Source organism: Accipiter gentilis, chromosome Z (genome assembly GCF_929443795.1).
Source record: "Accipiter gentilis chromosome Z, bAccGen1.1, whole genome shotgun sequence".
NCBI lineage: Eukaryota > Metazoa > Chordata > Aves > Accipitriformes > Accipitridae > Astur > Astur gentilis.
Window position 1 is genome coordinate 18317101 of NC_064919.1, and position 144179 is coordinate 18461279.

Below are 144179 nucleotides of genomic sequence, written 5' to 3' on the forward strand. Positions count from 1 at the left end.
CATGGATTCTCTAGCTTTTAATAAGCTGAAAAAGCCTCTAATTCTCCTTCAGTCCCTCTTTTTCTGCTGTACCAACCCCCCTTATTATCAGTTCTTGTAATTTTAAGCATTTATTTTTCAGAATTCCCACTAATCTGCATTTCAGGTTTAACTCTCTTGATTTTATGTTCTATTGTCCTAAGTTGCATTAAATTTTCTTTTCTGGAAGACAATTCTTTAGGCTCTAGGGATATCTGAGAAGCTATTTCAACCCAAGCTGCCCCACGCTGAGCCTCATGCTGTTGTTATCCCTCCTATAGAGCAACAGTGTCTTCTTGTTGTCAAATATCTCGTTGTTTCAGGTTACAAATCATAACCACAGCTCTAAGCACGTAAAGATCCTTAAAACATGTTAAAAATGCTACATTTTCTTCACAGATCAGAGACAGAGTTAGAGGTGAAAAAGCTTGAGACATTTCAATCTCTCCCACTGAAGCTGCTCCACTTTGGGAAGACAGGGCAGGAACCTAAGCCCTGCCTCCTTTCCTGATGGTACCTTTCCTTTCAGTACCAGAGGTGTTGGCTCTACTGTCATCGAACCTAGAGCAACTGGAGAGTATGCCCTTGCCCAGTGGTCAGAGTACTGGTTTGGAAAATGAGAGCTGTGGTCAAACTCCCTGAAGAAAGGAGGGAGGGATTCAAGTTCAGGTTAATGAACAGAAGGTCTCCAACTCCATCACATCATACAGTTGTTTTTCTGTGAAATTCCTACTTTACTAATAATGCTGTGATAATTCCTACTGCATTCAAGTAGCACAGAAATGCCTAGCTTATTCCAGCACCGATCAGGCATGGCTGACACATCTGGCTCTCCACTGTGTTTTAAGATACAGATTGTTCTGGTAAAGTACCTAAAGAGCTTCAGAAATGCAAATTTGTGCATCAAGGTCCTCAGATATCTCTAATGCAAAACAATAACTGAGCAAGGATCTCCAGAACATAAATTTGGCAGTTAAATAACCATGCCATCTTACTGTGATCATTTCCAAATGACACTCAGCTGGTGGGAAACACAGAAACAGGAACACAGTGGGCTGTGTCAAGATGACCTACATCTCCCTCCAGCATGTGTGTTATTGCTTAAGGAAGTCTGATAGCATTCCCAAATTCACAGAACTGCAGTTTTCACCAGGTTGCAGAAGACTAATGACTAGCCTGCAAGAGTTGGACTTCAACCAGCAACTGGTGGACTTTGTTTCATTATCTAATTGCTATCTCCTTTTATGGTAAAATCAAGCAGAATGACCCACAAATAATAATGACCTAAGCCCCTGTGCTCTATTTGTATTTGAAAATTTCTTCTTGTTATATTCAAGCTGCCTTTTCAGACATGTAGAAATGTGCCACTGGCACTTTAAAAATAAATGAAATAAACACAAAAATGGAAATGTAGGCTCTGTAACATCCTGAACTTTATGCATTAGCAGGTGACTGATAAAATCTTTAGGTGGGAAACTGTAGACTGCATCTATAGCTAGTGCCCGTTAGCTTAGGTCTGTATTAATCTCCACCACAGTTTACCGCAACTGGGGGTCTGTGCAGTGTTCTGCAGGACACAGCCACTTCTACTTTGTCCACAAGCACATCCTTGGCACATTTTACTCACCACTGTGCGTAATTTTTCTTGGCATATAGATGCACCAAAAGTTATCATTCAGAACAAAATTGTCACAGTATTTACTCAGCTGTGATTGCAAGCCCAGCTGCCAACAGAGACAAGAAGAGGTACTAATTCCTGTCACTCTGATATGGGTACAGGAGCCAGTAAGGGAGACAAAGATGAAAAAAAAAAAAAGTAGCACTTGTCTCTCCAGAGCAACCCAAACGGAGAAGAAGGTGTTTCTGGCCCAAGTCATGTTGTCATCTGCCCACTGAGTGATGAAGATTCTAATGAGCCTGAATGCCCTATTGGTATGTCTAAAATGGGTGGAAAAACATGGGGTTTATGTTGGACTGAAAGACTTTCACAGCAGCTAGTAAAGTTGTTCCTCTGGAGAGAAGAGCCAAAACTTGTTATTCCAGCCCACTTTTCTAGGCTAATTTGATCTATAACCTGGTTTTTTAAGTTCCTCTCCTTCCGGCTGTGCCACCAAATGTCCCACAAAATGAAACAGTAATAGCAAAAGGAAGAAGGATAAGAAGTTATAAGAGAGAGAGAGAAACACACAGTTTCAGAAAAAGACTGTGTGAGAAGAAAGTGTTAAAAAAGGAAAAAGGCTTTAATACATTATTCAGAAACATGTATTTTCTCTTAAGTGAACAGATCACCTTCAAAGCAAGCATACAAAAAGCATCTTCTTTCTTGTTTGCCACTCATTTTGATAAATTTTACAGTTCTTTGTTTTGGGGTGTTTTACAGAGCATGTACGAGCAAAAGTGAGAGAGACTTTCATGCTGGGGAATCAGGAGCAAAATTTGTACAAGCAAGTTTCCAAGAGCAGCCAGTGAATTTGGGCGCTCTTCTGAGTACTCACAATGCCTGGTTTTGCAGGAGCCCTGAGCGTGTGCAAGTCAGCAAAGAATGAGGAAACACAGTAGGATATAACCATTGATAGAAAGAGAGAAGACAACACCCCATGCTGTGCAATCACTTGACAAAAAGGGAGCTCTCGAATCTAGAGGTGGAACCTGCCATGCAGTTTTGTGGTGTACAGTATCTGACCTCAACATCTTGCACACTAAAGACACTTTTTATGAGAATATCAGCACATGTGGTGGTAGCTCCAGGCACTCAGAAGAAAATAATCAAATTCAGCTCTCCCATACCAAATCACATCACTGTTATTGCCCTAAATTAAAAAGGTGTTTGTTACGGATTCCAGCTCCCCTGCTGTCAAATCCTTTGCTCCTCCTGCATCTGAACCCCACCAAGAGCTAAATCCAAGAATGACTGCTGAATAAAGCCATTTTGCACACACAATGAGCATTTTGTTCAAGCCATTTAAGACATATTTTACAATAAATCTTTTCATTATCAGAGGCATTTTAAAAATGTTTCACCTTTAGTCACAGTTTACAGATTCACTGTGTACAGTATTAAGTTCGGTATTTGATGCACAACATATTCCTTTTTTTTTTTTAAATGTTTAATTATTTTTAAACCACCCCGTGTTGCTAGAGAGGGCCAACCAGGGGTAAGTAAACATTTTTGTCCATAGCATATGTTTTCAGTATGCAATAGGTTCTTTCTCAGAATAGAAAGTCAGGTGACAGTATCTATATGGATACAACTGCTTTATAGCATTGGTTTCTTTATGGTGTTTCCCTGTGAGTTTTTTTTAAAAGATCATTCATTGTGTATTCTAAAGGGTAGCTGTGACATGCCCTTGGAAACATTTTTCTTTAGCACATATTCAACTAAAAAAAGAATCTACTTTTGAGATGGGCACAGACCTATAGCTGATTATGGCACTGATCTCACAAAAAATGTTTCCTGTACGGTGTTTTATGTTTTACAGTCATACAGTGTCCCACTCACCTTGCTTGTAGGAGCAAGACTGGCTTGCTGGAACCAACCGTGGTACAAATAGAAACCATTTCTTCTTCAAAGTGAATGTGACATCATCTCACCTCTCTGCTGAGCTTTGTCTCTCGTTGCTGCAAATCACAATAAAGACAAACTCCAAACTCAGCTCCTAGTGAGCACCTCCTGTAGGCTGCAAAATTCCATGACACACACCCCCAGGACTCTGCTTGGAACTAACGAAATGAACTGACTAGTATGAAATCTGTCCGCTCTTCAGGAAGATTTGGCATCAAAGTGACTCAGTTGAAACTCTGCCTGCTGATGCAAGACCTATGATGGGTTAGTAGAAGAACCACATTTCACTGTGTGGGAAGTCTTCTGTATGTTAAAAAGAGAAAGGGACTCCCCCTGACATCTCATTTTTCATATTAAATCTGACCCAGTGATGACTTCCTCAACAAAGAGATCTGACCCAAAGGTGCTGGGAAGGAATACAAGGTTACAGCCACATCTTCATCTGCTTATGACTCCTTTACTCACCCTGACTTCACCCCTTATCCTCTAAGAAGTGAATTTATGCTCCACTCACTTCTAAATGAATCTATCACTTTGTCATACTGGGGAGGCTGTATTTTTCTTCTTCCCTGCAGTGAAAAGCTGGACATTACTTCTCTGCTAGACACAAGAGACTAATGAGTTTCTTCACACCAGAAAAAAAAGCAGACTATGCTGCATACAGGGAGGCAACAGGGAGGCACCACTGCAGTGTACACATGCTCTCAGACTTGCTTTAGATGATTTTTAGCTAATGTGGGTACAGTAAATAAGGAATTTGCAGCAGCAGCTGAGTACTTAGCAATTGAAAGCACTTTCACTCTGACTTCAATAACCAGGCCTGGTAGCTCAAAGGTAGTGTGAGTATGTCTGCGTATGTCCCCTGATGCTGTTTAGAGATGTCCTGAAATGCCTGGTGCTGCCATGAGGTACGGGCTGTTGCAAACACAACTGCCCAGCATTCCTCCTTGCTGCTGTGCAATGTCCCAGATACAGATCCTTTTACTGCTGCCCAGTGTGGTACTGATCAGCCACAGATCTGGCCAACTTAATGGACAGCAACCTCAATAAATAGTGCAGAGTAAATGAGTGGGTGAGGCTGCCTGTTCCTCTTCCACAGACAGGGAAGCTTCATCACATTTGCACCAGTTAGATGGCATCATGGAGTAGGAGACAAGCCACAAGTTACCACCCCAGCTTGCCCCGCTGTGTTTGTACCTCCCTCAGCTTCTGCCAGTGAGCAAGTGCCTACAGGGCAAAATACTTCACATTCATTGCTGTTCATTGGTTTGTCATTTGCAGTAAATGTGTGAAGTTCTCTTGGTGTCAGTTAATAGATCTTACAGAGTCTCCTCGTGAGTGAGGCCCTTATGTGCGAGGCTGATGTCATCAAATGAAGATATAGAAAAAAGCCAGGTCAGATATACTCTGGCCCTGGTTAGTCATCCTCTAATATTAGCCACTTATCAGAGATGTCATGAAAGGTTTCAAAATGTGGACAGAGTGTACTGTTTATTAACTGTTATTCCAAATTATTTTGTAAGCAGCGTGACAATGAGTTTTGGGGAAAATTTTCAGTTCTTTAAAGCCACTGAGTCACTATAGCTTCTATTTAGAAATCTTCAAATGAGTAAAAAAACCCCATCTTTTAGTACAACAAAATCAGGGGAAAGTTAGCGAACGTGACATGTTGGCCTTACGTTGCTGTCTGTACGTTTTGCAGCAGCAACCACAGGGTATTTTCCTGTGCTTCTGCTAGTACATGTCTCCAAGGAGCAAGTGCTTAGTAGAGCTTTAATTAACAAGACCTAACTTCCCCTTTGCTACTTCAGCTTGAGCCTATGGCCTAGGGATGGGACTGTTTCCTTTAACTAGGTCAGTTCACTAAAACAGATCTGAAACCAGGGAGCTGACCTTGTCAAGAAATGACTGCTGCACTGAAACCCTGCTTTGCGGTTCCAGCAGTGCTTGAAGATTCATGCCTGCAAACAGCTGAGGGTGTTCTACCCACAAGAAACTTTGTGCACATGACTCCATGCAGAATCATCTCCTTGCCGGAGTAGGCCCTACTTGAACAAGTATTTATGGCATGGGTTGTTCAGCCACACTTGAGGCTCTGTATTTATACAAAATAGAGTTTAGACATTCCCCAAAATCTCAATACTGGAACTACAGTGAATGGAAAGGAAAGGATCCTAATCTGTGACACAGATATTCTGCTACATTGCAAGATCTGGGGAACAGGGAATGAAGTTATGAGGCTCTGCCTCTTGCTCCCAAGCTGCTAACACTCTCACAAACAACCTTTACTTTGAATTAGACAGCTTCAGCAGGTGCCCCTGCATTCCCAACTTCACAAACAGACAGGCATGGTAGAAATGAGGACTGCAAACAGAAATTTGAGAAAACAAGTTAAATATGCTCACTGAAATCAGTCCTGTTTAGAGGTCAGTTCTTTGTGAGCAAGGTCCTATTATGCAAACCAGGATTTATCTAAGAGGAGAACATCTGGATGCCTGTGACCCTGGTCCAGGAGTTGTTTTGTCTCTTAATAAAAAAAAGATATACTACAACATCCATCACAGCTGCCTTCTCTTGGGGAAGCTGTTCTGCAAAGGACCGATAATGCTGCAGGAATAAAACGCAACTACATTTTCCCTGTGAATTTCTTTGCTTTCACTGCCCTTTTTCTAGTATTTGCTGTTTTGTATTTGTAATTCCCATTTTTCTGTTTTTGTTCTATTTTTTCCTCTCTTCCACTCCTATCTTACATTTCCCATTCCTCACAGCAACTACTCTTATTTCCATCTGCTCCTCCCTGTGTGGGCTCATCCTGAATGGGAGATCTTCTGAACTTTCTGCCAGTTGATCTAAAGCTGATACATGCCAGAAGCATCGGATCATGCAAGGTTCAGAAAACAAGGAGACACAAATTAAAAACGAAGGCTCTAGCAAGAGGGAAGGATGAATCCTGTTTTTGCCAGATCAGAGCTGTTTCTTTCTGCATCTTAGGAACTAGACAGCATTAACAAATGTCAGGAGTACTAAAATATGCAAACAAAGGCATTATCTCTTTTACTGGAATAGAAAAGAGGAGAGCGTTTTTAGCCTCTTTTCCAGGGATACGCAAAAGCTTTGCAAACACAGAGGCACAGCACGCCATTTACAGAGTTTTCCTAAGGGAATTCAATCCTCGCTGGGTGTTGGGGTTTTTTTGCAGATCCCCTAGGCATCAAACTTCGAGCCGACATTTCATGTCGCTCCGTACCCGACGGCGGCGGGCGGTGGCAGCGCGCCGGGCAGCGCAGCTTGGCTCCGCGTCCCCCTCGACCCATCCCCCTTCGGTGTGTCCCCCCGCCCAAACTGCTGCGCTTCCTCTAGGTGGCACACGTACCCCTCCTAAAACTCACACTGAGGCGGGCACCCGCCTCCGACATTGCGTTTGGCAGTTTTTCTACGGGTTGTTGCAATTAAAAAAAAAAAAAAAAAAAAAAAAGAATAAATAAATAAAAGGCAAGTCTGCTCCCAGGGCAGGGAGCGGGGCTGTGGGCGAGGCAGGGGCGAGGCAGGGCTGTAGGTGGGAGATGGGGCATCGTGTTTGCCATCCCCCATAAAGGCCACGAATGCAAAGAGTAAAGGTCGTCATCAAGCAGAATGCTCTTGAAAAAAATGCTGTTGGCTTTGAAAACTGTGGCTGGAGTGTGCCGAACACCTTTGTATGTGCTGCCCCTGCCTGGTCTGTTTTTGCAGCCTGCACGGTCAGGGGTTACATCTGTCACAGGTATGACCTCCACCCATCTGCTACTCATATTCATAGTGGTACCTCATTGCTTGCAGGCGTTACCCACAGATGAATGGCACGTTTACCACACATCCCATTTCTCCACTACTGTGACCTGCTGTCTTGCAGTAGTCTTGTTAACCACTTCCTCGCTGTAGTCTTAACTCTGTGTTTGGAAGTCCTGGTTCTTACTCCTGACACTTAAAAACAAGCTGTTAAAAATGTTGGGGGAGGGGGAACAAATAAGCAAAGAGCCATGTTATATTTACTGTTAAAGGCCTTATTCATACAGCTCTCACAGTAGTGGTGCTCTGCTTTGCCGTCATCTTGAAGCAACACCACAGATTTAATTAATAGCATATAAACCTAGAATGGCCACAGATCATGACCCAACATGTGCCATATAGATATGCATACAACCAGAAAACGCAAAAGGATGAAGTTAGGATGATAAGGAGCAATACTCCAAGTCTTCCAAGATTCTCCAGTTTCTAAGTGCTGATCATTAGCAACCATTTTTTGATTTTTTAAAATTTGCTTTCAAAAACCACATAAAACTTTGCTCATCACAAGCCCTCCCCATTCAACTGAAGAGATGGAGAAGCTACATCCAGCACACATGGAGGAAATCACATGGCTGGTATGCACTGTAGACACCTACAAATGCCACCAACCAACACTAACCTGCTCTTGGGAGGCCAGCACTCCACCAGCTGCAGCAGTTGGCAAACCCCTGTACCCAGGGTTTTCTGCCTTTCTCTTTGGTACAGTCACTGCTTTGGAGTCCAGCCAGGACTGCTGCAAATCTGATGAAAGAAAACATGACAAGCAGGCTTAGGCTGTGGTATTAATGGTCTGCCTCTGCAAAGGAGCTGCACTGCCAGCTGCAGAAACCCTGCCACTCCCCAGTGAGGAGTCAGGCAGCAATCTGCACTTCCCACAACAAAATTTTGCTGTGGGAGTAACAGAAGAAGGGCTCCTGGGCTATAAAATGTTAAGACTTTAAAGGGGGCAGCCAGTGTGGTGTATGATCAAGCAGATGTGCTGCATTAGTACATTAAGGATCATTGCAAGATTACACATATTCTGGAAGATGTATTGAACACAGCAGCAGTCAGTAACTGAAAGGAAAAGAAAAGGAAAAAAAGGAGAGAAAAAAAAAAAGGCAACTCAGCTTTCCCTTATTGTAAATAAAGACTTTTTTTTTTTTTTTTTTTTTTTTTTTTCAGTAGAAGCAAGTGTTTCCTATCACATTCCACACCTGAATAAAACCTGGAGGTAAATACGTGTAGCAGAGGACTGCACAGTGGTTAGAGGTATCTGAGACTATAGGAATGATAACTAATGTGTATGTGTGCTGTGACAGATGGGCACAGTGCCATTCCATAGGCAACAGAAAGCGAAACACCTGTGTTTCCTAGGCAAACGCTTCTCATGAGTATCTAACTTGAAAACAAACACATGCCCAAATGTGCTTGATAGCAGCTATCCTGGGCTGTCCCCCCCAAAAAAACCCAGAACTGCGTGTGATAACTCATTGTAGCACACATGGCAGCTTGCACTGCAGCATCAGCAGGCGCAGCAAAAACAGTGGATTAGCTGTATCCTTCCTCCATGCACAGCAGCTGCTTCTGCTGACTACTCAGCCTCTGCAGGAAAGCAATGAGGGAATCAGAAGCTATCCGTTTCCCTGAAACAGGATGCCACTAACAGGTTGTTCAGCATCACAAATTGTCTGGAGCTGCTTTTGTTCACAAAAAAAATATGCATACCCATGCAGAGTGCCAAACCTATAGTCTTTTCCCCACTTTGAGCACCCTCTGTGGCTTGCAGCCAGGAAAAACAGCTTTAGCAGGATTAATTTTAAAAAAGACAGTGGCGCTATAGAGTAATGGCTGTATCTAACCAAGCTAAATGGAAATATGAAGAGGCATATTGTAATATAGCAGCATGAGAAACAAGGCTGGTCAGGTTAACTCTATTTTTAAGAGAGTATCTCAGGGTTGCAATTAGTGAGGAGTCTGCTATCACTCCGCAGATAGGATCTCCAGTGTCTCTTCCACCTTGAGAAGACTATACTTGTTGATAAAGAAGGATGACTCAACCCACATTTCTAAACAGGATTGTTCTTTAATAAGTAGTTTATCAAAGTTTTGTAGGAAACACTGCATACATAAGTTTAAAATGCAATGTGATACAAGTTTAACATGTTTTACCACTAAAATAAAAGAAAAATTAAAAAAAAAAAAATCTGCCAAGGTGAAGTTTTAATGACAGAAACATTAACAGCTTATCTGGTCTAACAAGAAAAGGACAAATCACAGATAGAAGAGATCTCCTCAGGTAGAAACAGCTTCATTCTAAACCATACCATAACATGCTCCCTTTATTGCTTAAAACTACCTAAGCTATACATGTATTATAAAATATCCCGTTCTGTTTGATGAGATCATATATGTATTATTTAAATCACAAGAATGCCAGCATTGCCAAATTATAAATTCAAAGTTATTTTAAAACATTTTGTGTCAAGACACTCTGATTTTGCTGAGCTTGTCCTAAAATATTTGATATTAAAACACACTTACTCTTCCATCTACTCACAATTCACTGACCCTTTGATAAATTACAAGGCAAATCTCTTTCATTATTCTATTTACAGAAAGCATCTGTGTTCTCACATTAAAAATAAACCCACTATATCTTAAGCCCAAGCTCATAGGCTTTTAGAAACCAAGAGTATCAAGGTAGGCCTTTCCTGACCATATGGCGTCTCCTGGCTTATCCATAATTACAAGCTAAGAACAATAAAAGTCTTTTTATAACTGAATTTTGGATTCTTGTATAGAAAACTTTGTCACTGAGGATTAAAATACTTCTAGACATGTGTGGTGTGTTGACCCTGGCTGAATGCCAGGTACCCACCAAAGCCGTTCTATCACTCCCCCTCCTGAACTGGAGAGGGGAGAGAAAATATAATGAAAGGCTCGTGAGTCAAGATAAGCACAGTTTTCCACTCCTCCAGATGTTCACAAACAGGCTATGACTTGGGCCCCATCTGTCAGGACAGGACAGTACAGAACAGGAGAAGCAGTATGTTTGGTTGTTGAGCATCAACACCAGCTTGGTGTGGGTCATCATTAAACTCGTCTGTTTCCTGGCAAAAATCACTCTTCATCAGTTCAGGTCATTCCTGCTACATTACTTCCTACAACATACCACTCCCATCACAGATTATTTTTCCCCCAAGGTTAAATCTCCATGAGGAATACACTGGTTCTCCCCATCCTTCCACATTGCCCGCCAAGTACACCCAGGTCCTTGAGCAAAGACAATCCCATGAACGGGTTTGCCTTTTCCCATGGGAAAAGCAATCCACAGTGCCTTCCCCACCCACTTCCCTATGTGCGCTACAGTGACCTTATCTCCTCCCACAGTATGTAGGAGTTTTGTTTCAGCAGGACTAGGACGGTTAGCAGATCCTCTGGTGTTAACCAGCCAAGTGGCTTCTGCTAAATTTGTATCCCAGTGCTTCCATGCCCCATTGCCCAACACTCTCAACATAGTTTTTAACAGTCTGTTACATTGCTCAGTCTTTCCAGGGGCTCATGGGTGATAGGGCATGTGACACACCCACTGAATGCCGTGTTTCTTTGCTCAGGAGCTTATGAGGTTACTTCAGAAATGAGTCCTATTGTCTGATTCAATTCTTTCTGGGGTACCACGTTGCCACAAAATTTGCCTTTCAAGGCCTAAGATGGGCAGTGGCATGGTTTACAGGGTATGTTTCTAGCCAATGAGTACTTTCTTCCACCATGGTGAGTATGTAGCGCTTGCCTTGGCGTGTTCATGGCAGTGGTTCAATATAGTCAATTTGCCAGGCCTTGCCATAGTGAAAACCCAGCCACTGCCCTCTATTCCAGGGAGATTTTAGTCATGTGGCTTGCTTGATTGCAGCACATGTTTCACATTCATGAGTGACCCATGTGATGGCCTCCATGGTCAGGTCTACCCCTCCACCACGAGTCCTATGTTGCATCTCTCCCTAGATGTCCCGAAGTTCTGTGGGTCCAGGTTGACCTGGCCTACTTCAATTTTCGCAACCTTGACTACCTGCTCATTGTTTTGATGTTTGTCAGTAGCATGGCTTTTGGGCATGTGAGCATCTACAGGACGTACCTTTAGAGCCATGTTTTCTACCCAGGCAGCAATGTCCTCCCACAATGCAGCAGCCCAGATGGGTTTACCCGTTTGCTGCCAGTTGGACTTCTTCCACTGGTGTAGCTGCCCCCATAGGGCATTAGCCACCATCCAGGAGTCAGTATAGAGATAGAGCACTGGCCACTTTCCTCGTTCAACAATCTCTAGGGTGAGTTGGATGGCTTTCACTTCTGCAGACTGACTTGACTCACCTTCTCCTTCAGTGGCCTCAACGACTTGTTGTGTTGGACTCCACACAGCAGCTCTCCACTTCCAATGGTTTCCTGCCACATGACAGGATCCACAAGTAAACAAAGCATAACGCCTTTCATCTTCTGATAACTCATTATATGGTGGTGCCTCTTGGGCACGAGCCACCTCCTCAGGTGATGCTCCAAAACCTCTGCCTTCTGGCCAGTCCATGATCTCTTCCAGGATTCCTGGGAGGTTGGGTTTCCCCAGTCGAGCTTGTTGCATGATCAATGCTACCCACTTACTCCATGTAATGCTGGTTGCATGATGTGTAGAGGGGAGGTTTCCTCCGAATATCCAGTGTAGCACAGGCAATCATGGTGCCAACAGGAGATATGCTTCTGTACCAAGAACTTCTGAAGTAGCTCAAAGTCCCTCATATGCTGCCAGTATCTCTTTTTCAGTCAGGGTGTAGAGGGCTTCTGATCCTCAATACCCCTGGCTCCAAAACCCTAATGGTTGACCTTGGGTTTCTCCTGGTGTTTTCTGCCAGAGGCTGTAGGACCATGCTCCCCAGCTACAGTGTAGAGTACATTTTGCACACCTGGTCCTGTCCAGACTGGACAAAGCGCTACTGCACAAGCTATTTCCTGTTTGATATCCTCAAAGGCTTGTTGTTGCTCAAGGCCCCACTCAAAATAGTTCTTCTTCTGGGTTGCTAGATAAAGTGGGCTCACAAACTTACTATAACCTGGAATATGCATTCTCCAGAACCCCACAAGGCTGAGGAAAGCCTGTGTTTCCTTCTTGTTAGCTGGTGGAGACATAGTTGCTACCTTGCTGATCACATCCATGGGCATATGATGGCATCCACTCTGCCATTTTATTCCCAAGAACTGAATCTTCTATGCAGGTCCCTTGACCTTGCTTGTCTTTATCGTGAAACCAGCTTTCAGATGAATCTGAATTACCTTTTTCCCTTATCTAACACTTCTTTTGCCTTGTTGCCCACACAATGATGTCATCAATGTATTGTAGATGTTCAGGGGCATCATGCTGTTCCAGTGCAGTCTGGATTAGTCCATGACAAATGGCAGGGTTGTGCTTTCACCCCTGAGGCAGTCGATTCCACGTGCATTGGACACATCTCCATGTGCAAGCAAATTGTGGCCTGCACTCTGCTGCCAAAGGAATTGAGAAAAATGCATTGGCAATCTCATTTGTAGCATACCACTTGGCTGCCTTCAACACAAGTTCATATTGGAGCTCTAACGTGCCTGATACAGCAGCACTCAGTGGTGGCATCACTCCCTTAAGGCCATAATAGTCTACTATTAACCTCCACACTCCATCAGACTTTCGCCATATGGGCCTATTAAAAGGTGACTGAGTCTTGCTGATGACTCCTTGACTCTCCAGCTGATGAATCAGCTCATGGATGGGAGCCAGCGAGTCTCAGTTTTTGAGATACTGCTGCCGGTGCACCATCCTGGTATCAGCAGGCACCTGCTGTTCAACTCACAGCAATCCCACAATGAAGGGATCTGCCAAGAGGCCAGGCAGGGTAGATAGCTGTTTGACCTTCTTTGTGTTCACCGTGGCTACACCAATAGCCCATTGGTACCCCTTTGGGTCTTTGAAGTACCCTCTCCTAAGGAAGTCTATGCCAAGGATGAAAGGGCCCTCTGGTCCAGGCACAATGGGGTGCTTTTCCCACTTTTCCCCTGTTAAGCTCACCTCAGCTTCCAATACAGATAATTCTTGGCATCCCCCCATCACTCCAGAGATCCAGATGGGTTCTGTGCCCCTATACCCTGTTGGCACCAGTGTCTACCAAAACCTTATACTTCTGTGGGTCTGATGTGCTAGGCCACTGAACCCACACAGAGCAGTATACCCAGCCATCCCTTTCCTCCTCCTGGTCAAAGACAGGAACCCTCTAACCCTGTTCCTCATCAGAGTATTCACTGTCTGACCCTTTCAGTGACAGACCAGAAGTCCCCTCACCAGGATCAATAGAGTAGTTATCTCAGCTATTCTATGTCTGGAAGATCACTGATTGCCGCTTTATGTCTCTACAGCAACTACACTGACAGCCTTCTTGAGGGACCCCTTCTTAACAGCTGTCTTCCCTCTCAGTTCACGTACAAGGGCTTCCAGCTTAAAGGCGAGTTCACCATCCCACTTCTTCATGTCCTCCCCTTGGTCACACGGGAAGAACCAAAGTCCACCACGTGGCATACACCTGGGCTCCTTTTCCCTCTGACCAAGGCAGGAGAGGACTGATTTCTGGGGGTGCCCCTAACAGCCAAGGGATGATGAGATACAGAGATTTTCCTCGAAGTTTTGGAGCCAAGACAACACTCTCTCCACAGTTGGTGCATCCATATCTGGGCAATACATCACTGCCAAGCTGTTAGAATATTACACTGGGGTCCTTCGAATCACCTTCCTCCACATGGCCCATGTGCACAGGACATCCTCTGGATCTTTGGAGACCTCATCATTGTCTAGGACACTGTAGATGTCTTCCAGCACTGCTAACTCTCTCAGGTACTGGATGCCTTCATCTGCAGTAGTCCACTTCCCTGAGGAGTTCACAAGATCTTTCTTGAATGGATATCTTGCCCTCACACTTGAGAGGAGCCATCTTCAGAGACTGCAAATTGCTGCCTTTTTTTCTAATTCTTCTCTCAATCCCAGTTTCTAGCAAGAGATCCCAGCTTTTGGGCTTCCTTACCTTTCAATTACTGACTGTCAGTCCCATTATCCCAGCATCGGAGCAGCTAGGCAGCAATCCGCTCACCTGGCTGACAGTTGTAATCTCTCCGCATGTCTTGAATTTCTGAGGATGTCAGGGATTAGGTAGTTCCCACTTTCTGTCTAAGTTGTTTCACTCCTTCCTCCAATTCTCTGTCAAAAGACTGGCTTTTTGATCAAACCTTTCCTCTTCTTCCTCCTACCTCATTAATGGATGATATTGACCCGTTCTCCTTGTTCACTCTCTTTTTCACTGCTGCGGCAATTACTGTAGTTGTTGTTATTTGGGTCCCTATCTCAACTATGGTGTCTTCAGATGCATTTTGGGTGCCTGCCTCAACCACAGTCCTCTGAGAGTGCTGAACGGTGGCTTAATAGGCACAGGCCAGGCCCCAGTACAGTGTGAGAAGCTGTTGGTTTTCACTGGGGTAGGCAAGGCACCCTTCTATCAGGTGGTGTGTCAGTTTACCAGGGTTGCTTGCCTGTTCAGGTGTAAAGTCCCAGGTTATGGGAGGTGATAACCATCCTAGGAATCTGCCCAAATCCTTCCATACCCCCTGCCACCCAGGGACCAGCCACTTGAGGGCACATTTCCATATGGCCTTGCCCAAAAGTTGTCTTCTCTTACACCAGGACAAGACCAGATTCCACAAAACTCATAATATGCCAACAGTATTAATAGTAGTATTAAACAGCTCACATAAGGGTGAACAAGGACCTTGGGACCCTGCATAATAAAACCATCCACATCAGTCCCAGGTAGGGAGAAGGAGATGTATTCCCTCATCTTCTCCACACAATAGCTCCCCCAACACAGCAAGGCTGCCAATACCAGCTCAAAGAACATAGCTGTTATTTGTATTAACACATTCCCAATCTCAGCAAAATGAAGAGATAAGCAGGGTAACCTGCAAAGTCTGTGACCTGCACAGGAGCTTGCCACTTAATAACTATTGTAGCTATAGCAAGCTTAATACAAAACTGCTGTTGTCGTGCCCCACGTTGGGCACCAAAGAAGGACTCTGTTTGGTTGACCCTGGCTGGATGCCAGGTGCCCACCAAAGCCGCTCTATCACTCCCCCTCCTCAGCTGGACAGGGCAGAGAAAATAGAACAAAAGGCTCGTGGGTCTAGATAAGGACAATTTAATAAAGAAAAAGCGAAGGTTGCACAAGGAAGCAAAGGAAAATAAATTATGTTCTTTTCAAATTTCCATCAGCAGGCAATGTCTGGCCACTTGCCAAGAAGCAGGGCTTTAGTACAGGTAGGCGTTGCCTGGAAGACAAATGTAAATAACATATGTCCCCTCTTCCTCCTCCTTTCTTTTACCTGTTATTGCTGAGAAGACATCACATGGCATGGAATACCCCTTTGGTCAGTTTTGTCAGCTATCTTGGCTGTGTTCCCTCCCAAGACCTTGCCCATCCCCAGCCTGCCAATGAGGGGCAGAGGAATGTTGGAGAGACGCAGGAGCACTGCTCAGCAGTAGCCAAAACGCTGGTGTGTTCTCAACACCTTTCTAGCTACCAATACAGAGCACAGCACTATGAGGGCTGAAACAAGGAAAATTTAACTCCCTCTCAGCCGGACTCAATACAACATGTAACACCAGATTTGATTGCCTGATTAGTCTTCTCTTACTGTGGGAGATATCAACTTTCACTATCAATCAGCTGCATCTGCAGACCTAATCATAAGACAAGAATCCCCTGAAATTATTTAAACAGGAAGGAGTCTTACTAATAAAACAGGGTATTTAATTGTGTCCAAAACTGTAGAAAGGATATAATTCAGGTCACAAGGCATGAGCCAGAAACACAAGTAAACCCAAACTGGAGCATAGAGTGAGGCTAAATCATGTGTTAGTATAAAGTAAGGAAGACTTAACAGCACCTGATTCACCCAGCATAAATATATCGGCAGTAAGTATGAACTCTACAAAGCACATATTGCATGGACAGCTACTGCATACATAATATGCACTCAACATTTTACTGAAGCTTATTTTACTCACATAAACACTTTGCAAACAAGTTAACTGGATAATGGGTCTTTCACGGTAGGTTACCATATATAAGATCTGCAGGATAGTTAAGAAATCCAAATGCCAAACACCATCCCATCATCAGTCATACAGAAATACTGAATGCTTTCAATCAGATCTACTACGTTCCCCCTCTCCCATGGTTTTGGCCTTGATTCAGGCTCAGACTCAAAATTCATCCCTCAGCCCTTCACTCTGCCTTTAGAGCTGCCTACAGTTAGTTTTGGCAGCATACCCTGCAGCTATAATACACACTTTTTAACAAATTTCTTAAGAAAGAAAGAGAAAAATAGTCCATATTTGAAACTGGAATTCAAACTAGACAGAAACTAAAACTTCACCCTATTTTTTTTCTCTCCTGTACTGGTCCTTCTGCAGCACAGAAACCCATGCTTCTGCCTGCCTAACAGTGGGGTTTGACCAAAGCCTCAGACGTCAGCTGTGTCTCCATGTTTCCACATTCTAGCCACTGCAAAAAGGCTTTGAATGACAAATAGCAAAAGACAAAGCCAGTGGGCAGACTTATTTTTGATGTTTAATTGACATCAAGTGAAGTTGGAAAGCAAGTTACTTTTCAATGACTTTGCAGAGTGCACATCTCCTTTATTTTGGAAGCCTGTATGAAGCCTGAAGAAGTGGGGGAATTATGACACGCCAAGAGGCAAGGAACTGAAAGTTCAACTTTTGGAAAGAAACTGCATGAGGAATTGAAAATATTATTCTAGTTTTCAGCTAAACACTTACTCTAGCATTTAATGAATGCTCTGGAGAAAGAATGCCATGGTTAGAGTCAAACCATTGCATCACCTTTGTGATGAATTTTTTAAGTACTTTGGTGTAGCCATCTGGGGAATGACATTACCCTGTTTCCTGCTTTTTTTGATAGTCCCAGTTTCCAGGCTTATGTGATTAGGTAAAAGAAAGACCTTAGCTTTTTGCAACACATTTGAAAATATGACCCCAGGAACCGATATCATTAATAGACAACCTAAATACCACCAAAGTGTTACAGTTTTATAAGGTGATAATTTAAAGCGTGTTATATGGTGACTCATGGCTTGGCCTTTACAATAGCTGGACTAACAGTATACAGGCACCTCATTGAGCTGGGTTTGGCTGGGATAGGGTTAATTTTCACAAGAAGCTGGGAGAGGGCACAGGCAGGACAGCTGACCCAAACTAGACAAAGGGATATTCCATACCATAGAACATCATGCTCAGTATATAAACTGGGGGGAGTTGGCCTGGCAGGGAGGGATCGCAGCTTGAGAACAGGCTGAACATTGGGTTCCAGCTGGTGAGCAACTGCATTGTGCATCACTCACTTTATATATTCTTTTGTTAGTATTAGTGTTATTATTACTTATTGTCTCCTTGTGTCATCCTATTAAACTGTCCTTATCTCAACCCATGAGGTTTTATTTTTTTCTTCTCATTCTCCTCCCCATCCCACCAGGGCGAGGGCAGGGAGGGATGAGCAAGTGGCAGCCTGGTGCTTAGTTGCCAGCTGGGCTTAAACCATGACAGTCCTTTTTGGTGCCCAACATGGGGCACAAAGGGTTGAAATAATGACAGAGCTGATCAGAGTGGGTTAAAACAAATTTGTTACATACATTTCTTATATGAGTTAAACAGTCACAGGTCACAATGATGGTTTATTTGTTCAGATGGTGGTGTTATGTAAATTCTTATATGCACTATGCATTCCCTGCGGTGATGTTTACCACCTCTGGGAGAGGGATCAGGACTATTGTTTTGCCATACTGGGTAATGTTGACTTATAATACTATCACATCACTGGTCATGAGCTTAAGCTGGTACTTGCATGCAACACTGTTGTCATGCCTGTACCTTGGGCACCTTCTCTCAGAATTTATTCATAATCACAGCCAATCTATGGGGAAGACAGGGAGGGATAATTTCTCCCACTCTTCCACCTCCCCATTCTCCTTCAGGCTACTTACAACAGCTTTTGAGAATTTTAAATATCCCTGGGATGTTCAAGCCAGCATGCTCTTATTGCTCTATCTCCTGAATGTGTCTCAGGTCTTGAAGGGCCACAAAAAAATTTTTTAAGAATGCCACCCAGAGATCTGCCCCAAGGTGGAATAGTCACAGGTAGCATGGCATGTGGGAGAATATGGGCAGTTATCTAGAGAACTTCTCACCTCCAATGGTTTGGAACTTCACTCCCGAACAACTATAGGACCCTGATGAAATGATAAAATATTTGAAAGGAGAATGCTGTAGGTATGTCAAAGAGGCACAACTTACTGCACTGTGCTGGGCCCTGGCCAGTATCTACCAAACACTGCTCAATATTATGCAGCACACTCAGGGGAAGGGAGGGAAAACAGACTGACAGGCACTGCAGCTATTCCAACCCTCATGACAACCATAGCAGCTACCCCAACCCCAGCGACAGGCACTGCAGCTGAACCAGAGAATCAGCCTGTACCAGTATCAGTCACCCCCATACAGAAGAAAAAACACACCAAAAAAAAATCCGTTTTCTTAGTGAGGGATGAAGGTGAACCAGGGTCATCACGAGAACAGGAGGAAGAGGCAGAACCAGAGATAATCACCTTATCCCTATCCCTGAGTGAGCTGCAGAATATGCAAAAGGATTTTGGCTGCCATCCACGTGAGCACATTGTTACCTGGCTGTTCTGATGCTGGGATAATAGGGCCAGTAGCTTGGAATTAGAGGGTAGAGAAGCCAAGTAGCTGGGATCCCTGTCTAGGGAAGGGGGCATCGACAAGGCAATTGGAAAAAAGACACAAGCCCTCAGCCTCTGGAGGTGACTTCTGTCAGCTGTGAAGGAAAGGTATCCCTTCAAGGATGATGTTACATGTGTACCCAGGCAAGTGGACCACTATGGAGAGAGGTATCCAGTACCTGAGGGAATTAGCCATGCTGGAGATGAATCCATATGGGGTGACACAGCAGAAAAAGGTTTTGAGAAAGGGAAGAAAACAATCCAAATCCTTCTGAAAGCCGGTTTACCACAAAAGAAGGTGAGGTCAAGGGACTTGCACAGGAGATCCAGTTTTTAGGAATAAAATGGCTAGGTGGATGTTGTCAGATCCCAGTGGACATGATTGGCAAAATAGCAGCTATGTCTTCATCAACTAATAAAAAGGAAGCACAGGCCTTCTTAGGTGTTGTGGGTTTTTGGAGGATGCGTATTCCAAACTACAATCTGATTGTAAGCCCTCTCTACCAAGTCAGCTGGAAGAAGAATGATTTTAAATGGGGCCCTGAGCAACAACAAGCCTTTGAACAAATTAAACAGGAGATTGTTCACACAGTAGATCTTGGGCCAGTCCAGACAGGACAAGATATTAAAAATGTGCTCTACACTGCAGCCGGGGAGAATGGCCCTACCTGGAGCCTTTGGCAGAAAGCACCTGGGGAGACCCGAGGTCGACCCCTGGGGTTCTGGAGTCGAGGATATTGAGGATCCGAGGCTCGCTATACTCCAACTGAAAAAGAGATCTTGGCAGCATATGAAGGAGTTCAAGCTGCCTCAGAAGTGGTTGGTACTGAAACACAGCTCCTCTTAGCACCCTGACTGCCGGTGCTGGATGTTCAAAGGGAGGGTCTCCTCTACATATCATGCAACTGACGCCACGTGGAGCAAGTGGGTTGCACTGATCGCACAATGCGCTCAAATAGGAAACCCCAGTTCCCCAGGAATTTTGGAAATGATCATGGACTGGACAGAAGGCAAAGATTTTAGAATATCACCAGAGGAGGAGGTGATGCATGCTGAAGAGTCCCCACTGTATAATAAACTGCCAGAAAATGAGAATCAATATGCCCTGTTCACTGATGGATGCTGTCGCATTGTGGGAAAACATCGGAGGTGGAAGGCTGCTGTATGGAGTCCTACATGACAAGATGCAGAAACTGCTGAAGGAGAAGGTGAATTGAGTCAGTTTGCAGAGGCGAAGGCCATCCAGCTAGCTTTAGACATTGCTGAATGAGAAAAGTGGCCAGTGCTCTATCTCTGTACTGACTCATGGATGGTGGCAAATGCCCTGTGAGGATGGTTACAGCAATGGAAGCTGTAACCCATCTGCGCTGCCCCATTGTGGCAAGATATTGCTGTCCAGCTAGAGAATCTGGCTGTAAAAGTACAGCTGTTAGATGCTCACATACCCAAGAGCCAGGCCACTGAAGAACATCAAAACAACCAGCATGTGGATCAGACTGCCAAGATTGAAGTGGATCAGGTGGATCTTGACTGGCAACCTAAGAGTTAATTATTTATGGCTTGGTGGGCCCACGACATCAGGGAAGAGATGCCACATGTAGATGGGCTCGTGATCAAGGGGTGGACTTGACCATGGACACTATCACACAAGTTATCCATGAACATGAAACATGCTGCAATCAAGCAAGCCAAGTGGTTAAAGCCTCTGTAATATGGAGGGCAATGGCCTGGCAGATTGACTATATCACACCACCCACCAAAGCAAGTCCCATGTGCTTACAAGAGTGGAAGCAACCACTAGATGGCTGGCAACATATCCCATCCCCCATGCCACTGCCTGGAACACTATCCTGGCCCTTGAAAACCAAGTCTTATGGCGACACGGCACCCCAGAAAGAATTGAGTCAGACAACAGGACTCATTTCCAAAACAACCTCATAGGAACCTGGGCCAAAGAGCATGGCATTGAGTGGGTATATCACATCCCCTATCATGCACCAGCATCCAGGAAAATTGAATGATACAATGGACTGTTAAAGACTACACTGAGAGCAATGGGACACACATTTAGCAAAGGCCACCTGGTTAGTTAAAACCAGGGGATCTGCCAATGGAGCTGGCCCTGCTTCGTGCAACTAAGTACCACACAGCCACTCACTCACTTCCCCCCCACCCAGTGGGATGGGGGGAGAGAATGGGGAGGAAAAAGGTAAAACTCGTGGGTTGTGATAAGAATAGTTTAATAGAACAGAAAGGAAGAAACTAGTAATGATAATAATAACAATAATAAAATTACAATACTAATAAAAAGGGTTGGAATATACAAAATAAGTGATGCACAATGCAATTGCTCACCACTTACCAACCAATGCCCTGTTAGTTCCCAAGTAGCAATCCCCCCAGGCCAATTCCCCCACAGTTTATATACTGGCCATGACATCACATGGAATAAAATATTCCTTTGGCCAGTTTGGGTCAGTGATCCTGGCTGTGTCCCCTCCCAACTTCTTGTGCCCCTCCAGCCTTCTTGCTGGCTGGGCATGAGAAGCTGAAAAATCCTTGACTTAGTCTAAACACTACTGAGCAACAACTGAAAACATCAGTGTTATCAACATTCTTCGCATACTGAACTCAAAACACAGCACTGTACCAGCTACTAGGAAGACAATTAACTCTATCCCAGCTGAAACCAGGACACCCTGCCCAATCAAAACTTCCACATACTGTAGAAGGGGATGAAGTGCCCATAGTGCACATGAAAAATATGTTAGGGAAGACACTCTGGATTACTCCTACCTTGGGCAAAGGCAAACCCATCCGGAGGATTGCTTTTGCTCAAGGAGCTGGGTGCACTTGGTGGGTGATGCAGAAGGATGAGGAATTTCACTGTGTACCTCAGGGGGATTTGATTTTGGGAGAGAATAGCCAGTGAATTAAACTGTATGATGTTAATTGCTAAATAACCTGCCACTGTATGTCATCACTACTACAGTTGCTATATGACAAATCAATAGTATTACAGTAAGAATCACCCAAATCACTGAAGGATGGGCTTTGATGAAACCGAGCAAAGTGCCACAGTGATGGAACTTGAACTGGCTTCAGCAACTGGCACCCAGCAACTTCCTCAAGATCGACACCTTCAACCCACAGACTGTGGGCATGGGCCACACCAAATACACCAGCCGCAAGCTCCAGATGCAGCATGGAAGGATCCAACACCACATAGCATCTCTCTTGCCCTGGAAGACTGTTACGATAGATGGAGTCCCAAAGTCATGGATTAAACGAACTCAACAGACATGTTAGAGGCATGGCCCATAGACTAAGGCAATGATATCTCTGTGTATATCTATCTATCTATCTGTCTGTCTTGAAGAGGGGAAAAGTAGTGGTAAATAATTCAGAAGTGTAGGATCTGGGCATGATATAGGTGGTGTAGAATAAGGGGTGGATAATGTCCTGGGTTTGGCTGGGATAGGGTTAGTTTTCACAAGAAGCTGGGAGGGGGCAGAGCCAGGACAGCCAACCCAAACTAGCCAAGGAGATATTCCATACCATAGAACGTCATGGTCAGTATATAAACTGGGAGAGCTGACTGGAGGTTGAGGGGAGGAATCACGGCTAAGGAACAAGCTGAGCATTGGTTTCCGGCTGGTGAGCAATTGCATTATGCATCACTCGCTTTATAGTCTTTTATTATTATTGTTACTATTACTTCTTCTCTCCTTGTGTCATCCTATTAAACTGTCCTTATCTGAACCTATGAGGTTTTACCTTTTTCTTCTGATTCTTCTCCCCATCCCACCATGAGGGGTGGGGAGGGGTGAGTGAGCAGCAACGTGGTGCTTAGTTGCCGGCTGGGCTTAAACCACAACACTTGTATTCTCAGTAGTCTGCCAGCCAGGTTGGGAAGATCCAGTTTGGTATTCCTAACAACTAATTTTCAAGATGAGCTACAAAGGAGAGTGGGCTGGAGAGAAAGAAAACTCCTAAAGTTTTTCTTTTTCTGAAAACTTTGTGGGCTTTACAAAAGCAAAACAAAACTAATTTAATACAAATTCTTTGCAGGTCAGCTTTTAAAAAATGTCTTCACCTCTTCTCTGTGTTCCTTACTTAAAGGCAGGACAGGAACAGCTGCCAGGTGAAAAATTCAGAAATGTTCACTAAACTCTTAGCTGGAAAAGCTCACTTTGCAATCAGCTGACAAGAAGTCTGAATGAAAATTGAAAAAAAAAAGTAATTAGCCCTTGATGTCCATGGACTCAGATAAATCAAAATTTCATATTCCAAGATTTCCGTGTGCTGGAATAATGTGCTAAAGTGCACTGCCTCCAAGCCCCCAACCCCGTTCGGAATAATTCACATCCTTGAGAATATGAGTTGCCTGTAACCAGGAAATCTTTCTCCTTTCTTCCCTGCAGAGACTTTAAATACATAACTATAGAGATACAGCAATCAATAAGGATAATTTACTACAAGATTAAATTAAACCTGAAGATTCCCGGCATGTCTTTATATGCACCTGAACTCTACTGAGAATGTCAGTAGCTTTTAACAGCTAAATTTCACCACCACAGTCTTGATCAAAATAGGAAAAATCTAGCACAATGTGACTGATTCTCCAATTCAATCTGATAGATGCATTACATTTTAAGCAGAAGAGTTGTCATTAACAATATAAATCTATGTACATACACTTGAGGACTGGATTAAATGTTTAATTGAAAATCTACTCATTGTGAATTTTATGTAATTCAGTAACATAATCATTGATTGTGGAAGATGTCAGACACCTACCTGACACGTTAAGCACCGCTTAGCTCTCAGACAGCACGTTACCTGACCCACCCCCTTCTTCAGACACTTGGAAGATGACAGTTCCTGGCAACTGCAGCATCACAAAGCCCATGAACAGGGTGCACAGTAGCTTTTATCGCTTGACTTCGTATTTTGAAAACATGTCTCAAATACACTAGCCTTTCTTCTGCTGTCCTACAGGCATATGAGCACAATCCTTACATGTGTAAGGGAGCCAGAGTGATCTGCTCAGCACTGTACAGTTAGGTGATGGGGACATGAGAATTATTACTTAGATTCCAAGTTGTTTTGCTACATAGATGCCACAAAAGCAAGATGGGGCTGTGCTAGACTTTGTGAACTGGAGAATGTGTCCTAGATTCTGTATTCGTATCTTTGTAGCTACACCTTTGGACATAAGGACATCTAAAATGAAAAAAAAAAAAAAAAACAAAAAAAAAACCAAACAAAAAAAAAAACCAAAAAAAAAAAAAAAAAAAAAAAAAAACAAACCTGGGTCTAGACAGCACATTTTCTGATCCTGTAGTTTATCAGCATTTCCATAGTACAAACCATAGGACCAAACCATTGGGCCATCTATGGACCGGGAAACTCCTTCTGGTGGAACAAAACTAAATCCCAAATAACAAGATCAGGAATAGCTTACAGACAAGATAGTCCACTAGCATCTGCTTGTGTTTTGGTAGCTTACAGCTCTCTGACATAAGTCATTGATTTATTTTCTAGTTTGAGTGCTTCCTCTACCACTGATTCAGCTATTCTGGGAGAATATTTTGTTGAAGAGACCCAAGGAAGCAAATGGCATATCCAACATGGTAACCAAACATGGAAGCAAGTTTCAAGGTCTCTCTCACTGAATCTGTAATGCTTACACCTTTAATAAGAAAAACTATGCACACAGAATGCTCATTGCAAGCACAGCTAGGTAAATAGCCATAAAATTGCCAGAAGTGTGTCTATGCAGAGTTTTGTAGTGCTCATGGTCACATTCTTTGAAAGAGTACATAAAGAACTGGGTAAAAAAGAGAAAATCCACTTCCAAAATAGTGTCAATACTATTAAAAAGAGATACAACTAAATTTGAATTAGCACTTAAACTTCCACTTGAAAGAAATCCAAAATCTGTTCTGATTTATTTGCATATTTATTTTTATGCCAACAAGGAATGTTAGGTCACCAGTGCTGTCTATCTTCCTCCTTCCCAAAGAAAGAGACCCAGCTGAAGGAAGAACAGAACCTTCTACTCCAAACCTGGAAGAAAATGTATCTCTTACAAACCTGCCAATAACTTTTTTCCTGCCCAGTGATAACTTGCCTAACTTCTTGCCAGACCAAGCAGAAGAAATCAAGGAAGAAACAGACTTTTTCACAAAGCCAGATTCTCAGATTCTCCCCTACTAAGGTTAAGTCTCCCTGATATAGGCAATTAGGATTTGAGGGGAGCACTGAACGGTCACCTTTCACTTACAGGTAAGCAGAACGCCAGAGCTGGCACATCACTACTGTGAGGTGCAGCTGGTCAGAGAATTGGCCTGTGAACAGCTGATGGTTTTGGAGATTGGAAGCCCACTGCTCTTGCTGTCATGTTATCACCCAGCTTGAGGATTTTTAAAACTTTCTGCCTGGTTTGGGGTTTTTTTGTATGTTTTTGTTTGTTTTCAAATCCTTATCACTGTATCTCCAAACATCCCTGTTATCCTACGATACTCCATTCTTCTTGGCAGACATCCCTGCTGATTTTCTATAGGAGTCAATGATGTCTATTCTCCCCAGCAAAAGCAGTAACATAACTGACGATGGGGATTTTTACCAACATCTGCACCTACTTTATCAGAACATGATACATTAAGATTACTCTGCAGAAAAAATCTATTGACAAGTTTTTCAAAATCCAAAGCTCTTTAACCTGTACTAAATTACATTTCATTGTGGCACTGAGTTGTTTGCTCTAATTGTAAAACAATGTTTTGGAAGAACTTCAATTTCTGTGCAGTCAAATCAGTGAAAACTGAGAAAATCTGCTGTGAGTAAGATTTTCCTTTGTGGTAAGCTGCTTTTGAGTAATATAGAGCTGATTACACAGTACACATACTAACAACTATCTTCCTGAATCTCTTGACATTTCTCTTTTTTCCTTTTGACTGTAGAAATCAGTATCACTGCAGTTCTTGCAAGGTCTGCCTGCTTACCAGGCAACTTGTATTCATTTGGCATTTTGTCAATGTCTATATGCGTATTTAATATGCCTGCAGCACACATTTGTAATACAGTTATGAAAGGTGTAATGCCTCCCCAACTGATTGTTTTAAGGTCATGATTACACAGCTTATCCTTGCACAATTAACTTTGAAACAGGAAAAAGTCACTTCCAACTGTGTAACAGCTTCTTTAAGGCTACCTTCAGCTGGACAGTGAAAGTCTCCTTCAGCCAGCAACCGCATATTCAGAGCAAAAGGGAAACACCGGCTGAGACTCCTGCTCCAAAGCAAGCAGTTTTCAACTGGAGTATCTTATTTTCTCTCATGAGTGGGGTTTCATTTCTTGCTCAGGAGAACAAGCACTTATGAATTTGCAAAGGGAGCCTTTTTGAGGGCAGCCTTCTTTTCCCTAATGGCACAGCATGTTTTTTTCTGAACTGCAGGAAAAGTCAGGAAGAACTCCTTATTTTGTCACTCATGTATGTCTGACTGTTACTTCCTGAGGTTTCTAAGAAATGCCAGCCTCTTCTGGCACGGAGGGGCAGCTGGGAAAGCAGCATGAAGGAACATTTTGGGGTTTGATTATCTTATTTACCACATAGCCTTGGAGTAACAAGCGAGTTAAATGAGTAGAAAGCCTATCTTTCTTTAGACATGCTTTTTTGTTGTTGTTGTTGTTAAAGGAACAGGCCCTGCTTAAAACTTCCACACAATTCCAGTAGATGTGGACTCGTTCTGTTTACCCTACGGATGTATCATTGGCACCGAAGCCCTGTCAGAACTGTTTTTTTATCACTAGTGTATGGCTGTCCTGTACCTGAGAATCAGGTTCAGTGTATTATCTCTACTGAACTGATTCTGCAATATTGCTATTTACTCCAGCTGTTGTCAAAATCAACTTGCAGTCTCTTTAAGGCTGAAGTATAGCTTTCACTATTTGGGTGTTTCCACTGTACAGTGGTCTATATACCAGGGCATATAGATTTAACTCTTCCTCTTGTTTCCTCTTTTTTTTTTTTTTTTTTTTTTTTTTTTTTTTTTGCTGTAGAGGTCTGAAGCATCTTTATTTTCTCATTTTTATGGCACACAGTGCTTGAATAGCAAATTCATTAATAAAGAAATAGGAAAGAAAAAAATGAAGGAAAAAAAAAGAAAACCAGAACGCTAGGAAATCACCAGATTGTGTATAAATGCTCAATTATTTAACCAGAAGCAATTATTTATATCAAGAACCTCTTTATCATGAGTGGATCTCCACTCATTTCTACATATCTGAGCATAGAAATAGTAGCCAGTGCGAGTGAAGAAGCAGAAGTTGGCAATAGGTTGATTTGATTATAGGAACAGGCCAAGCATTGTAAATACAACCACAAACTTAACCTTTATATAGACAGTCTTCACTGGCCACGCCAGCTGGCATTCTTTTGTTTGCTGCTGGTGGAAATCACCTGCACCATTTGGTACTGAAAACAGAGAGCTTTCTTGTACTAGGCCAAGAAAATAATTTCATTGTTTTGACATTTGACATCGTTTTAGATAAAGATGCAGGCAACCACGTGGGCAGCATGACTGGCAACGGCCTAAAAAGAAGGGAACAGCAACACTGGGTAGAAGTGGGATTGCAGATTTCCCAAGAGAATGAGCTTAGAGGTCCCATGCATCTGGCAAAGGTCGCGTCCGTGCGGTAAGGTGAGGAAATAGGTCACTTTCGTGACACGTTACGGTGAAGGAAGCGAGGGCAGTTACAAGCCTCAAGAAGCAGCACCGTGAAACGTGCCTGAACGAAGAAGTGAGGAGCTCTCCCTTCCCCTCAGTCTCCGGCAGGTTTTTCCCCCGGGAGCAGCGGGTGACAAGAGGCGCCGGTCAACGCGCCCGCGGCGGAGGGTGACCCGGCCCGGCGGGCGGGGCGGGGCCGGGCGGGGCGGGGCGGCGCGGCGGCCGGGGGGGGGGGGGGAGCTGTCCGTGGTGCTGCCACCGCCCCACGCCCCCCGCGCCCCGCCCCGCCCAGCCCCGCCCCGCCCCGCCCCGCGGCATCCCGCCCTCACCCGCCGCTCACCCCGCGGCTGTCTCCCCGCCGGGCAGCGTGCGCGAAGCCGCGCAAACACCTTGCCGTGCCGAAGGAGCGCTTGCCCGTCCTCCGGGGCCTTTGTTTGGAGGAAGGGTTCAATGTCTCAACCCGATGCATTTCTTTTAAGTAAAAAAAAAAAAAAAAAAAAAAAAAAAAAGGAAAGAAAAAAAAAGAAAAACCAGCCCGTTCAGGTGGAGGGTGGAGGCGTCGCAGCCGCGGCTCGTACCTCCGCTCAGGCTTTCCGCGCCGCTGCGCCCACTGTCTGCTACTAAGTGGCCGTGCCGACTCAAAAAGCTGGGCAGAGCTGCCGGGTCACCCTAGGAGAAGGGGGAAGAAGGGCGACCACCGCCGCGTTCTGCGGCTCGGGTACCTGTGGGTGTCCGGAGAGTTCGGAGAGACAGTGCCAGGGCGAGCATGCCCGCCGGGACGGTGGCGGAGCCCCGTTGACACCCGGCCCGCGGTCCCCGGCCTGCTCTCGTCCTTAAAGCCCGCTCTCGTTAAACTAAAGCCTTTTGCTCCCTTTCCTCCTGCTCTTCCCGCGGGGCCCTTCTCTCGGCGGCGGGTGGGGGGGGGGGAAGCGGAGGAGAGACCGCCTCGCCGCCAGACGCCCTCCCGGGAGGCCGGCCAGGCGCCCTCTCGGGAGGCCGGCCCCCCCGGCCCCCCCGGCCCTCAGAGTGCAGCGCAAGGCGCCCCGCCCCGTCGGAGCAAGGACGGGGGCCGGCCGCGGCCGCTGTGCTCCACCGCGGTGACGGTGACACGGGCGCAGGGGCGAGGCGGGGCCCGCGGGACCGGGCCGGGGCGGGCCGGGGCGGAGCGGAGCGGTGAAGAGGGGAGCGGCGGCAGCTGTGCGGCGAAACACAGCGGCGGGAAGCTCCGTCGCGTCCTTGCAGGTGGAAGCGGTCTCCGCGACGGCACCGAACAGGAAATCCCGGGCCGAGGCCGAGGCCAGGGCCGGGGCCAGAGCCAGGGCTAGGGCTAGGGCTAGGGCTAGGGCTAGGGCCAGGGCCGAGCCGAGCCGCGCTGCGCTGCGCTGCCTTGCGTGCCCAGAGCGGCCGGCGACGCGGAGCGGCGGGGCCGAGCACTCCCATGGGCAGGGCGCCCCTCGCGGGCCGTCGTCGTCGCCGCCAGCCCCGGGCAGCTTGGGGAGACCAAGGAGAGGCTTCAGTTCTCTGCGACCCCCGCGTGAGACCGAGGCGAGGCCGGAGCATGGCTCGGCGGACGAGCAGCACGGTCGCGGACGAGCTGGCCAACGCCGCCGCCCGCGGCGACCTGCAGCGCCTGAAGGAGCTGCTGGACGGCGCGGCGGACCCCAACGGCGTCAATTCCTACGGCCGGACCCCCATCCAGGTAGGGAGGCCCGGGGAGGGGGCTGAGGGTGAGGGTGATGGGGGTGATGCGGGTGGTGGGGGTGCGGGCGGCGGGGCGGGGGCTGCGGTCCCTCCGTGGCCGAGGAGCGGCAGCGGCGGCGGCATCCCCAGAGCATCCTCCGGGCGCCGGCCGCCCCCCGACGGCCGCTCTCGGCTGCCGCGGAAGCGGCAGTTCCTCTCGCCTTTCTGGAAAGGCGAAAGTCTGTGACGGCCGCAAGAGAGAGGTTTTAGTCTTAGCAACTTTAACCAACTGAGATAGGGTGACTCAAAACCGAGAGCTTTAATGCTCATCTCGCAATAAACGTGCAATAAAAAGTAACGAGTCACCTTTTCAGAAAGAATTACCCTTTCATCATACCTCGTCTTCCTCTTTATACGCCTATTAGTATTTTTCCTCACCTCTCCCGTGGAAAAAAAAAAGTTTATTCACTGACTCTCACGATATATTCACTTGCCCTTAGGAACAGAAACATCTGGGTGCGATAGCCTTGCCCAGCAGACCCTGCAGGTAGACGGCGAGCAGTCCCTGGGGGGGGGGGGGGTGTCAGTCTGCCTACATTTTACAGTCGCGTGAACGTGTACATAGATGTAATGCCCGGAGGAGTAGTAGGTACTAGATTTATAAAGCCGTGTTGATTTCCGAGGTAGTTCTAGCCAGCTTCCTCTTAAATTTTCAAAATAAAACGAAACGGGAATAATCTGAGAAGCTATATTTAAGTTTTACGTCCAGTGCTTGCGAAACCCTATCCTACAAAATGTCGGTGCAGCATTACTCTCGAAACAACGTATCCGATGCCGTTCTCCGGCGTGGTTTTTTTCTGCACCTTTGCGCAGCAGGGACTTAGCCCGTGCGCTGAACGCCCCGCAGGGTGCGCGGAGGGGGAAAGGCAGCTTAGGAAACAGCGAGCCCGAGCTGGGGGGGGCTCCCGGGCGTTTTGATGCTGCACTGGGCGGGCGGGGGGGGGCAGGTTAAAGGTGCGGTTTGAGTCTCTCCTGAGGGTTCGAGGGAAGCGCGGGATCCGCGCTGCAGGGAGGGCGGCTTCCCTGCACACGCGTGTCCCCTTGCCAAGGACCTCCTGGAAAAGCTTCCCCGGTGAGAGCGGGACGGCGGCAGCCCCCGGAGCGGCTCCACCGGCACGGTTCCGCCGTGGCCGTTGCAAAGCGGCTCGGGACTAGCCCTCGGTTGCCGCAGGGGTGCGCCGGGAGAAGGGCGAGCCCCTTCCCCCGGTCCCTCCACCTCGCCGGTCCCTCCGCCCCGACAGCCCCCCCCCCCCCCCGCGCCCGTCGCCGGCTCCTTTCGCGGAACAGCCCCGGTGGGGGCCTCTGCGCCCCGGCCCCGACGGGTCTTCCGGCGCCGCTCCGCCTCACCTGGAGGGTTTCCCCCGGCCGCCCAACGATCCCGCCGGGTCCGTGCATCCCGCCGTCCGCAGCGACTCCGGAGCCGATCTCTAGGCCTCACCCGCGGATTCTCCGCGCCTTTCCGCGGGAGATCCCCGCTCCTGCGGGCCTGAACGAGGGTGCCTGTGCGGGGCGGGCGCCGCCGCCGCCGCCGCCGCTGACGCTGACGCTGTCTCTCTCCGCAGGTGATGATGCTGGGCAGCCCGCGGGTGGCCGAGCTGCTGCTGCAGCGCGGAGCCGACCCCAACCGCCCCGACCCGCGCACCGGATCCCTCCCGGCCCACGACGCGGCCCGCGCTGGCTTCCTGGAGACGCTGGCGGCGCTGCACCGCGCCGGGGCGCGCCTCGACCTGCCCGACGGCCGCGGCCGCCTCCCCCTCGACGTGGCGGCGGGGGGGCCGCACGGACCGGTGGGCCGCTACCTGCGCCACCCGCCGCCCCGCACCTAACCGCCCGCGTCCTGCGCGACATCATCCTCTAATTTATTGCCCGCGCCCGCCTCGGGAGACGCGAAGTCGAGCAGCCCTCACATACCGTCAATACCACCACCGCCACCGCCACCCCCCCGAGTCGCGTTTCCCCTCTCGGATGCTCGAAGGGCCCGCGGGATATGTATCGTTTCTGGTCTACACTTTGCACGCGCCTGCATGCTACCCTGCACTCGAACCCCCACGCCCCTGCATGCTGTCCCCTTTTCACGCAAGAGCACAAAAGCTGTGAAGTGAAATATATATGAAGGACACCCCCCTCACAGAGATGGCACAATAAATCCCTCGTATTTTGACAGGACGGTGTCTGGGCTTTCTGTTCACCCTCCTCCCCGGCGGTCCCCACCCGCACTTCCCGGCCCTCCGTCCGAAGGGAGCGGGAAAGGCTCCAGGCTCTCCCAGGCCCGAGCCGACTGCCCCCCGTTTGATTTCAGACTCCGATTAAGTGGGACTCAGGGGGCGCCGAAGCCAGTCTCTGCCTCTCCCTGGCAAAACCGGCCGGGACAGCGGGGAACTGAGGCTTCCTGGTGCGATTGCGGCTTTGGCAAATGCCTTCTTACAACCACGTAAGATGCTGTGCAAGTCTGTGCATGGGCCCGTGGCACATCCGTGGCTCTTCTCATGACGGTTGTAAACATGGGACCTGGAGGGAGCAGATAAAGAGCGATTTGTGTCTCTGCAAGCCCGATACCGCCCTCGCTCGAAGTAATAGATGTTTTACCAACTTGCAGGTGACCTTCCCTGAGTTACTGTACGTTTAACAGTATTTTGAAGACATCATGACGACGGTTGCAAATCGAAGGCGGCGTGGAACTAAAAACCAAAAATCGTGCGTCCGAGCTTGGCCCCAGGGCTTCCCAAGCTGCTCGAAGGTGGCACGTTTGGTAAAGAAACAAACGAGCCGTTGCAACAACAAGCGGTTGTAGCGGCTGTGCTGCCGGGGGACCAGCCGGGGCGAGGGGCAGGCTCACGATCGGAGAGCTGCTCCGCGTTCCCTGACCGCCCCGGCGCGGGTAAGCAAGCCGGCCGTGAGCATCCCCCGGGAAAGCCACGGGCGGCAGCCCGGCCTTCGCCGCGGGGAAGCGGACGGCCGGGGAAACCCGCTCCCCGCCGCCGCCGGTCCCTGACCCCCGAGCCCCGAGCCCCGACCCCCGACCCGCGGGGCTGGGCAGCGGGAAGAAGGGGTCGGGCAGCGGCGGGCAGGGCGGTGCGGCAGGCGGCGGGGACGGGGCTGCCGCCGCACGAGTGGGAGAACCTGCCTCCCTCCCCGGGCCCCACGCGGGGCCGTGCTCGGACGGAGAAGGAGAAGCGAGACGGGGCAGCGGGAGAGCTCCGGTCCCGTTCCCCCGCGCAAACCCTGGGCGCTTGGCAGAGCCGCCTGCGGAAAATTAAAGGGGAAGAAGATTTCTCTTCATTCTGCGCCCCTACAGAGTGTCCAACCCCCAGGTATTTCACACATACGCATTAAAAAAATACTATATAAGTACTTCTATATAAGGTATTAGAACATTTATTACAACATAATTTCATACGATGCGTGCTTTATAATTACTTCGTATCGGCTGGCACGCTACAAATACGTAGTTATGCCATTTATGTACGTCATACATCGAGGTAATACCTAGATACATAACATGCACATATATATAAACAACATTATATTGTGTGTCAAGCCTATGTATTTGCTTATCAATTATTGGTATAAGTAATCCTCTTGTGTTTAATTATATTACATGCAAATAAATATGTACAAAAAATTCGCATTATATTTAGTCTACATTCATGCTGGGTTATTGTAAGGGTGCCTAGAATATGTATTTTATACATATCTTTAAATAAAAAGATATAAAATTACAATGTGTGATGATACCACCTTATGAAATTGCACTGTGTTCTCTCTTAGTACATGCCATAGCCATAAGCGAACCAAGGGTGACACTGGGGATGCAGCAGTCAAGCACCTGCATCCCGTGCCTGAGGGAACTGGGATGGAGCTGGGACCAGACATGGAGACAGGTCAAGTCTAGAGCCTGACCACCCTCTTTACAGAAAAGTAAGGGTCTAATAAACTGCACTTCCAATCTCAGTTAGACCACTATTCCTATTTTAAATGGTCGTCTTCTCTAAGAAGCAGAATTAAATTTTAAAATTTTGAGTATTTCCATTACAGCTTATGAAACAACAACAACAATAAAAATAAAACATAATAATAAAATAAAATAATAATAATAAAATAAAAATAAAAATAAAAATAAAAATAATAAAAATAAAAATAATAAAAATAATAAAAATAAAAATAAAAATAAAAATAAAAAAATAAAAATATAAAAATAAAAATAACGTGGCTGGGAAATGACAGACTTTCCTAGGCTGACCACACCAAACAAGCAGAATATGCCCTCAAAACCCAGCAAGGCTAAATGCCTAATTGCTATAAATCTGCCTCACACCATAGGTCTGGAGCCCCTGCCCGGGTTAGGCCCACGATGGGGGCTACTCACCCCGTCGGAGGATTGGGGTCCCCAACACAATCCCACTCAGCTGCGGGAGCTTCCACAGGCACCTTTTCTTCTGGCAGCAGCATCAGCCCCAGGGCTTGGAGTCCTCCCTGAAAAGAAGACTAGTAATGGTTAACAACAGACAGCAGCAGCAACATATATTTCGAGATAGCCCTAAAATAATTACGTTTAACATCTCAGACACCTCGCACTTTTTATTTTTAATAAAGCAGCTGTAAGTAAGTACATGTGCACAAACACCACACACACATACACATGCACACACAACCCTCTGGTGGCATGATTTGCGCCCTGTGCACGACGAGATGCTCCTCCGGCCCGGCTCGGCCATGCATTCAGCGTTGGTGGGTATTTGGTTTCTATTGCCAAAACTGTCGGTTCATCCTCCCAGCGCTGCTCCAGCACCTGCATCATGCAGCCAGGCAGGCATTCATTTCTCTCAGTTTTGCCTTGCCTGTCGGGGAGGAGTCATCACGGGAGGGAAGGGAAGAGAAGGGAAGGAAAAAAAAAAAAAAAAAAAAAAGGGGGTGGGGGGAAGGAAAAAAAAAAGGAAAACAAAAGGGGGGGGGGGGGGGGGGGGGAAAAAAAAAAAGGCAGCATCTCTCCGAGGGCTGCTTTCATTTCGAAATGGCTGTTTTCACTCACCCATTTCCCAGGCTTGAAATCGGACTCGGTCCAGGAGAAACCATTACAGGCTCTTCTTTATTAGCATTGTTGTGAGGGTTACTCCATGCCCGGGCCGAAGAAGGAAACTTCTGTTGACATCGGTGTTATTACTGTTTGTCCAGCCGAGAGAAGGAGGTGTTTGTTATTGGGGGGTGGGTGGGGGGGTGTTGCATACGCTTATATCCACCAGCCCTCCCAGGGGCTGCCGCGATGCCTCCCCACTCCGGAGCCTTCCCCGCCGGCTCCCTGCAGTCCCTGCACCCCCAGCTCCGCGTCCAGCCGCGCCGTGCCGAGCAGGGCCCCGCCGCAGCCGGGGAAGGCGAAGATGCGCCTGCAGGACCGACACCCTCCCGGCTCATCACCCTTCCCCGCGCTTCGCACCGAGGTACCCCGCACCCTGGGAGGGGGGATGCGCAGGCAGAGGGGGTCCCGGGGACGGGGGGCAGGACGGCGAGGGGGGGAGCGGGACACCCCTACCACCACCACCACCACCAGCAACAGGCCCCCCCCGCCCCCGCCCAGAGGTCCTCTGCCGGACGGCAGGCCCAGCTCAGCACCGGCTGTCGGGGGGCTCAGCACCCCTCCGGCGGTCCGCGCGGCAGCGCCTGGAGCCGGCTCGGGGGGCGAGCGCCGGCAGGTTGCTCGGGGCTTTTGAGCGCTCCTCCGCTAGTCCCCCCGCACCCCGCTCCCGGCCCCAAAATCTCGCCCTTCAAACCGAAAACAAAACGGTCCGGCACCGCGGTGCACGACCGGGAAGAAAGTCGGGGTAGAGGAAACAGTTAATTACCCGTTTCGGTTACCGGCTGGAGGAGACGAGATCCGCTTTTTTTTTTTTTTTCCTTTTTTTTTTTTTTTTTTTTTTTTTTTTTTTTTTTTTTCGCTCCGCTACGCAACGGCCCCGCGTCGCGTTCAAATGACCATGTGACAAGGAAATAGCTGCTCGCCCGGGCCAATACTGGGGGACCAACGCGGGCCCCGGGGGAACGGGCTGGAGTGGCGGTGCGCCAAGCCGCCGCAGCCCCCGCCTCGCCAAGGGGCTCCCGAAGGGAGCGAGTTCTAAAGCCGACCGAACGAGAAAAAAACAGAACCACCACCAGCACCACCAGCACCACCACCCCCCCGCACCAGCGGAGCGGGAGGCGGCGTGTTTGGAGGGGACGGACGGACGGGGGGCGGGGGGGCGGGGGGGGGGGGGCAAGGACATGTCGTCAAGGCTTTATTTGAAAGCGGGGGAGCGCCCTGCGATTGGCCGGCCTCCACGCGCGTTCGGTGGTGATGCTCCTCGGGGTGAGCCGGTGGGAGGGAAGAGGAGCCGGCGGCCTCCCCCGTCCCCATCCCCCGCCGCCGGTCCTCCTTCGCCCGCTTTCGAGGCGGGAGCCATCATCGTGGGAGGCGTTTAAGGGCGGGGGGGGGGGGGGGCGGGGAGGGAGGGAGGTAAGGCGAAATGGGGAGTCGAAATTAGTCAAACGGAAAATAAAAAAAAAAAAAAAAAAAAAAGAAAAGAAAAAGAAGGGGAGAGGAAAAAAAAAAAAGAAACACCCCACGCCAGAAAGTCCTCTCCAATGAATGGAGGGTGAGAGGGCCGATTCACCGGTGGGGCCCCGCCGGAGAGGTATTTCTAGCGCGGCACGCCAGGGGCTCCGCCGCACCCATGACCCCCCGGATAAGGTGCACCGTCCGCTTTCGGCGCGCCCGCAGCCAGCGCCGGGCCCGGGCGCTGGCCTGGCGCATCCTCCGCGGTGTCGTCTGGGCGCTGGGGCGGTGCCGGCCGCCGCGGCTCGCCCTGCTGCTGGTCCTGCGGAGGCGGCGCCGCGGGAGCCCCCGGCCCAGGTAGGGCCCCCGGGGAGCGGGGCTGCTGGGGCTGGGGGGGGGGGGGGGGGGAGGATGGGGGGGGCGGTTCTGGGAAGGCCGGCCCCGGTGGGGGCGGACGGCCCGACGGGGCGGCGGGAGCGGGAGGCGCTGGCCCTCCTCCCGGGGGGCAGCGGGGTGCCCGCTCGCCGCGGCTGCCCGGTCGCGCAGCGCCCGCGGAGCCCTCTCCGCGCCATATGCTCAGATTGCACCGGGAACACGTGAGGTTTGTACAGACGTGCGGGTTGTTTGGTTTGGTTTTTTTTTTTTGTGGTTTTTGTTTTTTGTTTTTTTGTTTTTGTTTTTTTTTTTTAACGCAGTAGGAAGCAACAGGTCCTTGAAAAGTTACTGTACCTTGCTCCTGCCTTTTTTCCCCCCCTTGAGAAGTTTTTCTTTTCGTTTTCTCTATGGCTGATGTAAGAAAACCAATCCCACCACCCCTTACCAACATTTGCAGAACAAGGAACATAACTATTGCTCTGAAGAGAGAAAATGGCCACTGTTTTCCGAGCGTCTGTTACTTTGCACTGTTGTAAATGACAGTGAAATACAGTGGCCTACTTTGCCTTCCCTTGCTGTTATATAAATATGCGCAATAAGGGTCAGAGCGGCTGAGCAGCGTCAGAAAGAGTAATTAAAACACAGACGTGTAAAGGACCTTAAGAGACACCCGAGGTGCAAGCGTTTTTACAGACTTTCTCCTGACGGCAGAATGCAAAATCGGATTGCTGCGGATCTGCACGGCGCAGCTTAGGCCTCGATCATTACACATAATTGGGCACATAATGAAAAATAAAGCGAATATTAATTTTGAGGGGTATTTGAGGATTGTTCTGCAAAATCCTCGTAGGGGTCATTAGAGGAGTCCACAACCTCCTCTAATCCAGAGCACAGACTGGAGAAGGACAGAGGTGGAAGAGAAGGAAAGTGGAAATATGTGACTGAAATGATCTACAAAAATAGAGATTTTAGATATTAAAATTATATATAAATTAATTAAATATATAAATTAAACCCTTCATAGGACTTGAGGTGTGGAGATAAATCAGTTCACAGTTTGCCTGCTCCAGGCTCTGGTTATATCACTTTCAGCACTTTATTGAACATCAAGTGTGGGGAGATACACACACACACACACACACACACACACACACACACACAAACCAGAAACAACATCCAGTTTTCCTTATTACCTTCAGATCCCTCGTTTCTTGAATTAGTAGTAGGCCTAATTTCTTCATCTTATACTAAATGGGGGAAAAAGAAACTATAAACCCTGGCTGACCTGAATCTCGAATATAAAACATAAATAGGAAGGTGCTGATTATCTCGAAGTAGATTCGCTGTAGCAAGGACAAAACCCTCTTATCGATCAGGCAGTGTGGCAATTTTTTTCTCTCTATTTTCACATTTGCTGTAAATACTGCTGCTCGCACCCCCACCCCCCCCACCCCCCCCCCGGCCCCAAGCTTTTCATGGGAGAGATCATGTTCTTCTCAAATGCCAGTTAGGTCTAAAATAGTCACTGAAATGTGCTGAAAATCTGATTCTGAAGGGGCTGGGGAGGGGTAAAACGAGGGGGTGTGTTTAATCTAAAAAAAAGATGAGATTTTCCCTTTTGTCTAACCGTACTCCTTCCATAATAGGATGTAACAACATTACAGTCACAAAAGTGATGCATAAATATTTTGGCAGCTCGGAGGCAGCGAACCCCAAACCCACAGTATTTTGGGCCGCAGTCTGCAGGTATAGGGTGGTTTCATATTTGGATTAGATGGGAATCTATTCCAGGAAGGGAAATAAGTTTAGAAATAAAGAGAAAGGAGCTCCTTTTGTCCTTACTGCCTATTTAGAGAGACTGGTCCTATTCTCAAGCTTTGTTCAAAATTAAATTGCTTAATTAAATAGATGGAACAGAGAAAATTTTAGCACTCCTCGAGCAGGGTTAGAGACACTCTTTTGCTGAAACAGCTTCCACGAAGCTGTTTCTGAACTCGGAGTGGGTCTGAGACGAGGACTGACACTCAAAAACTGCCTGATAGGGGCAATCCTACAGCTGCCCACCCGGGCAGGGCATTGGCCACACCATGATATATTTTTCTTGCAGCATCTAAATATACTTATTTCTTAGGACGGTGGAAGAGATTTTATCTGTTTTGCCTTTTGTGTGCATGTATGTTTATTTGTGATGTGTGCATGTATGTTTATTTGTGATTTGTCTTTGGTGGTGGTGGGGGGGGTTTGTTTGTTTGTGGTGTTTTTTTTTTTAAGGAAGGGAATATTTTGCCTGATGAATGCTTAGTTACTTTTTGTAAACTGTTAGGTGATTATCCAGAGCCATTAGGTCGTTTTACTTGCCGATGACTCCATAGCCCAAAATGACATAGCAGAAGAATACACATCTGAAATTTTATGGAGGGTTTCTAACAAAAATGTAAAAATATCTAGGGATATTTTCATAGCTACTTAGGGCAGCATATTACATTCACAGATGTGCTCTGCACAGGCTTATATCACACGACTCAGAAAACAGGAGCCGTAGTATTTATTATTGAAGGTTGTTGGTAGGGGTTTGGGCTTCGGGGGGGGGGGGGGGGGGGAGCATTTTTGTGTTCAAAAGACACCTCTGTGGCACAACTGCTGAAGGTCTAAAATTAAGGTGCTAGAATTTTCTGTTCTTACCCAATATGTGTAATGAGGATAATTATCTTTGCAAATATAGTGACATTTTAAGCTGAAGAGTAGAATGATAATGTTCAGCTATTTCCTTTCATCATTTTTGCTTAATTTTTAGCATAACTCCAAAGACCTGTTTTTTCCACCCCCCCTTAATTGTAAATCAGGTTACTTCCATGCAACTTCTCTATTGTACCCCCCACATCTCCCCTTGTGTACTTTTTTTGCCTATTTACAGGCGAGGAGATCCCAGTATTATGTTCTTTATAGTGTGTCTCTTTGTAGTATTTAATTAACCCCTAAACTTATTACCGAGGTACTCGTTAGAGGATAAAATAACTCACGTAAATGTTTTGAAATACTTTTTTTTTTTTTTTTTTAATTATCTTTTTCGTTAAAAGGGTAGTACTTGCTAAGCCTGAAACAGGGCATAAGATGGCTGCTTTTGGTAACTGAAAATTACCTTTTCCGTCCTGTATGCTATTATCAAAACGTCTGAGAACAATTTGGAGGATTGCCGTATTGTAGTATTAAAATGGATCTGTTTCCCGTGTCAAAGACAGTTCTATATTGTTAAACAGCGACTTCAGAAAAAAATAAGAGGAGAAATGTAAGATAGGGAAACTGCTTAACGCGGATCGATTTTTTTTGTTTTTGTTTTTCCTTCAGGGAAATACCTTTGCAGTAAGTTTTGTTGGGGAGAGAAGGTGGTTCCTTCTCCCTCCCTCCAAGATACAAGTGTAACACAAGGGTCGCTTTCAAAACACATTAGCGTGGGCTCGGCTGTTATTTCCCTAACTTCAGCTATGACCGTGTGTTGTTATGTTTCGATTAATTTGAGGTCGTTTGTTGGTACGAGAATTGTGCAAAATAGGATTTGCATTTGTGGAGGAAAAAAATCGTATGACTTCAATACTGTAACTTAAAATTGTGGCGTTTTAATGGTCCAGTAGCTTTGATAAGTGATTTGGAGGTTCAGTAGTTGTTAGCACAGGACCATATTTGTTGTTTCATGCCATTGTGCTATTTCGTAGCTTTGAACAGATTTTAGCATTGATGGAGATGCAGACAGGCCCTCCGACTCATCTAATAACGTCTTCACTTACAAATATGTTGACGTGTGAGTGTATACATTTTTTTATGCTTATATATTCACAAAAAGACACGTATGCATATATTTACACACACAAGGGAGAGATGCATAAAATGCACTATCAATGCTATTTCACAGAAAGCAAGATTAGCCAGTGATAATACGCAACCCTGCCGCACCTCAATATTGATTTGGAATTTTAAGACACCTGACACACATAACCAAGGAGGTTTTCTCCTTGGATTTACCTCTACACGGCTATCATTAATGGCAGAGAGTGCATGAAGGACTGGAGGGTGCTGTGCCTGTTGGATGGAGGATCCTTTCCTTTTAATTTCTCAGACGTTACGGATTTTTTAAAAATCCACTTTTAAACTTTATTTGATTATTTTTAAAATTTCTTACTTTTAATTTAATTTAATTTAATTTAATTTAATTTTATCACCTGCCAGCCCTGGGGTCCGCCCTGCACCATGCGCTGCAGCGAAACCACAGTGCATGGGAGCTCACCGCAGGTCCTTGCCGAGCGGGCATCTCACCCTACCCAAGCCCCCTTCAAATGTTGTACCCTGCTCTTGCAACGCCACTTTCCCCAGAAACTTGGCAAGGAAGGCTCAGAAAGCCCCCAAATGAGGAAATTTCAGTGAACCCCCAACTTGTCTGCGCAGGAAAAAAGTTGTGTTTATTCCTCCTCATCCAAGGATGCCTCTGCCTTTCAGCCGTCGGTACATGTAGACATAAAATCGCCGATTTTCCCCTTTCGCCACACAGGGCTGTTCATGTGCCCGAGCGGCGGGGGGAGGTTAACTCCGAAGGGAACAAAGGCGCATCTGCACGGCAGGTACTCCTTCTGTGGCAATCGCACCGGCTTTCTGCAATTAAAAAGAGGACATTAGGAAACTGGCATTGGGGGAGGGGGGAGGGGGAGGAGAAAAAAAAAAAAGAAAAGAAAAGAAAAAAGGAAATAGCCCCTAAAAAAACTCCTTAGCCTGTTTTCTGTATTTGCTGACTTCACTGTCCGACCCCCGGACAGCGATGCCCCGCTCCCCGCATTGCCTCAACCCCCCTCCTCCGCCTTGTCTCTTTCTTACCCAGGTCTGCCCTTAGCTCCGAGGTGGCAGAACAAAACCTTCGAGCCCCGGGTCGTGGGCGCTGCGCGGCCCCCCGTGGGGCCGACCGCCCCGCTCCCCTCGGTGGGGGGGGTCGCTTGGGGGGGTGAGGGGGGTGGGGGGCTGTCACGGACCTCCCCGGGCCCCTCAGCGGGGAGCGGCTTGGTCCAGGAGGGGTGAGTGGAAGGGCGGAAAGCAAGGGGAGGAGTCAGGTGCTTTTTTGGAGTGGGGGGGGGGGGGGGGACACCTTCACAGCTGCAAGGCGAGGCCCTGCCCGGCCTGCGGCTGCCGGACTGGAGCCGCACCTTACCCCGGCTGGGTCTCGCCGCGGCTTTCCTGCCGGCGAGAGGCTCCCGCGGGGCCGGGTGAAGCGTTCCTCTTCTGCCGGGTGCCATTAGGTGGATCGCAGACTTCCTGCGGGCACGTCTCTCTTCCTCATCCGGGCCGCCCGCTCCCGGCCAGCGGCGGGACGGAGGGACGGACCCCAGACCCACCGCTCGCAGGGGCTCGGGGCAGGGCAGGGCCCCGCTCCGGGGGCTGAAGCCAAATCCGTCCCTCGCACAAGACTCCCTCTCTGCCTCTCAGGGAATGCTCTGGCCCCGTGTCCCCCACCCCGGGCCCGTCCCACGCAAGGCAGCCGCGGGGCGCGTCCCACCTGCCCGGGCCGGGGCGTCTGTCCCGGCCCGGCCAGCCCGCAGAAGCCGTTTGCCGGTGGGGCTGAGCCCCCCTCCCCTGCCGTCACCCACCCCCACCCACCCCAGTATAGGGAGGGGGGGCGCGCAGGGCCGCAGCCCCCATCCCCGTCCTTCTCTCGCACCGACGGCGGCCCCGGAGGAAGGCAGCCCCCGCGGGAGCCGCCCCGCGCCCTCGGGGGGTGGGAAACCGCGCTGCCCCGCGGGGCTGCCGAGCTGCCCCCAGCTCTCAGCTTGGGGAGCAGGTTGCCGGTACCCCGCCGTCCTCCGCCGCACCCCCCCCCCCCAACGCCCCCCGCGCCCTCCCGGTTTGGGTGCGCGGATTTTAACCGCAGCCGCCAGGACCGCGCTCCCCTCCCCGCTTGGAGCCGGGGGCGGGGGTCACAGAGGCTGCAGCGGCCCTGCCCCGCTCGGGGCGGTGCGGGGTGGGGGGTGGGGGGGTTAAGCAGGACCGTGCCCGTGGCCCGGGGGCCCCCTTCCCCGGATGGGGGGGCCGGGGGGCGGCCGCTGCCCTCGGGGAGGAGGAGCTGTGGAGGGGGAGGTTCTCTGGGGAGACTGAAAGCCAGGAGCGGCCCTGCGGTCCGGGCCGGCGGGGGCGATGCAGGGGTCCCCCCGGAGCGAGGGTTCCGGCGACCGTCTGTGCAGCGCCGCCGCCCGCGGGGACCACGAGGAGGTGCGGAAGCTCCTGGAGGCGGGCGCGGATCCCAACGGGACCAACTCCTTTGGGAGGACCCCGCTCCAGGTACGGAGCACCGGCGGGTGGGGGTGAGGGGTGGGGGGGAGTTGTCCTCTGCCACGCTGGCAGGGGCGGGGGACACGACGGAATTTCGGGTTTTGAGTGAATATTTACTGTTGTTATCAGAGCCGGACTGCAGCCGCAGCTGCCCGAATACAAGCGGGCGCTTTTCTGAACCCTCGCCCTCCTGCGAATGCTAGAAGGAGTTTAGAGGGGCACGGCTGGCAGCAAACGAATTTTGCTAGAGGGTACTCAGAAGGAGAAGCGGGACTGCAAAATCCGCTTCCAGATGGGTTCAGGGAGTTGCCTGCGCTTCGATCAGATTTTCTTGTTTGGGTTTTTTTTTTGTTTGTTTTAAATATAGCCTTAATGGGTCTTTCTCCCCAAGGAAGTCGAAGTGGGGTCCCTTACTAGTATATTCATGTGAAAGAACAGCACAGAAGGCGGCGTAGGAATTGTCACTGAGTAGAAACTGTAACTCGAAATTAGGTATATATTAGCAGTCGCCACTATTATTAGTAGTAGTATTTTGATATTCACTATTCATCAATAGTGGTAGTATTAATTGATGGCTCTTATAAGTACCAGTGTGTAGTGGAGTTGCTTTCCAGGCGTTTTGAGAGCTAGAAGTGTGTTATATTAATCGACGTGCTTAAGCTGGAAGTTTTTAAATGCTCATCGAACGATTAAGGTACTGTGATTTAAACTGGAGCTGTGTATTTGATGAAAAGGTTTTCTCGAGTTGTCGTTTGAAGCATATATTTAATGATTCACCAGCTAACTGAACAGCCATTTTGGTCCCTGCACTTCATATAGATAAGGAAATATTTTCCTAAAGTAAGCTGCTGAGAAAGGCACTGAGAAAGTTATTCGTTTTGTTTCTGTTGTAGGTTCAAACTCCAGATGAAAAGGGTCTCCAAATTGTTGTAAATTTTCTCTTTCCTCCCCCCCTATGTCAGAGTGAGACTAAGTTCTGTTTCCCTGATCAACACTTTGCAAAATGGCTGCCACTCTCACATGTGGACTTTCTTTATCTTCCTGAAAAATTTAACCTCTGCAGGAATTTAGAAATTATGAAATTTATAAGCATTTTTGCACTTCTATGATAAATAAACCCAAATATTTGTAGTCCATAACCAAATTCTCTCGAGAAAGAAAATAATGAGAAAACCTATTGTCCCAAGGTATTTTCTACAGTTTAAGACTTGATTTATGGATGTTAAAATTCCATTGAAAACGACCAGGACAATGCGCGAAGCAAAACCCCAAGTGTCACATTCTTTTGTTTGTTTGCTTGTTGGTTTTGTTTGTTTCTTTTTTTGGTTTGCTTTTGTTAAATCGTGCATGATCAGACCTTGCCAGAAGTTTCTGCTTTTGGTTCAGCTGGAGAGTGGCATTAGGGCTTCAGAAGGAAAGTTTTGTGCATTACCTGTGGATGCTCAGCAGCTTCCCTTGCTCCTGTGAGAGGCAGCACAGGTTTAGCCAGAGCTGAGAAAGAGAGAGAGAAAAAGGGCTCGATCCAGGACTCAGGCGGGGGGGAAATCCACACCGGGCACTGAAAAGAGCCAAACCACTGCCAGGGCCGTTACATCCAACTAACTGCCTTGTCCGGCTGCGCTTGCTGTGCTGCGGTCCCCACTCTGCAGGGGTATATCAGTAACGCACCCTGAGGGGCAGGAGGGCTTAACGCAAGGCTCCTCAGGGCTGTCACAGAATACACAGTGTGCATAGACATATACAGTGTGTGCGTGCGCCTGTCTGTGTGTACCTATATATAATATGTGTGTTTATATACACACAGACAGGCACACACACTATTTATGGTACAATGAATGGTACATGCATGGGTGGTATATAGAAATGGCGTACGGATTGCGTGTGCGTATGTATACCTACGTACGTATGTGTGTACGTACATATGTATGCGTGCGTGTGTATACACACCCCACAAGTACCGTGTATGCCATGGTATCTAGACATGGCACAGAAAGTGGAAGAGAACGTACAGACGTGTAGCACCTAGTCTGGAAGCCACAGACATCGCAGCTAGTATTTTATCACAGAACACCCCAGGCTGGACGGCACCCACCCCGACGGATGGTCGAGTACGGCCGTGCGCACCGACGCGGGTCACAGCTACAAAGAGCTGACGCAGGAAAACCATGCCCAGAAGACATGCCAGCCCCGCAGCCTCCCAGCCCCCAGCCGCCGCCGTCCCCACTACCCACCCCACCCGCCTCGCCCCGGCTCTCCGCAGCCGCGCTGCTCCGCGCTGCTCCGCGGCTGAGCGGGCGGGGCGGGCGCCGCCGCCGCCGCCGCCGCCGCTGACGCTGTCTCTCTCCGCAGGTGATGATGCTGGGCAGCCCGCGGGTGGCCGAGCTGCTGCTGCAGCGCGGAGCCGACCCCAACCGCCCCGACCCGCGCACCGGATCCCTCCCGGCCCACGACGCGGCCCGCGCTGGCTTCCTGGAGACGCTGGCGGCGCTGCACCGCGCCGGGGCGCGCCTCGACCTGCCCGACGGCCGCGGCCGCCTCCCCCTCGACGTGGCGGCGGGGGGGCCGCACGGACCGGTGGGCCGCTACCTGCGCCACCCGCCGCCCGTCCCCGCCGCCGCACCGGGAGCCGGGACGGCCGCGGAGGCGGCTGCGCCCTGACCCCCGCCCCGCCCCATCCCACCCGGCCCCCGCCCCGCCCGCTGTCCGCCGCTCGCCCCCCCCGCCCCCCCGGGGCAGCGCCCGAAGCCCCGGCGGCAGCCCTCCCCCGCCTCCCCCCGCCGAGACCCTCTCTCTCCCGCTGCCCCCTGCGCGCATCTTCGCCGCAGGCTGCCGGGGAGGTCCCCCCTGCCGTCGAGGCACCCGGCGAGCGCTCACGGCTGGTGGTGCTCCGGGGAGCCCCGGCTGCTGGGGAGGGCGATCCTCTGTCCCTGTGCCCCAGAGCTCCTCCCGCACGCCCCGGGCGCTCCCTGTCCCGCTTCTGAGAGGCCATGCGTGCTGCTGAATTTTCCCAGAAAAATCGGAAAGAACCAAACCGCGGCCGTGGGGAGCGCTCCTGCTCCTCCCCCCCGCCGCCGCAGACTCCCCGGCAAACCGTTGTCCGGCACTCCAGGGAGAAAAAGACCCGCAACAATTTCGTCGTTTGCCCCCCTCCATTCATTGTGAAATTGATATGGTTTGGAGAAGTGAGCACGCTCCGTGTCCCTTAGAGCTTGCTCACTGACCTGCCAGCCGCTGCCTCGATCTCCATCGGATACCTGTCTCATTCACGACGGTACTGGTTTTATTCATTATTGCACAATCCCGGAGGGCTTTGCATTTTGGCGATACCTTGAAATTCTTTTATATAGCTCTCCGAAATAGTGAACGCAGTCACCATCGCGTTTACAAATGTAAGTCATCTTCAAATCTTCTCCCCTCACCGCTCCCCTCAATTTAGAAAAGTCTTAAAATATTTAACATTGATCGATATTACAGTTTGGGAACTACTACAAATATTTTGTAGAGATGTATTGAGGGACGGCTAGCCATGCCAGAAACCAATTGGTAATCGTTTAGTTACTGCGTGGTGTTAACATTTGGAGATACCCCGCTGATAAAGAAGATCTGGGCAACGAGCTCGGTATTTTTTAAGTCAGCTTTCCGGGTCTCTAAACCAGATATTTGGAAACAAAAACAAATGACCAAGATAAATCTGAATCTCTTCACATGCATTGCCTCTGTTTTTCCTACGCTATTTCCATAGGCTACCCAATGTTCACTTATGTGTGATGAAATACGTGTTATTATTCAAGTGCAAAAAATATATATATTAAAAATAAAACCCCCAAAAAAAAGAACCCAAACAAAAAACAACCAATCCTTGTGTTCAACTATTAAACTTCCCTGTACGCAGCATTACTGAGTGTTGGGCAGTGTTATATCGACTTCGTCCTTGGCTTACATTTTTTGTGTCACGCAACACATTTACGCAGGTAGAATGTACAGGGCTTATACGCAGGTGCGTATTATTTACACACATACACAGTCGAGCTAAAAACATCCATGAAACTCGTTAATTTCCTTATTTAAAACACGGCTTACAGAGCAACAGGAAACCTCAGCTGCATTTCGTACCTTTGCATGACTTCACGATCTCTTTAAAAGCGAAATAGTTTTTTTTCTTTTCCTGCTAGAAGACCGATGGCAAGCACACTCTGTAGAATAAGGCACCACGGGCGCATACTATCCCTGAAGGCTATTTTTTTCCCACTCCGGCAGACACGTTGGTATTTTTGTTGCCCATGCTTAGGAGCCTGCACTTTGCTCAGGGCACAGACCACGAGGCCAGAAGAACCGCTCCAATGCCCGCTTCGTTTGCCATGGAACGGCTTTCTGCCGCTCATTTCTTTAAAATAGAAGGGGGAAAAAACCCAAATCGCTCTCCCCTCAAAAAAAAAAAAAAAAGGGGGGGGGGCTATTTCCTAGCTCTCCGGGGGCCAACTGGAGAGCGACCCGCGCCCCAGAGGGCGTTTGGCGGCCGGCGGGACGAGGGCTCAGGAAATGGGGCTGGGGCGGGGGCAGGGCGGGCGGGACGAACGCGGTTATTTTTCCTCCCCCGACCCCCCCCCCCCTCCGGCTTGCCTGCATGCAGGCGGGAGCCCAGCTCAGCCCTGCGACGCTTGGGCCTGAGGGCAGGTGACGGTCCCACCCGCCCAAGATGCCGGCGGACCCCGGCCGGAGCATCCCTGCCTTCTCCGCTCCCCGCTGGGCCCCGGCCCCTGCCGCCCGCCGCCCTGCCCACAGGCTGCCCACCGGAGGCGCCCCCTAGCCCGTGGGAGCCCCGGCGAGTCCCTTCGGAAACACTCGGCAAGTGGAGGAGTGGCATTCACACCGGCATGCCATCGGGGCTTCCACGCAGCCTCTCCCAACCCGGGAAAGCCGTGCCGAAAGAGCGTGACTTTCCCAGGGGCTTTGGCCTCGGAGCTGCTGAAGCCCAAAACTTCCTTGGGAAGTCATCAGAAGAGGGGAGGATGAAGAGTTTTTGGGATGGATTTAACGCGTGGTGATTTTGGAGGTGGTGTAAGCACGGTAAGTGCCTGAACGGACAAGGCATTCACCAGAGTGAGGAAAGGAAGACTTCGCACTGCTTAGGAAAGTATAGAAAAAGGTTTTCTCTCCCAGTGTCCAGCCCAGCCTCTGTGAAAAAATATTCACCACTTTATTGTCTCTATAAAAAGTCTTTAAAAAGATAGGTTCATCACATTGAGGTAGCAGCTTTATGCTGCTTTCCTTTCTGTCATAAATGTTCACTCTTTGGACGAGGACCAGCAGCAGTATGTGTTACAAAGCATGCTTCAGTTGTGTGTGCACGCCAGCATCTAAATAATGTGACTAGACATCTTCCACTGTCGTGTCCTCTGTCAAGCTTTTATACTTAATGAAAATCCCTTCAGGTGTAATGGCACTTAGAAAACCAAAGTGTTTTCTATGACACATTCTGGAAATTTACTTTTCGAGAACATGACTCCCAGACTTTACAACAGGCATCATCCCCTTTAAATTAATCTAAGTTTATTGTGTCTAAAGGTCCATAGGCTTTACATACTGTGTTCACAGTCTTTAAAAGCTTCACAGAAGTGAAAAACAAGAACTATTTTAGGAAACAGTCATCACCTGACCTTGCCTGGGCCATAGGCGTGGAAATGCATTAACCTCACTGCCTACTTACATAGAAAACAAGCCTCAAGCACTGTGAGTCTCAGGAGGAAAATGTAAATGCTCAGACCCCTCACAGAAGAAAGTGAGGAATTTGAAGATGGGACAGGTAAGCCACAGGACCTGGTGCTGGAGAGAGGACCTCTGAAGACATTCATATCTTACAAGAGCTCTGGAGGGGCAATCACCCCCAGTAGTAGAGGTGAGGGTTGATATACCTAGTGGTTCTAGGTACATATTTTTTTTAATCACATCTCAATCAATCCTAACCTGACACTCACTGAAGTAATTCACCATTTCCTCTTTTTCCCGCCCCCCCCCCCCCCCTTTCTTTCCCAAACTTACAAGAAGAAGAGGTAGGAATACTTTAAGATTCTTTATGAACAGAAGTTAACAAGGAACACTCTTTTTCTCTGTGGAAAAGAGGTCAGAGGACAAATGTCTCTACATTTCTCTCTGTTACCATGTACTCCTAAGTACCTGCATGCTTTTGGTAGAAACACTTGCTAAGAAAGTGCTGGAGAAAGCCCAAGAAGGGGAAGCAAAATGAGAGGTGGTCCTTAGAGTTGAAAACCAAGAACCTTGCAACTATAGGCTTCAGGTTGCCTCACAGAAAGGTGCACAGACATTTGCCACTAGTCCCAGCATTGCTTTTGGTAGACTGAAGCTGGGTTGTGAGAAGTCCTGTTTGCACCTACTGCTCCAGCCAGGGACTGTGCAACCAGGGAGAGGATTTCCACAAATGACCAAGGGAACAAGACATTTAGAGTTCAGCTCACACTGTCAGCAGAAGTCATGGTATTTGAAATACCCTGCTTCCTACCACTGAACTAGGTAGCTCATGTTGCCATTGATGTAGTCACTCTCCTCAGGAAGCAACCTCCTACACACGATTTCTGAACAAAGACATTGCTACCTGAGGAGGTGAGACTGAACATAATCTAGAACATAAGAGTTTGATCTCCCAGGTGGGGAAAGTCCCAAGATAAGCATCTTTTTCTCTGCATGGTGCTGGTGGATGATAGCATGGACTGGGTAAAAAGGTAAGAAAACAGGCATGTTGAGAGCTGGGAGGATGGGGGAGAGGCACAGGGTGTCCAGAACAGGTGGAAAGAAGGGAGGTCCAGGTCAGGGAAGAGGTTCCTGGAGAAAGGGGAGACAAACATGGCAGAGTCTGTCTAAGCCTGAAAGGATGCAAAACAGACATTTACCTCTACCCCATCCCATGTCAACCCAGATGGATGTATTTTTTGGCTTCTAAACCAAAACTCATCCCTGCAGACACCCAATGTACGTGGCTGATGAGCAGTGGCACTTAAAACTAGGCAGCGGACCCTGTTTGGTGGAAATCATGGGAGAGAGGGCATTTCTTGCCTCCGGAGATCAGGCATTTGAACACTGCTAGCTTTACAGGTTTTTTACATCTGTTTACAACTTAGGCCCTGAGCAGCCTAAGGGCCCGAAGGAGGAATTGAGAGTCAAGCCAAGGTACTAATAACACCATGGAGTGGCAAATATATATCAGATATGGTTTAGGTCCAAGGACAGAGCTGATTCCACTGTCCTCTTCACATACACTTTAAGGGGAAAGTAACTCCTACCATCACCTTCCTCCTACTGGTTTACCTTCCTGGCTTATCTTCAGGCAGATGTGAAAGAATGATTTTAAATGTTTGACCACAGTATGAAAACAACTAAAATGTATTTCAGGACCTTCTTACACAGTGGATAAAAGCTCATACAAAAGCTGCTTCCTATAAAGTACTAATTAATAAAACACAGATTCTATGGTCAAATGAAAAGATTTCCATGAGGTCAAATGTCTTTCTCCTTGTGCTATAGGAAGCATGCTGTAAGAAACCACACAACTGGACAGACTTCATGTGTCATCTAAGATACATTTAACTTACTACATGCATTATTCTTGGTTCCTTAGGTTGCTAAATTTAGGCATCAAACATTGTGCCCAAACTTAATTATTTTTTTCTCAAGTTGTACATAGAAACCATTGATTTTTTTAACTCACATTGTTCCCTTAAGCAGTGCTATTCAACACTGTGGACATCAACATATTCTACAGATTTGCATCATCCATTTCTTTTCTACAGCTGTACAGAAGCACACAAGCTATTGTGATTTATCAATGTACTTAATTTGCATATATGCTCCTTCAGTGGTTGTTTTCAGTAAATGTTCATGCAGTTCTGTTCACTAGTAGCAAGGCAATCTGTTTCACCAAATGTCAAGCTAAGTAATTGCATACTAAATAATGTGCAGAAGAAACCTGATTCAACGAGGAATGCCTGCCCTAAGGCAGGACATTTGAAAATACCAAGAGGTGTATGTATCCAAAAAGAATATCCTGCAAACAGACTAGTCCAGCAACCTTGTTCACAAAAATTATATGCAGAAGTTACATTCGCATTTCATGTCAGTCAACAATTTGTAGAAAACCCCAGTCTACATAGCCATGGAAAAAAGTAGATGATATTAATTAAAAAATTGAGAAAATTCTGGATTCCACTTAGATTTATTCCACATGAATTTAAAACATTCTGTTTTCTGGTATTGTTACTGAGACCATAAGGCATTTATCTTGCCCTGCCCTGGGTAGAAGAGTGAGTCAGAAGATTCATAGTGTCATTCATACCTGCCTAAGTTTTCTGGAAGCAGGGTCTGTATTCAGTGGTAAACACAAGAGCAATAAAGTTATTCCTTATTGCTTGGTTTCATGAGAATAAAATCTAAAGGCAATAGAAAATATAGATACAGAGTTAAGTGTGGGCTTTCTTACCTACACACAATCTTTGTACTCTCTTCCAGTAAAAACACCAAACTAGTGTTATTTTCTCCCATACAGTTCAACAAAGGTCAAGAAATCCAGACTGCCAGTTGTGTACTAGGAATTAGGCTATGGAACAATGACTTTATTGTTCATTTACAAGAATTAACTGAAAACAGACAATGCAAAATTTGATTTTTTCATCCTAAAGTTCTATGACACCCTGATGTTCAGACAGAAGACATATTTCCAAGTATGCCTAGTCATGCATGGCTTTACACCACAAATTGCCTGAGGCAATTCATAGTAAAAGTGTTGGAGAGCTTGATAATTATCTAAATAAACAATTGCAAACTTTTGCAAAAGAGTGATTAAATGTTAATTTAAATTCTTTTGCACTGTCCTGCTTCAGTCAGTACTGCAATGACAGCGAGGAGAGGAAGCAGTCGTTAAAACAGTTAAGCCAGAGTTTCCATCTTAGAAGGCTGATCCCGCCCAGTGCTGAGCACCTCCTGATTTAATTCCTCCCCTTACTGACACTCAGCTGGTTTCGATAAACAAAATACTGTCTTACTGGTTACAGTTCCGGGAACCCCAACTGCTTTCAGGTCTGTTTTGAATACCAATGTGAAAACTAAATTCTGATGTCATGTGCCACCTGTGCTGTAGCTGAGAGATGATTTGGGTGTTGTTAGGATGAAACAGTGCAAAGTGTTAGCTAAGTGAAAGTGAGATATGAGTGGGCTATCTCATGTTAGCAAGATAGATCAATGTTAGGCTGCACAGAATGATATAGAGGAAATAGAAAAGGGAGAAAAAGGGTAAATCTAATGGCTTGCTTTATGGTGTTGTTTGAGCCATATTTTAACCTGCGATATTGCATTGGTATCAGTACATTACCCTGTGAACATCCACACTGGAGGATGATCCAGGCAAAATAAATTAAGGTCTCCTCCAAGAGAAAGGGACTTTAAAAGCCTTGGATAGCTGGAGTAAGCAAAATACAACATCCAAACAATCAGTGAGAAGCAGGGTAGACACAATAGCAACTCCACAGTCAGAGGGAGCAAATGTTCACAATACAGGGAAATGTGGGATGCTGGCTTGGAATATAGACAATGGCTGTTTGTGTCTGAATGCTACTGAGTCCAGATCCAGAAGTCTCTGCAGTCAATGCACAAGGAGATCTACTGCCTGTGACACATGATCCAAGATGAAGCAGAACGCCTAACGAATGCCACTGGAGGGACAGTTGGACAAAAGCGTGAGTGGGTGTATGTCTTCCTCTTGCATTTGTTATTTGCATGTTGGAACTTACTCTGCAGTGGAACTTCTGCTTGTGGCCTGCATTGATCTGGACACTTCATGTAGTTCCAAGCTCTGGTATTTCTTTTGGAGCCCAGAGAAAAATTTTACAAGGAATCAGCTGGCTACGAATTCTGTATTTCCCAGTCCTTGGCTAATACTGGCATGCCTCCTGCTTTGTGCACCTGTGCTATTTACAGTCACTCACTTCCATTCAGTCTCCTCTCTGTATATAAGCCCAGTAGGTAACAAAGCACCCTGAAGCCGCTTACTCACTCCTCCCCCCAGCCCCGGTGGGATGAGGAGGAGAAAATATAAAGAAAGGCTCATGGGTTGAGACAAGGACAGGGAGGGATCATTCATCACTTACGGTCACAGGCAAAAGACAGACTCAACTTGAGGAAAAAACCAAAATCAATTTAATTTACTACCAATCAAATCAAAACAAGGATGACGAGAAGTAAAACCAAACTTGATTCCCCTCACCCCTCCCTCCTTCCTGGCCCAACTCCAGTCCTGATTTTCTCCACCTCCTCCCCGCCAGCGGTGCAGGGCAGCAGGGAATGAAGTTTGGGATCAGTTCATCACAGGTTGTCTCTGCTGCATCTTCTTCCTCAGGGGGAGGACTCCTCACTCTTCCCCTGATCCAGTGTGGGGTTCCTCCCATGGGAGACAGACCTCTATGAACTTCTCCAACGTGGTTCCCTTTCATAGGCCACAGTCCTTCAGTCACAGGCTGGTCCAGCGCAGGCTTTCCCATGGAGTCATGGCCATCTTCAGGGGCATCTGCTGCCCCGCTCCCCTCTGTGGGCTGGGGGGGGACAGCCTGCTGTCCCACCACGGGCTGCAGGGGCATCAACCTCCTCCGGTGCACCTCCTCCCCTCCTTCTGCACTGACCTCGGTATCTGCAGAGGGGTTCCTCTCATGTTCCAATCCCTCTACTCACTGCAGGTTCCCCTTCTTAAATCTGTTTTCCCAGAGGCGCTACCACTGTCACTGATGGGCTCGGCCTGGGCCAGCGGCGGGTCTGGCTTGGAGCCGGGGAAGTTTCTAGCAGCTTCTCACAGGAGCCGCCCCTGTAGCCCGTCCCCCACTACCAAAACCCCATCACACAAACCCAATGGCAAAGAAAATTAGGCTTTCAGCATTTATTTCTAATATACCCACTTTCCCAGCTGCGTTTTTCTGTTCCCCCAATGCAAATCCCACGCAGGACCACGAGAGACTGATCTGTTCTTCAGCAGCTCCTGCTAGCTCTAGGGGTCATCTCCTTCCCACAAAAGCCTTGAAAACATTCAGGCCATACAAATCAATGAGTTAGTTTAGGACAATTCCAGTGGAGAATGAGAAGTAGGTTTGAGAAACGTAAGGTTAAATTTCAGTAGCTAATACTTTACTAGGCTTTCTGTGGTTCTAATCCATCTTGCATGAGACATGCCATTTACTCACAGAGAAGCTGCTTCATTTGCTTCAGTGTTCACTATTTACGTACCTGTATTGAAGTAGTCACTGTGTAAATGAGGCTTTAAAATGTACTGGATTGGGAAACATACACATAGAAACCAGTCAGGTCCTGAAAGGTCCTACTGAAAGCTTTGTTAATATTTGTAAGAGACAATACTTGGTGTAAGAGATGTCAGTGTAAAACTGTACCAGTAAGTGTATAACAGGTTGTGTTTAACACACAGAAGACACTGTTTCTCTAAGAGGAGCAATGCCATCAATCAACCTTGAGAGGCATTAATTTTGGAGTCTGAGATGTTTAGAAACTAGGCAATTACAACAATTTAGCATTCTGTACCCTGGTAAGCTGTTTACCAGGCCAAGATGTGATTTTCCAAGAACCTCAAGCTAGTATTTGTTAACACTGGTTATGATGTTATAACATAGGAGAAGTCAATACCATGCACCACAAGAAGGCACTCCAAATCCATCACTGACATCAGACTGAATAACGGTTGTACAAAAATAAAATTGTCACGGAGAGGCAGCCAAACAGAAGAGAGGTAATTTCCATCAACAAAGTCCTCTGCGTGTCATTGTCTCACTCTTGTCAAACCAGAGACATTTTGAGCCTAGGAAGAGCCACTGTTCTCTGCTAGAATGTTTACTTGCTTTTAGTAATGCAGTACATTAAATTTGTATCTTCTTCTCTATCATCGTACTTCCTACAATAAATTTGATACATTTCTTAGGACTGTTGAGACAGACCATTACAACCAGTTACTTGGCCGATCTTTATATAATTGAACATTACCTATGCTTTTCTTGCCGGTTACCATCTTCATCATGTAGTCTGTTGGATAAGTATCTCCCAATACATTTCAAAGAATATAAAATGTATGCTAAACTTTGCAAAAACACAGTACACACTACCACCATGTTAGTGACTACAAATTCTACGTGAGACACCTTTAGATACCAAGCCTATGTCGACAGAGCAAATAGGTATCACAGAATCATAGAATGGTTTGGGGTGGAAGGGACCTTTGAAGCTCATCTAGCCCAATCCCCCTGCCAGGGGCAGGGACATCTTTCACATCAAGTTGATCAAAGCCCTGTCTAACCTGACCTTGAACACTTCCAATGATGTGGCATCTACAACCTCTCTGGGCATCCTGTTCCAGTGTCTCACTACCCTCATCATAAAAAAATTCTTTATATCCAGTCTAAATCTACCTTCTTTCAGTTTAAAACCATTACCCTTGTCCTATGGCAACAGGCCCTGCTAAAAAGTCTGTCCCCATCTTTCATATAAGCCTCCTTTAAGTACTGAACAGCTGCAATAAGGTCTCCCTGGAGCCTTCTCTTCCCCAGGCTGAACAACCCCAACTGTCTCAGCCTGTCCCCATAGGAGAGCTGTTCCATCCCCCTGATCATTTTCATGGCCCTCCTCTGGACCCGCTCCAACAGGTCCATGTCTTTCCTGTGATGGGGACCCCAGAGCTGGATGCAGTACTCCAGGTGGGGTCTCACCAGAGCAGAGCAGAGGGGCAGAATTCCCTACCTTGACTTGCTGGCCATACTTCTTTTGATGCAGCCCAGGATATGGTTGGCTTTCTGGGCTGTGAGTGCACACTGCCAGCTCACATCCAACTTTTCACCCACCAGTCATTCTCTGCAGCGCTGCCTCAATCCCTCTATCCCCCAGCCTGTATTGATACCAAGGGTTGCTCGGACCCAGGTGCACAACCTTGCACTTGCCCTTGTTGAACCTTCTGAGGTTTGCATGGGCCCACTCCTCAAGCCTGTCTAGGTCCCTCTGGATGGCATCCCCTCCCTCTAGCGAATCAAATGCACCCCTCAGCTTGATGTCATCCACAAATGCAATCCCACTATTTTATGTCATTGCTGAAGATGCTAAATAGCACTGGTCCCAGTACAGACCCTTGAGGGACACACTTGTTACTGGTTTCCACTTGGACATTGAGCTGTAACTCTCTGGATACGGCCATCCAGCCAATTCCTTATGCTTACCTAGCGTTACCATCTAGCCTTGCATATGACGATGAATGTGTAACAGGAATGTGTAACAAAAACCACTAACCATGGACCTGGTCTGCGCCATACTGTCCTGTGACACTGTAAGTACTCAGTATATAAAACAAGAAAATTAACACAACAATTAACTTTATATGTCACTATGGAACGTAAAAAAATCAAAACCAAACCAAAAAACCCAAAGGGTATTGAAAATGGAAAGCCAGAAACAACTTTCTCTTAGAACATCCAAATATGAACTTTATGGCACCAATCCATTTCACTAAAACTGTCTAGGGGGCAAAGATAACAACAATGAAAACCATTTTTAAGGCCAGCCATCTGATTTGGCTAGATTTTAAAAGTAGTCAAATATATGTTAGATCTGTAGCCTTCCTGTCAAGTTTCAAGCTCTAGCTCCTGCAAACTAAGTTCTTTTAAAAAACACCAGGAAATATGGAAAGATGGTTAAGCTATTTTCCCCAGTATCTGAAAAGCACCTGGACTGGTTTTGCTAGGGAGAACATGTCCAAATCTAAAGGCTTTCGCAGTAGGAGACTGGGTGTCTAACAAGACTAGCAAGCTAAAAAGCTTATGTACCTGCTTTTTTAAATTTTCCTCTGGATTTTTTTTTTTTTTTTTTTACATTGCTGTGAGAATCCATACCTTTCATGTTTCTGACTTCTCCCTTGCTTGGCTTGGATCACATTCTGATACACTTCTGTCTCAGCAATCCCTGTTGTTTCAGGGACTTAGAACCTTAAGTTCTAAGCAGCACAGTATTTTCTAAAAGTGGTCTTTCTAAAAGGGATGTTTACAAGGTATCATCATCAACCTGTTCCATGAATGGCAAAAGTCGTCAGACAAACAAAATTCACTCACTAATGACTAGAAGCAAATAAAAAAAACCAATTTCCACACAGTTTGGAGAAGCATAGGTTTCATTTGTTTTATTTACTAGACGAGAAGCTGCAGATTATTTTACTGAAGTCAAATTGTATTAAAAAAAAAGAAATGCATACATTCAAAGCACTTGAGCACATTCATCACTTAAACCAGAAACTAAACCTGGAGTTTTTCAGATCAATGAAGCAGCAAAAGGCCAGCACAGTGTTCAGGACACTGGGAGCAAAGTACTTTTCTGTATCGTTCTGTAAGTCACATAAGTAAATCTTCAGGCACAAATTTGACTTAGGCATTACTTAAATAAGAACATTCATTCATTACAAAACTGCTGCTCTGAAAGAACAACAATTATTAAACCATGTCTTCTAGCACACAAACAAAACCCACTGCTTTTAAAAAAACCCTACTGAAATAAAAAATATGGCTAATGTATAAAAATAGTATAATTTGAAATGGCCTGTTCGTTTTTTCTCATATGTTTCTGGAATGAACTGTAACCATTTGCCTTGTCAAAGGAAAAGATGGGAGGCAGAATTTGCAAAGCAAATAGCATACCTGTGAATCTGCTGTCTTATATCTTACAAAATTGCAAGAGAGTATTACCTAGCCTTTCCTTTCTTCCATCAACTAAAGGTATCACTGAATGGAGGATGACAACTTGCTGCTGGCTTTTTTCTTTGGCCACTGTCTGATCCAGCTTGACAGTCAGGCTATTCCTAGTTTAAAACATACTAAAAAATCTAAATTCAGCCATCTTATACATTATGAAGCATGATAAAGGTTATAAAAGCTGTCTTATACATTATCATTGGTCAACATTTACTCCATTCTTTTACACTTGTAATGACTCTTGAAGATATTATAAACTCTGGAAGTTTGAAAGTGATCCACTCTTCCTTGTGAGCAGCCAAACTTCAAAGTCCATCCAGGTTGTTACTGCTTTGGCAGGAGGACTGAACACTGCACTGTTGTCTGAAATACAAAGCCAAAGTAGGTGAATGCTTCCTCTGCCAATTCTTCTGCAGAGCAGAATTACTTTTCAACATAAACGCACACTACATTGCTTCCATTTGGATTACAAACATGTGTAACTCTTTCCACATTGACAGTATCTCCAACTTCCTCCAACACCACAAAAATTAAAAGAATTGCAGGGAGGGCATACGCTACAACAGTTCAAGGACTTGTCATTACAACTTTGTATCTATGTAACAGGCTTATTGGTATTGAGAACAACAATCATACTGCAGAAACACTATATTAAGGACTTCAGGATCACAGGCTACAAATGAAAAATTGTGCAGCTTACTTTTTGTTTTTAAGGCTACCATACTGGCTTACATACATCACATTCATAGAAAGCTCTTTACAAATATTATCAGAAGGCTCTGAAAATTAAGTTCCTTTATAAAAGTGATTTCTACATGTTTCATCAATTTTGAAGTACAGTTATCAAGAACAGAAACCTTTCTCTAAAGGTGCACTGATTGGGAGTAAATGAAATACTCATGTTATGCAGGGACAGCCAACTTTGACATCAGCCTCATTCAAAGGTAGGACCTGAGAAACATTTCAATCTCAGCTTTTCTGGGAGGTCCTTAGCCTGCAAGGACCACAGTATGTAGACCAATGCAACTACAGTTGAAGTGAAGCCTCAATGAGTTTTGCCCCTCCACCTTATTCACCTGAGCCAATTCACCCTAGTCACATAAGTATGTTCACTGATTTCATTGAGGTATTTTTTGAGGAAGAAAATTACTCAAGAATATTTACTAGATCAGAGCTCTATATTCATAACATATGATGTCAGTTTCAGTTTGTGATAGACTAGAAAAAATGGCTGAAAAATGTTAACCTTTATTTCCTTCAATTTGTTAGCTACCAAACATATTAAAAGTCCAAGTATGTCAATGATGAAGTGTGCTGAAACACATCTACAGATACCTTACCCAATCTAAACTATCCCACAGTATTCACTTACCACAGCTCTCTTATCAAAGAACAACATTATTCCTTGTATCAGAGGTCTGACAAATACCATTTCACATAGGCTAGTACAGAAGTTCAAAAAAGGCAGGTAATATCAGCAGGTCTCCTCACAGAGTCAAGAAGTTTACCTGAGGAGCATTCACAGAAGCTCTGACACCTCACCACAAGCTGATTTTCTTATACCCACGCTGTAAGAAAAATCAGTTCTAACATGACATTCCTTTTACCATCCCAGTACAGACAGTCTCCCAATCCTCATGGGGTTGAACCTTACTCTAATAAAGGTACAGAGCTCAATTCCCAGTTGTTATGAGTTACAATTCTTTTCAACAAGACAGTTTTTCCTCTCTCACCAATACTTTTCCTAACAAAGATAAAAAATAATCTACTATACTGGTTCCCTTTTGAAATTGTCTGCTGTCACTAATTTGTTTACTTCATTAGGCAATGAGTGCACATTTTACTTGATCAGCTTTTAATATCAAGGCAGTGGCTGAAGTTCTTGTTGCCTTTGATGTCCCTTCGAAGTGTCAACTACAGGCAAGGTCTGGTTTTCCTGAAATCAACCCTACATGTCTGCTCTTGCTTCTGGATTCCTTCTTTGTAGCTTGTCCCTGCTCCCAACCCTTGAATGCTGCATTTTCACACTGGAGCTCTGTTTCCTGTTTAGCCAAGTCAGTCTCCCAGTTGGTCTTTCTGTGGAACACCCCTGTGCTTAGAGAATGCTGCCCTTAAAGACCTGCCAGCTTTCTGGAGCTCCTTGCCCCTTCAGAGCTGCCGCCCATGAGATGATTCACTGGTTAAACCCAAGTACGCTTACCTGAACTCCAGCATCTGTACTCCACTACTTGCCCTCCTTGCTCCCTATAGGGTGTGGAAAGCCACTATTTCATCAGAATTACAGCAACAACTGCCACTGATTGTCACCTCACTAAACAACTCTTCTCAGTGAACAGCAGATCCAGCTGTATATCACCCATGGTTGACCCTCCTATCCAGAAACTTCCCTGACACCAGCCAGAAATCACTGTGATCAATAGCATCATCTGTGTCTCCTGATCCATGATATAAATACAATGTGGTCATACCCTGTTCTGAAAGAGCAAGGGCTTTGTATCCTGGCCATGCTTCAAAATGACAGGCTCTAGATAGATGCTGTGCCCGCAGAAAAGTTTCCTCAAACACTTTTTTCAAGCTTATGTAACCTAAGCCTGGAGAACAATCTCTTTTCACAGCAACAGAGCCAGGAAATACTGGGCTAAAGACATCTTAGGCAGTTAAAAAATAGTAACTTTCAAACTACACTTAAACTCACTGGCGTATCACAGATGAAAAGACACATGAAAAGGAATGGATGGCAGGCAGCCCATCCTTTAACAGAAAAACAGCCCTTGGACATTCTTGTTTCAACACTCCAGGGTCTCCTAAAGACCACTGTGAGATTCAGAGGTGACATCACCACATGTGTGGGTGGGTGGGATGTATACCGCCATGGGACCAGATAGGTAAATGCAGGTGAGGAAAGAGACTGGCAGCGTTTTCTCTCCTGCCTGGTGAAGTTCCTCCAGTCACAGCAGCCAGATTACAGAGCTCAGAAAGGAAAAGCTGTGTCCATGTAGAACTTCATAGCTTCACATGCTTCCCCAAACACTGGGAACAGACACTGGCAAATGTCCATTTGAGATGCCCAGCTGCAGCTTCGATATAGGCTGGCATGGCTTTACATCATCACTGATAGCAGAGTACCAGATGCAGTCTTGCTCAGCTCCCTCCTTGTCTGTGTTGCTTACCACATTACCACAGGGCATGCAAGAGGAGCTGCCTTCAAGCTCTAGGAAAAGGTGCCTCAGAAAGATCAGTTCAAAAACCCCATCATCTGACTTTCAAAATTCCCAGAGTAAAATATACAGAAGAACACTTAAATCAACAAAGAGAATAGTTTTTTAAAACTCTTTATGGTTCAACTACACACTTGTATGCAATCATACAGAGGCACATACATGCATCTCTCTCTTTGCTGTATTGCAAAATTGCCTCTGTCCTTACTCATTAAGACAGAAGCCTAGGACCAATCCTTCGTCTACTCTACCACCATTTAAGGCCTCAAACAGAAAGATTTTTAGCCTCTCCTGCCCTTCCTAAGTAAAACCAGAGGAAGCCTCCAAAGCCTCAGACTTCCCTGTCACTTTTCCAGTGTACTTGGTTGTGTTAAATCAAAACCAATTGACTCCTACTCTCCTCACATAAAATCTCAATCCTCACTGCCAATACCTAGTTCCTGTTTCCAGTTCTTCTAATGTCTTCAGATCAACTCCCTTTCTCAGTATATTATCACTCAGACCAAGCCACTATCAGCAAAGAGCATAAACACGTAAGAGTTGCCAAGCCCAAGTGAAACTATCTCAATACACATCACCGATACCCGGCAGTAGCAGATGCTTAAGAGAAACAGTGTAAGAAGCTACATTAGAATGGAGTGACTCTTCCTCTGGTGCATCATATTTTCTTCTTTCAGCAAAAAGTAGTTCAGGGATGGAGCTGGAGGAAGAACTTGCATTGGTGTTTTAAACAGCTGACAATGAAATGAAAGAAGGGTTAGCGTTCATTAAAGGGCAATCTTGCAAACTCAGTGCCAGCTCTTTCCAGTCACCTGCTCTTTCACTCCCAATGAAGAATCAAGACAATCATGCAATGAAAAGTCAACAGGACACTGCTTACTGAAGTACACCCACCAAAATTGGAGGCAGACCCCTTTGTACTTAAGCAGCGTTATATACCTGGGAAGTTTCCTTCCATGACAGCATGGCCAAAGTAGCTGAGGAATATCTAGCACATTTTTTAGATTACTTGTTCAAACTCTGAGTTTTTTTGTATAGCTAGGCATCTGTATTAAAAAAAAGTGTGGCCTAGCCCTCTGAAAATGTTTTCTGTGAATTAGAGTGGAGAAGGAATACTGATTCTGTTGCCCCCCCTACCCATCCATGACACAACTTCCTAAACACTGCAAAGGGGAAAGGGAAAAGTTTGTTACCTCTCACAAATGTATAGAGCAGACATTAAAATAGCTGTTTCAGATAACTAGGTGAGGAAGGGTCATAAACATAATCCAAGGCTTCCTAATAAAAAGTAGGTTTTCTAGTGAAGAATCAGCAAAAGACTCATTTCAAGTATTTGGGTTGGACCTCCATGAACCTGACCTGATCAGGTATGCTTAAAAGTGTCTGGGGTGAATTTTGCTTAATAAGTCTTTCCTTTAGGACACTGACTAAACTAGAGATGAGAGTCACTGACAAGAGAACCATATTGGAAACAAAACTGAAAATTTTATCCCAATCAGAAGACATGGAAGATTTTTACAGCACATACAGTTCTGTTGATAGTTGAATTTCAAGGACACACTTTCAGAGTTATGAAGACATGACTTATTATCTGTGTTCATCTTTCTTATCCATTCAAATTTCAGTCAACACAGTGAAAAGAGAAAGAACCTAAGACAGGAGAGAGTTATCAGAGACTGGACTCTCTCAAAAGTTTCCTCAACAGGCTTCCTCCTTTTCAGACTGCTGCTGCTTCTACTAACAAACAGAGATCCTTGTGGCCCACTTCTGTCTGCTCTTTGCCTTTCATATTCCAATTCTCCTTCCCTGTCTCCCATACCATCTCAATATAATCCTCAGTTGCTCTCACATTTCATGCTTTTGTACTCTTGGAAGTGGCTACTTGTCACAAAAAGCTTGTTGAGAAGCTGGACAGACACCCAAACTATTTTAACAATGTTCTTTCCCTCTACGTTATAGCCCCATATGAACCTCAAGCATACCTGTGAAATAGAGTTGATATAAAACATGTAAGTAAACTCTTGCCTAGGAAAAATTCTGCCTAAAAATTCTGCCTAAAAATTCCTTTGCCAATATATTTTGAAATGTTTTTCTTTTTCTTTTTTTTTTTCTTCCATGCCCTATGGATCTGAAACCTGTGGAAGACCACGGTTCTAATAATTTCAGTCTGGTTATTACCTGTATCTGGTAACAGACTCCTCTCCTTTTACATATTAAAGAGAGCATAATGTTTCTGGTTTGGTTCAGTCTTCTCTACTTAGGTCTCTCTTGTTCTAAGATATAAGCTAAAGCTGAGTGGAGGTACAGGTTTTTCATTTGGATACTTACATAGTTTTGTACCTTACCTGTGCTATGAAGGGTAACACTTCATCAACCATAAACAGATGTCATTTTTTTAACCTTTTGTAACATTTCTTTTGAAATGGAAGCTAGATCTTTGCAATAAAGCTTGTGAGAGTCTTAATGAATTTGTTTGCCCATCTTGAATGGATTTGGTTTGTTGAAGCATCTACTCTAAGAAGTTATGATTTCAGCAGAAACATCTTGGAACATATACCTGTATTATGTGTACATATGCATACACTGTCCCCAGTACTCATCAGCCTCATGCGTGTACTCACTTTCAGGGTGTGCAGGGTGTCGGTCCATTCCATGGAACCTATCTGAGGTATAGCAGTAAGGAGTATGCTAGTAGCCTTATTTGCATTCCCTTTCAGCGTCTTTAAAACTTTATCCACTGACACCTAGAAACACAATAAAACTGAGTGCTGTCTCTCAATTTTGATGGCACACATTTTAAATACCCAAATAAATCATTAAGGTGAAGCCTTAAAATGCCACAATCTTTTTAGCCATTAAAAACTTCTTTCCTCTGTGGCTTTATGCCTGATTGTATTTTACACAAATAGGAGAACTAAAGCAGATACATCATTTTGCAGAGAGCTGCAAAAGAAAAAAACACTAGACCAATTATGGGAAGACAAGCTCATACACAGAGCTCATGAGCTTCATACACACAGACTCCATGATTCAGACAAGAGGAGATAAAAGGTTTGCTAGTAGTGAAGCAAGTTTATGAAAATGAATGAGGTAGCAACAATTACTTTCTTTCTTCTTACTTTACGTTCTTATTTTCGCAATTGTTCATCCAGAATAACTCAGTGATACTGATCTAAGTGAGAACAGATTTAGTTCAGTATGTGATCTCTTATCAAAACCTACAAGTTCTCATCCAGATCCCTCAGGACAAGACCCAGAGGAAAAAAAGCTTCACTCACTGCTTCTTCATGTTCCTTCCAGCAGTCGTAATCTGTTGCCATGGCAATACTAGCATAACTCATTCCAGCTTCTTTCGCAAGAATCACTTCAGGCACTGTGGTCATGTTGATAACATCAGCTCCCCAGCTGCGAAACATCAAGCTTTCCGCTCGAGAACTGAAACGTGGGCCTTCGATTGTGATCATTGTCCCCTTGGAATGACACTGGAGCCCAAGCTTCTTGGCAGTCTCAATAAGAACCTGCAAAAGAGGCCAATATTGGGAAAAGAAAACAATTCCCCTGGTGAGCTGCTTTTGCATTCCATCAAAAAACTTATACACAAAAGAAATTAGCTTTATACAAAGCAGTCAAGCTTCTCAGGGTTACAGCTGTCCAAAACCAAGGATCAGTTTCAGTTTCCTCATCCAGCAAGAGAAATTAATAGTCCTACTACCAGGACTGATATCTGAGTTTGTTAGTATCAGTTGGATTATTGTTTTCAGTGCAGATCAAGAAGACTGGAAAACAGAAGATTTTTGCATGATATTTAGGCTATGCTTACCTTGAGAACAGAATGGTGAAAACGCTCCATTAAGCGCTACATTACCACATGGTGGAGTTGAGCTGGTGAGAACAGTAATAGGAAATTCACTTTTTTGAAAGTAAAACTTTGCAAGCATGTACTTCAGAGAGTACCCTGGGAATCTGTAGAGAAATTATTACTACAGTTTCCCATGTCAGTGGCTGAGCTGTGCACTTTACATATACCATGTACTTCACATTAGTCTTTACAGTTCCAACTAGGACCTTGTATATGGCAGAATCATCATGACTTTCTCTCTTGGTAAATGGCCTGGGTAACACCAGTCGATACAGTAGGAATAAGAGTGTACCAGCATGTGTAAATGAGACTAGGATACCCATAACTGTCCTGAGTAGGAAGGGGAAAGTAACTATGATGGCATCTGTTTAAAATGACCATCAAAAGAAAAGAAATGCTTGAAAATAAGTATAAATGCACCATGAAAATTTGTGACAGGACAGGAGAGACCTTCACAACACAGCAGCAGTGAAAACCTAGTCTGACACCACTAGAAGCTGACTTGTCAGCATCATGACCTTCACACAGGCCAGGGCAAAACACTGTGCAAAGCCTGCACTCCAGCTGGTTGGTCAACCTGTCATACATGGGTGCTACAAGCAGCAATATCTCGAGTGCACTGTGTGACCTTGTGAGGTGTCTCCTCGCTGGAATGTGGATCAGTGATTGTGTGGAGGAGTACAAGTACACATAAAGCCCAAGTACCCACATCTCCCACTGCAGATGCATGTGAACAGGTAAACCTGCACTCCCGAAGAGGGTGGGTATGCATGTAACCCACATGTGCTGGGGAAGGGTATTTATGCATGCAACTGCGTGAATATGCACGTAGGGGTAAAGCAGAGCTTCTGGGGATTAGCCACAGAATGACACTTAGAAATTTGTAGGTGTTTATTAACATGCTGTAAGTTAATCTAATATTAATTACACCTAATATTGTGGTTTATTGCTGATATTAATTCTGAATATATGATTCACTGACAGCCAGTTAATTAGACATTGCTACTATACCAATAGACAAGTTCAGTTGTGATTTGACTTAAACCACAGTTGAGCAGTATTTCCCCGAAACTTTTTACAAAGTTCCAACTTCACTCCCCATAAGATACTGCAGTGAGCCCCAGTTTTGGAAAACAGTAATAACCAAGGCACCCTACATTATTAAAAAATTTGCAGTTGGAGAAAAGATAAACTCCTATCAGATTCTCATTCAATTTACAGTGCATAAACCAAGCAAACCAGAGTATTTTCTTGTAGTTGCACAAATACAATTTAATATAAAGTTTTCAGATGTTTTAATGCAAAATTCCTTAAATAGTCTATTACATTAATAGTTTTGGGTTTATTATTATTGCATTTATCTACGAAATTCCCCTGAATTAGTATAAACTGGGCTGAAATGATCCAAACAATTTTCAGGGATAGTTCCAGGAAAAAAGTTTGTCACTTTTATCTGGTATTTTCAAATGAAGTGAAAGTATCCCTTTTCAGCCTCACTAAGACCTCAAAACCACACGTTCTTTAAAACATCTGTTAGCTGATTAGAACCCATAGGCTAATGAGATAATGATCACATGTGAGACTGGGAAGTACCTAAATGTTTTTTTCTCTGTTTGAAAAGGAGCATTTCTCTGCTGGCTTTTAAAAACATGTAATAACCAAAGAACACTGTCTCTAGCTACTTAACAATCAAATGAAGACCAGCCTTGGTGTATGTTTCCTGCAAGCTCAGGAAATTGCTTATGCATATCTGCTTACCTTTTTTAAAAAAGAAGAAAGAGACACAGTGTGAAGTACTTCCAATCACTTCAGTAATAACACTGTTTTTAATCCATTTCAGAAAGTGTACAATTAGCTCTCAATAAACTCCTTGAATCTATTGTGACATGACATCATGCTCAAAGTCAGTAAGCAACTATATGCCAACTAATCTTCAGTAAGAGCATGTGATAGGCTCCTGTTGCATGAAAAATGCAAAGTGTTTTGCATAATTTGCTGCTCAAATTATGAAGGGCAAAAGCATGCACATGTATAATATGTAGTAGTTTGTTTCCTCATGACATTTAAAATGTCTTTACTTCATTGCTCAGTAGTACAAATATTTGTACGTGGTCTGGGTACAGATTGGGCCACCTGCTTCACAATTCAGCTTTGTCCTGCTCAGTGCAGTAACTGCGTCTCTTGGATGGATATGACTGATTCTGTAAGCATTCCTGTGCCCCTGGAGAATGTACCTCCTTGCAGCTTCTCATCAGAGCATTCCACAAGAGCACAAAGTATGCAGTCCAATCTTCACCTTTTCTTTTCCTCAGGTCTAAGAATACACTAAGTTGGCATATTTAATCACAGATACACTCCCCCCCAGAAGCTATAAGGTGCTGAAAAACAGAGCAGTGTTTCACACTGCTTAGTCTAACTGTTTTTGAAGCCTGAAAATCTTGAAGTGACAAAACTAAGAGCAACAGTTAAGAATAAAAGCCTACTGTAATTTGGCTTGTTTCTACATTTAATAATCTTTAAACTAAGCCTTGACTCTTCACTACCACCCACTGCTACAATGCATAAAAGGACAAACGCAATATTGTAATTTCTGTGAATGCTAAAGTACTATTTATTCAATTTTTGTATTAGGTATGTAAAGTGTCTCTACCATAGGTGCAGTTTTATTCAGAACAAAAAGAAACTAATTCCTAATTCTACCTTCCTGCTTTATCCACTTTGTTTCTCTCTTGGGTTGTTACCTGATAAATAAAGACCTTTTGTCCTGTTATTAAGACCCCGGTGAAATTTAGGTTGCCAACTGACATCTTCCCCATATCTCCCTTAGGAAGACAGCTCCTATAGACACAAGATCTTCTACTTCCCATGCCTTCCAAATGTTACATTTTTCCTTAATACCATATATATTCCATATATATCTGAGAAATGGGAATACAGAGGTGCAGATTACCTCTGTATTCTAAGAATGCCTAATTAGAGTACTATATCATGAATAAGTGCCGTAAAAAAAACCATTTCTAAATACTATTATAAAATTCACTAACCTCTCTGGTTTTGGTGCAGAACGGCTCTGCCATTGGAATATGACATACTCCTGGAAGAGAGGAATGTTGCCCATCGTATAAAGTACAATGTCTTTTAGTTGTCCTAGAAAAGTAGAAAACATGCTTAGGGAGAAGAGTGGGAAGGAAACAGAAGAGAAAGCAAGAAATTTACACAATTCAGAAAACATAGCATACCTGCGAGGGAACAAAAGTATCAGTATGATATTAATGACCACCTGTAATCCTGTTTTGCCTCTGTACAAACCTTTCAGAACTGAGCTCAAGAGTATAAAAATAAAACTGTTACTCCAGTACTGTATTGTCAATTAATTAGAGAAAATCTATTGTTAACAAAACACCGAAGTGCTTATTTGCTCCTAAATGACACAAACAGCTACATTATGCTGCGATTCTACCCAAAAGAAATCAGCTAAATTTAATAGTCAGGCAAGTAATCTCTGAAAAAAGGAGCACAGTAAGCTTTCAGGAAGGGAAGGAATCAAGTCTGAATTACCACAAAGCTTGTCAAAATAAAGTTTGTTCATATCATTGCATTCCTACATTGAAAGGATGGGAATTTATAGGAACAGCTTCCTGAACAAAAGAGGTGTGAATTCAAAACCCAGAGAAAAACCCTGGAACAGGGTGCCTTCATATTCTCAGAAAGATTACACACATGCATTGGCAGCTTGCAAGTAGAAAAAACCTTTTTCTCCCTTCTTTCAATTGAGAAACTGTTTGCTTGCATGAAAATGGTCAAACATGCTGCAGAAATTACCATCCAGCATGACATTTTGACAAGTGGAACTGTTACCCACTATCACTTTACCTTCAAATGCACTGCCTCAAGCTGATTCAGCCAACTGGATGGCGCAAACCTTCTGGAACAAAATTCGTTGAGACATTCCCTTCTTCGCCCCAGTGTGTCACATATTGTACTTTATAGGAGAAAAGTAAGCCAACAGCCGAATTCAATCCACAGTTAAAATACAAAATTTCTGCTGGTAATACTGCTCACAACAGTTCCTCACCTAAGTCACCAGCAAATATTTAAAAGAAGGTTTTACATACAAGTTACAAGTTTGAGTAGATTTAAAAAAAAAAAAAAAAAAAGAACCAATAGGGTAGCCTTAAGGGTGAGGTTATAAAATAGGAAAAGAGATCAGCAGATTAAAAACATACACAAAATGGGTTACAGCTGTTAAAATCGGTTGAAACACTAATTTTAATTTTTCCTTTATGGGATACTGAAGAGCTGCAAATAGAATGTATCCGATTTTACACACTTTTTTTCAGTGTCTGCGAATGAACTGTTTAGAATTGGAGGAAACGGGAAAAGTCATCATCCATTTCCTGCATTATAATATTTCAGATGTTGTTAGTCAGGCCCTTTCACTCAGAAAAGCCCTGAGGAAAGATCACGTACATATAAATATTAATCTCTGACTTTCAGATACCCTGTGTTCTTTGGAGAGAATGGCTGCATCACTACATGGTCTAATAAAGAAATCCCACTATGTTTAGCACCATACATACAAACCGCATGGGAATAAGTAACAACAGTAAGACCTATGACTGCTCTGAGCAACGGACCACATGTATTTGTACTCGGAGTGCAACAACTTCTCTTCTGCATGGAAAGCTGCAACTTTGCAAAGGCCACAGCTAATTCGATATGGGGCCAAGCTGATGTGTCTGTAAGTTCCTAGGCTTAGGGCAAGAATAAAGGCAGATCTGAACCAATCTTTGATTCTTGCTATCTGTGAACTGATGGCTGTCACAGAGGAATGCCTTTTAGCCTCTCCTCATTTCTGTAGCCCTGCTACTCACGTCAGGAGTTGGCCATCCTGATCTGTCCCACGCACCTGTCTGCAAGGTACAGGGCAGCAGCACATAATTTTCACCACTGCAATACTGCTCCTCTGCATCCCTTGCAAAGAGAACGAAGGTTACAAAATCACAGATGCTCTTCTTGCCTTACTCTCACAGAGACCAAGAACCAGAGAGCAAAGGACAGTATCTGCCTAAGGCTTCTCTTTTCACAGGAGTTTCAAGACCTTCCCCACATACCCCACGTGACTCCTTATGGAATCAGCAGGAAACAAGATATAAGGAACTCAACAGGCACTCTTCAAAGACAATCTGTTCCTTAGATCTCACAGTTTTTAATGTAGAGAAGTCCGTATGCCCTCCATCAGGAGGGCCTGCTTAACAACAGAGCATGACTGAATGTTACACAACTGCCTGGTTGTTGACATTAAAACAGGAAGCAGTCACCAAGTGCCTGCCTAGAAACTAGCCACACTATTCGTAGTAGAAGCGCACAATCCAGTCGGCTCAAGGATAGCGTAAAGGGACAGTACAGAGATGCCCCCAGTGGGTGAGATCAGAAGCAGCACTTGAAAGCACTGGACTGATAACTACAAGGAAGCAGCTAAGAGCTGGGGCTGCACAGCTCCTGCTGGCCATCTGACCTCTGTAGGGCTCTACGGAGAACCCCCACTGTACCTACTCTGTGCCAAACAGTGGACAGTGGTACAGGAGAAAAGGGAATTCTCCCCCTGGGAAAGGGGCATGTATGTTTTTGTGCATAACTGCTTGTGTATCAAGCTCAAGGAGACAATGGTACTCACGGCGCAAGCAAACCCTTGCACTGTTGCGTAGTTTTACCACGCCTGCCTTGCCCTTACTGCTTTTTCAGATTCAGAGCTGAGTGTACTGCAGTTTTGAAGGTGTGCTAAGAGTTTGTATTCCCCACCTTGCAGCAATAGCCACACTTTTAATCAGACAGGAAGGTGGCTCTTGCTCCTTCATTTTGATTTTATCACAGCAACACAAGATTTTCTGGCAATGCTGACTATGACTGATGCTAGGAAGCAAAATCCAGCTCAAGTAAGTGAACAAACCAATCATTTCCATCTGTGACAAACAATCCTCTACCACTTGCATCATCATCTTCCCCTTTCTTCCAGTAGTGTTGAATTATCAACAGGTTATTAGTAATTAAAGAACAAAATGAAAATTCACACTGGCATCTGCTGTATAAAAAGCAGCCCCAGCATGCTCTGCCTCTTTGGGAACAATGAAAGAAAATTCTCCCATGAAAAATGTTACAGAGTAGTGGTGTATGTCACACAAAGAATTCAAACAATAAAGTTGGCAGCTGTTATAGGGTTTCTTTTATGAAGCTATTTTCTGCATCTTCCTGACTGAGCTGAGTCATCCAAGTAAGTAGTTACCTTCTTATTCTTCTTTTCTTAGCAAACATCAGCAGCAAACCAAACAGAAAGTATTAAAAAGCCCCTAATCAGTCTGATCTAGCGAGTTGACTAACAGCACTGTAATAAACTAACAGGAGCCAAAGACATAAAAAAAGAAATTCTTCCAGATTTTTTTGAGGCACTTGTTTCAAAGAACTGTTGTAGCCCATAATAGTACCTGTAGTTACTTTTGTATTTCGAAGTAGGGAGAACACCATGTAAATATTTTGGTAGTTACTTAACAAAATGTATCTTTTATTGCTTAAAGATACAAACTAACAGATAAGCCTGAAGAAAGCAGAGGCTATATACCAAACCAAACACTTACTAGTAGTGCTAATGATCTGCAGAACTAAGCTCTCAAAAGTTTGGAGCTGCTACATAGTTCTTACTACACCTATTCAGTGTTCCTCACTGCAGGTCAAACCTATGCTCCTAACTAGGTAGAAGTCCTACACAACTTCATATATTGAGATTCTGTCATTAATGCCATGGTGTACATGCCCAAGGGGAGCAAATTAAAATTTGTGTCTACAGCTTTCTGCTAATTTCTAGGTCTTCTCCCATTCCCATTCACTGTACCTTCTTGCTTCACACCCAGAAGGAGAGTAATGATGTGCTCCCTACTGAGAAGTAGAGCCCAGATACCAAAAGGTACCTGGACACCTGGAAGGCACTGATTTTAATGGCAGCTTGAGCAAATCCTTCCCACCTAGACCCAAGCCTCTTTGCTATGTAGTACCTGGTATGGGTTAATAACTATATAGAAGGCAGGGTACCTTTCAAGAAAAATAACCGACTGTTTTTGCAGCTTTAACCAGTACCTTCTTTCCAAGACTGCTAACGTAGTTTTCTTGCAGGACCCTGATCTTTCATTAGAAGGTATTTCTGAAAAATTGCATCTTTTCAGACTTTGGTGGACAAATAATCGTTTTGTCCCATGAAATTACCTTCCCATCAGCAGCGCTGTTTTCATAATGATTTATGACTTATAATACAATCACTCTTACAGATGATACACCCATCTGAAAGACAAAAATGCAGACCCTACATCCAAAGAACCAGCAGTCTAACACCCACTGGCAAAGATCACCGGGGAAAAAGACTTCTCACAGAAATCAACTGTCAAATGAAACAGACTATTATGACTTGTCAGTTTTCTGAATTAAAGGGCAAGCTAGTAATGATTTTTAAATTCATATTACATATTGTTTTCCACACTGAGACACATGCTCTTCTGAGAAGCTTCTTGGTTTCCTAAAGCCATGAAACAAGTCCCCGCAAGGACCCACTCTTCTACATCGAAATGAAAACTTACTTGCCCAGATGAAACATTGCTCATATATGGGCTATGTCGTTACTACTGGTGACCACCTGAATAAACTCTAAATGAAGATGCAGTTCACAGAATCACTGAATGGTTGAGGTTAGAAGGGACCTCTGCAGGTCACCTGGTCCAACCCCCTGCTCAGGCAGGGCCACCTAGAACTGGTTGCCCAGGACCATGTCCAGGCAGCTTTTGAATATCTCCAAGCAGGGAGACTCCACCACCTACTTGGGCAACCTGTGCCAGTGCTCTGCCACTCTCGCAGTGAAAAACTGTTTCCTGATGTTCAGACGAAACCTCCTGTGTTTCAGTTTGTACCCATTGCCTCTCCTCCTGTCACCGGGCACCACTGGAAAGAGCCTGCCTCCACCTTCTTTGCACCCTCCCTTCAGGTTCCCAGTTGATGAGATCCTCCTTGAGTCTTCTCTTCTCCAGGCTGACCAGTCTCAGCTCTCTCAACTTTTCCTCACCGGAAAGATGCTCTAGTCCCTTCAGCACCTTCGTGGTCCTTTGCTGAACTCTCTCCAGTATGTCCATGTCCCTCTTGCACTGGGGAGCCCAGCACTGGACACAGTATTCCAGGTGTGGCTTCACCAGTGCTGAGTAGAGGGGAAGAAGGATCACCTCCCTTGGCCTGCTGGCAACACCCCTACTAATACAGCCCAAAATACTTTGCCTTCTTTGCTGCAATGTAAATGAACCCTGTCCTTTCACTCATTTTCTCATCAGATAAATATACTGATTTGTTCTATAACACCCCCCTATTTTTTTCCTTCTTGAAAGGCACATGTCCTTAAAACCCAAACTTAATCAGGCTGATTATTTCCTTTCCAGCTCAGAAGTTTTGATGCTGACTGGCAAATGCTGGGAAATGTAAAGCTGCGGGAAGAGATTAGGTAGCTTCAGAATTAATTGTTAATTTTGATAATGACATTTTGGATGACGGATGGTCTCCGATTTCATATCTGGGTTCATTTCCTGGCTCTGTTAATGTCTTTCTGCCTGACCTCTGCAAGAGTTAGTTTCTCCTTACTTCCACCCCTCACCCGTAGCAGATAATAACTGCAATCATTCCAACTGTTTCTTGTTTAAAACTGCAGGCTCTCTGGGCCAGAGGCTACTTCCTACTATGCATGCAATTCACAGCTTAGCACAATTAGGCTCCCCTTACCTACTTAGGAGTCTGCTAGATGATAATGCTGTCAAAATAACTGGTGCTTTACTCACAATCATCCAAACCGTGTACGGAAGTATGTTTAGTATCTTTCATATACAAATCAATATTGATACTAAAATTACTCCTTTCAAAGTACTACTGGCAGAATAAGGATGATTATGATTTAATCTGTATAAACAAAGTGATCAGCCTAAATACTTTTAGACTTGAAAAAAAGGAAAAAAAAAAAAAGACCACTGTCAGCAATACAGCTGCTCTCCACCCATAAATCAACTCTAGTATAACAGGAAGCAGTTTATATGGGGATTGCTCCTGCAGGGTGCTTAGTCATTTAGATACACTCTACTTAAAATATACTCTCTTACAAGAAGAGCATTTCAGCTACACACACACAAAAATGTCAGTAAGTCAAAACTTGAATAGCACTGCACTGCAGAGAACAAACCTAGGTATACACGTTCAGTTGGTAAATAAATATTGCCAGAAGCCCCACAAAGCACAAAAAAGCTGCATAAACCATTCCAAACACTTAAAATTTGGCAGAATACTCAAATAGGACTTCCAGATATAGTACACCTGTAAGTACTAATAATAAATTTACCTCTTAAAATGTGCAACTATTTTTTAAATATTTGGTGTGCTCGGTGATCTTTAAACATAGCTTCCCTCCTCCCCTCCCCCATTTGCTTGAATTTTTCTAAACATCAGATAATCCAGGAGGGGACGACTGACTGGAGTACAGAGACTTTGGAAAAAATTTACTTCCTTATGATTCTTAGCAAATAGAAAATGTTAGCATCTATCCTCATTTTAAAACAACCTCCTTTCTTTTCCTGCTGTGTTGCATTTGATCTCTCTTCTGTAGAGCCTCATTATTACTGCATAAATTTTCCTACCTGGCTCCTACTATGCCTTCTTGCACGCCCCCATTTCACTTCAGATTCTTCTTAAAACTTGTAACAGCCTGTGCTTTTATCCATGTTCCTCTCCCACATGTGAGAGGAGGAGATATCTTCTCTTCTGAAGACTCCTCCCAAAGAGCTATACTTTAGTTCATTCGAGGTCATTCTTCAAAGCCTCGTATTTCATCTACGCCTGTTAGCCCTGAATTTCTTGTAATTTCATTCCTGTTTCCTATCACGTCTTCTTGTACGAATCTCACTTTTTGCCATAAGAACTGAGGCTATCACCTCATTCCACAAAAACTTAATTTAACATTAACATGTTATTATATGGTTTAACCCCACTTGTCCCCCTTTTTCTCCTCCAAAACTAAGAACACAGTTAAAACCAATGTTACTCACCTGTCAATGAACTGGTCAATTATGACAAGATCACCAGGTTGTATTTCCTCTCGTAATGAGCCACAGGCAGTAGTCACTAATACATGTGAACAATTTTCTTCTTTTAATGCCCAGATATTGGCACGGTAATTGACGTTCGATGGCATAATTGTATGATGCCTTCCATGTCTGCAAAGATACATGTTGCAAGAGAGTAAAATAAATCAGACTGAAATTGTCTTCCTTCTCCCAGGTAATGAAAATTCCAGAAAATGTAATTTCCCTAACAGCATTGGAAGTGGAACTGATCATTTCAGCTACTGCCAGTGTAGCTTTCCTAACTGTATTCAGGTTCTCTCAAGATTTGATTTAAGAAGTAGTGGTGTAGTTTTCTTTTTAAATGCAAAATTTTTAAGTTCAAGACTGTAATGAAAAGAATCTTGAAAATACAATCCAAATAGACATTAGCAGCTTCAAGAGTACAAAAAGCATTTTTCTCTGAATTTTCCAAGTCAGTTCCATAGATTCTGAAAACCCAGGTATAACAAATTAAATATTCCATACACTACAACAGATTTCTAAGATTTACATACACCTCCACAAACTTTCTGCTCAGAAGTGCTGTTTGTATTCTCCCACTCAAGAAAAGAACGGCACATCACAGGAAATTCAAAACAGAAAGAACACACTGTTTTTATCTGTCACTTTCCCAAAGAAAACAGTAGAATCATCGCATTTTTGTCCTTGCTCTTAAAATGATCTGACAGCTTTCATAAATTAGAAGAACGACTTCACACTGTTGCAGTATATTTTCTCACCAAGACAGGAAATATGTAGCCTTATAAGCACAAGCTTTCGTGTTATCTCTGTCATCGCTACAGAGGTACATCACTCACATAATGATTGAACACATTTGAAAATTATTTTCAACCATGTAAGAGGAAAGGAGAAATTTAATCTCCCAGTTGATTACTTCACAGAGACCAAAAGGTCTTAAGAACTTTATCTGCGGGGAACTGGGAGTTACACACACAATGACCAAGCACTGTCAAGCAGGATTCCCATGTTTTCTGATAAGATTTATTGTTAAATGTTGCAGTTGTTGTCATAACCTTCTTCTAGAATATACGTGCCTTTTTCTTTAAATCTGGCATTCACAACCAACTCTGTTATTTTTCCCAAAACACAAAATGAAGTTGCAGGTGCCTTAGCCCCAAAAGTAAACTCACAATGGTCATATGCGAATGGTCATAAATCCCAGTGAGGATGTAAACCACAGCTGAGTTGTTCAGCCATCTGTAGCCCAAGGCCTACTTTGATACAGCACAGCTATGAGATCTTGGCTTAGCATTTCATTTGAGAAAATGAGAAAAATGTTGTCCAGGTGTAATAGAATACATGAGCAAAGTCCATACAAGATAAGAAAAGTAAAACCACAGACAGAAGGGTAGTTGCAGAGATGGTAACAGTCAGCAGCTTAACAGAAAAACTGGCCTGAAAAGAATCAGGGCCCTGAGTGCATCACTGGGTGGTAATTGCCCTGGCCAGCCTCACCCTGGGCCTCCACCCAAACACCCGGTGTCTGTGAGCCCCGGTGCTCCTGCCTCCGAGCTCAGGCCCTAGCCTTCTCTCCTGGCCTGAGCTATGACACAGTGTGCCCGTCCCCAGCCCTGCCTCCTGGATGGCTTTCAGACCCTGCTGTAGATTGTCTACAGGCCTGTTTTCTGGACGACCTTTGGACACATGCTGCAGCCTTGTCTCCAACTCTGTCTCTGGCCCCATCTCCTACTGCTCCTGCCTGGACTCCCTGGGTGGATCCTGGACTTGGATTCATTGCCTCGACTTGTCTGGGACTGCTGATGGACCCTGTCACCAGCACCTGGCTCTGCCCATGCTGTCCAGATGCTAAGAACCATGTTAGTGTTCTTATATTTAACCTAGTAGCACACTGGTCTTAGATATCCATGGTTACATTAGTGTGGAATTTCCATGCACTCATCTCCAGATCCTGCTTCCAGAGTCTCTTCTGAGTATGGTAAGAGATGTCTGAATAAAAATGACCCAGGGAGGGAGAGCTACCGGGAATGCAGCCTCGTAAGCAATAAGGGTAACAGCCAGAAGACTTAATAATCGCAGGGAATAATTTGGAAGAGTCTGTAGTGGTACCAGAGTTAACCTGGAAACAGGCAATTTCCCAGTTTCACAAAGGAAATTTGCAAACACAGGGAGCAGTTGGATTACTGAGGTTATCAGGCACCACCTACCTACCACCAGAGCAGGCAGACTTGCAGGTTGCCATTCTTACTAGGCCAGCACCCCCCACTGGATGAGATTCTCTTTCCTAACCTAGATGGTATTTTTAATACTCTCAGTACTTGCAGCACCAAATTTGTTTAGGAAAAAACCCAGACTTCTGCTGGACTTTGCTAGCAACCCCAGAGCAAGATGGAGGCAGAGTAGAAATTCAGTTCACCTAATGTAAAAAGAAAAAACTTTTGAGAATCCTTTAAGACACATAATATAAAACCCCTTAAAATGCTCATTTACCTTGCCAACAGCACACAGTCCACATTTTTTATCTTTCCCAATATCAAAGCATCCGAGGGCTGCAAAACAATCAAATAAGAATGAGTTACAGCCTGACAATCACATTAGAAACCTTAACTGCTACTTAAAAATAAGCAGGATAGTTAGGAAACACTGGTTAGCCCTGTAGTCTCCCATTTTCTTCTGCTGAGCTCCATAATTTGATATGGGAGATTAGTAAAACTGTCTGGAACAGAAGATCAAACCTGACACCAGAGGGATTATCACAATTTTTCTGTGTTCCTACTAACAATATTGCAACACCTTACTTTAGGGTTTGAAACAGTAATACTTTCAAATGGTTTGAAACAGTGATAGACAAACATAAAAAAAGAAGCACATAGGTGTTGCCTTTAAATTGGTTAGACCTCTCACTCTCTTCTGTAAACTTTGGTAGCTTTTTGCTAAACAGGTGCTATTTCCTACTAAAGACCCCCTCCCAAAAGAAATCACATTTAATCTGTCCCTTTCTGTAACACTCCCCATTCTCCTCTCTGTCCCCCTTTACCCCCGTAGCTCATGCTAGGGGTGCGGGGAGGAGGTCTAGACTCCTCCAACCCACCCTTCACTCCATCCCCCCAGCTTCCTGATAAACTCCCTCTTTCCCGCTGCTGGGAGTCCCACTTTTGGGAATATGACAGAGAACTTCTGGTACACTAGTGGCAGAAGCAGTGTTCTATTTGGTCAGCCGAGGGACCAGGAGACGGCTCTCCTCTCAGCTACACAATGAGAACATGCATTCCTCCCGATGAACCAAACAGCCAGGAAGCTAGAGGGTTTTATTTTTAGCTGCCCAGCTGGGACATGTGCTCTGCCTTGGAGATGGTCACACTGCCCATGCAGGGCAACCCCCAAGTAATTAACTGCTCTGTGGGCTGCGTTCTGTTTCTGGCTATATACATTAGGGATCTGAAATACAGAATGTTTCTAGCTTTCCTTTTTGTTAAAAAATGTAAAGCCTCTCTTTAATTAGATACTAAATGAATCCAGATGCATCTGTGCAGCTGGATGTGCTGCTTCTCCTGCCCAATTCAGAACTGCACACATTTCACTCTTTTTATTGCAGTGTAGAAGAAACTGTAAGTAAGCTGGAAGCCATTCTGTGCCAATCTCTCTTTCCATGCCCTTGGGATTTAAAGCTGAAATAGCTATTAACAAAATTATGATTTATTTACTGATCACAAGTTTGCAAGTGTCTGGAAGGACTCACACATTTGCATTTAGCAATGTTCTGTTGCCTGCTACCTGATATAATTTTATTTGTAATTTAATGCTAGCGGCAAGATTTCAGATAGCATTTAGTTTTACAGCTGTTCGTTCTATTATACACTTGAAAATCTGCAGAGATCTAGGATAAAGTAATATATGAGTTCCACATAGCTGCACTTTAGAGATAACTAATTTCTAATAAAAACACCACTTTCTACTCCCTATTGCATAGCTCCTTTGGGTAATTTTTGATGTGGAATCTCTTCAAAGCACCACAATTTACTCAATTACCTAGGTTTAAATTATGCCAGACACAGATTTACCACTTTTTTGTTTTAATAAAGGGAATGTTCAGAAATTTTATTTCTAGAACTGTAGTGTGTTCTGATTTTTTTTCAAAGGTCTCCATTTAATATTAACCTATTGTCATTTAAACGTTTAATCTATTTACCTTACTTTACGTATACTGTTCTGAACCAGACATGGCTTTAAGAGTGAAATTTCACACAGGGCAAAAGCCTTGCTGTCTAGGTGCCAAGGAATTCTGATGTTCCAATATTCCATCTCAGTGAAGGTTCACAATAATCAGCACTGGGGTTTTGGTTTTTGGGGTTGTTTTGTTTAGAGAGCACACATTTGCTGTGTGAAGTAATAAGCATGCAACTTCACTCACAGCAGGATACAAAAATACTCTTAAAAACTAAAGAAGACTTCAGCCAAAATTCCTTGCCTCCTGTCAAAATGAAAAGTAAAGATCTAAGTTGAAGACTGGATCCTTTGCTTTACAAGTGACATATTCAAGTTTAGTGCAAGTGATAGATACAAGTTTGCATTAATTTCCAAAAGATTTGGGGTTGAAAGGTGCAATTTAACTGCTATTTGATATTCATCCCCACCACAGAACTTCACTAGCATACACTGCTGATGCAGCAACAATGCAACAGCTTTGAAATTCAACAGGCTTCAAAATCTGTTTGCAGCAGCTAGGGTTTCCTTCCCTATCTGCTGCCATCCTAGTCACTTCAAAAGGCTTCATGGTGGCTGTGTAACAGGACCGGTTGTCATCTTTACACAGATTTCTACAGAACACATTCAGGGCATCTTCCAGGTGACTGCCTGAACACCTTTCTTGCACATGATTGCTAGAAACATGGCAGAGAAAAGGAAAGATCTGGAACAAAGAATGTGCTGCTAAAAGATGAACTGACAGTTTAAGAAAAGAATTTGCAGATACTGTATCATGGGTCATTAGAAGAGAAGAAATAAGGATAAATCAACATGTGTAATGTTACAGGTGAAAGATACAGAAATTTCAAACTATGTGTTAACCATATAACAGAGCTACTGTATACTTCTGTTCCCACTCTTTTTCCCACAAGTTCTTCCCAGTGCTGTACCTCTCTAATATTACCTCAGTTGCAGTCAGGAGCTTTGAAATGCTGATAAAGTAATAGAAACTTCCAATGGAACAATCCAAATTCAAAGCTCTAATACAGTATTTTTAAAGCAGGACTTAATAAAAGGCCCAATAAAAAGTTGTCAAATATTAATAATTCATATACATATTTAACTACTTCCCCCTTCCACAAAATCCAAGTCAGATATATATTATTCAGTGTTGCAAAACAGAAAAGGAAGCAAAGAACCCTGGACAGTTAACCCTAAATTATGACAGTAATAAACAATTGAAATAAATTCCCTTTGTCTGCAACATAAATATGCATAAAGTATTGTTCACGTGGTGCTTACAGAATTCATTTTTTCCTTGGTCTCACGTCAGAAGCAAGCTGGAACAGAAAATAGAATGAACAAGCAAAATAAAAATCTAATGAAAACCTGAGATGGAGAGGTATCTCATAAGTTCCCCAAGCCTTCATTTAACCTGTGACCTAGTCTAGGAACCAAAGGATGTACATCATTTTGGGGAGGCAGAAGAGGAGCTTAAGTGTCACATTACATCGTCTGATCTTCCTGATGCAAGCATACAAAGCTCATTTGTGAGGTGGGCCCCCTGCTGCCCCTACTTTGCCAGATATACCTATGACCAAAAAAAGGGGGGGCACCTAAAATAATTTTCTAAAACAGGAAGATATTTTGCTGTTTTGGGGAAAGGTGATTCAGAACCAAGTTCTGTCATCCAGAAAGTAAAAAGATCTAACTAAAAGTATATTCTGAACAAAGTTTTATTAGTAGCTTCAAAATGCAATGATGAAGATAAATGCTGTTGCAAGCCATTTTCTTATCCTATAAGAGAACAATGTTTTCCACATCTGGAGTTCGAATGTCAAAAAGTTTTAGGGTATTTTCCATAGAATCCAAATTTTTGATGCAATTCATTGGTCATTCCACCAATTCAATGGTGGAAGTGGGCAAGGGAGAAAAGACAGCTGGAATATTAACAGCTGTAAGCATATTTATTTTTTAAAAACCTAATGTACTGCATTTTCACTAGTATTACTAATGTAACTTGAAAGATCACGGGAGGACCAATGTCAGTACAGAGAACTGCAAAAATTCTCATACTAGTTTCCTTTAAATTTTTCTATATTTCACCTGAAAAAAATATCCCCACATTCCCTAGTGATGTAAGTTTTGTTATTAAATGATTCTTAGGATTTGAGAAGGCCAAAGCAGAAGACAATTCAAGGACTCTATATGAACAAAATGTAAGCTATTATTCTGCTTCTAAAAGTAAAGAAACAGCATTAAAGAAATGTCTATTTTGCTGTTGTCAAAGGTGGCAAGGAACGTCACCACCAGAAAGGCTTTCAGCTAAAAGTCTTTTGGCTATGTCCTTGCCAAGAAACTTAAGCATTAAAAACAAAAATTTAAGGAGAGTACAACTGTACACTTTGCATTTTTACAGGATAGAATGAAATGGACCTATTTTTTTTTTTAACTATGCCTTGCATTTTCCTTTTGGCATTCAGACATTCATTTTCTTTCTTCCTAGTTTTGCTTGAAGTAAAATAGGCTTGATGTTGTATCTCTAATTCTCTCAGCAATTAAAAGAGCACAAAGTTCTGAACAGTTTATTTAGACTAAGCCCTTTACCTCTTAAAATGTCAGGCAGTTTATCTCTCCATTGATGTCACAGCTCTATGATAAAGCATCTTTATGGAAGAAAAATCCCAATTTGGTTTTATTTTGGTAACAATCCAGAACAAGGCACACCTTTAGGAAAAAATACTAACATAAACCACAAACTTCTAAACTTTACCAAGCACACTTCAAAAAAAGTTCTCATTTGCCCTTTTGCATTTGGTAATAGCTGCTTCTCTCATCTCTGTTCCAAAATGAGAGAGACAGGCTGTGTAACACCTCCTTCCTGAATGCTGAAAAGTTTCAGCAGCAAAATAAACAAACATTGATCCACCTAATGATACCAATTAGATTTGTGAAGTTTGTTTCTGCTTCAATTTAAGTCCATGAACTTGACCCACTCAATGCACTTTATGCCACTGCAATTTGTGGTCTAAGCCCTGTGTGTCTTACATTAAGGCTGACCCACCAGTTTCTCCACGAGAATGAAACTCCATTCAAACAAGTTAATGAGATCCTATGCAGGAGTTAATCTACATCAAACAACCATCAGACTGGCGGCCTGAGTTCTTATTAGTTCAGCTCTACAGGCAGAGAGAAGAGAGACAGGCCAGCAGGGATAAGGACAAAAGCTTGCTGTTTTGCTGTGCTCCCTTTCACAGATAGAGAAGCCCCAGGAAGTTGTAGTTTTCCACCCAGGTCAGCTTGACAGTCCCAGTTCAGCTCACCACAGTATCTAGAATCCACGTGTTCCATGACATCTCAGTTATAACACCCCGCCTCCTGCCCTACACAGAGACAGGATATTCACAAGCTTTTTCTTTAAGTTGAGCCTATGTTAAATGCATATAATACACAACCTCAGACACAGCCAGTCCATTGATCAAGGTTTCTCACAAACGACAACAGGCAGCCAAGATTTATTTTCCCCTATTCATGTGGATTCTGTGAAGAACACAATTAAAAAGACAGTAGCTAAGCTGCTTCCTAAATGACATTAAAAAAGCCTTCCATACTGACGAAAGGTGCAGGATTGAGGAAGCTTTTTCCACTCCCTTGTGCAGAAGCCATCCTGCAGGTACTCCTACTCTTCTCAGCAATACTAAACCCTGCTGTAGGCCACCTACTGCATCACAAAAAATTGGGCCACCTACATCCTATTGCATCCCAGTGCTGTGACAGAACAGCCCTCCAAACGCTGTGCTGCCACTGTGCCCTTAACTCTGATCTGAAGAGATGCTGGTGAAGGAGGTGAAGAGTGTTTCATCCTTCCTGGATACAAAGGCTTCAGTTACTATCTGCTACAAGCATAGTGCTATTTTTGCTTTGTGAGCAGTCTCCGGACACAGAGATGCTGTGACCGTCCATGACTCTCAAAAAAACAGGGAATGCAATGGCAACTGGTTTGGTTTAGCCAGTGGATTTCACTACAGACCAACCCTGGCTACCATTTGGAGAGCAGGCTACAGAAGATACAGGAGGCAAGTTCCCTTCATTCTCTTGCAGTTTGTTAACAGATTTTAAGGGATGGTGGAAAAGACAGATGTATAATTCTGATTATGTCTTCTCCTCCCTTAATCTTTATCTCCTTCCCCTTCTTGAGTGGTGCACACACAAACTGTGCTTGCTCTTTATGCTCTTATTTCCCCTCAAACCATTTTCACTGGAGTCACAGATTCAGATTTTCAGTCACACACCACAGCACTGAGCTTTCTGGCAAGCTTCTACCCATAAAATGGCTCTTGTTACCACATGCCAGATGTTTTATTCTACATATACAACCTTACACTGGTAGATTTCATAAGATATAATTCCAGTGGCAATTATAAAGCACCCAGGCTCCCCTGGTCTTATGATAATTACAGAATAGGTGAGATCCAGTTCTTCTATGAACTTCCTGTGTCAACCTGTCTTCCCCTTGATTTCCTGCCTTTAAAACTCTCTCTCATCCTTTGTGGTTTATGTTCCTACTATAAATGCATTGGGGTGAGAATTGCCCCTCACAACACACTCGGCACTGTGTATAGAGCAACACCTGTAGCCTCCACTCCCTTTTGCTGAGGAAAAGGGCTAAAGCAATGCGAAGGAGAGTTGGTCAAGAATACCTGTGCCACAGAAACAGTTTAAGAGCTTTGTTTACAAATCAGTTTCAAATTATGTGGTTGTAAGCATAACTGTAAGGAGAGCATTGGTATGTAAAGCATAATTCAGTGGTTACAGGGAAAATGGTGGCCCATATACCTCAAAGGACAGTTTTCTGCAATTCAGAAAGTTTCCTGGAGCGATCTGACATATACTGCAGATCACACACAAATTTGAAGACAGGGTTTATCCCTCTTGACTGCAAATTCAGGACCAAGTTTGTAAATTCATCCAATCTACAAACGAGAAGAGGTATAGTCTCCTTTGCACATCACCTTGGTAACACATTGTTTCTACAAACTAAGAATCACACAATATGTAGCAACTAAAAGGAAATACTCTTGTGACAGTACCTCCTTTACGCATTCACTTAACAGTCTGAAAATTCTTAAAGCATACAAACACCTTTAGAAACAGCAAAAAGTCTCGGTAATAAAAAAAGTAGTTATACAGACCTTGCCATAAGGAGTATCAACATATTTTTCTGTTCTTCCTTCTAAGATATCCGGATCATCCAGGCCAGTTCCACCAATAATTCCGATCTTACATAGAAAAATATGTATTAGTCTTCTTGAGATTACACTCCATTTAACAGCACGTCTGAAAAACTAACTAGGCAGCTACAAAATGTATCTTCTGCTTGAGATGGGGCTAGACTACAAATCAACGAAACATAATATACCCAGCAGTTTTCCAGAAAGGAAATTTCAAATGACTGATTTTAAACAACTGTATTTCACTTGCAAGTTTCTTACATTATGATTCTCCTCTTTAAAGATACCAAATTTAAAAAGCTATGGAACATGCACCAGATGTGCCAATTCATCATTTATTCCTGTTTTGGGTTTGGGTGGCGAGGTTTTGGTGGCAGGGGAGGGGCTGCAGGGGCAGCTCCTGTGAGAAGCTGCTAGAAGCTTCCCCAGCTCCAAGTCAAACCCGCCACTGGCCAAGGCTGAGCCCATCAGTGACAGTGGTAGCGCCTCTGGGAAAACAGATTTAAGAAGGGGAACCTGCAGTGAGTAGAGGAATTGGAACATGAGAGGAACCCCTCTGCAGATACCGAGGTCAGTTCAGAAGGAGGGGAGGAGGAGCGGGGGAGAAGGTTGATGCCCCTGCAGCCCATGGTGAGCCGGCAGGCTGTCCCCCCCCCCAGCCCATGGAGGGGAGTGGGGCAGCAGATGCCCACCTGCAGCCTGGGGAGAGCCCATGCCAGAGCAGGGGGACGCCCCCGAAGATGGCCGTGACTCCATGGGAAGGCCCGCGCTGGAGCAGTCTGTGACTGAAGGACCGCAGCCCACGGAAAGGATTCACGTTGGAGAAGTTCATGGAGCACTGTCTCCCATGGGAGGGACCCCACACTGGAGCAGGGGAAGAGTGAGGAGCCCTCCCTCTGAGGAGGAAGGAGCAGCAGAGACAAGGTGTGATGAACTGACCCCAACCCCCATTCCCCGTCCTCCTGCACCACTGGCAGGAAGGAGGTGGAGAGAACCGGGAGTGGAGTTGAGCCAGGAAGGAGGGAGACACGGGGGGAATTAAAATTTGGGTTTACTTCTCATTATCCTTGTTTTGATTTGATTGGTAATAAATTAAATTGATTTTGGTTTCTTCCCCAAGTTGAGCCTGTCTTTTGCCTGTGACCATAAGTGGTGAATAATCCCTCCCTGTCCTTGTCTCAACCCACGAGCTTTTCTTTATATTTTCTCCTCCTCATCCCACCGGGGCCAGGGAGGAGGAGTGAGCGAGCGGCTTCAGGGTGCTTTGTTGCCAGCTGGGCTTAAACCACAACAACTCCCAATATAAAAATGCAGGTTGTTATTTAGGAATGCCTCTAATGAGTGAGAAATACCTGTATAAAGCATATTATAACAAAGGCTTCTTGTTCACATGAGGAAAATCAGTCCTATACACGACCATACTGAATACCAGGCATTCCTATAATAGTAGTATACATACAAAATGATGAAAACCTTTTTTCAAAAAAAATTGTGTTGACTTGCCAAATCTAAGAACTTCCCCATTTCTCTAAGTAGTCTGCACAGCTTCTGAAAAGGGGGACAGCTCAACAGCATCTTCACAAGTGAAATAAAAAGAATCTGCTGACAATCTCACCTGCTGTGAGTACTGCTGGGTTTCTTCACATACTTACAATTAGGTCATCTGGTACCTAAGAAGGTGTAACTGCTCATTCAACTTTACCTGCAGCTGGGTCACTAATTGTTTCCTGTGTAGACATACTGGTGTCAGGTTTTATTCAACTCACAACCCTTCCCCAAGTAGAAACGTAACAGACTCTTGCTCCTCCTACTTCTTTAATGAAGTAATTTCAAGTATTTTCTTGCCAAATTTTTATGACACTGACCAACAGTTCCAAAGCATAAAGCAAAAGGGAAAAGAGATGGCAAAGCAAAGGGCCACTTAAATAAAATCTATTTTATTTCCTTAGGAGACCAGGCTAAAAGTTCCATGTTGTGTTTTGATACAACTTGTAGTGAAGAAGCATGAAGTGACTCACAATTACCACCTATCTGTCATGCTTTAGTAATTACTGATGTCTTGTTTTTGCTCATTGGTCATCTGGTCTAGTTCTTTTGCAAAAAAGGGGAAAGGAAAAAAGGTAATTTGAAACATATATTCTCACTGAGACTAGATTCACCTGTGATTTCATACTCCACCTAAAGAAAAATGCATCTGAATTTTCTTGTTTCTAGTTCATCATTGGAAAGTATCTTGTTTTTGTCTTTCTAGGGATAATTCCATTTTCAATCAAGTTGAGTTTTCTCTTGAGTTCAGAACACTTCTAGCTCTTTGGATGGAATGGGTACTGTCAGGCCCTTCATAACCTCAGGCTTAGTAATTATATTTAAAAATAATGTCACCTTTTATCACACATGGAGAAAATGCTACTGCTTTTTTTTTTTCCTCCAATGCGACCAGTTGTTGCAAAGTTTGTCTTACTTTTAAGCTGAAGAGTTCATATCGTGGCTTATGATTGCTCACCGTGGAAAAAAAAAAATTTGGAGCCATTCTGGTGTGAGTTACTACTGCATGGTTCCAGCACTATTTATTAAAGACAGGAAATTTCTCAAATAAAACCTCCAGACTTCAATGTACAACACCCCCCTTCCACAACACACACCCAACTGTCTCTTATTCTAGCTTTTTCTTAACTTTCACATTCATAGAGACCTCATTTGTTCAACCACTGTATTAGCTGGCTCATCAAGCCTTTTGTTTCAACAAGCAGAGGCTCTGTGGTCTTGGTTACACATCAAATACTTCTCTGAGAAAGCTTTCCACACCAGATGGTATAAAAGCTGATAAGCTGAAGTAGTTTTAAACAGATCTCCTGCTTCCTTTTGCTACCCCTCTGTGGAGCACAACGAGTAGTGCAAAGGAAAATGCACTAACTCCAACCCTGAATATATTATAGTCAAAGCATTAGGGAAAACCTAGATCGTTGCTTCCAGTAGTATGTTACTCATGTTGCTTATCTATCACAAATGTTCAGATTGTTAGATTGCTCATGAAAATCCTGAGAACTATACAGACTTCAGGATGAATAATTTTTTGCCTTAAGAACCATGTAAGAAGTGTGCAACAGGAGCAATCATAAAACTCAAAATGAACAGAAGGCCACCTTTAACATTGTTCATGCATGCATTCAGTCAACATGGAAGATTACTACATTGACAGAAGCCAGGATCAAAATGCTGCCTTTTGTTTTTAATCTAGAAAAAAAATGGTTCTTTCAATAACTTAACTAGTTTTAGTTTGCTATAATGCTTGTTTTCTTAGTGCCTTATGACTTAAGATTGAGACTATTCAAAAGCGAATGCTCATCTGCCTGAATTTTTATGTCTGGCAGAGCGAAAACTTGTCAGGACTGAGGAAAACAGTGCAAAGCTGGAGATAGCAGCCACATGACATGAAAGTTATTTTGCAATTGCAATGCTTTAAGCCCCTTATGAACACACAGATCCAGCACTGTAACAGACAGTTCCTGTACCAGAAAGCAGTACATCTGATCTGCTGCAGCACAGAGCTTGGTCTGTTCACAGCAGCATAGGCCTGGTGAGGTTGCTTTCAGATTTGCTCTTGGGCTCCCTACTCCTGTTGCTGCAGTGGCAGCAATACATGCTTGTGGTGCACCGTTCAGTTCCAGAGCAGGGTTTTACACCACCGGCCATGCTGTCAGAAATGGCAGCAGTGCAATGAGCTGGCAAAATACTCACAGCTCCCAGGGTGGAGAACCCACAGCACAGAAAAAACCTAGACTACCGTGAATTTGCTTTTGCATTCTGTCCTGGTTTGGGCTGGAATAAAGTAAATTCTCTTCTTAGTAGCTGATATAGTGCTGACCCAAATGAGCCAAAGGCCTGTTCCATACCATATTATGTTATGCCCAGTATACAAACTGGGGAGAGTTTGCCAGGGGGCAGCACAGTTCAGGGACTGGCTGGGCATTGGTCAGCAGGTGGTAAGCAATTGTATCGTGCATCACTTGCTTTGTATATTCTATTATTATTTTCCCTTCCTTTTCTATGCTACTGAACTGTCTTTATCTCAAGCCATGAGTTTTACTCCCCCCCCCCCCCCCCCCCGTCTCCAATTGTCTCCCCCATCCCAAAGGGGGGTGGGCAGGGAGTGAGTGAGCAGCTGCATGGTGCTTAGTTGCTGGCTGGGGTTAAACCATGACACCTTCCTCCTGCCTGCAGAACACCTTGGCAGCAGTTTGGCCAACCTTCCAGCCACCTTAGGCAACACCAGCTAGAGAAATGCTGGGCTTGCTGTAATTTACAGGAAAGCTACTACAGTAGAAGGAAAGTTAGCCCAGCAGAGATTTTTTGAAGCAGCTACTTCTCCAACCATGTAATGCCAACTTGAAACTGGCAGCTCCAACCCTAAAATTAATTTTCCCTCTCTGCAAGAGAATTATTTTTCATCCAGTTTACATAATTGCCAGGAGTATCAGCTGCATCTGGGGGCTGGAGACCCCAAAATCTGGTTCTATATTAAATTCTGCTTTACAGACCTTCTAGTGAATTATCAGAAGGAATGCAGCTGCTCTAGGCTCAGTGGGGAAGATATCCTGCCAAGGGACCTGAGGCCTATTTCCACCTAGCAGCCCAGGCATTGAAGGCAAGGGATGGCAGAGAAGACTTGACTCAGGGAGGAAAGTCTCAACTTTCCTGAAAAGGCAGCGACAGTCACATCTAGCAGTGACCTCAAGAATGAGAAGATGCAAGACTGTATGCTCAGTTCCAGACTTTGCATCCTATAAAGGGACATAACCTGTAAAAATTAACGGAGGCTGTAGCTGAGGTTATCTGGAATTGAATCTCAAGTAAAATGGCATTGCAGTGGAATGAAACATGGACTAAACCATAGTAAAATACTTGATCTCAAACAGTGGCATGAAAAGCAACAGGAGTGAAACTTAACAAGAAGTTATCACAACCCATAACTACAAAATCAAAAGCATTTCTCTGTGGGAGTCCAGATGATGGTCACACTTAAGTGTATGCCTTTCTTCACCTGCTGTTTGGTGAATTCCCTCAGATGGGTTCAAGCACAAGACACAGAAGTATCAGTGCAGTAACAGTCTACACTTGTCCACGTGAGGGTCTTAAGACACTAGTTCATGTTAAGCGTTGTCACGATCCGCTATGAGTCTTTGTGACAACTAACAACTAATGAACACATCTGTATTCCTCCTCTCTTGTTTTGGGGAGAATGAGAAGGGGAACAGGATGGCATTAAAAAGGAGATAAAGAGCAAGCTGTATACAATTGACAGTTAAGAGAATAAACCTGCTGTCACTGTAAAATAAAGACAGCTTATAAGTGATTTCTACACACCAAACCAACCGGGAGAGTCACATCACCTCAGAAAACTAATTCATGTTTTGGTCAAAATGCAAACCCACAGTATCAGCCTAACTGGCCTGCTCATGTCCGACGCAGGCCGTCAAGTTTTGCAGCCATTTTTTGAACACGCGGGACGGACGAATCTTAGGCTAAACTTTTGCACCGGCTCGCTTCTCCCGCGGCTTCGGGATTTGTGCCCGCTGCGAGAGTTACAAGCCCGCCCCGCTTCCTCTCACTGAGAAATGCGGCACGCCGCAGCCGGGTCGCAAGCGCCGAGAAGCAGAGGCCTCCGGCTCTCCTGTGAAAAAAACCAAACCAACCCGATCCGTCTCCTCCGGGACGGCCGCGGGAGAGCCCGCGGGGACGGCCCAGGCCGCCCGCCGGGGCACGGCCGGGAGCGACGCCTGAGGCGCGGGGGCTGCCCGTCCCGCGGCGGAGAGGCCCCAGCCGGGCGAGGCGGCGGCCTGGGGAGGAGGCGAGGGACGGGGCACGCTCGGCCCGGCGCCCGCCCGCCCGCCCCGGCGGCTCCTCTCCCGCCCGCCACCGCTGAGGGCCGCCGTCCTCCCGGGCCCGCTCCCGGCGGGCGGGGCGGGGCGGAGGCGGGAAGGGAGCAGGGAGCAGGGAGGGACGCCGCGGGCCAGGGGCTGCGCCTCCGCCCACGCGCTCGGCAGCGCCAGGAGGGCAGCGGCGTGGCCCGCGCGCCCTCCCGCTCCGCACGCCCGCTACGACAGCAGCGCCCCGGCGGGCGACAGGCGGGGAGGGGTTGAGGGCGGCGGTGGGTGGCAGCGGGCGGCACCGCCGCCGCCGCCGCCTCCTCCTCCTTCCCAAACCATGGCGGCTGGGAGCCACTCTTACCTTAACGGCCGCGGCGGCGGCCATGTTGGCGGGAAGGGCGGGAAGCGTGGGGCGGTGCCGCTGGCACCCGGCCAGCCGGCCAGCCCGCCAGCGCCGCGCGCCACGTGTGGCCCGGCGCGGCCCCGCCCCCGCTCCCCGGCGGGCCGACCCCGCTCCCCGGCGCGGGCGGGCGGGCGAGCCAGCCGGGTGCCGCCGCCGCTGACGTGCGCTCTTCGCTAGGTGGCAGCGCCCGCCCGCGCTGAGGGCAGGCCGCGCCGGCCCGCGGCCCCGGCGGCCTCGCCTCTCCTCTCCTCTCCTCTCTCCCCTCCCCTCCCCTGGCAGCTCCGGCCCCAGGAGTCGCCGGGGAGGCCCGGCAGCTCCGCGGCGCGGCAGGTCTGTGCCTGCGGCCCGAGCGGGAGAGGCCGGGGCGCCCGAGGACTCCGATCCCCGGGCCTGAGGGAGCCGTCTCCGGCTGCGAGCCCGACGCTAGCGGTTCCGCCTAATGCTAGTCAGACAGCTGGAATTCTTCAGGAAGCGAGTAGGAACACACTATGCAGAACAGCTCCTTGGAGTAAAATCTGGTTTATCGTGGTTTTGTGTCACAGCATACGACATAACTGCTTCCCCCCCCCCCCCCCCCCCAGGATATCTCCTCTCCGGAAGTGGACATTGCCATCCCATTATTTCTGAGTATTTCTGCTAACGTGGTGTTCCCGTACTTCACCAGTGGCCTTATCGGAACATCTCCAGCGTGCTTTTGAAACATCGCTATCACCTGGTCCGTAAGTCCTGAAATGTCGCTACGTCCTTGAAATGTATCCTCAGTGAAGGTTTTCATGCTTTTTTACAAGCTCTCTTCTCAGAAGTACTTTTATTAAGCCAACGAGAATGTTGCTGTTTTTAAATATCTCTTAAAATCGCAGCCAGGGCACCCATCCTGCTTTCTTTTTAATACTTCTGATCTGCACATTTACATGCGACCCTCTGGGAGTCTTCACTGACTGTGTGTAAAGGGAGCGATGCTGCAGCAGGTGGTATGCAATTGCTTTTCCGAGTTATGCTGCAGTTTTAGAAAACAGTATTCCACAAATATCGTGGGTAGACAGAAATAATTTATCTACTTAAATGTGTAAGCACATGCTGAAAATGCTAAGCATTGGCTTGGTCTCTGAAAACTGACTTTCAGATGGTCCACATTTCAGCTGGACCGCCTACCGTATTCCTGGAGACACTGTGGTTTATTTGACTTCCCCTGAAAATTCCTCAATTTGTGAACAGAGGGTGGAACTGAGCAGCACTGGGAGCACCCTAGAAAACAGTGACATGAAGCAAAACCTGCTGATTACTCCTGGATTGCCAGAAATGGCAAAATTTGACCAAAATTCCAGCTCTAACCTATGTGAAAATTCCTAGTTATAAATTAGGTATTTGTAACTAAGTGGAAGAGGTTTGTTTTCGATTAAAAAACAACTCATTTAGAGGTTTAATATGGTTTAAAGTAAGTGTGATCTTTTCAAGGCCCAAAAATGATTCTGAGAACAAACTGGAGCATGTGTTGCAAAAAAAATAAAGGGATTTTATTTTCTTTCTGAAGTACATCTATATAGAAAGTATGTATATTTAGCTCTCCAAGCTAAATATAGCTTCAAGTGATATGAAAAGATAAACACTGTAGCATTATATATTAATAATTACAGTTGTCCTGTTTGTGGTATTTTTCTCATTGCCACAAGCCCATACATTTAAGCAGAACATTCGTTTTACTGTAACACGATCTTACATTTTGAGAAACTTCAATAGTTTTGTTATATTTATGTATTATATTACTATAGATAGATATAAATATCAAATATAGAGCTTTCAGAAATAGCCAGTATCTTTTTAATTGGAAGTATTTATTTTTGAAAGTATTTGTCATAGATTTTCTTTAAAGCAACTTTATCTATCGGAGAGACCTCAGCCATTCAGACCTTCCATTCTCAAGTACCACTCAGTGCTACCTGTATATTAAAAAATGTCACGCATCTGCTAGTAAACGCAGACTCAGATTCACCACTGAATAGATGTCCTACATTTTATCACGGCTGAGAAACCTGCTGAGATCTGTGAGGCAGTTCATTGTATACCAGAGAAAAGATATTCCTGATAACTTAAGGCAGTAGCAGCTAGTGCTGAACTTTTATTCCAGCTGGAATTTGCTCTCTGTGCAGCTTTAAACTTTATCCTCTTGTCTTCAGTGTATGTTAGACATTTTCCTACACAGCTGGAATTTTTGTCACAGGGGCTGAAGACTTCTTACTGCAGTTCAAAATGTGAGACTATACTGATGAGAAATTACTTCAGAAAATCATAGTTTAATAAAGGGAGAAAGAAGTACATACACTTCTTCAGTCTGGTGCAGTATAGCCATAATACCATAATAAAGACTGAAATTTACCCTATTTTTCTCATTCTAGGTTGGCCTTTCTATTGAAGGTACATGTTATACTTTCAGTGCACAGAATCTTTTAGTGAATAATTTTTGGCAATTACTTCTATTTAATTCTACTGCAGTTTTCCTCCACTGAACTGCTTATAAAAAGCTGTGTCAGTTGTGTTTCAGTATTCATCTTTTACTAGAACTATGTGCAATCTTTTTGCTTTTCTGGTTCTGTTTTTTGCTTCTTTTTGAATATGAGAACTCACTTTGTTTAAATAGTGTGAAAATATTCACTATTTGAACTCTTGGGGACCATAAGTTAAAAGAGTCCTTTCTTACTCCCATTTAAAACTTGTGGTAGCTGTTCCTGCACAGACTGTTCCTGTGGGAGTTTGATACTGTAGCTGTCCAGAGAGGTACCACCTTTCCAACTTCATGCTTATTGACTCTCTAACTATAGTATTTCATAGGAGTATTAGTCTATGTAAAGGTCTATATATATCCAGGGTAAATCTGAACACAGAACAGCAAGAAGAAAAGCCTGCTTATGGTGAATTGTTAATGACATAAGTACTTCAAGAAATGTTGAGCTGGAAGCTCAAAAGAAGCTTCGTTAGATGGGGTGTCCGAAGATGCCTAGTCTAAGCCACTGTTTTTACACATTGTAGACAGTGGGTGGACAGCTTGTACTCGGACAAAGGAGCTGAAAAACTGGATTCTTGCACACAAACTAAGTACCTTTTCAAGTTTAACACCATGCTAATTTCAATTTAGCCATTAAATACTAAGGAAAACCTGTATCAATATGAAATTTTGCACTCCTTCAAGTGAGCTCACTGTGTATCAACAGCTAGTGAAATCCCATTACTTATACCAGCTTATAACTTAGGTTGAACCGTACATGCCTTTAAGCCTTCAAAATGATTTAACTGTTAAATAACAGGTAAGAAATAGTGCTTTGTGAAGTATTTTTAAATCCTTTCATTTCTGTAGACAATATGCTTTTGGTAACTCAGTTTTGAATAGCTTAAAATGAAAGTCCTGCTATAGGACTGAGAGATAGAGTCCACTTCAGTGACTGTTCATTAGTAAACTATAATCTAGAAATTCTTAATGCAGCATTTATCATACTGAGTAGTCAGCTTTCTACAGCAGCCATTTGAAATTGGAAGCAGATAATCAAACACCACCCCACCAAAAGCACCACCATAATTTTCAGGAAAACATCGTGAACATGGATGTTTAGGATGAACACATACCATTAAAAAGACACCGGTTACAGCATTACTAGAGAAGTTGCAATTTCAGTTCACAATTCCATTTATGGTGTTGCAGAAAACCTTGAAATAAAATGATAGCTTTGTATTTTCCCAGAGGGTGCGCTTGGTACTTCATATTCTAAATGATGAAATGTAAATCCATTTATCTGAATAAAAATGAGTTATTTAGTGGAGTTTCATTTCACTTTTTCAAAAATAAATGCACAGTGACTTGGAGTCTCTCTGCTTTAATGTCTCAGTATTTCAGGCGGCTGTGTCTCATGGACAGTGTTTCCTTGGATTAAGTTAAAATAACGTGTTGAGAACTAAGTGTCATTTACAACTTACACCACTCAAAAAATACAAAAGTACCGTTAGATGAAAATAAGCAATTTATACAAGAGATTAAGGCCCTTCAAATGTAAAGTGTCATTTTTTATGCCTCAAGAGAATTGTGGTGAAAGTCCACATGTTGTCAATACCTGAAAACCCTGTCCTTAGAAGTACTGATGGGAAGATCTGACAATTTAAGGTCCCTGCAACTACCTAGCAGTTTTGGCCATATGCCTGATGGAGTTGTGAAATCTTGGCCAAATGAACAGGAACATTCTTGTTTGTGTAAGAAGCACTTTAATGACACAAGTAGTATATTATTTAGTTAAATATAGAAAATAGTCTATGTGTAAGAAGATAATTCTTCACAGTTCAAACAAGGTTGGAAGAAGAGGCTGTAGTGTTGTGGGCAGGTAGTTAGAACATAGTGACCATTGAGTTTTACTCCCTTTTCTGACATCAAATACTTTTGTGCATTAATGTAATTTAAACTCTGTCCCTCCTGTAAAGTCATAATCTTGATTATAATCAGCCTTAACTATGTTGAAGGGGAGTTCAGATTAGCTGGAGTGTATTTGTGAAAATGCTTTGAAGATGAAAAGCACTGTATCAAAGGTCCTTTTTTTTTTTTTTTACAAAAGTTGCTGTAAAGAAATAACTACTGCATACACATAGCTGAGCTTGGAATTGCTTTTGCTAACGGTACTTCAAAGAAACAACATTAGCACTGAAGAGAGGGGAAAATAAATTCTCAGTGAAGTTTTCCTTCTGCATTCATTCATGTAGATTTCAGTGTCGAGATTTCCCATTATTGTACTTCTTATAGACTTTGTTGTTTCTGTCCTACAAATTAACAAAAATTTATTTCAATAGTGATAGAGTATTGCACACACATTAAAAGAAAAGCATCCCCTGTGTCCTTATGTATCAGCCAAGACCCTACTCAAAGAGGAAGCCCATTTTTACTATATGTTCTTACTATGAAACTGGCTTTTTCTTGCACAGTCCATGTAAACTTTACATTTTCTCCTGTATACTGGAAACAATTTGTTGGACCCTGTCCTCAAAGTAGTAATTAAAGATTTCAACTGGCTTCAAAGAAAAATGAATTACTGTGGTGCTAGGGCAAATAATTTTTAAGCATAAATAAAGGCTACTGTACGGAAGCATCCAAGCATCATGTTCAGGAATACGTGAAAAAGTGAAGTTTCCAGCTGATTATTATGATCCACTACCTAGAGTTTAGTGTTTCTACAGCTCTCCTGTGGATCAGAAAGGTCTGTGAACTCTCAAAAGCATGCCAACAAAAGGCTAGCTGAGGAAGTTCAAGCAACCTTTATCAATAGCTGAAGTGAAGATGGCTGTCTTCAGATTGACTCTGCTATGGAACTGTAATACTTTACATTTGTCCATCCATTTGCAAAATGAACAGTTGGCTTTTTCCTTAGTTGCAACAAGTGGAAGTATCTTCAAGGGACCATTTTAGCAACACAGAAGCACCAGAAAACCCCTTCCCTAGCATGGTTTTTCTCAAGGAGAAACCATTGAGAAGCTGACCTCACCGGCTTCAAAGCTGTGGTGTGCTCCTTGAACACTAAATAACCTTAGTGAAGTGAAGATTGCACAGTCCACAGAGCAAGCAACTGCCCACTGCAGGTGAAAGGATGAGAATTTTTCAGCTTACAGGTAGTTTACTGATGTAGTATTTTGGAAAGCTTCCATGCAAAGAAACACAACACTGTATGAGATCATGTATATAAAATTTACTACAAGATAATCGGGTCCAGAACCTTGACATTTGATGTTACTGACACAAGTTACTTAAGAAAATAAAATCCATGCTGCAATTAGACGGGAATTTCTTCCCGATTGTAGCGTACGGCCCCAAAGTCCCATTATCTTCAATGATGCCACAGAGAAAAGGGAACCCCAGATCATGTAGGAAATGATTACAGAAAATGAGTATTATTTTGATGATTAGCTGCACTGGTGTGCTGGAATTAAAGGTGCGTCCTTCTCCCTACTACTGCCCCCATACCAGTTAATTAGTTTTTGTGCATGAAGTACATGAGTGCATCCTTATCACCTGTGGATAGAAGTGCTTTTAAAATTAATCTAGGTAGCTATAGTATGAGCTATAGTATGAGCTGCCTCCTCATGTGGCTCTGCTGGAACTTGCTGATCTACCACATGCTTCTACTTCCAGCAACTTTTTTAACATGTGTATCAGCTTGGCTCTACATCCATTGCACAGATATTAAAAGGGGAAGAACGAAAAAGACTGGCATAAGTTTTACATTGGTTTACGCTGAGGTGTAGTTATTTGAACCCCAGACATATGTTGTTTACCCATACCTCCACTTTGACTCCGTCTTGACTTCAGGTGCCTTACTTGGCTCTGCTCAGGCACCGCTTCTGCATGACTCTGATGACTAAAAGTTAGGCCCGGGAGATCGCACCCCAGGGGACTGGCCCGGGAGGCGTGCTGACTCAGAGGCGTCTGACGCAGACTGCCTGGGGGTGCAGGCGTGCAGGTACGCACTGCTGGCCCCCTGCACCCTTCAGTTAATACATGCCCATCCCACACAGCCTTGCTGTGGATGGTGAGTTGCGGGAGCGGGGCCAGATCCTCGCCTCGTTTGTGCCTCTGCCTGCTCCCATTAAGTGAGCTCGTGGTCCTGTTTCTCTACGGTTAGACCCGGGGTCCGGCACTTCTTCTGTGGAGGTGAATAGGTATGCGGGCATGTAGCGCTTCGTTCTGAGGTTTGCTGGTGCTTCCAGCCAACACCTGGCTATGCTGCGCCAAATAAAACCCACATCACTCTTTCTTTCATGTGAGACCATTGCAGGTACAGCTTGTGTCCTTTAGCAACGTGTTTTAGCTCTAGCAGCAGAATAGCTCCTTTTCCTTGCATGAGCCGTTTCTTTGCTAGTGTAGCCTGTTTGGCAACACTGGTTAAGCCTGGATATATACGTCATATTCTAGGTCGTCATCCAGCTTGAAATAGCAACTAAAAATTAGGTCCATGCATGTTACCTGAAAAAGTTTTGTATGTCTTCTTTATATTGCCATCTACCGAAATAACAAGATAGGCTTTTTAGGAAGGTGTCCACTTAAAAAAGAGCCTAATTCAGTAACTATTATAAATTTTTTGGACTGAAGCTGACTTTTAAATAAAGTTTATAGCTAACATTTTAGTTGGGCTCAGCGTAGGGTGACTAACACAATGTAGTAAGAGGAGTAAAATAAACCTCTTAAATCAAAGGACATACTACTTTTCAGCTTAGTAAGGGGACAATGCTTTGAAAAAAGAGTTCGTCTCTGCTGGTATCCATTATGTGTATGGCGTTCATCTTATTGTAGTTGAGAAATGTGCAATATTTGAAAACTATTTCTCCTAACAACACCCAAACGAGGTGGGAAAACTACTTACAGATGATAGGCTAAAGGCTTGATAAAGAGGTCAGGGAGTTGAAATACTGAAAACCTCAGCTGGTGCTCAGGCCTCTGTGTAGGTGATCAGTTAATGGGGAGAGGCCTGCACACCTTGTAAGGAGACCAAAGTATCCTAAATCCCAAGAGAGACATCACCCAGAGCTTGCAGAGTAACTTTTGTGTTGTCCTTGCCGCAGGTTGAGTCTTTTGTCAAACCTGAGGAGGAGGGCAGTGCAATCACAGTGAGTAGTTCTGCCGTGGTCACGTCTGCAAAGAGAAGGGAAAGAATTTCCCGAAAAAGCCTTTTCTAGGAGAATTCTCTGGGTCTCAAGGGAGCACAGAGGTGCATCCTCAGACATCACTGCCCAGGCATCTGAGTCTCACCCAGACTCAGGCACAAAGAAAACAGCTCCTTGATTGTGACAGGCCATCTCTATCAGATGCTCATGTGACAGAAGGAGTTTTCAGAAGCTGAAATTTTGTCTATGAAGAAAAGTCTATCTAATTTCCACTATTTGCCTTTGAGCAAGATTTAAGAGATAGCTATAAGGTAATAATCACAGTTCTTGGGATCAATAACCTTTGCTGCTCTTTTTTAGCTGCTGTAATAAGTAGAACATAATTAACAGGATTATTGTTTTGCAGTGTGTCTCTCTTCTGAAGCTATGCCTTGCTGTAGCCACCGGTGTACCTTTGCAAGGAAAAATCTTTAGTGTAGACAAGCAGAAGTGCTATTAATTGTGAGGGCAGTGCTTTGTAACTGCACAGCATGTATTGAGATGGTCTCTGCTTCAGAGGGCTTACTGTTTACGCAGATCCAAACAGGCAGAGAGGACATGAGACAGAAACAGGAGCAACTGAAGATACTTGAGCAATGAAAATACAGAAACAGGATCCAGATCTCCTGACTCCCTATCCCATACTTTTTGCACTGAGCCAGACTTAAGTTTACAGCCACCGAGCTTCCTCAAGAAATGACAAGTTGTAGTGCCCCAAATCCTAGTTCTGCGCTCAGTCACAATAAAAGTTCGCCCCGCTGCTGCTGTGCACTTATTGTCCCTCCACCCTCCTAACAGCTCAACTGTCTGCACCCCTCCCTGCTTAAGAAAAGGATTTTGCCAAAGCTTCCCCAACTTTCCTTGGGACAATGCATAAGAACAGATTTAAATTTTAATGACTCCAGAGAATTCTCAAACAACTGTGGAAAGCAGAAGGAAAGCAGCAGAAGACTATTGTCTCTAATCAGCCTGAATTAAATGAAATGGGAAGAGTTTTAGGAGCCTAAAAACCCACATGGATAGAATGAACTGTTTAATAGGTTTGTGAGCCCTGTGGAATCATCACTGTGCTTCTAAAAATGTCTTTTTTCCTGTTTTCTGATTTAATAGGAGTAGATTTATTTAAACAAGATCATCTTTTTCTAAGCAATTAGTATAAATCTCTGGATGAAGAAGGAGGAAGGGTTACGCTAGGGTAATTGATTTGTCTTGTTACTATAATGCACTATCAAAATAATTTGAGCTTAACAAGCTTTAGCAAACTGTCTAAAGCTGTTAGCAGTTTAAAACCCTGCAGCCACAAAGAAGCTTCATGTGTTGATAGTCCTGCCATGAAGAAAGGGCAGAGAGCTAGAGGAAGCAATGCACTGCACAGACATACCGCGGGCCCCGGTAGGAATGTTCGCAGTGGGCCTGTGATTGGGATTTCTGCAAAATTAAGAGCTGTACAGTCTGAGAGACCACATGGTTGAAGAGCATTTCTTGGCAGTCCTGAAACAGCATATACCACATTTTATGGATCTAGGTAGGAGCTAAAAGACAAAAATATTGCTGGAGGATGCATTACGGAGCTGCGGCACTTCAGTTGCTAAATAAAGAGACATCTAAAGAAGACATCTCAATGTCCTATTTAGAAAGTACTTAAAGTTGCTGCCTTTGGTGGGGCTCTAAGGAAACCATTTTCAACAAATATGTAGGAAAACTGCTTAACACTGCAACAGGTTGCATGATCCCATGACTCATTTGAATTGCAGAAAGGAAGGTTGACTGGTAGAATAAAGAGAGACTGGCAGAATAACAAAATAAATGTAAATTGATGTGTGAGCAGGCAGGACGCAGTGCTATCCTGTGTGGGTGTACATACTGATGGTCTGAATGTGCTGGTTACTATTGTTGTGAAAAAGGTGCTAGTTTAAAAAAATGTGAGGAGAGAAGTGGGGGATTTCAAAAGCTCTTTGCAAAGAGCTACTGACTCAGTGGGAACAGAGTAACTTCAAACCCATCTGAAAGCCATCAGTAAGTGCTCCTTTATCTTTGGTATTATTAACAGCTGCGTCATAGACTTTTGGATGAAGTTAGCCTCATGATAATAGCTTTCTATATGAGACACAGAAAATAATGACTATGGAAGGAAAAAACCCAAGCAACAAACTAAAATACACAGCTAATATGTCTAGCTACTTTGGCCTGATTATCTAATCTATTTTTCAGCTGATACTCTTGTTAGGGGAAATTTCTATTTAGTTATATCTCTAAGTCAGTAAAGAACTGAAAAGAAAGCAAACAAAGTAATCTTGCCGTGAGTTGATGCTCTGCATTGTATGTGCTCTGATGTCCTGCACTACAACAGAAGATGACAAGGCCTATGGAAACAGAGTGCGTGCTGGTTCCCTGTGAAAGGATCTTTGCACCATGCACAGAGGGAGAAAACAAAGAAGCTTGTGATCCTTATAGACAAATATAGCCATTTAATAGCTTTCAGCCTTTACATTCTTCTACAAAGAGAGCAAGGAGGGAGATAAGGATAGAAAAAAAAATAAGTAATGCTTGAGATCTGTATAGTTATTTTAGAGGATTTTCCTGTGCAGAATTGGACACATTCAACCATTCTGCCTCTGTGTGTATCTGCAACCTCTTTTCTCCCTCTGGCACCTCCCCCCCCACCCCCCCCCCCCATTAACTTTTGACATTACTGTCCAATGTCAACCCAATCCAAGAGGGAGAGAAGTCTCAAAGATACTGATACCTTTAAGATACATGAAAACATGTGGCTGGGCAGAAGACAGAAAGCCAGTTAATAATCTCCTCTTTCCCACCTCTTCTTCCAAAGGAAAGTCACACAGAAAATCCTTCTAAAATGTACTGGAAACCAGGCCTTAGCATTTCTGCTACTCATATGGCTACTTTTATTTTTCAGTTGGTTACATTCTGGCCAAAGAAGTAACTAGGTACTAAAACATATTTGAAAAATTCTCCTATAAGGGTACAAGTGAGTTAAAACACATTAAGCTGAAGTCAGCAGCAGCACATGCATGCTTATCATTAAGAGCAGGGATAACTGCTTTGAGAGAGTGGACCTGTTAGGTCAGGTTCAGTTTTAAAGAGATGCTTCCAGTCTGAATTCTCTTTACCCTTTCTCCACAGTGGTAATCTTTTTCATCTCTGTGGGATGTAATGACTGGACAACATGAAAGGAAATGGAAAGTCTGGAAATCTAATTTCTTATTGATTTAAACCACAAGCTAAGAGGCACTTGGAGAAAAAAATGTACCCTTGGGCACGAGGAGTGCAGATTTACCACATTACTTTTTTTTTTTTTTTAATAGCACATTTTATTCCTTTTTGTACTTTTTTCCTTCTCTTTCATTGTAAAGCTTAGATCATATATTCCTATATATTCTCATTTTTCTTTGTTTCTAGTCTTCTGTTTTCCCACCTCATTCTGTCTTTCCAATTTGTCTGATGAATTCTTCCACCTTTATACTGAGGTTTCTGGGGAAAAAAAAAAAAAAAAAAAGAGAAAGTAAAAGCCCAAGAAACTCAGAAGAAAAACAAGTCTTGTAACTATTTGGTGTCACTGTGCCTTACTCCCAGTACGGTGGCAAATACTCATGTGCAGCAACCTTTCTTGAAGAAATTATGTACTGGAATAAGTTTTAGTTTGGATTGTTCACTGGAACGATTTTCTGTAACTTTGTCATTCTGTGTTAGTACTGTTTTGATATTTGGTTGTGTTGAGTCTAAAGAAAAATCTCGCTGCCTGACAAACTTTCAGCAAACTTACCTAGCATCATTTGACTGGCCCTTCCAACCTGGGAAATACTTCTTGTTATTACACAACACCTATTCTGACTAGGCTGAAGAAATGGAGTTGACATCCCATTTAAATATGCTGTTTGTCTCTCCAATCAGCTGTCAGCTGTATTGCAATATCACAATACAATGCTAAACAGAATGTGTGGCTGCCATTTGTCTGATTAATTAATATTTGCTGATAAAATTTTGTAAAATGTAAGAAATTATTATTATTCATAAATCTGCACAACAACATATTACTTTGTGCATGAGCAGAAAAAGTCCTCTTAAGGAAAACTTTTTCAAGCAAAATTGTTCCTTAAAAGGAAATTGACTCATATATTGCATTTTCTTGTTTCAGCATTTAGGTTTTTTTCACCCAAGACCCAGGAAAACACTCAACAGACTTTAAAAAAAAATAAAATCCAAGGGATAAAGTCTTGGCTTAACAGTTAAAAATGAGGCTTCTTCTAGCCAGGATATTTGTTATATGGGTAGTTAAAAAAAGTGTCAAATGCCTCTCTTATTATTATATGACCAATAAACTCAATCATTTTTATTTTGCTATACTAGATCAAATCTTCTAGAGAGGGGCTCATGTTAAACCTGTGTGATGGGTTGACCCTGGCTGAACACCAGGTGCCCACCAAAGCCGTTCTATCACTCTCCCATCCTCAGCTGGACAGGGGAGAGAAAATATAACAAAAGGCTCGCGGGCCGAGATAAGGACAGGAGAGATTATTCACTATTACTGTCATGGGCAAAACAGACTCAGTTTGCAAAATTAACTCAATTTATTACAAATCAACCAGAGCAAGGTAATGAGAAAGTAAAATGAAATCTCAGAACACCTTCCCACCACCCCTCCCTTCTTCCCGGGCACAACTACCCTCCCGGATTTCACCACCAAGCCCCCCCAGCGGCACAGGGGGACAGGGATGGGGTTTATGGTCATCACACGTTATTTTCAGCCGCTTCACCTCCTCAGGACGAGAGCTGATCACACTCTTCCCCTGCTCCAGCGTGGGGTCCCACCCACGGGAGACAGTCCTCCACGAACTCCTCCAACGTGGGCCATTCCCACGGGCTGCAGTTCTTCACGAACTGCTCCAGCATGGGTCCCTTCCACGGTGTGCAGTCCTTCAGGAGCACACTGCTCCAGCGCGGGTCCCCCACGGGGTCACAAGTCCTGCCAGAAAACCTGCTCCGTGGGCTCCTCTCTCCACAGATCCGCAGGTCCTGCCAGGAGCCTGCTCCAGCGCGGGGTTCCCACGGGGTCACAGCCTCCTTCAGGCACCCAACTGCTCCGGCGTGGGGTCCTCCACGGGCTACAGGTGGAGATCTGCTCCACCGTGGAACTCCCTGGGCTGCAGGGGGACAGCCTGCCTCACCAGGGTCTTCACCACGGGCTGCAGGGGAATCTCTGCTCCGGCGCCTGGAGCATCTCCTCCCCCTCCTTCTGCACTGACCTGGGGGTCTGCAGGGCTGTTTCTCATACATGTTCTCACTCCTGTCTCCAGCTGCCATTTCTGTCTGTCCCAACTTTTTTCCTTCTTAATAATGTTATCACAGAGGCGTTACCACTATCACTGATTGGCTCGGCCTTGGCCAGCGGCGGGTCCGTCTTAGAGCCGGCTGGTATGGGCTCGCTCTCTCTCGAACACAGGGGAAGCTTCCAGCAACTTCTTACAGAAGCCACCCCTGTAACCCCCCTCCCCCCCCCCCCCACCAAAACCTTGCCAAACAAAACCAATACAACCTGGAAGATGACAAAATTCCAGGCAAATTTGAAGGCAATTATTGGGCAAAATGGCTGATTATAAGATAGGGCAATATTAACCTAAGCAGTTAATTGGCTTGCAACTTACCCACTGGCTAAATCTGAGATATTTAAAGGTAAGTGGGTGCCTAACACTCATATCTAGCTGGTGGATAGTTGTTAGACTTGTTTGGAGTTTTGCAAAATAAAACATACAACCATCCAGTATGAGCTGACCTTAAATGAATTTCACAGTTAACTTAAATGCTGCTTAGTAATGCCAACGTGATTGTATTCCTTATGCTAGAATGATAGTTTATCAAACAGACACAAACCCCAAATCCTCCTAGTAAATATAAATAATTTCTCATCTATTTGAACAAATATGGCATATAACTGCTACTCATTTATGAAGCATGATTAGACTATTAACATCTGCAGCTCAATTCACATATGCAAAGAATCAGATGATGCATTGAAGGAAATAGGTGGTGTAAAGAACTTAAAGCAGACTTCTCTCCACATAAATACAGTATAAGTGCCGTGGTAAAGACTTGCGGTAAAGAGGCTTCAGGCTATTTCATTAGTATAGAATTTGGTCTCATGCATGTATAATGGAGATAGAGAGAGCATTCTTACTAATAAACTAGATTTGTGTGGGCAAAGAGCAACAATATTATGTAAAGCTTTTTGAACATAGTTCATCAACTGCTTGTAGAAGGAAAAGCTGGTGTAAAGAAGAACCATGCTCCTTCACCTTTGAACTGAAGATATCTAACATTCAATAAGAACTTATTACAAGAGGAATGATTAGCAAAATCATTCAGGATCTGCTTCTCCAAATCTTAATAATTTCTGTAAGTTGGAAGTACTTTGGTCCAAAGAATTTGCAATGTTCCAAGTAGAAAACAAAGACAGAGTTGCCTTAAATTTATTCCACAAAAAAAGAAAAATCCCAGAATATTTCATCTGCCCAGTCTTTTGGCACTGAGCTTGATCCACCACATATGCTAAGCATCCATTAATAGTATTTTGTAATGCTGTATTACTGAAACCAATCAGCACTATTTATGAGTTCTTTTGATTTGGTATCACAGGCAGTGCATGAGAATGTTATTACTTCAAGTTAGAAGCTGAATAATTTCTCCATTGACCTCTTGTGCAGTTTAAATTGCACACATATGCTTTACATTACTTTTCTTCAAGGCTAATCACTGTAAAAAACATTCTTTTAATGAAATCTGTGACATCATGAAAACCTACAAGATTCAGATTAGATGTATTAGTTTTTTTCTGAAATATTTGGCACTTTTCAAGGATTTTGAAATAAGACTGGTAACAAGCATGGGAATCAAATTAGTTTTTGCTTGCTTGTCCAGATGATTGTTTTATGTGACTGAGTCAGCATGAGTATTAAATCCACATTGATCTTCAAGCATGGAAGTAGTCATGTTAGCTTCAGCACTTGAAGTGATGTGCTGAATCGAACAGCACCTATTCAAGCAATATATATTCATGCAAAATTGGAGAAAAAAACTTATATAATGATCACCACTCCCAACAATATAAAATGCTTCAACTTAAAATAAACCCTGGTGTCTTTGATGAATACTGTTCACAGCTATTTGAGAACCAAGCATTCAATGCCCAGTTATCAAGTAGATTAAGGATTTGGTGTCCACACTGAAGTGTGATAGTCAACAAACAAAAGGAATGGCAGGGAGGCACCACAGGTGGCCACCCACAGCCAGACTTTAACTATGTCTGCCTCAGGAAATGTGGAGGTTCCTAATCCTGTTCATTTAGCTGCTTTGCCATGAAATTTTTTTCTTTTTATACTGGGCTGATCCCCATGGCAGCAGAAGTGGGCCAAAGATGGAGGCATTTGAAAAATCCTCTCACGTTACAAAAGTAATCGTGTTCCTTACTGAAATACAGCACCTGAAAAAGGGGCAGAAAGACCCTTTCACATCTTTATGTTGGTGGTTTGAGTCCCGCTGGGTTAGTGGAAAAACATGGTTTTGCACGCGTAAAATTGTTTGGCAACTGGCAGTTCATTGTCAAGCAGACAGGGACTCCACTACAAAGTCGCCTGTCCTTTGTCAACTGCTACTTCTAGCAATGACACCAATAATTTCTCATCCCAGTATAAGCTGTCCTGAAACAGGATCATGATATATTGCTATAGCAGTAGGCTGCTGACTCTGTTAGGCTTAGCGTGTGTATTAGTATGACTTTAAATGTCTTAGGCTCATTGATACGCTGCCATTCACAGGGGAAAATAAAATCTCTGAAATAAAACCTGTTAAATGAGTTAGTTAAAAGTGTTCTCGTGCTTTGAAATGTTTAAATTAACTTCCTAAATAGCTCGAGAACACTGTTCTGAATAGGGAGTGATAGAGCTTGGTAGTAGTCATGTGTTACACGATATTTTATTACTCTGAGCATTTGCTTTGATTACCAAAGCACACGCTGAAAAACACCAACTGTTCAGGTCTAACAGTATGGGGTTGTTTTGTCTCCTTTCACTGATTACAAAAAATTACTATTCCCTGCATAATTTCACAGATTCTCTCTTTGGATTTCACTGGGAAACTCCTGATGAAATGGGTTTGGCTGATACAGAGCAGGAAGTTTGACAAGTACTGCACATGTAGTTAGTACCTTTATACACTGACAGGGAATCAGTAACTGGCAGCATGCTTTACAATTGAAAAATATGTCTTTAAGGAACTAGTACAATGCTGGTGGTATATTGTATGGCCCCATTTGCTGCCCTACCCTGACTTTTCCTCTAAGTAGTCTGACGCATACCTTTCTGATTTTTTACAGAATCTTTTACATTCTTTTAACAGCCCTAAAGAGTGGTATTGTATTGTGTAATACGAACCTGCAGAAAAAAAGCAGCAGCATATTAAGCAGGCCCACCTGTTGAAATCCTGCTTACATACAGGAAGAACATAATTGGTTTACAGGCATATCACACTACTTTTGAATACGACTTATTACTCATGGATAAACTACCCACCATGAGAAAGAACTGTTATTTACACTTCACATCACTTAATGTATGCCCTTATGTATCTGAAAAACATTACTTAAAACACTGACCTAATAATTTCCAGTTGGTACTCTGATCACTTTTTCGTTCAAATCTGGAAGGGCTTTTCCAGGCAGCAAATATTTCATTGCACCATTGGAGCTTGAGATCTGTGAGGGAAAAATAAGAATATCATCATAATTGAACTGCAAAACTAATACAAGCAAAATGTGTAATTAATATAAGTTACCTCTGTATTAATGCATAAATCTTCAGAAAAAGTGGAGGCATTGGAAGTCTTCATACATGACACAGCTATGCGGTTGTTACTGCTGAGATTTTTTAGCAGAACTTACATGATTGAAGTGTTGAAATTATTGGTGGACACCTACTTACAGATTGGTAAAAGGGGGACAGTGGTGGTATATTGTTGATTTTATCCAATTTATTGACAGCTTGGAGGTCAGGTTATTGAATCTGGTAAATGACTGCATAAAGCACTGGTAGAAAACCTTTTTAAAAAAGCCAGTCAATTCAGCTTTAAGAGCCAGTGCATTAACATGCTCATCTCTTCTCTAAGGCACCAAAAGAAAAAGGTTGTTATCCAGGAAAAGTGCAGTTATGAAGATGCATGCTACAGAATTTGAACTGCCACCACCACTAATATGGCTTTGGATTTTCTATGGTTCCCAGAAGTTCTACTTCCTCTACCACCAATGTAATGCAAAAAAGTGACCAATGCTGTATGACAGCTCATTCTGGTAATGCTGGCATAAATTTAATCACTAAATTAGCAGTAAGAGCCTGCAAATGATTAATGTGCTGCTAATGTCTGTGTGAATTGAACACATACCTGTCTATTAACTTATGTACTTAACACTACAGAATTGCCAGTGTTCCAAAGAAGAAATTATTATTGCAGCAAGACATTTCTACAAAAGTGTAAATAAAACATAGTTATGTTACAATACTCTTGAAAAGAAAAAAAAAAGAAGCTCAAATTCCTTATTTTTAAAAAAATTGGTTACTTCCATCAAATGTACCTTATTAAATCAACAGATGTTTGAGGCAAGTGTGCAGTTCAAAATCTGATCAAGAAAATATTCCAGGATAAACTTAACTTTCTACTCTTCTGTATGGTAAGATGGTTTACTTTTTTCTACTGACTTTATTTTTCATTGGATGATTCTTTTTAACCATTTTTTTTTAGAGAGACAACTTCCTGGCGGGGGGAGGGGGGTGGAGAAAAGCTTTTGATAAAAGGGTAGAAGAGATAATCTTACTCAAAGGACAGCTAGGCAGCAGTGGGAGGCAGTCACGCAAGCTGTAGTGTCCCTGGGAACATGGCTCAGAGGTGATGGGAGCTATGGGGCAGCTAAATTACAGTTTCTGCATGGACCAAATGCAATTTCCAGTTTCTGGAGAAATGAGGGGCAGGGAAGCAGTTAGCTTTGGGGAAAACTTACAGTTCTTTATCTTAAAGTTTCATTAGAAATACTAGTGAGAAAAAAACGCCAAATGTCTTTATACGCATACATCTAGGAAATTATGCATCAGATACAATATATGCCATGTATTTTAGTAGGTACCAAATATGCAGTTAGTCTCCTAGAAATTGTATTAACTTCACCCAGGGATTGTTACTAACTACAACTTGGAAAGATATTAATTTCTGGAGCCTGGGAAGAACAAGAAAAATAATATGGGAATGCTGGAAGGTCATGTACAGGAAACTCGTTGCTCAAGTGTTGTCTTCAAGTAATACTATCTGGGAGGCATTTTCCATTCAAATGAGTTTATTTTTTTGTTGTTAGAGAGCATCAATAGGTGCATCTAAAGCACAACCTAATAGTAGGTGAAATCAGGCTTGAAGTACCATGGGCCTCACTGCATTCAGGTAGGGTGAGGGGGAAAATGGACACCAGTGAATTCAACAAGTTGTGTCCTGGCGGGGTGACAGGGATGGGGGTTCTGCATCCCGAGCCCTCCTTCCCACAATCTTCAATAATAACCATCTTCTGTCATAACAAAACCAAGCTCATGAGTCATGATTCTGTTGTAGATGTTTTGCCCTGCTTAGCCACAGCTCAGCAAATCCCAACTGATGGCAATTTATAGCAAATATGCTATTAGCTTGCATAAGAACAACAGGAACAAATGAGTGGCTTGGACACGTGCCCAACTCTGTATAGTGCATACATTAGGGCAGAGGCAACCTACTTGTCATCTCTTCATGCTTCCAATCTTGGCTGGTGAATTTGCACATGCAAATATTATGGCTGATTTGAAAATTGCCCAGAGCTTTGTTTTGAGTGTTTTATAAAAAACATCACTTCAATAACACTCTGTAACAAAATTCTTTCAATGTATATTTTCCTCAAAAGTCACAAGAGAAGCCTTCTTCTTCCTTCATGCCTCAGAAATAATTCTGAGGATTCGATGGGAGATGTAATGGGAGAAAAATACATTGTGATGAAGAAACTAGTATGGACTCCAAAATTCTGTGGCTACCACTTAGGGAGGATCAGATCTGTGTCTGATTCATTATCAATACTTACTCAGGAAAGAAGAAACTCAGCCCACTTTAAACAGTCCATGCTTTGTCACATAGCACATGAGGCAATACATACTTTATAAATTGCAAATTATACAGATGAAGAATCAAAGCAAAGGAACGATCCTTGTATAAATTTGTAAGAGGAAACCCAATGGCTGTAGGAGTCTCAGTCCAAAGCAGGGGAGAGGGGGCCACTGAGCCACGATAAGGCCTTAATGTAACTTCACTTATATTACATAACAAACATAACAAATAGGTTTAGCATTGTCTGTGGTGAAAGACTAATATACTAAGGTACCATTGACCCAGCCTAACTATGAAGCCTTAGTTTATTTGTAAGACCACAATGAAATTGCAGACATGCATTGTCATGAAGCAATTTAGCGTCCTGCTCATTTAACATGATTTCTAGAACGTAGGATAAAAAGTGCATTAATGGCATGGTTAGGATGCCTAGGGCAATGATGAAAGCAGCGGTTACCTCTAAGTCAGTTTCAGGGAACAGACTTCCCTGGGGAAGGGCTGGAGGATGAAGACATAGTGATAGGAGGATGTTGTGACTGATGACCTTTGCATCAGCTCAGCAAGTGACTAAGTAATGATGAATCTTCCAGAAAATGGAGGAAATTAATCCCAGAGGGCCATAGGTAAAGGTGTCCTAATGGACAACCCAAGGATGACCAGGGTGGGATCAGCAGAAAAGGGCTGGCATTGATGACACTGGGTCATGAGCATCAGCTGCTATGGTGGCTATCATATTTTCCAGATCACCCTGACCACCTGCAACACCCTGAGGCCCCGTGCCACCAATGTGGATGCTCAGGGACAAAAGCGGAGTCTTGCAGACCTTGTAGCACCTGGAGATTCCAGGGATTTTGGAGCAGCCATCATAACAATAGCAGTGTACTGCTAACTCTTCCATGACTGCATGCTGCTAAGTGTGTTGTAGTTATCCACTGCCATCATCACAGTTATCTAAGAGTTATCTTACAGTTGAATACTGCTAAACCATAACTGTGACCACAACTGTCATGCTTGCATTATTGTATTTATATATTACAGTTGTATAAACTATCACACTGCACATGCTATTAAACATCATTATATAAACCTGACATAGTCAGTCTTTTTTCTTGTTGGGTAATACCTCTGCCTCCCTGCCACCAGACATCCTCTTAATTTCCAGGACAAACTGTGTAAAAGTTTCTGCCTGTGCCTCCTCCACCCACCCCAAGAGGTACCTGTAAATTATATCCCCTTTACTGTGTCAGCATGCACAGTGACATTTCAACATGCCAGAGTGGGCAGGCAGTTTGTAAACAAGGTTTGCCTTTCCAAAATGCCCCAGGTAGTCTAAAAAAAGAGATGTTAACCCATCAAACTAAAAAAAAATAAATAAATAATTCTAAGTAACTAGAGAAACATGTTTTGATGGAGGAGTTGCAAATACTGACACGAACACAATGCTCAAAAGCCTCTTCTCCAGACAGGTGTGTTATTTGCTCTAGTCTATGAAGAGAACCTCCCGATGTGTAAAGATAACTTAAAAATTTGCAGTAATACAGAAATTTTGCTCTGTGCCAAGTAGAAATTTTAACAGTCCTGGTGGCTTGACTAAATGACTCTTAACCCAACCGTTTTCTGGGATAGCTATTTCAGAGCTAATACACTGGCCTTGTAGCATAGCTCACTGAGTAGCAGCCTGAGGCTTTTTTACACCAATGTACTGTTCTGACTGCAGCAAAAAAATTGGCTTTGCTGAATTTTCCACTTGCCTGAGAGACATAAAAACCCAAGGACATCTGGATGAAACCATTTCCATTCCAATACTGACACAGACCAGAAGGGAAGAGATGACTAAAGCTAACCACAGACTGTTTCATAGAGTAATGCCAACATTTGAATTGTTCTACAGTCAAATCTCTGACACTTGGCATTCAATTTTGGCTCTATCTTCAACATGATAATGGAGTAGTGAGGTGCTGAAAATATGAGTAACCCCTCATTCTCTGCCTTTCATAGAGAAGAGACAATATGACATTTGGGGATGCTCTCCTCTCCTCTTAAATGAGAAAAGAAGGGAGCAAAATTTGCTGACAGTTTTGAGTGCTTCAGAAAAGTCTGTCTCATGGCAAACATGGAAAACCCTTGACCTAGCTAGTGTTCCTTTGCACTTCTGCTGGATACATAAGATGTCCTATTAACAGTTAAGTAGTGTCTCCAGTTCCTCAGAGAACATTGACTCAGTTAAACTTCATTTAGGATTCCCTGCATGCTTATGGCTTTTAGTCTTCTTGTAAACAATACAAAAATTAAGACAAAAATAATCACTCATCAGATGCTGCAACTGTAGAAATTGCCACCTGAAGAATTCTCACACAAAGATAAAGGAAGCTGAAAACAAATAGAAAAAAACTATAGAAAATATAAAACAGTAGAGCAATCTGCCTACAGAAGAAAAAAAAGGCGGATGGGGAGTGGGGGGGAGACAGAAAGATTCTAAGCCATCTGGAGCTGTGTATTACATCTATTCCTGCCAGACAGATGAAAAAAGTGAATGAAACCACAAACATTTTAGGTACAATTACTGTTTAATCTTGCAAATATGTTTGCATGCTCAGAACTCATTTAGTATTAATCAGGAACCCCAGCACCCTTAAGAAAAGGCCTGGCTCCTCACCCGTATCCAAGCTGTGTCTGCTACAGCAAGGAAAGGAGTCTTGGCATTACAATCAGCAGCTGCAAAACAGAGGGTGGCTTCACCTCTCTGTCCGTCTTTCCAAGGAACATCCCAGTCACCCAGCGAAGTACTGCCTTGGCACAGCAATACTATGGCCATATCCACTTCCTCCCAGCAAACCACCAACATCAGGGGGTGCTTGGCACTGGTAGAGTAGCAAAAATGGCTAGGGCATACAGTAAAGAGAAGCTAAGTCAAAGTATTTAAAAGCAGCAGTAAGAACGTTTTGAGTTGCAAAAAGGTTGTTTTCAAATTGAAATCTCTGAGGGTCTAGGAATTGGTGATACTGAGTTTCTATTTTGAATATTGAAAGTATTAGACATTCTACTCTTACGTTAAAAAATATGCATCACATAAAACTCAATACATGACTGCACATTTGCCAAGTGTCTTGTTCCATGCATGTCTAAATTTCTGTGATCTTTATCTATGCAGCAGTTCACCACCGTTGTATATCATGAACTAAAAGCATCAGTAATTGTATTTGTCAGCTGGATTAGGTTTAGTAACTGGAATCAACTTAAATTCTACATCCTGCTTATCCTGGAGATACATGTATTTCCAGTTCACAGGAAGTGTTAGGGCTACTTTGGAGTGAATGATACCAATAGCATGATGACTACAGGTAAGTAGAGCAGGTGACAGGAGCACAGCCCCAAATATACACCTTCACTTGTCTAGGAAGTTTGCTACATAGTCCTCCTAAGAGTACCTGATGGCTATGTGTACACGCATCAGCAGGTATGTGTGCTGTGTCAATGCATACAGACCAAAACTATCATGTGTAAGTGGGGGGTTATGTTTGTACACATGGGTTCAAAAGTCGTGTTGTGATCAGTTGGTTTGCAGTATCATACATGGCACATCTGCAGCTATTTTATTCCTCTAAACTACCCATTTCCCAGTAACCATGTCTCTCAGCTACTGGCACAGCCTAGGACATGAGCCAGGAATTGAAGTGTTATTTCTTTCCTTTTCTTGTTCTTCAGCACTGGATCTTAATGACATTAGCTTAATAGAGAGAAGGAGCTAGAAACACTTCTGGGAGGTGCACACGCTACAAGCATGCAGCTTGTGCTGCCGTTTGCTGTCTACTGAAAGCTCCACAGCCACTAATGTCTTCTGGCTTCTTCAGCCTGTGACACATTCCCTCCCCCCGCCTTGCTGCCTGCCAGTATTTACTGGCTCTCTTTGGAGAAAGTCCTCCAGGGACAAGGAAGATGAGTATTAGATTTTCTTTTATGAAGAACAATTACAGCACTTCACCTTCACAACAAGTTCATGCACGTGCTCAGGTTGCTCCTGCCTCTGTTTGCTTACCTGTCTCTCTTGTCACCAGGTGTATATTCATGGTGTGTAATGCTCCTGTGTGTCTGCTGGAAAACAGGTACATGCACTTCGGTGAGTGTGCAAAGGGGCATGGCTTTGAGGAAGGAGACTGGAGGTAGTCCTGATCTCTCAAATGTGTGTGAATTTGATCCATAGTGATGTCTAAAATAAAAAAAAATGGTATTTTTTTTTCCATGGCCTTATGTCTGGGGAAGGGTGCTGAATTCTCCAAATGTAGGGTGGAGGGGAAAGCGGGAGCCAGAGGCAAAGACCAGGCGAGTGGAGGGCAGTGTGGAGCCTGGCTCAGCCCTCTGAGGCACTCACTCCTGTTTTTCTGATGTCAGTAGCTACATTGGATCTTCCAAAGCCACAAGTGTCCATGATGTCAGCACAGCTGTTGTGTACAGCAAAAATGTGAGGCACTAACAAGCTGAAAACTTCCTCCTTTCAAGCCTGTGTTTATAAACCATCTGGATGCGTGTCTGGCTGTACAAGTTAGTTTGAACACAAAGTTTTTTGTACATTTTACTAGGTGCCTCCAACAGTGTGATTTCAATAGCATGATGATTGCAGATAAGTGAAACTGATGACAAGAATTAAGTCTGGGACAGAGATGTGGATCTGTTTAAAGAGGGAATACTTGGCAGTACGTGAAGGAGTGGAGGGGGAGAGGGCAAAAGACAGGAAGACTTACAACTGTAAGAAAACTGTTCCTCTTCTTCTGGAAGCCTTTGGACACCATACTGTATGGGCAACTTATTTCTCCTGATGGCTAACTGGACACCCCACACGTGGCCACTGCACCATTCATATCAGCCCTGAAGCACAGCCCAAGCTCCCTGGGGATCCTCACCCTTGCTGTAAAACTGCTGCTTTGGAGTCATTGCCCTCTGAGCAGCACAGCTAATCAAGGCCAGTTTTGCATGGGGTGGGGTGCTCTGTCCCCTTTGCCCCCTTCGCCTCACACCCCATCCTCTCCCAGGAGGGGAGACCCCTGGTTCTGATGGGACCTGGTGCAGAGGACAGTGCATGTCCAGGAGGCCCCGAGTGCATTGCTTGCATAACTGCAAGTGATGGCTGGCGTCTGCAATCCCCTCTACAGCATCACTGTCAGCCTCCCTCCGCTGCCTCTGTGAAACACATCTCTGAACCTTGATGCATTGGCTCAGGTTTCGTCAACAGGTTGTTAAGGAACAGGCAAAGAGAGGAATTAATACAGTTATTATTAAGCAGCATGGCTCCAGCTCAGTTTCCTGAGGGAAACTAGGCATATATACATAAGCAGTGCCTGCATAGCTAAAACAAGTGAGGCTGGGGTGGGAAAGAGGTCATAGAGCTGCAGTGTCCCAGCGAGCCTCTCCAGTGCTGTGCGTGCATGGATGGCCTCCTGTGAACACGGGCAAGGTGCAGTTCTCAGTCCCCGCTACCGCTTTGACCATGTCATATGTTAGGCAGTTTTGCTTCTAGTAGCATTCAGTTTAATCTTTCCCTGGTTAAAACATCACTGAGCACCTTCCACTTGTCATTACTAGGTTTCTGTATTGGGTTAATTCACACGTATGTCCTCAAAGGAGTAAAAAGATGCTATGTCTGATTAGGACCACTTGACCTGATAGTAGTCTGTAGAATTATTATTTTTTTTAATGTTATAAGAGATATTCCTATTTAACCCTCAAGGTTACATAATGACAAGGCTACGTGAGGGAGACAAGGCAACCACAGACTGCTCCAGGCCAGTTTCATTTTTAGAAATGAAGTCTTGTCCTGTCTCTCTCGCATCTCTTTCTGTATGACTGGTTATTGGCTGAAGTTCAACAAGGTTTTGAGCCATCCTTCTGTCTTGGCAGGCTTTCCCCACTTTCCTTTCTTTATGCTTACCTGCCACACAGTCTCTCAGTCTGTAATGTTGAATTGATGGTCTCAGTGTTTACTCTTATAAATCTTGGGCACTTGTGCTGTGCAATGTTTTGTCTTTCTCAAGCATATGGCCATTCCAAATGACACATTCCATTTCTTCCACTCTCCAAATCCCACACCTTCATCACAACATACTCAACCCTGATTTGGCAAGCAGGGGCTTAGATCAACCCTTTCCGTGCCTTTTTGCTGTTGCAAAAGATCACTTTCTTAGATAGCAGCTTGGACAACGTCACTCTTTGTATCACAACGCTGCTTCCCTCTTCTTCTTCCTTACCACATACAGGTGACTTCTTGTCACTGTCAAGGTTCTTCATGTTCCAGTCTCTACCTTTCTCTCTCGTTTTTGTATCTATAACGTGATTGATACTGCAGAGTTGTTCACAGTGCCAGAGTTTGCTCCATTTAATTTTCAGGTGAACATCTTCAGATGTTCTCTCTCATTGCCCTTTAGACTCAGAGAAGATCAGCAAACCACATCAGTGAGATGTATTATCACCTGTCTCACACTAGTAGCATGATAGCTGTTTCTGTGTAATTGCCTTGCTGTGCTGTTTCAGCTCTGAAAAAGGCTGTTATTTTATTCCATCTTTGCACAAAGTACAGTGTGACTAAGCTCCCTTAGGCTCCTTGACAATACAAATATAACTTAGAACAGAAGGAACTCAGATCTCCTGATGTTTTAGTCACTAGTGCTCACAAACACTGGTGCTCCCATATTTACCGCAGGAAGAGCAAAGCTGAGCATTTTCACTTCTGGGTATGAATTACTATGGTATGAATTCAGGTCTGTGCTGAGACGACACATTACTCACATCATTAACCTTAAGCCCTAAGGCACTTTTCACAAGCTTAAAGATGAACGTGTTTTTAAAAGGTTTCAGGAATGTTCCTGTAATCTTTAAAATTGCCACTGTACTTTAGTTTTCATGAAAGTTGTTCACATGGAACAAATTCACATTTCCTAGACTTAATTCCAACAATAGATGATTTCTTTTAAAATATCACTACAAACGTTTTATTTAAAGGGGACTTTAGGACCAATGCAAATTGAACCAAGAGAATATGTAAAAAGGAAGCAAGTTGCTTTTGCCAACGAGAGGAAAAAAGGCTTTTTTTTCATCTGGATGATTTTTTACATAGACTTGTTTTAATAAAAGCCTTTATGTGCACATGTTGTCAATTCATTGTGAAAAAAAGGCATGGGGGGATCTGTGTGATATAAGGCAGGAGGGAGCTGTCAATAAAAAAGCTGGATCTATCCTACTTGAATTTGGGCAAGTCATTTTACTTCTCTAGGTCTCAGCCTCTCCCACCAGAAAATGTCAATGCTTGAAAGGCACTATGGTCTAGAGAGGATGAACTGCTGCAGGAGCACCAGTTAGTATTACTGGTACTAAGTTTCTGACAAGTCAGAACCTCTAAGAAGGCAGAAAAAAATGGTGAATGTACCGTTATATCTGAAACAAGGCTATGACTTCATTGCACAGTCATGTGGGAGGAAAGGGGTAAAGAAAATAGGTAAAAACAAGGCACATGAACTTTTGCACGTGCTGCTGTTGAAACACTCGGGAACAAACTCCAACCAACCTCTCAGATGTTTCAAAAACATTATGTCAACCTTTCCATCTCCCCCCACGCAATGCCTCACACTCCTATGTGGTCTCTGTCCTCCTTCATAATGCATCAGAAATATCTAATCACCATTGTTATCATCTTTTGTCAACTATGACATTAGATCAGTTCAATCAGATGCAGACAGTGAGGTCAGCATAAAGCATTCAAATGATGACAGAAGCGGTTTGCTATGCATAAGGGAGTTGGTTATTATATCTCATGTTTAAGTTTATAGGTTCTGTTCATCTTCAGCTAAATATCTAGTTATTTAACAGCTGTTATGAGTCAGCCAGAGAGAGGATTAGTTAAAAAAATGTGGTGGTAAGAAATGCTTTAATCTTGAGCTACAATAGAAGAGCAAGTCTGGTCAGGTCATGTCTAATAAAGGTGGTTCTCCAGTAGTACTTAGGAGTTTATCACTGTTCATACAAAACAGGAGATTGTTTGATATAGTTAATCCTGCCATCTTCGTATTAACCCTAGCAATTTCAGAGATAGTTGGGAGAGAATTTTTTTCAGGGCATGGTACCATGCTTAAACATTTTCAGGTAAGATAATTTTGCAAATGGGTACTAAAGTGGTTTGTCTTATGCAAAGCCTTGTATACTCATCAAGGTTCTTGGGATTTTCCACAGTGGGGAAATCTTAATGACTTCTTGCTAGTGTGTCTTCCCATCACCTCTCTTGTAAAGGTAATGGAGACATTGAGACATGAAGTCATTGTTCCAGTTTTTGTCCATGTCCTTTAACTCTAGCTAAGAAGCATAAAGAGAATACAAAGCTGTAAACCTGTGAGAATGGCTATTGGAAGATATCCCAGTTTTGTGGGTTTCCAGTCTAATGTCTCCAGACCACGCTTAATTCAGCCTGGCAACCAGAGGTTTAGACTGTCAGGCGAACAGGCATGCAGGAGACGCATATCCAGGCACTGCTAACCCATTACTTCCAAGCTTTAGGTGATCACCAATGCCATGGAGACGTGTTCGAGCAGCAAGATAAGAGCAGCCCCGGAACAATACAGAAACATGGGTATGAAAATGCTGACTTTAACTTGTCTCCAGACTAGATAAATAGGGTTAATAACCTTGGACTAACATAGTTGTGATGGGTAGGTGCTAAATGTCTCTGAGTTGTGAGGCAGGGTGTGAAAATCAGCACAGCACCCAAACAGCTGCAAGGCTGAGGATCTGTCAGCCTTGAACACCTGCAGCCCATAGCAGTATTGCCTCTGAAAGACTTCTATGAATACTGGAAAATCTGCAGAAACCCCCTCACAGAATTGAAATCCCACTTCTGGGAAAAGACTAACTTACTGAAGTCCCCATGGAAAAGGTGGGCTCTTAAGCATTTCAGGCACTTACTCTAGAACCTGTGTGTGTGTTTGCTTGTTTGTTTTTAATTCAGATAACATAACACCCCATAAAAAAGAAGGCAACATTTCTTCACAAATATTTATAAAAATAAAGATTGCTTAGCCAATGTTCAGGGACTCATTGAGGAGCATGCTACCAACTGGAAGCTAAATAAATACAACTGAATTGCTAGTCACATTTCTAAGGATGTGTTAAACTCAAACTGTAGCTACTTAGGCAATTCCTGAAAACCCAGAGTGTAGAGGGACTTAATCACAGATCAGACAAAGGAATTATGAAGACAAAGCACTAAAGCAAAGAAAGTTTCTGGGAAAGTATAGAAACTGTATAGTCTCTGTGCCACTTGTTCTTAGCTTTTCCATTTGCTAAATGGGAAACAGGATGGTAGCAACCAGCAGACAGCAAACTGGTTTGCATTTAGACATGTAAAAAAATGTCTCTAATAAAAATTTAACTTCAGTTCAAATGTGAGACCCATTGATTTTTTTTTTCTCACTAATACCTCAATGGTGTCATAAAAGATATTTCACATAAGATCTGTCAGAATTATTTATTTTCTGTAATGATAATAATGCTAGAAACCTGCAAAAAAATGCAACAGTCAAACAGAAAAACAGTGAATTAAACCCAGGAAGCTGACACAGTTTAAGCAAGAAATCCAGATCTGTTCTTAAGTAAACTAGAAAGCCTGAGGGAAACCCCTTAAAAACTGTTCTAGAGATAGGATTATGTTTTTTTTTACAAGAACGTACTTTTCCAGTTTATCATTTTCCTTATTATTAAGAATTATGTGCTGCACTCAGCCTGATCTGGAGCTTTGGATACTTTAGAAGGAGTTTTGGTATTGGTTCTTATCATCTGGTCATGCCCCACATGGAAATCAGTATACTACCTGGAAATTCAGGACAGTGCTAGAAGCTGATTTAAAATCAAACATTTTCCAAAGACAAATTCTATATTTATAACTGAAAAGGTGTTTAATATATTCAGTATTTTTTAACCTATCATGTTATCATCTAATCTTTTGTTGATGGAGCTTCTCAAAGACAGACAGTAGCTACCTCCATTCACACCAGCACCCAATATGAAATCGTGTTTAATTCCTGACATGGTTGCAGAAATTATCTACATCAGGAAGGAACAAGGAAAAAATCTATACTGAATTTTCACTAATTTTTAAGGCATTAATTTTGCACCTAGAAACAAGGAGGGAAGAAGAAGAAAACAAAGAAAAAATTAGTTGTGCAAAACTATGGAAATACATCCTTCATGTAGAATATGTGCTTCTGTCCTTTGATGAACAGGGTCAGAAATAAGGGTGCACTTAAGTGCTTTGCCATACTTTACCTGAAGACCAGCTTGCTCCTGAGAGATGCTCGCAAATGCACAACTTCAATCACACCCAATTTCAATATATTCCAAATTCAAAGCCTTTCCTGTCCATTTCTTTTTAAGACTCTAAAGAAAAAGATGTTATCAACATCTTAACTGAAAAGATAGATAATTTAAAAAAGTAATAAAAAGAAGGTACATCCTCAATTCTCATGGAAATTTCCATGATTTCTTAGAGAAGAGCACAACACTGAGCAATTAAGTGCCTGAAACATTGATTTGGATCTCATGATTTAATTAGCAAATTACACCTTTGTAGGACTTTTCACAGAATGATAGAGGAAAAGAAAGTAGGTCTTTAATTAGTCATTCTAAATTATCTCTTTATCGGAATTGTTATTTAATGAACACCTCTGATTAAGTTTGTTTCATTATATTATGAGATCTGAATCATACTATGAGACCTGTATAGACTTATGAATTTTAAGGGGAAGTAAGTTAGTCCAATATGTGTCAGCTTGACGTCTAAATTATTCATCATTTTGCTACTGTGCTTATGAGTTGTTGACCTTTTAATAATAACAATAACTTTGTATGGCTGCACTCCTGTTGTCTTCATCTTTAGCCTGGCTTTATGAAATTACAGTTAATACATAAGACCCTATTTTTTACACCTAGATGTACTAACAACCCTTAAGACCAAGTGATTTTCACAAAAAAGGGTTTGAAATATTTACTTTGTTTTGATCCACATGGTGGTTTTTTTTTTCTGATTGTATCTGTTTTGATTAAAGCTGCAAGTTATAGAAATAACAGAAAAATAAATTAAAATGGCTACATAGTAAGAACCTTTACTGTGGTGACATTCATAATGAGATAAAGATGGGGTTTGCCTTTCATTAGCAGAGTAGCTGTGGCAATCTAAGCACCTTTAACTTAGTGGAATTCTGATCACAGTCATATTGCTTTATCTTTTCCAGTAAGTGTTTAGACACCTTAAAAGTTCTTTAAAGATCAACAACAGGCAACTTATGTCCCAGGAATTAAATGAGAAATGTTGCTGCACAGAAAATTCAGGATCTATTACATAGCATGCTAAGACTAAAGATTAGAGTCATAAAACTGAGGCATTTGCAAGAAATACTTATCTTGAAAAACAATTAAAAAAAGGCCCTTGATTCATTATCACCCTGATTCAGGTACTTCCAGAGTAATGCAATACACAAAATAAGTAAGGGAAGGAGTTCTTACTGATGAAGTTATTCAGAGATATAAATAGGTTTTGCTTTTTCTTTCTTGGAAAGATTTAAAATTTAGCTTCCATATTGTTCTCTTCCTGCAATAGACATTTCTTAGAATTACTAGAATTTACACCATTGTGTTATTAGAGTTACTAGAATAACTAGGATTTACTAAAATTCCTAGAATTTACAGCATTATCACTAGAACATGCTCCAATGAGAGGACAATGAACCTCGTCATTTACAAAATAAAATGCCTACAGTATTCCAAGGTCATTTCAAGAAGTGCAAGCTTGGAAAAAACCTATGAACATTAGCAAAAACTTCCTGAATATCCCTTCTTTAATTTAAAAATGATTTTCCTACCCAAACAAAAATAGATCTCTAAACACGAACAGATCAGATGATTCTACATTCATAACAACACACTGAATGGTTTTGTTCATAAGGTGAGTTTATTGTCAGTGTCGTCACTGTCAGCTACTGCCAGAACAATATCCCAAATTTTCTGTCAAGTTTGGTCCTGTATGGGCAATTAGAGTTGTGTTCTAAATGCCTTTGAGTCACTCTCATGCAACATTAATAGGGCCAGCTTTAAGGGTACACAAAGAAGTTACAGTGACAAAGAAGCAATTTCTTAAACCCAAGTTACCAGAGAAAACTGCTTCCTGTTGAAATTATTAGCTTAATTCATCTAGTATTTTATAAAGAAATTTTAATGGGCAGCAAGATGAAATGTCTCCTATCACCCCTTGAAAATAGGCTGGTTCTGGTCTAAGTTATATTCACAAAAGGTTTCCTGACATATTGTGTGTTATATAAGCCATTTGGATTTTCTATTTCCCATTCACAGCAGTTGCATGTTTTTGCCTCTTCTTGAACATTTAGTTTAAAAGAAAAAAAAAGGAGTTCATGTCTAGTTCTAGACAGAACTAATAATAAAATCAATAGGAAATTATTTGAGTTTAATATCTATTCTATTAAAGATTAATCCATAGGAAGATTACAACTTTATAACAGAAAAACTGGAACTAAAAATTTCTTCAGGATTGTAATTGTCCCAGGCAAATGGTTTACTAGAGTTCATTGTATCCCCCGATACACAGGCTCCATAGGTTGCAGCAGCAGCCTGCTACACCAAACACTCAGCATTGGTTTTATCCCTTGATTAAGCAGCAATGTAAGAGGACTTAGCCACAGTGCTGCAGCACCTCGACACCTCAGTAGCAGTCAAACTCCCCACTTCCAGGCACAGCCCTCGTACAATGGAGAGGGCACCACATCAACCTCTGCAGATCAGGCTCACAAAACCCACTGCAAGCTGGAGCGGCAAAACAAGCAGTTTCATTATCCTGGTTTACATATGAGAAACCAAAGATCCGGGAAAATACGGAAAATTATATGGGGGGTCTTTGGTAGAGAAAGAATCTGGACTGGGATCACCCAAATTTGGCTAGCATTGGGATGCAACTGTCCACACCTCCCTTGTAATACTGAACAAAAGCAACTACCATGACAGTGAATGACTGTCATCTGTACTGGACTGTAGGGCAGCCCCAAGTCCAACCACGAGCTGCTGCAGTTCAACACGCAGTCAAAGTTTTCCTTCCACTAACTGGAAATTTAAACTTCTGGGTAATGCCTCCCAAACTGCTCAGCACAGGGTTATAATGGAAATTTCCCCCAGGTTTCACTATGGAGTTATTATTGTAGCTCCACAACATGGAGCTAAATGATCCAAAAGCATGTTAACGCTGCCGTAGGACACATTAAAGTCATACAACAGCATTTTCCCTGAGTAGGTGTATTCAGATAATTTAAAAAAGATCATGAGTGACTGCACCCCCTTTTGGCTACAACACAACTCAAGGATAGAGAAGTTTAATAGCATATTAGTCATCTGCCCAGAGGTGAAGTATTTCGTAATGAACTGAAAAGCCAGAAAATGGGGTATGTGTGTCTGTTTTAATATTACTCTGTTCCTACTGATGAAATTTATGCAAAAGACCACAAAAACTGATGAGTATTCATCCATAATGTGACTGAAAGATGTTGCAGGTTGTGTTAGGGTGAGGTGTTAAATTATTTCTTACATGTCAAGTTTGGTTTTTTTCTTGTAATTGCTTTCCTGGTATTTTGAAATTATTCCTGCCAGTTAGTATGAAGCTATTAGCATAAAGGTCAAGAAAAATGTCACATGTTTTTGTTTCTGCTGTACCGTGTGCTTTGCCCAATGAAGAAGGCAAAGGCAGGGTTATACAAGGAATATCTCAAAACATCTGTAGGCAGCGAACTTTGATTTTTTTTCACCTTTTAAAAAACATCATGCAAGCTAGGCATGTGTACAAGTGAGGGGGAAGCAGGGAAGGACATGGTGATTCAGAGGACTAATGGTGGAATAAAGAATACATGGAAAACGAGTTTTGCTTGCAGACATAAGGACGACTGATGGCTTGGCTGAACGGCCTGCCCACCTTTTGAGCCCTCCCTGATACACCCATGGCCCTGCAGTTTGCCCCATGTACCTCTCAGGTGTTGGGCTTGGCTGCGCATGATGTGAGGGCACCACGACTACTGCTGACCCTGCCCTTGGCCTTCCACCTTGCCCACAGACGACCAAGGTGACATGACTGGCGAGCACCAGGAAGCTGGTTCTCCCCACCGCCTTGGACTCAGCGTAGCTGTCTACACTTCTGTGCTGTCACCCAAGAGGAATTCCTCCCATTCTACCTAAGCATATGTGGTACCACTGCTCCTCAAAAAGCTCCAGAAAAAATCTCAAGAGCCCCACGTGCCTGGTGAGCCCCTAATTCTTCCCATGGAAACAGCTGCTCATTTTGGGTTTTGCTTGGGGCCCGAAGGGCAGGAGACGGCTCCCGTCAGCTGGAAGGTGTCCCCTACCTGAGGACTGCTCACACACAGCACCCGGGTGCCAGCCAGGAGCCAGATAGCAGGGTGCTGCCTCGCAGGTCTAGTGGTCCTCCTGTAAGTATGGATCTGCGAAAGCTGGCATGTTCCCTGCCGCTGCGAACAGACGTCCCCAGGTTGGGTTGCCAAGCATGCTGGAGACCAAAAATGTCCACCACTTCACCTGGCCTTCAGCTGAAGGCATCTGATGCACAACCAGGGACAGGCTCACAAGATGTCTCTTGTGACTGTCGGTTCCCTGTGACCAGGGAGAGAGAAACAGGGGGAAAAGGAAAAAAGAGTCTTCTATTTTTGGCTAAAAGTTTTTCAAAACTCATTGTGAGTGCCTTGGGCACTAGACACTAAATTGACATATTTAGACTTCATTTGTTTGGGTTTCTATTGAATAGTTTTTAATAGAATTTTTACCAGTAGGTGTATTGTTGCCTAAGAACCTAGTGACTATTGAGCATTTTAAAACCTACAGTGACTATAAAGTTTTCCTCCATCCATCTTCATGGCAAACTTTGTTCTTGTTGGCAGTGTGCAAATAAGAAGAGAGTAAGACTTAGCCTGGAATAGCTTCCTGTCCATATTAGTGCACAATGCTTTGTGATGAGCAGCTGCAAATTGTTTTAAGGAAAGAACAGTAAAAGCTACAGATCCAAATGAATGCACAAGTATGTACTGCATGCAGCTCTGCACATGTTAAGAGCAAGGATATATTTAAATACATTACTGGACTGAGTTATGATGGTACAAATTATCTCCCTAATACCAAATCTGAGATTCTTAGATCAGCTCAAGTCATATGTTTGATGTCTTAAGCATGATACTGTAGTATTTTATTAAAATGGGTCATATACAAAAAAAAATACCCTTCGTCTCAATCACCTCCAGAGTATACCTATCTATTTTTTTAATTGTCCAGAATGCACATTTTGGCATAATCAGGCTTGTTAACCCAGAAAACCTTTTTCAGTTGATTCTGAAATTTTTCAAAACCAGCTCTCCCCATCTTTGTATGCTTTTGAGTCGTGCTTAACACTAATGCTCTTGTAAGGTTGAATGCAAACCTTTTTTTTTTTTTTTTCACGTTTTGAGGTTTATGTAAACCTATATGATCTTTGCAAAGGTGATAGTCTCGGTCCTGGAAATGTCTCATGCATGAAATTTCAGAGTACTTGGAGTTTTGCTGTCCCTAATGAGGGTAAAGCAAATTCACTCATAAAGCAGAAGAGAAAATTCTTTGGCTTGTTGAAAATCACCTTTCTGAATGCATGCCTGGGCAGAGGTATGCTATAAATTGCTCTTTCCAGAAACCAGTGGAAAAATCTGTAACAGTATAAGAAGAAATTATTTCTTTTTCATGTTAGCATGATATTTATGGAATTCTAACCCACCTGTGCCTGTTTTACAACAAGTATATACAGTGCATTTTACTTAACTGGAGGGAATTTTGCTATTGTGATTTTGAATTATTGTTATGTAGAAACAGTCTTAAAGACAAATCTGTGCAGCATCAAAGCACTGTGCTGCAAAGAGCGTGATCCTGTTCTGTATTGACTAACATCAGAAATAAATCTTATTGACTTCAGGCAGGATTGATATTAGCCTGTGCTTCTCTAACTACTCCTTACTAATAAAGAATTGTTTATAAACTATGCACTCCTACCTACATAAACTACTTTCACTTCACGTTATTGATTCTTTCACAGATCTCTCAGTTGAAGCCAACAGGGAAGTTGGCTAGCAAGATACTAGTAGGAAGAAGCTCAGAGATAAATTACAAGCCACTAAATGTTTTTTTTTCAGAAATTAAAGAGTTATTTTCCTTACATTCCCTAAAACAAAAGTGTGGTTTCTGGGGCTTACACTTTACATGTCAAAACTCAGCTTTCTGTAATATTTCTCCTGATTTATGGTTTTAGGACTGATTCAAATACCTCCCCCCCCTTTTTTTTTCAAGCAGACATACAAGTATGTGGTCACAATTTTTTTCAATCTTATGTTTTTTAACACTGTTGTTCTTGTTCTGTCCCCAAATAGGTCATAATCACAAGGCAGTCAAAATGCCCTCTTTTTTAAAAAAAATATTTCAATGCCTAAGAAAAAGTTTAATCATTGAGAAAGAAGAACTAATCCACTGGCATATAAGTCTTCAAAAGCCACAGAAGATAACACTCATACATGATAAAAAAATTATTAAAGAAAGCATATTTCAATTTCAAACTTCCACAGAAATTCACTGAAAAATGAAATAAGATGATGATGTCACAGTGGGCTATGTAGACATCATTATGTGTATAGGTCATGTTATATTCACACACATGGAGTAATGAGAAAGTATGAAAAAGCTCCCCAAGAAAGGCCAAAGATTTGCAGAAACTTTTATATCTTACCCCACGAACAGTTTATAAACAGGAGGGAAGAAAAAGACCTAAGCAAGCTGTGTAACCCAGATCTAAGATAGTCCCAGACACTGCATACCATGACTTTTTTTATAAAGCATCCCATAGCAACTTAAGCGACTTCTGAAATTTCTGCCAATATTGCTCAAAATTTAGGTTAAATTTAATGTCAGGTTTTTTAAGCATTAGTAAGCTCTCATGAGTCATTCTTACTCATCCAAGCAACCTGTTTTTAGTGTAAAGGGGTGGTAGACTCATGCACTGCAATTGTACCGCTTTTGATTTTTTTTTTTTAAATCAAATTACTAGCTCTCTTACCATGTACCTACTTGTTAGGTGAGAGGGAATATCCCTTAAAATGTTATAAATTAGAATGGGAATATGAAGTTCAATTACTGTATTGCATAGCCTTATGGACACTTATGGGAGAACTGTCAAACCAAACAACATCCAGTGACTGCTCAGCAGGCCACCTTTTCTCCTACACAGGCACACTCTCTTTCATTGTAACAATGGATGTAAAATAACAAATGCTGTACTTCCTATGATATTGGAAGACAGGCAAATAAGGGAGACCTAGTGTGCAAATGAAAAAATATGCTAAGTATGTCAGGAAAGAAGAAGATGCAATTATTTTTGCAAAGCCTTTGACCTCCCCTATAAGTGCATTCACATGACTGCACTGCTGTGTTTAAGTCTGCATAATCTATACAGACAAAGCAATAAATAAAGAAAAAAAAAATCAACAAAAATACAATCTAAACAAAATTCTTCCAGGATCCAGTGCCCTGAATTCAGGATAAGAAGGGGGAAGAAAAGAATCATCTGCTTCAAATATATCAAATTTATAAGGACACTGGCATACGTGGAAGAAGCAAAAGAGGATCAGCTGTGTCACTTCAGAGAAAACACAGCCAGAAAATTCACACCCCAACCTGTTATTGTGCAAACAACATAGGCTCTATCCTACAGCCCTTTGGGACACAAAATGTGGACTAGAATCAGGAAAGAGTCTGGGAGCAGAACTAGACTTCCAAAGACAGGAAATTCCAAATATCAGGAACAATTTAATCTTGCATACTACTCCTCTAAACCCAACAGCCTGCTGTGGCTTTGAGGCATGCCACTCTGTAACCTTACACATATGGCTGCAGGCAACGTGTACAAGCTGGGAATGTTCATTTCCGTACCAGACGCCAGCGAGGAGGGTCCAACAGACCCACAGCCTGCCCTTGAGGAGCAGCCTGCACCACTCTGATCATGCTGTGTTTCCCTTTGCCACTCCAAGCTCTATCCATCCATTTGAAGCTTTATACGCTGCGTTTTTCTTTGCAAAGTGCCTCTGAGCACTGCATAAGACCAGAGAAGCATTGGGAAGAAAAAGAAGTGAAATGAATCTTTCAGATACCACTACATGGGAGGACTCCAACATGACAATAGCAGTTTTGCAGCCCACAAAGTCCATATGTGTTTCTCACTTCAAGGGAAAGACACACTTGTTTTTTATAGTCATCAACATTTTATTGACCTTTATAGACCAGACTTCCCTTTTGCTATTTTATGTATGCTTATATATCTCTATATATGTTTGCGTGTGCATATTTCTGTATTTGGTACATACACAGAAGCACAGAAACATATAGGCTCCCCCTCTTACTTTTTCCTATTCACACAAATGCTGATATAATAGCTTATAAAGAAGCCTCTTACCATAATTCTATTTTTAGTGCTTTTATTTAAATTGATATCTAGAAATAAGGTGGACAGCCAGTACCACATACGTGTCCTGAGAAACCTCTGCAGGGACGTCTGGCCTAAAATCAATTCAGTTCCCTCTAAAAATGGACAAATACAGAGGAGCAGAAACTGCAGTGACAAATACACTGAAAACAAGATAATTTGTATGAAATTTTTATCAGTGTGAAACAGGGTCTCCACATTACTTCAGCATTGAATTAGTGTGCTAGTTTCTTGCTTTTAAATGCTCATTGAGCATGCCCAGGGAATGTATGAGATTTCCTGTGTTAGGGAGATCTTCAAGCCTGGTCTTGCTACATTTATACTTGAGGTGCTGTGTTCATCAGGTAAAACCCTATGTAATGTTAAGTAGGCAATTCTAGAGTTCAAACTGTGGCTGCACAAATGTTTCTGTCCCAGCTTTATGGTGTATCCCATGTCTGAATTTTGCATAACATCAATATATAATTTATACATATATATACATACACATGCATGCATGCATGCATGTGCTTATATAAGGGAGAGGGAACATTCTCATCCTCGTGATTCCATGGTCAAGAGGAAATTTGACCTAGGACCAATAGTCAGCACACCTGCTCTAGTTATTTCCAAAACATTAATATCTGTTTTGATGACTTACATGAGTTGTAGATGATCACATATTTTTACTGCTCTTCTGACCACCATAACCAACAAGCAAAGTGAAAATCCTGTGAATTATTGTGACACTGCACATGTGCAAAACCTAGTTTTCAGCACTGAGCACCTCTGTCAGTTCACATCCTCCCAATTTCCCTCTCAATGTAGACAGGATGTGCAATGATGCCTAGTTTCAAAATGGGCTTTTCAGACCAATGCCTGTTCTTTTAAAAGCAACAGGAGTTTTGCCTTTGACAATGTAACATGCTTCAAATTTACCTCTGACATTAAAAAGAACATGAAAAGTACAGCTATTTTCCCACCACACTGAACAATTAATATAATCAAATGGACTGTTTCAAGTCATACCAAAAAAAAAAAAAAAAAAGATTCTATTGCTCTTCGACTGATTTCTTGCCTGCTAGTATTTAGGGAAAAGCTTTAATTTTCAACAACATAGCTCATAAAAAAAATAAACATTATAATTCCAAAATTGTACCATGAATAGAACAACTGTGCACCCTTTGTCTACTCTGGCATATTTTATAAGCACTGTAAATGCAAATATTGCATCTGTATAAAGCATTTGCACATGCTGGTATTTACAGTTGGAATTTATTGTATTTATCTTATCATAGTTTCTCTTAATTATGAGTACAGCATCAGACTGGTAAGAGTTGAAAAGGAAGAAGAGTATAGGCAACAAGAATCAGCTGTTCATTTATATCCAACATAAACAACTAAACTGTGATATTATTGCAATAGTTGTCTTTTGTCTACTTCATAATCTTTTTTGCTGTTCACATGAATTATCCCTACCCTTTTGGAAGTATTGAGTTCTGCAGGCTGAAATTCTCTATCCAAACAGGATGTCCCTCCAAGGCAACAGAATAAAACTCTTTTCACCAGCAGGCCAAGTGCACAGGTAACCTTGGAGTTAAAGGGGATCATTGTAACAGTAGTGAGAATATCATCAGTCTCTCTCCCCACTCAGTTTGTTCCACTCCTCAGGGTAACTGGAGTCTCGGCACTGACCTAATCTATTCATATTACAAAAGATTTTTCATACAGTAAACATAGCTTTTGGGGTAAGTAAGGTAGACTGCATGTTAAACATTTCAGTACAAACTTTGTAAAAACACAGTCAAAGTAAATTCAGGCTGCTGAAAGGATGTCCAGGTGTCCTCCAGGAATAAGTATGGTGAAGTGAAGTTATAAGAAGAATTTTTTGCAATGTTTTTTCTATTCTGTCCTATAGTGTACAGTAATTAACATTTCCCAGCAAGTACATCTAAATGCTGCATTTCAGTAACTCATGTAATCCCCCAAACCATTTTTTTTTTTTAAATATGTTCTTTGAAGTGCAAATTGCACTTAGGAAGAGGACATAAACCACCAGGCTGTCCAGTAGTATAATTAAAGGAAATCATGTAGGGATTACAGTGGATGACAATCTGAAAATTAGCCAGCAGGCCAAAGCTTTTGACAACAAACAAACAAGCAAACCAGCCAACCCACAAGCAAAACAAATCAAAACAAACAAAAGTACCCTCCCAATCCTTGTCAGTGGTGAAACTAATGAAATGTGAAATTGCATTTATTCTCTTCCAAACCGACAGCTGCATCTACTCCCTCCCGAGTTTCATCTTCCTCAAAAACGACTTGCAGTACACTCCCACGTTTTTCATATCCCCCTCGTTATTATGCTCCCCTTTCTGCCTCACGTGCCTAGGCAAGAGGAAGCCAGGTGTGAATTGTAATGACAGAGTGGACGGGATGTACATGCCAACCCCTCAACCAGTCAGGTATCTTCGGGGGCGTAGCTGAGCTCTGTACGTGCCCAGCCATTGCTTTTCACAAAACTTGTAAGAACTATGGATCCTTATGCATTCTTCTGTCAAATTTCATTGAAATAGACCGATATATTAAGCTTTTGTTCAGGAAAACTAGGGGATATAGAATGAGATAGGGCACAGCATAAGTTCCTTAGAAAGAATCAGGAAAAGGAACTTATCCTGGGATGTTATTCAGAGGAGTGGTATATGGCAGACTTGGGAGCTAATTAGTCTAACATTCAGTACAGTTTCAGTGCTGTATCCTTTCTTGGATCTGACTTTTTAAGACAGATTAATTGCAAAGCACTCAGAAAACAAAAATGATAACAGACTGGGGAAATGCTATCTATAGAGTAAAAAGTGAGATAAGTGGATATGTTTAACTTGGATATAAAAAGACAGAGATGGGATGTCATGTAAAAAAGATTTTAATGAAATGATCGATTGCTCTCCATGTCCAGCATAGAAGAGATTGACATAATTAGCAGCAAAAAAATCTGGATGAAACATTAGAAAAAAAAATGTACTGGTGAAAAGAGTCAAACAGGTTTTCCACGCAGTGCACAACCACCTACCGTAGAGGTTTTTAACAGCAATTTACACAAGAACAGCCTCTTGTAGGGACTTTCCACTTTAGGTTTCTGTCACTTGTGCTGGTTTTGGCTGGGATAGAGCTAATTTTCTTCATAGTAGCTGTTCTGGGTCTATGTTTTGGATTTGTGTTGAAAACAGTGTTGATAATGCCGAGATGTTTTAGTTACTGCTGAGCAGTGCTTACACAAAGTCAAGGCCTTTTCTGCTTCTCACCCCACCCCACCAGCAAGTAGGCTGGGGGTGCACAAGAATTTTGGAGGGGACACAGCTGGGACAGCTGACCCCAAATGACCAAAGGGATATTCCAGACCATAGGATGTCATGCTCAGCATGAAAGGCAGATTCTTTCTTGCTTGTTATGCCTCAAAGGGATTTTACTACAAAGTACTTTATAAAATTTAAAAAATGTAGATGCTGGAATACAGCTGACATTATTTTAAAAAAATTGGATTGCAATAAAAGCCAGGTATACTTAGTTTATATATACTGTATTTCATTCACGTTAATTCATCCACTCATTTTAATACATAAACATGTATGAAATTTGGGGGGTTAGGTCTTAGAAAAAAGAAAATACCAGAATTATGCCCCCTCTTACATATACATTCATATCTAAAGAACACATCATTTTCTTGTCCTTAATATATTAGGTCTGACAATAAGTAATTTATGACTAGAGTCCTGCAAACCAAGCTACTAAATGAGCAATCATTCCAAACTTTGACACAGGAGGAGCTGAAACTGTAGGACACATAGAGACGTATGCACTTTCTGAAACAGCAAAGGAATAGATAGGAGATCTCACATGTTTGCACTCAGCATAAATTTTATTTAACGTGGCAATTGAAAGGTGGATCAAAGGATCAACCAGAATGCATAATATCCCAATTGTCTAGTTAAGTCTGCCCACATTATTCTCTTAATACTCTGTTTAATTTTCAGGGAAGAAATCTCTCTAAATCCAGTGCTTTGACAATCACAACTAATGGTACATCAGTCACATTCTTTGGCAGCTTTCAAGTTGTTCTGATTAGTAGTATAATGTAGCTATCTCAGTATGAGGATTTCAGGTCTTGGGAACTCAAAGCCCTTACCACATGTATTTCTCTAAGCATGTGAGTAGTCCAATGGGAGCAAATACGATAACTCCCATGCAAAATGTGTGGCTGGATCTGAGGCCAAGAATTATATGTATAAGAGAGGAAAGAGAGGAAATTCCACAATAATGACTGGAGCACAGTCAGAAGAAGGGTAGAGGTGCCAAGGCAGCAGCCGCTTCCTGAACCACAGCCCTAAGCTGCATTTAAAGTTATTGTGTTTGGTCCCAAGTCCATTACACATAGGATCAAGGGCTGAAGAAAAGCACCTCCAAGAAGACAGTGCCTAGTTTGCACCATCACAGGAAGCCAAGGCTATGTTTGCACCCCCCAAAATTAACTTATTGCTTGCAGGTTCAAAAGATTTCAAAATCAGAAAACATCTTTCTTTGCTAAAAATTCCAGTGCCAGAAGCCATATGATTGACTCAAAGCAAAAAGCATTTGAAGTGAATCATACATCCAGGCAAGCCCAGACAGGACACTGTTAAATATCAATTGGCCATCATAATGGTTATCTCTCTTTAGGAACTTCAGTGTCAACAAAACCCCTGGCAAACATAGACCAATCTTACATGCCGGGCCCAGACCTGTACTCTTTCCTGTGGTAAAATTCCCACAGGTAGCAGTGGAAATTTTACCTTAGGATCTGCACAACTCTGCCATTTGTATGAAAGTCAGAACTGAGTCTTCCGCAGACAACAAATAGCACATCTTCATACTGCTCTACATTGTGTCCTAGCTAAAGACCCTCCAACAAAGTATCTGGGAAACAGGGGATGAAGGAAGAAGAAAAATGTGGTCTCCCTCCCCTTACACAGTTTATGCATCAGCTTATCCACCCTCCTTCCTAACCATGCCTCTATACCCATGGCGAAATCACTCAACAGAAGTTTTATCCAATGCTCAACATTTATTTTATGCCACTCTTAAATGCCAAATGGGTAATTTACAAAACTGCATCAGGAAAAACGTACTGCTTAGCTCTTAGAGTTGGACTTATGGTTCTATGGCCATCACAGTGTGGATGAGCTCTTTGATCCACAACAAGCCAAAACTGACAGACAGCTTGGGCCAGTACTCCTATAGCTAAGCATCAGCAATTCAGGCTTATGGGAATATATCAGATGGCCACTACTCTCCAGTCATTAGCTAAAATTCTATCCAATTCTCCAATCAATCTGGCTATTCCACTAAATTCAGCCATAGTCTTACTTAAAATGGAAGTCAGCTGATGATGAGGAGCACTGGTAGAAAAACTTAACTGGTAACCTTGGTGCGGAAAACATCTAAAGTTAGCTGGAGGTGAGAAGGAGACATTTTATCTGCATGTTTTTCTGTAGTACCCACCACTAGATTTCTAATATTGTATTCAATCCAGAAAGCTAGGTAGCTTCCACATGCAGGATTGTCAAACTACTTCAACCAGAACTCTTCTAGCTTTGTTTAACTGCCCCCTTGGAGGCAGTTGTCCTCACTGAAGGCAGGTGTATATGGTGGGACAATGCGTTACACATTTGCTATAAACTGTGTAGCATGAGTTATATGATTTACCCACAAAAACTTTGGAGATCGTCAGGTGGAACATAAAAGCCAAATCTTGCTTACAAGTAATCATTAAAAGCCTTGCAGTTTTTCTTCCAAAGAAGAGGCATCTCTCTGTTATTTCATTGGTCCAACCATCCCACATTTATTGTCAACTGAAAACATTGTTTTGTACTCCTCCTAAAAATTACCACGCAATTGTTTTTGTGCCAAAACCTTCCCATTTTCCATCGCACAGACAGCTGCAGCAGATAGATGTAGCAATGGCAAAATGCTGTGTTGCTTCTATGAAATTATGTGGATAATGGAATTGTTTCTCATGAAGCTCTTTGGGACATTCATTGCAGAAGCTGCTGTCCAAAATGAACAGAAGGAACTCAGACTGTTAATGAAAGTGGTCCAGTGTAATCAGTGCATAACCTCTATTTTAGTATTTATGAACATTGAAATTCAGTCATAATATAAAAATAAAATGCATGTTAGCATTTAAAATCAATAAATAATCAATAACTAAAATAAAAGATCTTCCATGGCATGAAAGTAGAAGTTTAGGATGAAACAGCCACTGCAAAGCAAGCATGAACAAAGCCATGCCCAGTCACAGCAGCTCATCAAATTATCAGAACTCTTTTGCTGTTATCAGGTAATAATGTTGTTTCATCTTGGACTTCAGTGATTAACCAATGATGCTGGCTTTTGTAGACTTTCTTCAGTTAGGAAGATGAACTGATAATATGAATAATTTTCAGTTTTCTAGATATTTATTTAACAAAAATATAGATAAATAGAAAGTTGTTTTTCCTGGAATCTAGCAGAAATGAACAACAGCAGTAAATTTTAGTCAACAGCGTGCTCAGAGGGCTCTGCATTTGAGAGAACCATACTCACAGTTGCTTTCTTTGCTGGCTTAGTTTGACAAAGAGTTCCCTCCTCCCTGTGTTTTTACAACTAGTACCAGTTAAACCCCTGAAACTGCACAACTTAGCCTTGCTGTAACTTTCCAGCCACTGCTACTCAAGGCTGCATTTAATTGCTCCTTCCAGTCAGCCTGGCAGAAAGGATGCCAAACATAGCTATTGGCCCAAACCAAGTCTCCAGCTGTCTCTAGTTCACATTCTGATGGCTGGCAGGCATTGACACTCTCCAGAGTAACAATTCCATCCCTACAACTGCCTTTTCTTCCACTGAACCTGGCAAAACATCACTAGGTCTAACACTAGAAATGTAGACATTCAAAAACAGGTTCGGGCAGCTACATTTTATAGACTAGGATGAAAAGAAAAACAATCAGGAGGTATGATATAATTACAGGGTAATAAAACTATAAACATTGTTAATACATTAATTTAATATTTGGCTTTCTCATCTGGGTGTACAAATCCTCAGATGTCCAATTGTTTCCACTTTAGGTTGGAAAAAAGTAATTTTTTTTGGTTGATGCCCATCAGTAGACACATAATTTTTCAATCAGTGACAGAATAAAAGGTATCAGAAATATTAGCAAGGGAAGCTCATCTCTCCACAGACTAAGCAAAAAGCATAAAATATCTCTCATTATATTATGAAGATTTAATTTGTCTTTGTGTGAAAAAACCTCTCCTGGAGGAAAAACATTTATATAAAATTAGGGAGGGCAAAAATATTACTGCTACCATAAAAAACGTCCCTGACATTGAACTTTCTGAATCCTTTCTGAACATCTGTGCTGAGATTCTAAAACCCTTGGAAAATACATAGTTTAGGATGAGGCCCATAAAAGCACAATTATCATAATTGTCCTGGCTAAAACCTCCCCATGCTGAAAGCAAGGTCTCCATAGACAACAGAGGGAAGATCATTTTAGCCTTAATTTCCAGGGGGCAAGAAAGTCAGCTAATGACATTGCGGCTAGTGAGCACAGATTTGCTTTCGTTCCTTTTGAAGAGATGATGCTTGCAGGAAGGGACAGCGTGACACAGAAGCTCTGTAGCTCATGGCAGGAAGGGCTGGGTGGGAGGGAACAGAATTGAAGAGAGAGAAGTGGGTGGAATGTAGGATTTGCTCCAAGGAAGGACTGAAGATAAGGACAAGAGGGAGACTGCAGGAGGCAAGGCTGGTTACGTAATTTGGAGAGGCATCAGATGATCCTTCACCAAATTCAAAACTGGTCCAAACCTTACTGCCAATAGAAAATTCGCAGAGGTCTGCCGGTTGCTGGTTTGAATACAGTGAGCAAACATAATCCTCTGAGAATACCAGCCATTTTTATATCCAAAATGAGCCTGTGAAACTTCTTTTGATTTTCTCAATTTAAGCTACCTCTCCAAAAACGAAGCTTTGAGACTCCTTGGGAACTGGACACACTATTGTTCTTCATTTACTTTTTTTTTACTTGAAAAGGTACAAGAAAAAAGTGCTTTGGATGAAGAAAGAAACACCAATAGCATTTAAACGGCTGATCTTGGGTGTCAAAGACAGAGCTTATGTGTATTTTTCTTGGTACCACAAATGCAAAACTTCCACAAAGCACTCCACCCCTTATTTAAAGTGAGAGTTTCTGAATATGAAAATCACCATACTAAAAGCTGTTTATGCCACCTACAGAAGACTGAGATGTTCCAAGTGTGCTCCATATCACTTATCAACAATTATATGCCTGCAGTTAACTCATGGTTCTGCTGAAGTCTGAAAAGCCTGTCGCAGTTTTTCGGGGGGAAAAAAAAAAAACACAAAAACAAACAAAAAACCTCCTGCAAAATTATATTAGAACAATTGCATACATACATAGTACTGCAGGGAACTCTGCATATGCCTATTACACATAATTTTGAATCACTGATAAGTAGAGCAGAAGCCTCTGAATGACAGCCGGTAAGATAAAATCAAGTAAGATGAAGAAAGCTAGCCATTAGAGCAATGATGTTTAGGGACTACCCTGTGATGTTTTGGGAGGTAATCCCTTTTTGTCCATGTGGGATGGAATGAATGTGCCCTACTGAGGATCTCACACTGTCCTCCAGCGTCCTCATGTTGCTTTTCTGCATAATTGCTGGTGTTGTACAAGTTGAGAACAAAGCACTATATTTTTCAGATGATCAAATCCCCCTTTGCAGGTTACTGCTTTGAAAACTCATTATTTAAGAATGAGTCTGATCAGAGGACACATCCTAAATCCCTTCAATGCAGGCAACTATCTTCTCATGAGCCATTTTACCCCAGATTTCCTTTGAAGAGGATGCAGTACTTGCTTACTTTTCTAACAACAGTATAATGTTAGTTTTGGGCAATATTTGAAAATATGAAAAACTGGAAAAAAATGAGAGAGTTGAAAAACTGCAGTTTCTTAGGTAACGGCTAGAAAATTCTGTCTTGTCAGCTATGCACTTCCAAGTATTACTATGAACAAGATCACAGTGCCCTTTGCTAAAATGAATTATCTGAAAAAAGATTGTCGCAGTTACTTATAAGGTTCACAATACTTTTGTACCATCCCATTTAAAAGAGAAAGTAAACTAATTTTTTAAAATTCTACAGAGAACTCAAGCCAACAACATATTTTTATAGACATTTCTCTCTGTATATGTATATCAATATACACATAGATATATAAATTTAGATATGTAAAAAGTAAACCTCAGCCTTACCTACAGTGAAAATCTTGCAGTGATATAAGAATGAAGTGAGATGAAGCCCTTACTCATAATGAGAATCAGATCATAAGAGGAAAGAAGGTGAAATCTGGAAGCTAGTTCCTACTCGAAAAACCACGGCTGTGAGGAAGGCTGTAAGTTTCTCTATGAATCAGCCAAACATCTGATCTCTGTGATAATTAACTGCCTGAAAATAAATGCATCCAGAATCTTTTTGTGGAATAGGAGGTAGGAAAAAAAATAGAAGCAACATAAATAACAAAGCTCAGAAGCTTTTTGTAGATAACTGCTGTAAACAATTTCACAATCCTTCGTAAAAATCAGTGACTACTGAACAGAAAGCAAAGAACATAAAATTTTCAGCAGCAGCCAGTACTTTTTGATCTACACAAGCAAAGGAAAAAGAAATTGCAGAATTACTGAAATAGTAGTATCACATTTTTTAAAATGAAAGTGCTGCAAATTAAAATGTTTATATGCTTTTCTAGCATAGACTAACCTGACCAGCTGGAGTGCAGGCTTCCTGCAATACATAACATAACACTGATGTTTCTTTACAAACTGACAAACAATAGGAAATACAAATCAAAGCTGAGACACCATTTCTAACTTGCACAAATGCAGCAAAAATATAAGCCCAGTCAAATTCCCTTAGGCAATTTTGGTGGTCTTGCTCTCCATGTGCTCTGTAAATACAGTCTAAATTATGACGACTGTGACACTTATATGCAAAAGCAATAGGAAATATGGTCTGAATGAGACATTTACTTGTCCCACTATGTATACTGTAATATGTGTTCATGTATTATAGCTTTATCTTCTATAGAGTATATAAAATTGCCTTAATTAACTCAAAATATAAGAAATACTTAGAGATGTTTAGATATTTTAATATTTTTCTGATACGCATTGCAGGCAGAGGTTAAAAACACACATCAAAGGGAATAGCCCTTTTATTGCAAGTTATTTAATTACTTCAAACTAGATGTAAGAGCCAGAGATGTACCATCCCAATGATGCACTTTCCTCTAAAACCAAAAGCTTGCAAAACTGGGCTGTTTTATTTGCTCACTCCACTCTACAACATGGATATTGAAACTCTGCTCTCAAACTGGGAGGACATTTGCATCCTTTAGAAAAATCAGATTCCTGTCTGTGAAGTGACTATTCTTTGACTTTGGAACATTCAATGCTGTCTTAAGATACTGAAATCAACTGATAGCTGCAATTTCCAAATTACTATTTTTCCTTTATTGAGCAAGTCCTTTTCAAAAACATTAAAGAAATACAAAAAAGGATTACAAGGTACTGAATCGTAAACAGTACTTTACACAATTCTACAAAAAGAAAACTAAAATCAGTCCTGACCTGCTGAGAATGTGAACACTATTTTCTGGGGTTTGTTCCTGCTACTAATAGATTGTAAGGGAAAGGCAGGGCCAAACACCGAGCAGCTACGTTTCCTTATCATAGAAACGTATTATAGCAGACAGCAAACACATAGAAGCAGAGCATAAACTAAGTTGTCACATTTTCCAAGAAAACATTATAAGAGATGAATCTAAGAAGAAAGAACGCAAAAAGTACTATCCACAGGGTAAAAGTACACATGAAGAAAATCAGGCTCTTCCAAGAGGAGATCATGAATCTTTGTCTGGGTGGTAACATAACATTTGCTCCTCATCTCCTCCACCTTTGCATCTCCCACTGTTTTCAGCCCCAATGAATGCATGGATGGATGTAAAGCCCTGGTTGTGTTCGCAGCATGACACACTTTCTTTGGGGTGAAAGTGCACTTTAAACCATTTGCGATTCCCAGCCATAGGACATCAGTAGAAGTGGCTCTGCAGGAGAACGTTTTTCTACAGTACCCCTGAGGACTGGAAGTCTCTCTGAAGTACAGGGAGCACACAGTAGTTAAGGGATGCCACAATGGGTTGCTACAATTGCAGGGATGCCGGCATCACCACCAGGACAGAGGTTTGAGGTTAGCATGTCCTGTGGGATATGGAGGGTTAAGTTTCACAACTTAGCACCTCCACAACAGCACGGAAGGAGGAGATGGCAGCACAGACCTCTGCGGTGGGAAAAATTATTTCAACAGGAACAGGATGAAAACTAGTGTCAAGGTTTTAGTGCACCAAAAAAGTGTTGAAATTTAACCCAAGAAAGCAAACTTGAGGGAAACATGCTGAGCTTGCAGCCAGGCTAAAATCAATCTATTTGGCACTTTTCCTGTGTGTGGAGGCTGGTCCCTCTTCAAGAGCAGCTGGTGTTGGGCAGTGTTGTGGGGTTGTAAGGGCGTTATCAGTTTTTGTTTGTGTGGAGACACGGCAGTCATGGCTCCTTTCCTGACTCCTTATAGGCAGTGCCACCTCCTGAATGTGGTCCTGCCCTTGAGGCATAATCCAGTCCACTTTTCATTCATGAAAAAGTGATTTCTTTCAGCTCTTGTTTAGATCTTTCTTAGATCAAGTAGATGCTTGTTGTCTCCTACCATAGTACTTCAATCTGCAGCTAAGGTCCATTCATGTCTCTATCGTTGTGATTACTAGCCTATTAGCCAGACTATATGCCCAGTAGAGTTGCCTTTTAAGATATGATGTAAACCCTTTCAATCACCCTCTCTGACTGCACCTCAGTCTGAACATGCAGAGACCCAGACTCAGCGGGATGCAAATGAACTCAGAGTATAACATATTCACCTCCACACACAGAGTCCCCAGGTAGACCCGTCAGTTGGAGGTGGCAATCCCTAAGGGATGGGAGTGGGGAATAAGGCTTCCTCGCTACAAATTATTAAAATCAAGGCAGTCCATCAGAGCCGGGCTGCCAACTATAGACCTTCCCATTCAAATGTACAGAGAAGGGCTGGCTATTGGGGAAAATGTTTCTGTGTTTCAGTACCTCAGCAGCACACAACTGGAGAAGAGCCTACCATGTCCTCTGCTGCATACTCTGAGGAGCCCACCTGTTCCTCAGCTACCCCTCATGCATCACTGCCAACTCAGTGCTCTGCTTTCACAGGTCCCACATTGGTGAGGCAGTTTGCTCTAACCACACTCTATTTCAGTTACAGCTAGACTGTGTTTTTATTCCTCATCAAAACAATCATATGTAGGTGGATTTTGAAAGGTCCTGGGTTCCTCTCTGCTTTGAACAAACTCTACTGCCATACACTGGTGCTGGAACTGATCATGAAGCCAAAGCCAGTGTACAGTGAGGGAGCCTTGTACAGATGCTCCTGGCAGAAGAGCTGGGGTTTGTTTGTGCTTTATTAATATCTCCTTGAACATTTTCTCCCCACTCCCTTTTTAACTGTTTATATCTTCTATGGGCTGGGATTCCTTTCTACATTGACTGCATAGACCCTGGGAGAACCAACTGGAGCTTCCATGTATTTCTACAAAAGAGAGTAATACACTTTTTTCTGCTGGATTTTTTAGAGCTAACTTAACACTTTTGTACTTACTGTCTCCTAATTTACATACCATCATATCTATTTGCTTATACAGATGCAAGTATCACAAGTGACAGGAAGTCTGCATGTGGATCATCTTTTCATCCAATTTATGAATTTTCTCACTTATGGTCCCTTCAGTGCTTAGTACCATGATGATTTCCTTTTCTTTCTTTGAAAAGTTTTCACTGATGAGGAGACAAAATGCTGCCATTCCTGTGGCAGGGAAAACCACACATCTGTTCCATTGGGCCTCCTCTTTTAATTTCCCTTAAAATTGCACAGTCTTTGCTGCCTCATATTACCCCTACCTTTTTTTGCCATAAGGGCCAGCCATTACTAAATCATGGCAGGGAGCCAAGTCTGAATATGCTTTATATTAATTTTTATTCTCTTCATCTGATTAGCAGCCATTTTGGGAAGAAAACAAGGAGAGAATTTTGCACATGCTGGAATTTTCAGAAGTGTATTTACTCTATGTAATGACTTTTGGAGATTTCTGACTTAACTGAAGAGAGAATTATCTTCTGACATCCAGGGGCACTGGAAATATTGCCTCTCTGATCATCTGCTGTTTAAAAAGAAGTACATGTTATATATGTATCTATATATATACACACACAAAACCACAGGTGGGATAGATTCCACTCCAAAAGACTCATGGTTCAACTCAAAGAACACCATGGCATGTATCCGTCATTCTGGAGGTGCTCCCACATACCTGAAGCCATATTTCGTGTAAAAAGACAAGCTAATGCACAGAGGTGACATTAGGTGCTTCATAGGGTCACAGTCTCAGGGATTCCTTATGTCACCAAGACTCCCCAGCCTATTCTTTCTGAGTTGTAAGTACCAAAATCAGCCATATTTAGCTACCCAGTTGTGAAGGAGCAGCACAAATCCTGATTTGGACCTGGTGAATGCATATGGGCTGTCTCCTCAAGAGTGCCCCAAAGCCACTCTTAGGCCCAGATCAGCTACCTATGCAGACAGCAAACCTGTCAGTGCATCCCCAAATCCAGCCAAGAACTGCTTTCCTTGAGCCTATCTGGTATGTGACAAACGGTCTTGTGCTGTCTGGAGGCCATCATGTTCACCTAGATATGCTGTCCACAAATCACCTTCAAAACTGCTATGTGGAGAGGAAGATCTGAACGACTTCCTTCACCTCAGGCCTCTCAATGACCTCAGAGTACCATAATTGCAAAAACTTGTCTTTGGCAGTGGAATCTCTCTTGTAGTGAATATTCTGGCTACTCCTTGCTCTCAGCCAGGACAGCCAGACAACTGTATTTGTAAAAGGCCTAGCAAGCCAGAAGTAGGCCTCTGACATCCCTTAAATATCTCTATCAGCATCCATTAGCAAACAACATTCAGTAGATGCTGGGGCTTTCTATAAGATTACTTCTGTTATTTTGGGCTTTCTCTTTAATACTTTCAGACTGTCACATAGCTTCATTGTAAAATGAGACTGTTCTGCTCTTCTTACCCACATCTTAGTACAACTCCACTGATAACTAGATTCTAGCTAGAGACAGAAATGTTCTTGATGTGACTCACTTTTCAACAGCACGGAGTTAACAAACCTGTTACCTTTCCACTACTGATATGCAACTGATGGGGCAGTTATTGACTGGCAACATGTAATGTATCACCTGCTCCAGTGGAATTGTCTGTGCCCTCTGACAGTCTCAGAAGAGAGAAAGAGGAAACCACCCTCTCTCAACTGTGATTACTAGGAATAGATAAATGAGTTTGTCCAAGAAGAGAGAACCAGCATGATTACCAATCTGAAATCTAAATCTAAAGAGCTGGATGTGATTCAAGCCTTCTCCTTCTCTCCCAGGCCATGCACTTATTGCTGACAAGTCACAGACCAAGTAACTGTGAGGTTTTCTCGTGACTCATGTCCATGAAAATTCCTGGCATGTAACATCTAATGAGTAAATCCTCAAATGAGCTTGGTCATAGTGTCGCCAAGGGGGAGAGCTGAAACTCCTGCAGAAGGGTGTGCAAGAGACAAGAAGATCATGGGTAGCAGCATGTAGATGTGGGAAGGTAGGTGAGATTTTACTTGATTCCTTCCACAGGACAGAGGAAAAGCTATGACTTTTCTCAATTTTGTTAGTTAGACCACCTGTGCAAGGAAAAGCAGTCTAGTTGGAAGCCAGAATGCTGTTGGAGGGTGGGTAGGAAAACCAGCACCTTTACAAAAGAGGGGGACACCCATAGAAATGGTCCAGGTATGATAAGCAGCAGACTTATAAGGTGTTATGGCATGGGATGATATCATATCTTCAGGGGAAAGGTATCACAATATGGATGCAATAGCTAGATTGCTATTGACTACAGGAAGGGGAATCTGAGGTTCTAGGTGATTGAAAAATGGCTTCAGAAAACATACACCTTACACATATCTGTAAGGCAGGTTGATCAGGAAGGGATCAAGCTGGGAGTTTTTCAAGATGTTGCTTTTTTCATCAGAAAATGACAGTTCATTGGAAACTAGTATTTGCCAGGAAAGGGGCAAGTTTCAGGACTGGCTGTTCACACAATTTTCACCCAGCTTTCCAAATCACTTGGTTTAAAAGTTTGTAACTAAAAAGATTTTATTTAACTTGGACAACAACCTATATTGTAAGTAAGACTAAATGCATTTCTTTAAATTTAATTTCTTTGAATTTGAAATCTTTTATGTGTAAGTGATCAAAACCTGTATGAAGAGTTTCAGTGCTATCAAAAGATTTCAAATTATGCAAACCATTATCGGTTTTCAATGTTTATTAGTAAAATAAACCTATATGTTTGATTTTGGGGAGGAATTAAGTGCTCTTTACCTCATTCACCAGCTGTACTCCTGATGGTCTGGTTAGAAAATGTTAGGCGGGGGGTAGGTCTGTCTGTTAGAGGACAAAGACACAAATATAACTTTTGTACCATTGCAAGTGACACTATCAGGTTGAAGATCTTCTAAAAGAGAAGCCAGGCCCAAGTCCTTTAATTTCATCACTACATATCCAACCCACCTTACAGCCAGTACGCCTTTAGACACCTGCCCAGCAAAAAAGAAATAAAAAAGAAATAAAAATCTAAGTGGGATTAAGTGGAGCTTGAACTGGCCCAATGCAAGTAACTAGGGCTTGGTAAATAAATAAATAAAAATATGGAGCACAATTTTTTTTTAAGTGGATAGAGGGGGGGAGGAAGAGAAAAAACTAACTTTAAGAAACATCATCTGAGTCATCATGCAATTAAAGTCTGTGGGCTGAGCTTGGGTCTGTTCCACCTGCTTTGCACCAGTTCCAGTGGTATTATACCTTTCAAAACCTACCTCAGCTGCCC

At 43.3% G+C, this 144179-nt stretch overlaps 2 protein-coding genes across 3 annotated transcripts; one reads left to right on the plus strand and one right to left on the minus strand.

Annotated features, from left to right (window-relative positions):
* The first annotated feature begins 29177 nt into the window (after positions 1-29177).
* On the plus strand, positions 29178-45598 carry LOC126036301 (cyclin-dependent kinase 4 inhibitor B-like). Of its 2 annotated transcripts, none has more exons than XM_049795891.1 (2): positions 29178-29689; positions 45281-45598. In XM_049795891.1, exons 1-2 carry the CDS (start codon positions 29429-29431, stop codon positions 45587-45589), a joined length of 570 nt encoding a protein of 189 aa, XP_049651848.1. In that variant the 5' UTR covers positions 29178-29428; the 3' UTR covers positions 45590-45598. The 2 variants fall into 2 exon arrangements, with proteins under 2 accessions (XP_049651848.1, XP_049651850.1); XM_049795893.1 differs by lacking the exon at positions 45281-45598 and adding an exon at positions 31293-31893.
* Positions 45599-57137: 11539 nt separating this feature from the next.
* On the minus strand, positions 57138-90678 carry MTAP (methylthioadenosine phosphorylase). The gene is made up of 8 exons (XM_049795890.1): positions 90578-90678; positions 84311-84397; positions 77424-77482; positions 74898-75065; positions 67830-67932; positions 64205-64444; positions 63548-63670; positions 57138-58071 (listed from the first exon to the last, which is right to left on the minus strand). The coding sequence occupies exons 1-8, from the start codon at positions 90599-90601 to the stop codon at positions 58033-58035; spliced, it is 843 nt and encodes a 280-aa protein (XP_049651847.1). The 5' UTR covers positions 90602-90678; the 3' UTR covers positions 57138-58032.
* Between the last annotated feature and the right edge of the window lie 53501 nt (positions 90679-144179).

Excerpts from the sequence above, each read along its gene's own strand:
- LOC126036301 (XM_049795891.1), top strand. The coding sequence starts at position 29,429 with ATGGGCAGGGCGCCCCTCGCGGGCCGTCGTCGTCGCCGCCAGCCCCGG. Across the intron at positions 29,690-45,280 it reads ACGGCCGGACCCCCATCCAG|GTGATGATGCTGGGCAGCCC; the intron begins GTAGGGAGGCCC and ends CTCTCTCCGCAG.
- MTAP (XM_049795890.1), bottom strand. The coding sequence starts at position 90,601 with ATGGCCGCCGCCGCGGCCGTTAAG. Across the intron at positions 77,483-84,310 it reads TTGATACTCCTTATGGCAAG|CCCTCGGATGCTTTGATATT; the intron begins GTCTGTATAACT and ends ATTGTTTTGCAG. Across the intron at positions 64,445-67,829 it reads TCTGCACCAAAACCAGAGAG|GTTCTTATTGAGACTGCCAA; the intron begins GTTAGTGAATTT and ends CCTCTTTTGCAG.